Source organism: Akebia trifoliata, chromosome 13, assembly GCF_017979445.1.
Source record: "Akebia trifoliata isolate Shusen 1 chromosome 13, ASM1797944v1, whole genome shotgun sequence".
NCBI lineage: Eukaryota > Viridiplantae > Streptophyta > Magnoliopsida > Ranunculales > Lardizabalaceae > Akebia > Akebia trifoliata.
In genome coordinates, this window is record NC_141387.1 from 5,897,057 (window position 1) to 6,041,235 (window position 144,179).

The 144,179-nt window shown below is 33.3% G+C and overlaps 7 protein-coding genes and 6 pseudogenes across 9 annotated transcripts; 10 read left to right on the plus strand and 3 right to left on the minus strand.

Moving 5' to 3' along the window:
* Positions 1–5,526: 5,526 nt before the first annotated feature.
* LOC147387541 (ethylene-responsive transcription factor ERF054 pseudogene) lies at positions 5,527–8,645 on the plus strand (annotated as a pseudogene).
* An 18,517-nt stretch (positions 8,646–27,162) lies between these two features.
* Positions 27,163–37,301, plus strand: LOC147387542 (uncharacterized). The gene is made up of 7 exons (XM_086420191.1): positions 27,163–29,194; positions 31,688–31,778; positions 32,623–32,780; positions 32,905–32,956; positions 35,238–35,320; positions 35,435–35,528; positions 36,240–37,301. The coding sequence occupies exons 1-7, from the start codon at positions 27,608–27,610 to the stop codon at positions 36,836–36,838; spliced, it is 2,664 nt and encodes an 887-aa protein (XP_086276317.1). The 5' UTR covers positions 27,163–27,607; the 3' UTR covers positions 36,839–37,301.
* Positions 37,302–41,578: 4,277 nt separating this feature from the next.
* LOC147387543 (protochlorophyllide reductase-like) lies at positions 41,579–44,467 on the plus strand. The gene is made up of 5 exons (XM_086420480.1): positions 41,579–41,737; positions 41,876–41,950; positions 42,729–43,266; positions 43,679–44,037; positions 44,128–44,467. The coding sequence occupies exons 1-5, from the start codon at positions 41,684–41,686 to the stop codon at positions 44,281–44,283; spliced, it is 1,182 nt and encodes a 393-aa protein (XP_086276606.1). The 5' UTR covers positions 41,579–41,683; the 3' UTR covers positions 44,284–44,467.
* A 600-nt stretch (positions 44,468–45,067) lies between these two features.
* Positions 45,068–53,847, minus strand: LOC147387544 (uncharacterized). Its single transcript, XM_086420479.1, is given in 19 exon segments — positions 45,068–45,406; positions 45,676–45,745; positions 45,833–45,933; positions 46,356–46,401; positions 46,512–46,570; positions 46,670–46,748; positions 46,828–46,970; positions 47,469–47,495; positions 47,497–47,532; positions 47,630–47,749; positions 47,841–47,942; positions 50,091–50,177; positions 50,409–50,501; positions 51,179–51,256; positions 51,834–51,941; positions 52,899–52,961; positions 53,079–53,204; positions 53,296–53,421; positions 53,509–53,847. Coding segments are annotated over 19 exon segments (1,743 nt in total). The 5' UTR covers positions 53,716–53,847; the 3' UTR covers positions 45,068–45,334.
* Positions 53,848–58,017: 4,170 nt separating this feature from the next.
* LOC147387545 (protein RTF1 homolog pseudogene) lies at positions 58,018–66,223 on the plus strand (annotated as a pseudogene). 2 transcript variants are annotated; one of them, XR_015171564.1, is made up of 3 exons: positions 58,018–58,045; positions 63,583–65,463; positions 65,952–66,222. The product of XR_015171564.1 is annotated as a protein RTF1 homolog pseudogene, transcript variant X1 (transcript). The 2 variants fall into 2 exon arrangements; XR_015171565.1 differs by lacking the exon at positions 58,018–58,045 and adding an exon at positions 58,199–60,698 and having other exon boundaries at positions 65,952–66,223.
* Positions 66,224–74,397: 8,174 nt separating this feature from the next.
* On the plus strand, positions 74,398–76,123 carry LOC147387546 (uncharacterized protein At4g19900-like; annotated as a pseudogene).
* An 860-nt stretch (positions 76,124–76,983) lies between these two features.
* Positions 76,984–80,070, minus strand: LOC147387547 (putative polyol transporter 4). Its single transcript, XM_086420408.1, has 2 exons — positions 79,711–80,070; positions 76,984–78,699 (listed from the first exon to the last, which is right to left on the minus strand). The coding sequence occupies exons 1-2, from the start codon at positions 79,904–79,906 to the stop codon at positions 77,333–77,335; spliced, it is 1,563 nt and encodes a 520-aa protein (XP_086276534.1). The 5' UTR covers positions 79,907–80,070; the 3' UTR covers positions 76,984–77,332.
* Positions 80,071–86,052: 5,982 nt separating this feature from the next.
* LOC147387548 (acyl-CoA--sterol O-acyltransferase 1-like) lies at positions 86,053–87,205 on the plus strand. The gene is made up of 2 exons (XM_086420409.1): positions 86,053–86,208; positions 86,302–87,205. Exons 1-2 carry the CDS (start codon positions 86,115–86,117, stop codon positions 87,165–87,167), a joined length of 960 nt encoding a protein of 319 aa, XP_086276535.1. The 5' UTR covers positions 86,053–86,114; the 3' UTR covers positions 87,168–87,205.
* A 4,502-nt stretch (positions 87,206–91,707) lies between these two features.
* LOC147387549 (uncharacterized) lies at positions 91,708–105,445 on the minus strand. Its single transcript, XM_086421976.1, has 10 exons — positions 105,073–105,445; positions 100,108–100,467; positions 94,758–97,972; positions 93,606–93,763; positions 93,044–93,313; positions 92,739–92,951; positions 92,534–92,626; positions 92,342–92,434; positions 91,949–92,247; positions 91,708–91,845 (listed from the first exon to the last, which is right to left on the minus strand). Exons 5-8 carry the CDS (start codon positions 93,311–93,313, stop codon positions 92,399–92,401), a joined length of 612 nt encoding a protein of 203 aa, XP_086278102.1. The 5' UTR covers positions 93,606–93,763; positions 94,758–97,972; positions 100,108–100,467; positions 105,073–105,445; the 3' UTR covers positions 91,708–91,845; positions 91,949–92,247; positions 92,342–92,398.
* A 5,662-nt stretch (positions 105,446–111,107) lies between these two features.
* LOC147387550 (acyl-CoA--sterol O-acyltransferase 1-like) lies at positions 111,108–112,516 on the plus strand. The gene is made up of 2 exons (XM_086420410.1): positions 111,108–111,304; positions 111,393–112,516. The coding sequence occupies exons 1-2, from the start codon at positions 111,243–111,245 to the stop codon at positions 112,261–112,263; spliced, it is 933 nt and encodes a 310-aa protein (XP_086276536.1). The 5' UTR covers positions 111,108–111,242; the 3' UTR covers positions 112,264–112,516.
* Positions 112,517–123,194: 10,678 nt separating this feature from the next.
* LOC147387551 (putative long-chain-alcohol O-fatty-acyltransferase 5 pseudogene) lies at positions 123,195–124,795 on the plus strand (annotated as a pseudogene).
* Positions 124,796–135,277: 10,482 nt separating this feature from the next.
* LOC147387552 (putative long-chain-alcohol O-fatty-acyltransferase 5 pseudogene) lies at positions 135,278–136,836 on the plus strand (annotated as a pseudogene).
* Positions 136,837–143,804: 6,968 nt separating this feature from the next.
* LOC147387553 (putative long-chain-alcohol O-fatty-acyltransferase 5 pseudogene) overlaps positions 143,805–144,179 on the plus strand; it is a 1,496-nt pseudogene continuing 1,121 nt past the window's right edge.

Genomic DNA, 144,179 nt, shown 5'->3' on the forward strand with positions numbered 1-144,179 from the left:
AAAAATTTGAAATACTTTAAAAATCATGATTTTCAGACTCCCCCTTCTGACATACACTCCCATACTCTCCCCATGTAGTTATGCATAGAATCTAGAATTTTTCTTGAGTTACACAACTGCACATTTTTTTGGGGATGTGCAATTGTGTATCCTCAAAGAAAAAAATCTATGATTCTATGCACAGCCATGCAGGTATGAAAACTAACATAATTAAGAATCAAATTAATGTAATTCAAACTCTTTCTAAGGTCGGCCTAGGATTCTTATCTAAAGCCCGACATAAGATACTCGACCTATAAGGTACTCGACCTAGACAGTCCAATAGGTTGGCTTCGATTAGATTTCACAAATACCCAAAATTGAAACCTAAATAAAGTATTAATTATGATTCCAAGAATAAGCTACCTTTGGAACTAGAATCGACCCTACAAATTTTTTATATCAATCGAGCACCATATAAGATAGACAAACATATTTTAAAAAAATAAAAAAAATATAAGATGGATATCGGATAAGATAAGCAATAATTTTTAAATGAAATTTTTTTTTTTCTAAAATGCCATAGTTGATTATTCATGCCAACCAAGCTTTTGATAAGAAAACATTAAAAAATTATTATTTGAAATATTTGTTTGTAATTGAAAATCAGAAGGAGAGGAAATATAAAGCACATATACTTTTAGATATTCTTGATTAATTTTAATTGAGTAATGCTGGGGTGACACAGGGACTTACAGTGATACTCGCATTTCTAATGTGGAGGTGGTTACATAATCGTAGATACTTTTTACTCGTATCTCGATGAAAGACATCTATGACTATCACATCAATGCAGTGAGAATTACAGTGAAAAACAAAGTCCCCAAGGATTTTCCATTTTAATTAGGCTATTAACCTTCTTTTACAAATACACTAGCAAGGTGCCATGTGAAACAACACATATTAGAAGGGTCTTTTTGTAATTTTAAAGTAAGAGATTTTGAAGATAATGTAAAAGAATGATGTTTTAATAATTTTAGAAACTGATTAACGTTATTTTAGAGATGGTGGGAAGTATAATTTTGTTGAGTTTTGACAAAAATGACCCTATCACAAAAAAGAAAAAAAAAATTGAGAGAAAGAGAGACGTTGGTTTTGTTATGAAGGTGTACTGTCCTCTCATTCTCTTTAGATCCAACCCAAACTCAGATCACTCTGACACACAAATCTCTAGGAATATTCCATAGTGTAGGCCTACGGATGATGTTGGGAGGACGCTGTCGGGAGGACGCTGTCATATTCCCTTTTTGTCGTTATCGAATGCTCGTACTTGCAAACTTTTGGGAGAAAAAAATCTGGTCAGCAAATGGAGGATGGCTCATGGCTGACGCACCAAAACCATTAATGATATTTTTTTTCCAGATCTTTGTTGGATCGATTACTATGATGAGATGAAACGACAGGTGGACCACCGACACGTGCCGCCTCCACCGACTATTAGCATTTCGCTTTGACTTTTTTTAACGACAATTTGCCGAAAGCGAGATACCAACTAATGAACAACTGACACTTGGCATCGTTTTAAGCAAATCAGCTCTACTCTCGAAATCATGGGGGAAGAGTTTGGATCTTCTACTCCGGGAGTTGAGTAAGCTTAACAAATTCGACCTCCCCCTTTCTGCCATTTGTACCTTTACGCAATGGACGTTTAAAGGTGGGCCCATTGTAGGAACAAATTAGCATGATTGGCGTAAGGGGTGGACCATTAACCCAAATTGGACCGCCCAAAAAAGTAAGTGCCAAGGTTGTGATTTTGAACTTGCAATTAGGGCTTAAAAGTGGTCGAGGTCAAGGTCAGATTAAATATAAGTATATCTATATTCGATTTTTTTATTTGGATTCATATATGGATCCTATTAGCTAAAATCATATTTGAATCAATTTAATCAATTAATTCAGGTTAGATAATTTTTAATAATTTAAGATTATTTCAATAAAAAAAATCATTAAATGTGAGACTTGAATTCAAGACCTCTAACCAATGTGCCTAACACTTATTGGTTGTAAAAAAGTATATAAAAAATAACTTATAAAATAATATATCATTCGGATTTAGACGAATATAAGGATCAGTCTTGTATTCGATCTGAATCTGGCTTGAGTTAAAGGGCATCAACCCATATCCAACCCATTTTTTTAATTCGGATATACTTGAAGGAACCAAATCCTCTATATTCATATTCGAATATCAGTTAAAATTCGACCCATTTTAAGCCCTACTTGTAATGGTAGATCAAGCTCAAACTTTTCAAACCCATTAAATCTGGGTCAACGACATAATAATGCCAAATTGCAGGGGTCAAAGTGTAATTTACCCATAATACTATTAAAAATATATTAGAAAATAACAACCCTAGCACATTCTTTTTCGATAGGCCAATTTGAAAAAAAAAAAGTGTATGAATTGTTTTTTTAAAATAAAAATTAGAACACACTTCTTTAGGATTGGTTTAGGGTTAGCCCTAGTTCTAATTGAAAGTTGTACTATCATATGGTAAAAAAAATTGACAATGTAGAGGGAAAAAAAAATGTTTTTTCCTCCCTTCGAACATATACCACCTTAAGATATAAATAAAAATCATTGTCGCCCATGGTTTTAAAACTCATTTTGACGTCTCGTCTCGTTTGTGAAGGAGACCGAGTCGTCTTGACCGAGTTTTTCGATAGGTTTGAGACGTCTTGCTCAACCATGAGAAAAATGAACTTGAATTTTAAATCTCATCCAATACATTTAACTTGTTTATTTGTCTCATTGGTGGACGATACTGAGATGTATTGGACAAGTCGTCTAGGTCTCAGACGAGTTTTAAAATCATGTCGCCAACTGTAAGTACTCTAATCGGTTGTGATTTTTTTTCGTACGAAGACTAACTAATACACAATGGCTTCGCTCAAATATGATATTGTGAGGATTAAATCAAATCTTACAAATCATTGAAACATTAATCGGTGGCTAAAGAAATTTAGTTGAAGCCCCAAAAATTAAAGCAACTACAAGAAAATTATTTTAGAAAGATCAAACATGAATAAGTATATAAATATAAAGTAATAGTGGGGAAAAACTAAAAATAAAGATATTGGAAGGCCTAATCTATAGTTTATGATACTAATCTTGGATGCGTGCAAATTTTTTTTTTTTTCATACAACACATATTGGTTTATTTAAAATATAATTGGTCTCCAAAGACCTTATATCGGTTTAATTGATCCAAATGTAACACATGCGTGTCTATGTATGGTAGCAACGATTTTGGATTGTCGAAATCCCACGAACAATATGAGTTTTCTATAAAATTTCATATTCGTTTATCCAAAAAAAATATCTATATATAGAAAAAATTCATGTACAAGAATGCTCTTCTTTTTCTTAGTAAAATACCAGAGACATGGGTTCAAATCCCATCAGCACCAAATTATTGAACTCATTAAAGACGAGCTTTTCAAGAAGGGAAAAAATCATTTTAATCACTAAGAAATCGTTCGACTCAATGATGTACAATGTACAATCCCAATTTGTGCTCGACTAAGGATCAATCCATCTGATTTTGGGGAATTATTTGATTCAAGAGACGCCCTATCAAAACTCTAAGAATCAAAGTAGCAGAAAACAATTTAAAGAAAGTGACTCAATTTGTGTCTAAACTATGGTTTTAAAACTCATTTTCACATCTCATTTCATCCATGAAATCGAGTCGTCTTAGAAGAATTTTTCAATATATTTGAGTCATTCTATTCAACAATGATAAAAAGGAATCGTGATTTTAAATCTCGTTTGATACATTTAACTTGTCTATCGATCTCGTTGGTGGATAATGCTGAGACATATCAGACAAGTCGTCTCGGTCTGAAATGAGATTGAAAACTATGATCAACACTTAAGACAGAAAAGATTTTGTTCTATGTGGAGATTACTTATGTGGGAATAATCACTTGATCATAACTCCAAAGTGGATCACATTTATGCAAAGATGTCCATCAAAGTCTTAAAAGAGGACACCTAAGATCTTTAGTTAGAACCGCAAGTGTGGTCAAACATAATGCGAAAACCCAATTAATCACCATCTTTACTTTATTGAACTTTTTCTGTTAATTTTGACTTTCTCAAGGTTCAGTTTTCATCAAAAGATTCTTTCAAGGTGGGGGCAATTGACTAGTGGGCTCAATACTCATTTTGATGCTCCACGTATGTACGATAAGGACCAAGGGGAAGCACGTTTGCGTTAAGGTCGGTAGAACGTCTACGTGTCAATTAAGTAACGAGTGTAGATCTAGTACGCTAGTGAGTATGGAGCTTCTTAACTCCAGGTCTTCTTCACAATCGCCTATGCTTACTCACCCAAAACCATTAGATTTAGGGTGTTTTATAGAGAATAGAGAGTCTAGTTTTTCAAACTCATGACATATTCCCCCCTTGACTTAGTCTTCTAAGAAGAGTTAATATAAAATGACTTGAATGACCTATTAGGGCAGGGTATCAACAGTAAAACGTGGTAACAAGGGTTTGCTCCCTCTGGTTGTAAGATCGAAACTAAGTATTTACAACTCCTCCCTAAATAACCTAAAACACATGATTGTGAGTTCTGCATGGGCCCCAAGGAGTTATAGTCTCACCAATGTGGGGATTCTCACTAGGTCACAATTTTTATTTTTATTTTTTTTAAACTTGAATGCCCAATCTACACTCTCTAGTAAAATTTCCAATTTTTTTTTCTTGAAACATTTTCTTAATTTTTAATTTTTCATCAAAACCAATCATCCTAACCTACAAATTTTATTTATTTCAATATTCAAACATCAAGGTAAGAGTGAATTTTTTGGAAAAACAAGAAATTAATAAATTATCAAATGGAAGATTCAAGAATTACAAATGCAATTAAAAACAATGGATTGAAGATAAGGTGGAATAGATTAAAATATAAGTAAAAAAACTTGAAAACAATCAACTTTGAGTAGAAAAATAAAAATTATTTTGACTAAAGATAAGGGCATATAGGTCAGTATGATTAATCAATAAGAAAAGACGAAGGTCAAAGGGCATATCACCTTGAAGAAACAAGTGCATCTCAATAACCCATCCACATGAATGCCACCTGGTTTGCTAAAAAAGAATGGGAGTGATTTAATTATCCTACCACCAGTACCATTAAATCCATAGTGGTAAGTAAGAGATTTGGATTCATTGGCCACGTGACAAAGTGGTAAGAGAATCGTTAAGAAAAAGAAATAGTCGTTGATTGGTTGGAGTTGAAGTAACGAAATGCCTCAAAGGAAAATACTGAGGTAACATTGACATTGACGCCGACATCGTTTCACACTGATGACGTGGATATGTAAAAAACCATAGATTATTTCATCGGATACGACGAGAAGCATCAATGGTTAAATGTACACCGATGTGTGAAACGATGTCAATTTCAATTTCGATGTGGGTCCCACCTCACCTCTCGAATCTTTTGCAGTTTATAACTCTCCTGCACTCCCTGACCTGCCCCATCAACTCTCTCACAAGTTCTCTGTTTTCAAGTCTCAAAGAGTCACAGAGGAATAAAAAGATTGCAAATTTGGAAAGATTTGTGGATTCTTTGTCCCTCTCTCACTCTCTCTAACTCTATTTGGGATGGGTTGTACTTATCTCTGGTTTATTGTGATCAGCTTTGCATTTAAGATCAAACCCAGACTCCGAAATAAGAATCTTTGTTTTAGTTTTAGATCAAATTTCAATCTGGGTTTTTAATTTTCTTCCTGTTCATCTTGTTTTTCTTCAATATTGAAACCCATTTCTTATTTCCAATTTTCATCCCCTATAAACTCTTTTTGGCTCTAATCTTTAGATTGGAGAGAGAGAGAGAGAAGGGTAGGGAGAGGGGGGGAAAGATTTGCAATTATTCCTCTGTGAAACCCGAAGAGCGAAAGATCGATTTAGTTCTCAATTTGTTTGATTCTTGTGTTTCTTCATGGAAGAAGATAAGAAACAGGGGAGGGATGAGAAGCAAAAGATGCGTCAAATTGTATCTAAAAACAAGGAAAAATCGGATCTTGGAAGCTTAGATAGACGTCAATGGAAACCAGCTTTTGAAGAGGCGTCCACATCTCCAAGACCTCTCAAGAAAATCCGAAGCCCAGAACGTCAAATCCCTTCTCACTCCTCTGCTTCAATCACCTATCAAACCCCAACAACTCTTCCTTCTTCTCGAATTACATTTCCTTTCGCCTACGATGGTTCTCCATCTCACAATATCACCACAACAGCTTTACCTCTATTTCACCCCACATCACACCACCACCAACAACAACCACAACCCATGATCTCTTTCGGTCCCCACCAGCATGGGTTGGGCTACTTTCCTACAGAAGCCCAGTCTTCCCAACAACAACAACAACAGCTTGTACAGTATTGGAGCGACGCGTTGAACCTTAGTCCTCGGGGACGAATGATGATGATGAATCGATTAGGCCAAGATGGAAGAACCTTATTTAGGCCTCCAACTACACCCACTAAGCTCTACCGAGGAGTGAGACAAAGACATTGGGGGAAATGGGTGGCAGAGATTCGTCTCCCTCGTAATCGAACTCGTCTTTGGTTAGGTACTTTCGATACAGCTGAAGATGCTGCCATGGCTTATGATCGTGAGGCGTTTAAATTACGGGGCGAAAATGCTCGCCTTAATTTCCCTGAACGCTTCCTTGGAAGGACTAATAATAGTGAATCAGCAACAATGGGTCCTAGTTCATCTTCGTCATCATCGTCAACTCCCCAAGACAATGTGCCACAACAGCTTCACAATGTTCCAAGAGGCCTAAATTTGCCATCCCAACACATGGAGATTGATCTAGAAAAGCCCAATTTTGATGGGAACTCGTCTTCGGGATTGGAATCTAGCCAGGTAATGGTAAGTAGTGAAGTTACCCAAGAGCCTGTGACAACGGTATCGGAGGAAAGCTTATCAGAATCCCCGGAATTTGTATGGGGAGGCATGGAGCAGGCGTGGTTCAATGCGATTCAGGCCGGTTGGGGTCCGGGTAGTCCAGTTTGGGATGATCTTGATGCAACTAATAATCTATTGTTGCAATCCCATTTACAGCCCGTTCCTAATTCTTATCAATCCAATCTCTCTATCCCCAGTTCAAGTCAGCCACAATTGAGTAGTTCTAGTAATCCGATTCCTCAAGACGACTCCACGTCGGCTCTTTCATCTTCTTCTCCCATGAAAATGTACTTTTGGAAAGATGGAGACTAATTTCACCTCAAATGAAGCTGTTTTGCTTCTGTTGGGTGAAGGAAAATATCCTTTTTCAACCCCCTCTCTCTCATTGGTTGCAGATTTTTAAAGAGACAGCCTTTGATTTTCTTAGTAGGAGAGAACACAAATACCCCATTTGAGTTCTCTCAAAGATTAATCACTCAGCACTCACAAATCAGAATTTGCCCTGCAACATTGGTGTTTTTTGATCCTCTTAGCAGTGGCTTCTTTTAATCCAAATTCTTCCCTTTTTGTTCCCACCATTTGCTTTGGTAAGTGATGACATGTAGGTGAGTGTGTTGTTATGAAACAAAGCCAATGTGTGTTTGGATGAAAGAAGTGAAGATGGTTGTGATGTAGTGTAAGTTAAGTAGGTAGGATGGGACCAAAGGAAGGAGACAGTTTTGTGATCTCCTCTCCCTCAAGTAGTCCCTCAACAGCTTTGCTTTTGTTAGTGGGTGTGCAAATTGCTTGTTGTACATTTCATAATTCTTCTAGTTTGTACTTCATAATATAGTAAAATTTCTTTTTTTTTTTTAAATTTTAGAGAAGGACAATGTCTTTTTTTTAAATCTTTCTAGAGGCATATTCTTTGGATACTTACACTGCGTTTGGATAGAGTTTCTTGACGACTTCTACTCTTGCGGGGAGCTAGCAAACGTTTGGATAGATTTTTGCTCTTGCGCGAAGAGGTTTTTGCTCTTGCAGGGAGATGTTTTTTACTCTTTGTTGAGAAGCTCTAAGAACATGCTTTCCGTGGAGAGGTTTTTTGCTCTTGTGGGGAGAGATTGAGCTTTTACTCTTGCGCAGAGAAGTGTATCCACACAAGCCCTCCAACTCTCCATGCAAATGCATGATTGAGATGGGAGGATATTCCTAAGGAAAATCCTATAGTGCATAGGAGAATAGATGCATCATATTATGATGCATGAGATACATTGTATCATTGTTAATGTATTTCATCACAAAAGGAGGATTGTGATTGAGAATAAGATAATTAGTAATATCTATTAAGATATTTGGCAATCCTAATTCTTTGCTCTTGTAAGTCAACGATTCCGACAGATTCAAAAAAAGAGCAGGATGCGACAATAATGGACTTCACAGACAAGCAGTGACTACCAAGAAGCATGATTGGATTTTTGACGATTTAATAACATGTCATTTAATGAGATCAAGAGAAATTATTCAGAGAAACCAATTGCATATTTCCTTTTCAAATTTTTCAAAGGAACGTGCAATTGCAGGAGGATGATAGAGAATCAGATGCAACATATTATGATATATGAGAAACATTATACCATTATCAATGTATCTTATCTCAAAAGAAAGGTAGTGTTGGAGAATAATATATGTAGCAATATCAAGTAAGATATTTTACATTAGGAAATACTAATTAATTAGAATATTTATGTCAGGTTAGTTTCCTTATCTTGGTTCATGTAATATTCATCCAAGAATTTTTAATAAAATCAATTTCTCTTCATTAAATATCTTATTCTCAATCACAACTTTCCTTTTGTAATGTGAAACATTGACAATGACACAATGTATCTCATGCATCATAATATAATACATCATATTCTCTTACAAAGTGATTGAACGTGTAGGACACTATGTTCAACACTGAGTTGACATGGAGGCGTTCATGGAACGATAGACATTTTTCCTTGAGATACAAGTGAAAACAATAATGGTTTTGTGCACACCTCCATGTCTACTCAGTGTCGAATGCAATGTTCTGTGTAGTTACTCTAGGAGAACTCAAAGCCTATGTTTTTCCTCTCATCTCAACCTTATGTTTGATCAACAACCTTCAATGTCTTTAAAGGTTATAAAAGTCCTAATAAATATACCCAAAAAAAAAATACTAGCCTCCAACTACACCAGCCTCTCAGTGGAACATATGATTGGGATGGGAGACTACTTTGTTTCCCCTAAAATTTGTACTGGTCGTTATAAATTTTTTTCTGGCAATCTTCATTTTTCATAGTTAATTTTGTAAAAATTGATTATGATAGAAATATATTAAAGAAAAATCGTGTTATTTCGAAATATGTTTTTTGTTAAAATGATTTTTGACAACTAATTCTCCAATTAAAACAAATTTTGACATGCATAGGGTGGCCGATTCCAATTGTAAGTCGGTACTAAAAATTGGATTAGCTACTTAATAGAAACTAAGGGGGGCGATTGATTGCGCTTCAAAATGCGGATTTTCCAGCGTTTGCGGTGAGAAACTGTGTTTTGAAGCTCAATCAAACACGACCTCAAAGTGCGTTTCAAATTTGCATCCCTAAATTGCGTTTTGAAACGCAAATATGTGAAGCGGGTTTGAGGAGCTTTTTTTTTTCGCGTTTGCGGGAGAAGCGAAGATCGAAAAACGGCTCAAATGAAAAGACGCAAACGCCCTCATCTTGTTTTCTTCTCTTCTTCTCTTCTCTTCTCTGTCGACAGAGCTCACATAGCTCTCTCTCTCTCTCTCTCTCTCTCTCTCGTTCAACCCAAACCCATCGACGACGACGCTGTTTTCGTTCAACCTAAACCCATCGAAGACCCTGTTTTCATTTAACGACGACAACCATGATCGATGCCATTGATGACCCCGTTAGCGATCGAAAAAACGATCTAGGTAAGTCTCTGATTCTTAGGGTTTCGAATTTGCCTATCGAAAGGATTCTTTCTTGAATGAGGGTTCTTTGCAATCTCTGAGTAAGCTTAGAATTCTTTAGAAAGGTTTGGTTTTAATTTTGTTTTTGTTTTTTGAAATCATATCTGAAATTCTATAGAAACAAATTTGGTTTTTTTTATCTCTGTAGCTGTTGGTATGATCAGTATGCTTGATTTCTATCATACTTTTAGATTTGTCTTCCAAACCCTAATCATAGCTAGAGTTTAAAAAGGAGTATATTTTCATGTTTTTGTTCATCCAGGGTGTGTTTGAGTGCTAAATTAGGTTAATTTAGAATGAAAATTGTGAAATTATGAGAATTGTATTCTTGGGAATCTGTTAATTCAAATTTTCAGTACTTCAGTTGATCTTAGAACATTCATGAATGTTAATCTAGAATGGATCTTATGAGATTTTAAGTCTAATTAAAAAGTTCTTCAACTTTTTTATTTTTGCTGTGTGTTTAGGTTCCCAGTTTTTTTTTAGCTCTGTAGCCACTGTCACAAAATTTGGCGTTTTTTCTGAAAATTTGAAAATTTCTCTGAATAAGGGTCTGATTGATTAAATTGGAGAATCAACGAATTAATCGGGGAGTTGCCGATTAATTGCTACCCATCCCACTTCAGCTCAGATTGTACCATCAATTTACAATCACAAGATGGGGCTTTTAGGGAGGTTATTTTTATAATCTATGAATTTTTTTCTTCTGAATTTTATTTGATTTATGCTAATGATATCAAACTGACTCCCTGTTGAATAGTTTTCGAATTTGAACTTTGTTGCTATGGTTGTAGCTGATCCAAAATTTATCATGAATATCTTATACTAGATGCAAGCAGGTGTGAATTGACAAGAATTTCATTCTTTCTTGGTGGTTTTGTGGGAAATTTTATTTTGAAGTACCGAAGTTTATATTTCTCTTAAACAAAAACCCAAATTCTATAGTATTATTGTAGATCTGTTATTGGGCATAGTAGCCAAGTTCGGGTTCAGCAATTACTATTGGGCATAGTAGCCAAGAATTTGGGGATTATACAAATGATGTTTTTTGGGTTTCTTCTACCTCTCTAAAAAACCTATCTTGTTCTCGATATTTGAAGGTTGAAGAAGATAAAATTTTTAGGCAGAAAGGGTGGGGGTACTAATCACCAATCAATTTGTTAATTCATTGTTTTAATTGATTGATTCCTTACTCAGAATTTTTCCAAAATTTCTGAAAAATTTACCAAATTTTGTGACAGTGGTGGATATGAAGAGAAAAGAGAAACTTTATTTATGTTTCGATATGAAACCCACAATTAAAAGTATTAAACTAGACTGTTATGCAGTGTGCCTAAGGCACACCTTGCGGTCATAGGAGGTCATGCATCTGATTGGGTGTACACTAATCTGGTATTTTTTCGTGTAATTATATATATTTAGTGTAATTATATATTTATAGGGGTATTCTGATAATTTTTTATGCATTCTGCGTACATTATGTTGGATTGCGTATTATGCAGGTATTTTGTTTATCAAAAAATTTTCATGTCTATTTTTAAGAGGAGATGCTGTCGAAATTTCTATAGAATTCTATAATTTTTTTTAGAATTATAAACATTTTAAAATTAAAACAATTATTTTTTTAATTTTTTATATAATTTTATTTTATATATATATAGTGTAATTATATATTTATAGGGGTATTTGGTAATTTTTGATGCATTTGGGGTGCACTATCAACCTGAAGGGTATTCTGGTCATTTTACCCTAATACAACAATTCTAGAAACTATATCAAACAATAATTACCAGATTCTGACAGCACAGCAGTTTTAAAAAGCTCTATCAAATAAACTTTTCAGTGTTTCAGACTCTGACAGCAGATTCTGACAATAGATTCTAACAGCAGAAGCTAACAACAGATTCAAGCAACTGAATCAATCGGGCCCTAAACTTCAATTGCCAAGATACCAAGCACAGTGAAAAATTAATTTGAATCAGGCTATTTACTCTACCAGTAGCTACTTACCGAGTAATATTCAACCAAATCGATCGATAGAGTCTACTAGCTTAAAAAACATCATTCTTTTTTTATTTTTGTACTTTTCCACTAATCATCTTCAAAATTTTGATACATGTACGTATACCATAACCATATTTTACATCTTATGTATTGGAGTGGAAAGCATTATTCTGATTTCGCCATTCCATTATATTAATATTAATAATTAATTTTTATTTTTCAAAAAAATTAGTAAATTTTATTCTCATTAATAATTATATCATATGTTATAATAGACAAAATTGAATGAAGGATCATGATTCGTTCAGTTGACTCCCAATTTTTATGGAATAAGACTTTGATGATGGTAATGATGAACCTCATACGATTACTAGTAAATCACAAAGTGAGATGGACCCTCCCAATAGACTTCTTTTTTCATCGTTGGGTTTTTAGATTCTTGATTATCAAAATCAATTATAGAAACAGATTTTCAAAAATCTATTGTACATTATATTTTAGAAACTGATTTCAGTAACTAGAATAATAATCTCCCTTTTTATGACCTCTATTTTGTAGTCATGACATAATTTATCATATAAGGTATTTTATGGCGCAGTCAGATAAATTTTTTTGGCCAAGTTACGTAACCAACTACAATTTTCAGTGCAAAAAAACACAAGAATTTGATTCTAGAATCGCAAGAAACAGGTCGTGCCAACATTAGATTATTAGCAAGAATCATATTCAAGAATCCAAATAGTGATAAATTTTGTAGTCCAACTCATAACCAATTGGGACGTGAAGGAGATAAAGGCCTGCTCTGTAGGGGTGTCAATGGGTTGGTCCTAGTTTGGTTCCTAAGGAACTTAGAACCATAATCATTATATTTATATCGGTTCCGGTTCTTGTCGTTTCTGGGTCCAGTTCCAAAATAAATGGAACCGGTATTGAAATCACTAAAAAACGTTGGTACCCATTGGTTCCAATTCTCAAGAATCAAATGTGAAAAAAAGTATTTCAAATCATTATAAAAAAGAATTCTTTTAAAAAAATTAGCATATTATCCACAAAATATTAACTTAATTATAATTTGTTATAATAAATATATAAGTTAATGATTTTTTTTTTCAAAAATAAAATTTTATCTTATTTAATAGTGATAAATTTTAGAAGTGATAGCTCATTTTATACGCAATCCATATTTTTTTATGAAAAATTGAAGAATTTAAATTAATTTTGAAATAAAAGAATACATTAAATGATCTATGATAGAAAAAGAAATGACAACATAAATCGCTTGCAGGTACCCATTGGATCGAACCTAATGGTTCTGGTTCTTATCGGTTTGGTTTCGTTTTTGACCTTACTCTAATCGGTCCTAATAAAAGGGGAACCAGAACTGAGATTTTTAGTTTCGGTTCCAGTTCAGTTTTGGTTAAATGGGTACCCATAGATACTTCTATTGCTCTGATACCATGATAAATTTGAGGGTCTAACTCAAAATCAATTAGCGATGAGTGGAGAGACTCGGGGGCTTATAAGGAGAGAGATAAGGAAATGAATGTCCAATGTGGGACTAAACTTGACAAATAGAATGCCCCTAAATCATAATTTCCTCTTATGTTCTCTTGTTGTAAAATAACACCCTCTTAGAGTTCTAGGGAGATGCTTACTCATAATTGTGTAATGGAAGATTTTGCTTTTGAGCCCATTCAAATCGGCAAGCTATCTCTTGGGCAATTATATATTCTATAAGTTTGTTTGTCTTTTTTTTTTTTTTTTGAGCGACCCATGGATCAAACACTCTACATCCATCCATTTACATTAATACATAGAGTCATGATAAAATGACTCGCTAGGTGGCATACCCAATCGACTTACTGACTTGGACAAGTTTGGAAATCATAGATCTTTTCGCCTCGGGATACATGGCTCCCTTGGGATACACTTTTTTTATGGGGAAGTGCAATTGTGTATATCGAGGCATACAGATCTACAGTTACCGAACTTGCCACGTCAATGAGTCAATTGAGTATGTCACCTGGCGAGTCATTTTATCACGACTCTAATATATATTCCTCTTCATCTTGATTATCAAAGTCTTAATCTCATTTGGGTCGGCGGAGCAAGTCTTATCCTCCCAATTAAATCTATCTTAAACCATGTCTTTTATGTCTTTAGGTCTCAATAAGGACTATTTTTTTTTCTTATTCTTTACTATATTGACCATTAAAAAAAATAAGGTATCAAACTAGAGATTGCAAGCCCCACCTCGTGAAAATATCTTGTAAAGTTTATTATATACAAATTTAACAATAAAAATCTTGGGAAAGGGACTTTGTAATACGATCACCTTGATCGATTAATTACCAGAAGTGTTAGTGTGGTCAATCTACTTTGGCAATATCATATCATATTGTGTATACTGTCCTTGAAAAATATCAATTATTTTGATGCCCTTAATCTCGTGAAAGTTTGACTTGAAATCGAAAATTTTGAACTATGGAATTATATTTTATTTTTAATTCAAAGGTTCAATTTTTAGAATTATTAATGATATTGAAATTGACAAACATTCAATAATAATAATGATCATCTAAATAAGGATGACCCATTGTATAATTGGATCGTCCAACATGATAAACATATGGGCCAAAACATTCTCGAAACATTCAATGTTTGATTCCATTCTTAGTTGAATCAAAATGCTCCATTGAAACATTTCGATGATAAAGGTGGTAGTAAGGGTGGCAATGGATGTGCAAATCACTCCATCCCCTACTTTAAAGTCTAAACAAAGAGTCGTGATAATTTGATGCCCCCCTTTGACATATTCCCCCATCATAGAATCGTAGATCATTTGCCTCGAGATACATAAGAAAAGATTTACAATTCTACATATCCCAATGCAAATGATCTATGATTCCGTGATGGAGGCTTTTGTCAGAGGGGAAGTCAAAAAATCATTATTCTTAAACAAATGGTACATTGATGTCATGATGTGAAGCCTCACTCTCCTTGTGCAAGTTATTTATAGTAACTATTAATGACTATCAATTGGGTGGATGTTTGGATGCAGGGTTAGGTATGGTCGGTCAAACCGAACCTCGTGGATGATGAAAGTTCATTCTTGGCTTGTAGTTCACCTAATTAGGAGTGTCAATGTTAGGGTTTAAAATGGGTCAGATTTTATCCAAAATCCTTGGAAATCGAATCCGATTTTAGCGGATTTGGATTTTTCTAGTATATCCAAATTAAAATATGTATCGAATGTGGGTTGATGTCCCTTGACCCGAGTCAGATATGAATCCATCTATATCCGAATGATATATTATTTTGTATATTGTATATTATATTTTTATATTTTTTAATTTATTACTCTTCAATAAATTCATATTAGGTGTAGTAGTCAAAGGTTCTACTCAAAAGGGAAAAGGTTTTGAGTTTAAGTCATAATTTTTAATATATTACTTTGAAATTATTCGACCCACCAACCCAAATCAATTAATTCAGTCAGATCCAAATATGAATTTAATGAAAGTAAAAAAATTTGGATATGATTTGAGCTAGTAGGATCCGGATCAGGATTTGAATCAGAATAAAAAATATGGATATGGGTAGACACATATCCAGCCCGAACCAGACCCATTTTAAGCCCTAGTCAATGTAGTCCCATCAGGCCTGAATTTGACCAGCAAGGCCAGGTCAGGCCCAGCCCATTGACACCCATACACCTAATATTGAGGCTCAATGGAAAGATTCATCTATTTTTACTGTAACAACCATTTCTTTATAACTGAAATGAATTAAGAAATGTTTTTCTAAACCTTGGATTTCTCAACTGACCTTTCTAAAGAACAGCAAGCCCATTTAATATGTGGTATATATCATGAATATCATGAAAGAGTTCGACATTTCGAATCAGGCCCATTTCGAATGATTCATCTTCGGCCCACTGACCTTCATAGTCGAACAATTACTTTTCGTAGAATAGGGAAATATCATTCTTATAATATCTCTCGAAGGATTAAAAATTATAATATGGTATTAGTGCCATGGTCAACTCTGATGTTGTGATCAGGTCGGGCATGATCTTCGGGTTTTTATTTTTGGTTTTTAGGGTATGAAATTGTCTCATTTGAGGAAAGATTACAAGATTTCTTAAGCTTACACTAGGACTAGCTTCAACAAAATTTATTTTCTCAACCTTATTTTAGATTCCATGCCCATCGAAGGGCCTATAGATGAGACCGAGAGCTTTGTTTCATAGATTTGATTTGACTCATAAGAAACATTTCATTCGTCCTTTATTATTGCAGATCAAGCATATAAGACTAGGGGTGCAACTTGCTTTGGTTTGAGGTCAAATTGGAACCGAATCAACATAGGTCATTTCTACTAAATAAGATCCAAACCGAACCAAGTTCCATTGGAACCAAACCAATCCAAAGTTGGTTTGGTTTGGTTCGGTTCTACGGATTGCAAATATTTTATAAATTGTAAGTAATATTTTTTTAATAAAAAACAAACATAAAATTTAATACAATAAATCACAAATCTATCTACAAAAAATTATTAGTTTATCCATAACACAATGTGAAAAAAACCCAAATTTGACGGACCAAGAGGTCGAATTGGCATCGAATTTTTCATTGTCAAAATTTATTTATTTTTCGACAGGTTGAATTTGTCAAATTAATGAAGGATGAGAGAAACTCGACAACTTTAAGCCATCAAATCTGGGAACATCAAGAATTTCAACGGTCCTAAACCATCAAAATTCAATTTCTAAAATTCGTGGGCCTTGATCCGTCAATTTTTCCTGTAGAATTTTTCAGTTTTCACGTAGTGTAAAAGATCACTAATCTATATCTTAACTAATAATATATATATATATATATATATATATATATATATATATATATATATGAGTTCGGTTCTCATTTTGGTTTGGTTCTATACAAGCTTGATCCAAGAACCAAACCAATTCTTCATTTTCGTAATTAGGTTCAAACCGCAACTTGTTCCAAACCACCTCAAAGCTATCAATTTGGTTTGGTTCTTTATTTAAACTGGACCAAGTTACACCCCTAAATAAGACCATACCCCGAGGGGGTGGTTCAATGGCAATTTCAAATCTAATAAGCATGAGAGTTTGTAGGTTGTGTTTGATACCTAGTATGAGTAAAATTTCATCGAGGCCACCCACGAGGGCATTCCCTCATTTATCTGATGTGCATGATGTGCAGGTGTTGCACGTGGCCCCGGATCCCATATGCCTTGATTCTAGTCTTGGCTCATTCGATCCCCCTAGTCGGACATAAGTCCAAACACCCCTGTTATCAAAATAAAAAATAAAAACATATAAGACCATTATTACTACAGATAATGGGATGCTACATTGAAGGAAAAATATAATGAGGTATTAGTTGTCTACATTATAAGTAGATTATAAGTTCGGCCCAATCATTTTTCATGGAAACATACTCACTATCACACCGTCTAAGCAAACCTAATTCCTATCCCAACAATAAGGACGATATCGTGCTGTAATTAGTGTGTCGTGCCTCCAAATAATGAGAGAGAAAAACAAATTTAAAATACAACTAAGAATAACAAACACACTTGTCTTATAATATAACACACGATAATGCATTTAAGGATTAAATTAAGAACCACTTGTTTGATCATTTTTAATACAATTTAAATTAGTTTTGAAAGCCCAATTATATGATAAATTGATGATGGATGCTGGGTTTAATTAAAGTTAAAGTCTCTCTCTCTCTCTCTCTCTCTCTCTTTGAAGTGTGGAACCACTTTCAAGCTTAAAACAGGTTGTGGGAATCAAGCCATGCTGTCTGTCTGTCCCCATTAAATTAAATTAAGGACCCTAACAAAGTTGATAATTGTGGAAACTAAGGCTGTCAATGGATAGGGTTCAGATTGGTACCCAATTGGTATCAATCAGATAATAAATGTATTAGATCCGGACCCAATTGGATCCATCCTGATTTTTAAAAGGCTAATATTTTCGGACTCGGCTTTTTTTTTTTTTTTTTTTTTTCACTTTGTTTGTATGCGGCTGACGTGGCAAGGACACAGAACCATAGATCTTTTCCTTGTGTATCCCGAAGAAAATAATCTATGATTCTGTGCCCTTCGACATCAGCCTAGTATAAACCGAATCTGAAAATATTATAATATCCTTTTGCTAATCTTATAAGAATTAATATTATTGTATATCATATATATAAATAAAATATGAAATATTAATGTACATCATTTATATATTTCATCAGATCCAAAGATGGGTCGATCCACATCATTCTTATCAGATCAGAATGGATTGGATTTCAAGAAGATTTGGCCCCAAAATCAATGGAATCATCTCAATGAATCAATTAATTGGACGAAATATCGAATCAACTCGACCAAGTTATCTTGAAAATGTACCAAGTAGGGCTAGAAACTCGATGGAGTTATTTGGCTATATATAATAGTGGAGAACAAAAATAAATATATTTAATTATTTTAAAAAAATCTAAATATCTATATAAGTGTAATATATATTTATTTGCCATCCAAGTTAACTCCATAACTTGTCAAATTGCTACCTTGACTCAATGCATTTCACATTATTCAAATAGATGCGAACGATTTTTCCTAATTGTTTGCAAAAGTAAGAGTTTATAAAAAGAATGGGAGCAAACTTTCATTACAAGATTTAAAAGTAGTAGGTTTTCCACCATTGTCGAATCCATACCAGCTCTACAACTAAAATAAGGGACTTTGTGGAGATTCGAGTTAGAACGAAGTTTTAAAACTATGGTTTTATAATAAGAAATTAAGGTAACAAATAGTCAATTATGGATTGAGAATCTCTTAGATGTGGTGCATTGAATGAGAACTAGGAATTTTGGCTTCTTTTTTTTTTTTCATGTGGAATTAAAAATTATATTTGATTTCTTGAGAAATTTAGATTTCTCAATGATCAAACACACTCTTCAGAATAAAATGAAGAAAGAATATTCCTCCCAAAAAAAAAAATACTACTTTAGTCTTCTAGTGTTAAATTAACAAGATAATCTATGAAAGAAAAAACAAATTTGAACCCTAATTTTTAAAGGCTTTATCAATTGAAGAAGACAGAGAAGGTTGAGGTAATTGATTCTATCGAAATTTTCCATGAAAAAGTTCACTGGAGATAGTTAGTATTAGAAATATGGGGTAGTTCTCTATGCTGTATTTTTTCGTTTTTCTTTTTCTGTTTTAAGTTACACTCTTTTATTAGAAGCTCAAATCTTATTATTATTCTCCGTTCATTGCAATTGATGCAAAAAGCGTGCACACACACACAATTATCAAAGATAATTTTTATTTTTAGGGATTTTAAAAATGTTAAAAAAATAAAAAGCATTTTTTAATATTGGGGTGCAACTTACGATTTGTGATCTGCAAGTAGTTGATCCCATATGCAAATGATACCAAGGTTTAGGTTATGTTTGGATTGAGAGAAGTGAAGATAAGAGAAGAGAAAATAAATGAGTTTCTCTCCATTTCTCTTGTTTGGATTGTTAAGTTGGGAGAGAAGAGAAAAGAATTGGAGAGGAGAGGAGAGAAAAAAAGGTGAGTTTTCTTACTCTCCAAAAGTAGAGAGAAATGAAGAGAAACCCTTTAAAAATATTTTATAATTCTAATTCTGCTCCTAAATCACTTTTAAGATATTTTAAAATTTTAAAGTTGTCCCAAATTCTCTACTGTCAATCCATACATGTGGTGGAGAGAATTTGAATTTCTCTTCTCTTCTCTTAATGCATTTGTGATACACATACATGAAAAAGATATATGAATTATGGGCTAGATGTTGTAGATGTTGAATAGGTTAAAATTAATTTATCCTTACTTGAGAGGTTGAAAACCATGAAGAAGACCATTTTTGCAGAGAAAAATCAACAGTTTTCAACTACGAAGTGAAGTTGAAGTATTAATGTCATTTTTCTTAATAGTTTATAATAGATTTACCTTTAATCGCCTTTTTTTTTTTTTGTGTGTGTCATTTAGTGTGCTATACATATAATTTCATTAATTAGTATGTTAAAATTATAGTTGAATCAATTAATGAAATTATATATATCCTACCAAATAAATGCAAACAAAGGAGAAGTAATCAATTGTAGCCAAGTAATTTAAGTTTTTCTTCTCAGTTACTCTCACTTTCAAAGAACTTCATCGAAGGAGAAGGAGAAGAAATAAAATGGGACGCGTAGTTATTTGAAAATAGAATGATTACCTAATAGTGATTGTAATCCACTAAAAAAATCTCTTGCACTCCATTGATATAATTGTACTAAAAAAAAAAAAAAAAAAAATTACACTCATACTTCTTATTTTGAGAAGTTCAAATTAGTATAGTATCAATTTTTACATTTTTTTTAAGCTGCACTTCTTCATTAGAAACTCAAAACTTCTTTTTCTTCTTCGTTCGTTAAGATTGATGCAACAAAATACACACACACGCACATAGTTATCAAAGTAAATTCTTATTTGTAGGGATTTTGAAAAGGTTATAAAAAATAAAATAAATAAAATAAATAAATTTTTTTTTATTACCTACCTAATATTGGATGCAACTAACGCACTTGTGAACCACAAGTAATTGATCCCATACGTAAATGATGCCTATGTTTAGAGTCTTCCTAGTAAAAGTAGCATTGGCCATGATGAAGTAACAATTATTTAAAAGAAAAATATATCAACATTTATATAAACTTAGAAATTATTTATTTATTAAAAAATGAAGAGTAATGTTGAAGTGACCTCAAGATTGGACCTTATATCGCACACCCTGACGTGAAAATGTATGGGAACCATAGATGTTTTTCCTCGAGAAGATGTACAATATGAGGTCAATCTTGAGGTCACTTCAGAACGACTCAAAATTGAAAGTACCTAATCAATTATATTATGTAACATTACAATGGTCATTGTTTGTATATATATTTACTGAGAGAAATGGTAAAATGATCCAATAACATGTATCTTATTACCAATCCAAATTAAGTAAAAATCTAGTCCCTAGATTCTATGGAATCTAAAAACTTGGTACATACCCATGCCCATCCAAATTATGCACTTAATTGGCCAAACAATCATTGTTTGTATATATATTTATGAGAGAATTAGTAAAATGATCCAATAGCATATATCTTATTACCAATCCAAATTGAGCAAAAATCTAGACTCCAGATTTTGTGAGATCTAAGAACTTGGTACATGCCCATGTCCATCCAAATTATGCACTTAATTGGCCAGACTATCATGTCCTTAACAAGAAAAGATCGACTATTTGCTTCCCTTTTTTTTATGGCTGAAACACAATGTGTCTAAAATTTGTTATAAATAATTAGTACGATGCATTTGTGATACACGTGCATGAAATATATATATATATATATATATATATATATATATATATATATATATATATATATATATATATATATATATATATGGGTCCCGTTCAATACCAACATTTTGGCCAACATTTTAGCCAACCATTTTTGTCTTACATGGGGTTAGAAGTTTTGGAATGGGCTGATTTTTGGTGATCATCCTCATCAAAAATCAGCTCATTCCAAAACTTCTAGCCCCATGTTTACAAGTTGAAAAATCGTGGACCATCCATTTTTTGTAAACCATTTTTGATGGGGTTAGAAGTTTTGGAATTGGCTGATTTTTGGTGATGATGATCTCCTCACCATAGAGATCATCCTCACCAAAAATAAGCCCACTCCAAAACTTCTAACCCATGTTTTGAAAAATGTTTGGTGCTGAACATTTCCCTATATATATATATATATATATATATATATATATATATATATATATATATATATATATATATATATATATATGAATTATAGACTAGATGTTGAAGATGTTAAAATTAATTAATCAGTACTCTAGAAGTTGAAGAACTTGGAGATGACCAATTTTTTGGAGAAAAATCAATAGTTTTCAACTACAAATTGAAGTAGGAGGTATTTACGTCATTTTTGCTAGCATTTTAGAGTAGATTTACTCTTTCCCTTTTTTTTTCTATTTTTCTATTTTTTTTTTCCAATTAGGCAATTATTCATTTTTGTTTCATAATCAACTTGTTTGGTGTGTTACATATAATTTCATTAATTGGTAATAAATTCAAATAAAAGAGAGAAAAAATTCAATTGTGACAATAATAAACCACCCACGTTCAAATTTTTTCTCAGTTACTCGCTCATTCTCACTATAGTTCCCTTCAGAACTCAAAGAACTTTTTTCACCAAATTAAAAACCCAAATCAAAGAGATTCTTCAAAGGAGAAGGAGAATAAATAAAATGGGATGTGGTTGTTAGAATAAAATGATCACCTATGACCTAAATATTGTATTTAACTTAAGACTCGTGATCATCTGACACCCCCTCTGACATACGCCCCCATCATAGAACCGTGGATCATTTGCCTCGGGATACACAAGAAAAAGATTTATGATTCTATGCATCCCAAGGAAAATTATCTACGGTTGTGTGATGAGGCTTATGTCAGAGGAGGGCATCAGAAAATCATTATTCTTAACTTAATAGTTTGGTGTGTTACAAATAAGGTTGGTGGGAAAATATAAACTCAATCAATTTATTGTGAGGGTAGCAAGGTACCAACATCCTTCATAGGTCATACTTATGTAAAGGGAATAATTTGAGAGTATCAAATATTTACCATTTCCCCATCAATCAATGCTACAAAGGGACCTTTGTTCTTTTTTATAAATGGGAGAGCATTATCAAACAAATAGTGAGAGAATCTTTTCCTTTAATATGTTTGATCACATCATTCCTAACCATTGATTTATTGACTTTTCCCATCTTTGGTAAGTTGGGTCAGGTAGACTGAGAAGAACTGACCATGGTCCAACTACCACTTCACATGATGGATGCCCATTTCCTCTTAAAATAAGCTATTGGCTATATAATCTTTGATGAATTTTTATTGTCCCAAAAAAACAATTGGTGACCTAGTCAAATGGATTTAGCCCTGATTGAATTGGGGTCGAGAACTCGGACGAATCAGATAAGAATTGGATCAGACCCAGAGTTGATTTAATTAGAATTGATCGCATCTGGATCAAATCCAATTTGAAATATAAAACATAAATAAACTTTGTATCTATATAATAAAGCACAACGGTTATCTTCCCCCAATATTTATCACTCGTGAAGAGTAGTTTAAATTCAATCTCTTGAGGAATAATTTCAACTTTATTTTCTTTTCTCTTCATTTTTTCTAACAATACCCCTCCAACTTTATTCTCTTTCCTCTTCTTCCCATTTTTCAATAATACCCCCCTACAATTTTATTGTCTTTCCCTTTTACCCCTTAACTCTAAAGAGGGATAGATGTTTACATTCCTTATTGCATTTTATCACATTAGGATATAGTTCATCCATAATTGATCTAATAGGTTATCAAATTGATTCTTTATTAGAACTCAATTCCTCGATATAGGTTTGAAGTGATCATATCAGATTTTGAGTTTGATTTGTTCCATTGACAGTCCTACCCTTGTGTACTACCTACGACGCTAGTTTTGAATCGATTAGTCCTATTAATTCTTGAATCACATTTTTTTGTTGGACCTACACACCAAAATAAGCTTTGACAAAGAATCATGATTTTTTGACTCAAAATTTTTCACTTTGTTTGTACTTGACTGATATGGCAAGGGCACAAAAACATAGATCTTTTTCTTTGAGTTATACAAGGAAAAGATTAATGGTTATATGCCCTCACCACATCAGCAAGTATTGACCAAGTAAAAATTTTCAAGTAAAAAATCATTAGCGAACAATGAATTCAAGTTTGATTTGTGGCCATAGAATTTCGACCATTTATAATTATTTATAAGGGAAAATTACTTGAAGGACCCATCGCAAAAGGGTTTCTTTCTAAATCACCCCTAAGTTTTGCGTAGTAGCTTGATAGGACATTTAGTAAACTTTTTCTTTCTTAATGGCCCCTCATTATTGGTGAACTCACTACTTTTTTATTTACTATTGAGTTCATCACTTTTTATTACTGTCAAACTTGACACTTTTTTATTTACTATAAAGTTCATAATTTTTGCTGTTGAGTTCACCACTTTGTATTTATTGTTGAACTCGATGCTTTTCAGGTACTGTCGAATTCCTCATTTTTTAAATAAAAAGTGGTGAACTTGACATTGTAAAAACCACCCATTTTCAATTTTCGAGTTTTTCCCAGCTAAAATATATGGAATGAATGACTAAAAACTTGTGATGACGTCTTATTTAGATGATTTCAACCCAAAAGAGCTATTTTTAATCGATTTTCATCCAAAAACTAAGAAAAAAAGTGAAAAAAAAATCATAATTTTTTTCATACATCTTTTAAATATTTGAAATAAAACCCTTGAAAATGTTTTCTTCTTTTTTCTTAAATCCTTTCCGACGGAATAGAGACTCCGAAACTCAATTGAGATATCAAAAATTCATTTTTTGGATGAAAAATATTGAGTTCGAACGGTTAAGGCCTTCAATCGTGAGAAATGTGGGAGATGAGGTATATGGACCATTTAAAAAGAAAAAGTCTACTAAATATCCTGCCAAGCTACAATTGCAAACTTAAGGACTATTTAGAAAGAAACCCTTCTGCAAGTGTCCTATAAGTAATTTTTCCTATTTATAATCCAACTGATAACAATGAAAAAAATCCTAATCTTTTACATACATCTTCAAAATGTATGAAAAAACCTTTGAAAATGACTTCTTCTTCTTTCTTAAATCCTTTCTGATGGAATGGAATCTCTGAAATTCGATTGAAATGTCAAAAATCCATTTTTTATTATATGAAAACTATGAATTCAAACAATTAGGGCATTCAATCATGAGAAATGGGGGGGGGGGGGGGGGGGGGAGATGAGGTCGAGGGATCATTTAGAAAGAAAAAGTTTACTAAATGCCCTGTCAAGTTATCGTTGAAAATTTATGGACTATTTAGAAAGAAAATCTTCCACAAGGGTCCTTTTAAGTAATTTTCTCTATTTATAATCCAATTGATAGCAATCAAAAAAGCTATGTTGAGCAATTTTTGGACTTACAAAATAAATATTTGGATCTACAGAGATTTTTTAAAAAAAAAAACCGATTTAATCCATGTTTGTGACCGTTTGATTCAGGTATTTTAAATCTAATGCTCATAACGGAGGATAGCTTGTTTCCATGATCTTTCTTCCCAAAAGTGTGGATAATTTACAAATATATCCCTCTTGGTTTGATGATTATCTTAGATACCCCTGTACTTTCAAACCGATCACATACCCTTGATCGCGTGTTCGATGAGAGACTAACATAAAGTGACTAAAATACCCTTATCCACATCTTCTAAATTCTAACCAAAACACCTTACACTTACTCCACTTTGTCTTCATTTCCCTCATCAACATCTTCTAACCAAAACAACCATGAAGGAGCCAGGATTTTGCCTATTTGAGGCAACTAAGACACTTAAAATCTTTTTTTTTTTTTTTCTGTTTTTGTGGGGAAGTAGCGGTTGATTTTATTTTTTGCCATTGCTATATGTCGTAACAATATATAAATCCTTTAAATTATAAAATTCCGTGTGTGTGCAAGTGCCCCTACTACTCTCACTGTAAATCTACCCTTGAAAACAACAATAATTTTTTTCTTCAAAAACAATTATTTTCAACCTCTCGTCGACTGGCATATAAATTTTAATACAAATGTCCGTCTTCAACCCCTTCTCCTCAATCTTTTCCAAAAAACATTAATTTTTTCTCCAAAGTCTATCAACTAGAGATTATTTTCTCAAAAATTATATGTTGTTTTGAGATTTGGAAGTTGATTTTCAAAATGAAGATAAGAACACAATTGTTTGGGACTTGTTAACATGTACTCTAAGGGCACACGTTAAAGTGCAATAAATACACTTGGGAAATTGTGTTTTGTATCGAAAATGCCCTTAATTTTTTTAATACCAAAATGCCCTCATATAAAAAATTGATTGGACCACAGTTGGACTTTGGTTCAATTTTGTCGGACTGGTTTATGTTTATTCCAAAACAAATATATATATATATATATATATATATATATATATTATGTTTATAAAATGGAATACTCGAAAAGGGGGGGGGGGGGGGGGGTTGTTAGTCAAACCAATTTTATTATAAAATCCGGTCGAACTAGCTCAGACCACCAGTTCAATAGGGTTTTTTAAACACTGGTTCTAATGTAGTGATTTAAGAAGATAATGATTTTTGACAAGTAATCAAAGATAAGGGTATTTATATCATTTTCATTAATCTACGAAGAAAGATCCTGGTCAATATATTTATCATTAGTTTGGATTAATCTCAAATATTCACTAAAATTCAAAGGTGTATATTAAATTACTCGTAATTAAAAAAGAGAATTGTTATTGCCACATTAACTTCTACTAATGCCACACCAACTCATATGTAAATCACCAAAGAATTGCACACGGTTGATGTGGCAATAGTAACTCTCTAAAACGATAAATAAAATTTAAAAAAGTGATTTTTTTTCCTTTTAATTGCACATAATTTAGGTTCACCCAAAGATAAAATAGAGAAATAGAAATGATGGGATGACGAAGAAGAGAAAACCAATTAGTCATATTAAATATTAATAATAGATCTACAAATCAACTATCGAAATCATTTTTACTAAAAAACACCTACCATGATTTCAAAACTTGTCCAAGGACTGAGACATATTGTCCGCCTCATCTTTATATCAGGCATGATCGAGATGGTCAAGTTAATTTTTAGGACGAAATTCAAAACCTCACATTTATTTTTCTCACTTTTGAACGAGACGTCTCAAATGTATCGAAAAACTCATCTAAGACGACTCGGTATTTGGCATGGACAAGACGAGACGTGAAACCAAGTTTTAAAACCATGGCCTCCACACATTCACAGGTTTATATCTAAATTACTCATAATTAAACAAAAGAGCTGCTATTGCCACACCAAATTTTACTAATGCCACACCAACTCATATGTTAATCATCAAATAATTGCATACAGTTGGTATGCAATAGTAACTCTCGTAAATAAATAATAAAAAATTTAAAAGGTTGTTTTTCCCTTTCACTGCATAGACTTTAGACTCACCCAAAGATGAGAGAGAGAGAGAGAGGGAGAGAGGACGACGAAGAATGGAAGAAGAGAAAACCAATTACTCGTATTAATAGTAGATCTACAAACCAACCATCAAAACCATTTTTACTAAAAAAACACCTAATTTGCAACTTGTACACCCCACATCCCACGCACCACTGCCGCCTTCCCACTAACTTCTTCATAGGGCTTAGTTCCTCTCTCTCTCCTCTCTCCCTCTCTCTCCCTTCCTTTGTTGTTGTAGATTCTTCTCCCCTTCTGTACTTCTTGTTGGCTCTCTCTCCAATCTTGTCTGTCTCTCTCTCTTTATCTTTCTCCAATTCAAACCTCATCTTCATCGGATCTGCTTCTTCAATCTTCAATCTCTCAACCCTTTTGTTCTTCTTCTCTGATCCGATCTCCCACCCAAATTTTCCTTTCCAGTTTTACCCCTCTGCCATGCCCACACAATGAGGAATCATGGTGACGAAGAAGAAGAACAAGACTACTTTTACGAATCTCTCGATCGGATCCTCTCTTCTTCATCTTCATCTTCGTCTTCATCTGTTTCTGAAGACGATTCTTCAAATTCCCCAAATTATGCTTCCGATAATCACCCAATTCCCAGATTCCCCAACTCAATATCCAACTACAACATCTGGATCTCTGAACCTTCATCGATTCAAGAACGCCGTAAGCGTCTCCTTCATGAAATGGGTCTCGCTAACGACCCATCTCTTTCTAGAAAAGATTTAGAGTTCGGGAGATCTGTATCGTCCGATCACCTCAACACTGGGCACAACTCGCACAACTCCGATTCTTGCTTCATCTCTCGATCGAAATCCGACAACACTGGTGCTACCACTTCTTCGTCTCCAATACATTGTAACAATTTGATCGATGAGGCCGTCCCTAATGTACATAACCATCAGTTTGTTTTTTCGAAGCGACGAAGTAATGGAATCTGTGGATCTCCTCCCGTTAACGTTTCTTCCCCTAATAAGCCTCCAACTGGAAAATTGTCTCGGAGGATTGAAGAAATTAGACAAATTGATGCCACGAATATGAACCCTAACCCTAATCCTGACCCAAACTTGAATTTCTCATCTGTTTTGGTTATTACCGATTGTGGGGAATTTGATGAAAGAACGGATTGCAATAGGAGCGCCAATGGGTTGTACAAGATTAAGAATCTTGATGATGGGAAAGAGTTCGTTGTTGATGAATTCCGAGAGGATGGGATGTGGAATAAGGTTAAGGAACTCGGGACTGGGCGACAGCTTACGATGGAGGAATTCGAGATGAGTGTTGGGCAATCGCCTATTGTTCAAGAACTCATGAGGAGGCAAAATGTGGAGGAATTCGATGGTAAAAAAGAGGACTTGGACTCAAATGGGAATGGAAATGGTGGTGGGGGAGGTGGGTCTGGGTTGAAGTCGAGGAAGAAGGGAAGTTGGTTAAATAGCTTAAAAAATGTTGCTAGTACGGTGACAGGTCATCGGGAGAGGCGTAGTAGTGACGAGAGGGATACATCGTCGGACAAGGGTGGGAGGAGGTCGAGCTCTGCCACGGATGATAGCCAAGATGTCTTGTTTCATTGCCCGGAGAGGATAAAGGTTCGGCAGTACGGAAAGTCGTGCAAAGAACTCTCAGGATTTTATAAAAGTCAGCAAATACAAGCCCATAGTGGATCCATCTGGACCATTAAATTCAGTTTGGATGGTCGGTATCTTGCGAGTGCTGGTGAGGATTGTGTAATTCATGTGTGGCAAGTCATGGAATCGGAAAGGAAGGTTGATTTATTTATGGAGAAATCGGAAGATGTTAATTCGAATTCGTATTTTGGGGCCAATGTGTCACCCGAACCAACATTGGTGTCGTCCAATATAGAAAACCATTCGGATAAGAAGAGAAGAGGGAAGGCATCTATAAGTAGGAAATCTGTTAGTTCGGACCTTGTGGTTCCGGAGCGCATCTTTGCACTTTCGGAAAAGCCCGTCTGCTCTTTCCTAGGCCATCTGAATGATGTGCTTGACCTATCTTGGTCTAAATCTCAGGTTAGTTACTTGCCTTCCTTGCCATCTTTTTTTTAATTCCTTTGGTTTTTCTATTGTTATTTTGCACAAAAGTGATGGTTACATTAAATTAAGTTAAATAGAAGTTTACACTACTAGTCTGCCTTTTTCTTGCAATTACACATTAAATTGAGTAAAATTGGTTAATGTCACACCTTTAATTTGTTTATCTATTATTGTTGCCCTACATGTAACCTCTTTATGCGTTGAAGCCTATGAGTTTTTACGTCTTGTAAATGGAAACACATGTGAGAAATGAGCTTTTGGACATTACTGATAGAAAATCCAGTGCAGGGGCTATCAAAGTCACTCATTTCACTAAGGACGGTTATTTGAGCACAAAGGGAAAATAAATTTGATGTTTTGAAGAATGGGTTTAGACCCATAGCTCAGTTGGTTTGACACATTGCAAAACAACTTTGAGGTCATGGGTTCAAGTCCAGCTTACCCCTCATTTTTTTTTTGTGATGTTTTGAAGAGTATATCAGATGCAGATATTTGTCTGAGAACTTTGTTTCTGATCATTGTATTTTTTTAGGAACTTGGCCTTTCTTTAGTCCTTGCTAGACATGAACAATTGAACATGAAGCAACTGTGTGTCTAGGTTAATGGGCTGTAAGTCATTGGGGTCACTCAATGGTTATTGTTTTGGGGAGTCTGTTACTGTAGTTCTTCCAGAAATTTTATTGGTGACGATTCTTCTCTCTTGGGATGTCTTGAGATACCAAAATTTTCATTGAATATTGATTGTGCCAAAGAAAGTAGTGTCAACATGGTTGTGACTTTGGTGGCACATACAGAACAAAAGGGGAACTGATTAGAATTAGAATTTGCCTTTTTGTTTTTGGGTTGGGGGGGTGGGGGATCGGATCGTTTTCCAACACCTCAATAAGTCTGGCACTATCACTGAGGCTCTTTTTGTTGTCTTCTCTAATCACTCAGTTCACTCTAGCGGAGTGAATGCAATTCTATTTCAATGTCTAGGTCAGTTAATATTAAAATAGAGTAAGGGCTTGGCCTTGGTTCAACAAAGATTGCCTACTTTTACTTTTGCTTTTGCTTTTGCTTTTGCCTGTGTTTTTCTCCCTTTTATAGGCATTGAACCTGGTAGGCTGTTGTCATGTCTTGAGTTGTGCAGTGACTTTTTGCCATGTTTGGAGAACTTTTTTCTGGCAGTTGCCTTACTTTTAGGCCACATTTGAGGGCATGCTTTGATTGTCAGGTGGGCCCAAACTGTTGTAGTGGTTGCTGCAATTTAGGGATTCAGGGCATCTTTCCGACAAAATCAAGATCGAGCCGCCCACCAAAGTTCTAGTAAGCTAGCTTATGATTCCTGGAGGGCAAGATCTCTCCCGTCTGGAGTTGTCTAACATGGGTACCATTATCCATGCCTATTCAGAGTTTCCCATAGTGAAATCCTGTTTCAGTTTCCAGGAATTGTGAGACATGTATGTTGGGGGATTAATGTACTTCTATACTGTTACAGCCATTTTGTAATAAATAAATAAAAGTTGAACAATTTGACCACTACGGGTCTATTCTCTTCCTTGTCTCTGCAATTGTTGAACTTCTCTTAGGTTTTGGATGGAAATGGGCCGTAAGCCAGAGTTAATGCTAAGATAGGTAGACTTGGACTGTTTAGATGGGTGACATGGGTCAACTATGACGAACCAAAATAGGTAGTTTTTGGTTCGATTTTCTAGGCACTAGGTTTAGTGGCTCTGATGGAGCAAGGGTAAAGGTAGGCTCAAAAGCAGTGGTTGTCCAATGGTATATGTTGCCCAACCCTAGGATTGAATACGCTATTCGGATGGTTGAAGTGTTTGTTTCACAAACTTTTAAACTATAAGAATAGTGAGTCCAGGAAGTTTTCATGAAGAAGAAAAATTGGGTAAAGTGGAATTCCACCAAATACATGGGATTCCACTTATTCCATCTAAGACTTCTCTCTGTCATCAACCTTTTCTCACAGTTATGCACGTACATGTCTTTGTTGACACGTGCAAGAAATACACATTATCCTAAATATTATGGTTGGCATATCCTATTTCACCATTCAACACAATTTTAATATTGTAATTCATCTAATTATTTATAAAAATAATAATCTAATTACTGGTCAACTATGCGTGTCTAGGGGATTCATGAGATTCAAGAGATGGCTCAATGAGTTATGGTTAATACGTACTGTTTGTAAGTTTGAAGGAGACAAGTTAGATGCTACGTAAGTTTACCATAATTGTTTTATTTAGCTGTTTTGTAGTTTTTATTTTTTTATTTTTTAAGTTTGTTTTTCTTCATATCTACTACATTTGCATTACAAGCATTTTTTGTATCTTTATTTGTTATGATCTTTGTATTTGTTGCTGGTATACACAATCATATATTATCCTTGTGCGATCGTACCGTCTTGTTTTTTGTCGGTTAAAGGATTTGTCAAGTTCTCTAATAAACTATGCTCCTTCTATTTTACAGTACTTGCTTTCATCTTCAATGGACAAAACAGTTAGATTGTGGCACATGGATAGCAATTCTTGCTTGAAAATGTTCTCACATAGTGATTATGGTAAGTGTAACTTGATTTTGTAACTTTGCATTCTTTATGTTCCTAATGTACTTTCTTTGGTTCTTGCTTTTTGTTGAGTGTGTATTTTTCCTCCATTCTCGGGTGTGTCATACCCCAATTAAGCCCCGTGACCCTTTTATATTCATAGTTCTCCCCTTCTCCAATAGATCGGCCTTTTGGGGTGGTTAGTTAACATGGTATCAAAGCACTAGGTTCTAGGTTCTAGGTTCGTATAGGTCGCGGGTTAGATTCTTTCCACCCTTATGGGTGGGGGGTAGTGTTGAGTGTGTATTTTCCTCCACTCTTCGGTGTGTCATACCCTAGTTAAGCCGCTTGACCCTCTTATATCTATAGTTCTCCCCATCTCCAGTTGATCGGTCTTTTGGAGTAGTAGGTTGGTTAACATGGTATAAAAGCTCTAGGTTCATATAGGTCACAGGTTCGATTCTTTCCACCCTTTATGGATGAGGGGGGAGTGTTGAGTGTATAGTTTCCTCCGCTCTCCAGTTTGTCATACCCCAGTTAAGCCCCGTGACCCTCTTATATTCATAGTCCCCTTCCCCCCCTCCAACAGATCGGTCTTCTAGAGTAGTTGGTTGGCTAACATTTTATGGATGAGGAAGGAGTGTTGAGTGTATATTTTCCTCCACTCTCGAGTGTGTCATACCCCAGTTAAGCCCCGTGACCACCCTCTTATATTCATAGCTTTCCCCCTGTCCATCAGATCAGTCTTTTGGAGTAGTTAGTTGGCTAACACTTTTGAATCTTTTATCGCATTTGGTTTAACTTTTGCTTTGCTTTATTAGCTAATTACATTACTTTTTTACGGATTTTCCATGATCAGTAACTTGCATCCAGTTCAATCCTGTTGATGATAGATACTTCATTAGTGGGTCCCTTGATGCTAAGGTCCGCATATGGAGTATTCCAGATCGTCAAGTTGTTGATTGGAATGACCTACATGAAATGGTGACCGCTGCTTGCTATACACCTGACGGCCAGGTTTATTATTCACGTTTGGTTTTTGTCTTTGTTTCCAATTAAATATCTTAGACTGAACGTTCTCCTAGAAATTCTTATTTGTAATGTCCATCTCAGCTTAAGTTCTATTTGTTGATTTCTGTAGGGTGCATTAGTTGGTTCACACAAGGGGAGCTGCCATTTATACGATACATCTGGTATGACCAACAGTTGTTTGTCTTCTTTCTCCCATTAGTTCTACCTTTCTTGTTTGATTTTCTTGGCTGCTGCTATTAATATCATTTGGTAATCATTTTTTGAAGCTGCTATTGGCACCCTTACTTTTATTTATTACACTCCAAGTAAAGATTAAAACACACTATTCAAACATTACAAAGGTTTGGCTTAAATTATAGTCTCAACATTATAACACTCATTCAAAAATTTTCAGTAGTTTACAATTATGATTAGGCTCATATAAAATCCTAAACCTGAGAGATAGAAAATCTGGCAAAAAAAAAGAAAAAGAGAGAGCTTCTATTGGCACCCCAACTTTTACTTATTCTCAACCATTCATTTGTTTTCATAATTTTTAATTGGGGTGTAATACGTAAAAGTTGAGGTGAGAATAGCAACTTTCTTATTTTTTAGAAGAAAAGAATACCTTGTACAACCCGTTTCTCAATTATTAGAAAATGTTTGCATTTTTGTTAGATAGGTTGTATCTACCACTTGATTATGTGGAGTTTTGTTCTTGATGGTAGTGGAAGCTTTAAGTAGAATGATCTCAAAAGCGGTGATAAATGGGAGGTTGTCGGGGTTCAAAACTATAAGTCACAGGCATCTTTTCTCTCTCCTTCAGTTTGCGGACAACACTCGCATTATCTTAGACTATTTGGTTTCGCAGTTAAGATTCCTAAGTAGCATCCTTGGGTGTTTTGATGCAGTCTCTGACATCCCAGTTAATCTTAATAAGAGTATGGTGTTTGGAGTTTGTGATGTGCATGGGGTCGATGTGTTGATGGCGTCAGTTGAGTTTAAGGTGGGATATTGCCTACTTATCTTGGCCTTCCTCTTGGTGCAGATTATAGAAGTAGGGAGATCTGGGATTCAGTTTTGGAGAGGATGGGCAGAAGGCTGAGCACTTGGAAAGCTAGGTATTTATCTAAAGGGGGAAAATGACATTAATTAAGAGTACACTAGCCAATATTCCTAATTGCTTCTTATCTCTTTTCTCTATCTCTCGTAGCGTGGGATTACGGATGAACAAGATTTGTAGGGACTTCTTCTGGTATGATAAAGATAATAAAAGAAAGTGTCGTACAGTGAGTTGGAAGAAGATTTGCTTACTTAAAGCCAAAGGGGGTTTAGGGTTTTAAAGTTTTGTTGCGATGAATTCAGCTTTCTTGTCTAAGTGGTTGGGGAGATTTGGTGAGGAGAAAGGTAGGTTGTGGTGAGAGGTGGTGACCAATAACTTTGGGTTGCAAGAATTGGTTTGAGAGACAAAGGAAGCTAGAGGAACGTATGGGTGCATGGTTTAGAAAGGCACATTTTGATGTTTACCTGCATTTTTGTAAAAAGGTGAAGTTCAAAGTGGGAAGGGGTAACAAAGTTTGTTTCTGGGAAGATAGATGGTGTAGAGACTATTCTTTGATGGAGCTCTTTCCGAATCTCTATGTGGTATCGGTTAAAAAGGGGATGATTGTTGATTCTTTTTTAGTGGGTGACAACTTGGAGAGGGCACGAGACTTTGGATTTAGGCAAGATTTCAACGACTGGGACTTGACTAATGTGGAGCGTCATTGGGGGACAGTTGATGTGAGTACTTTCCATATAGGTGCCTAGGACCGCAAATTGTGGGTTGATACGTGAGATGGGGGTTTTACAGTGTGCTCTATGTATATGTTTGGAGTTGCCTGCATCAGCTTCTCCAGCCTCCGTCATTTGGGTTACAAAGGTTCCTTCAAAATTTCTGTTCTTGCGTGGCAAGCGGCTTTGAGTAGGTTAACCACCATGAACTAACTTATTAGAAGAGGTTTACATATGCCGAACTGTTGTCTTGTGTATGAGGGGTGCAGAGACAACAGAGCATCTGCTTTTGCATTGTGATATGGCGCAACTGTTGTGGTCCCATTACCTCGGCCTTTTTGGATTGGAAGGTTGTTTGCCTCGAACAGTACGGGAGTTATTTGAGATGTGGCTCCTTTTGGGGTTCTTCATAAAGACAGTCCAAGCGTATTTTGTGGACTCTACTACCCTTTGCTATTTGTTTGGGGCTTTGGAAGGAGAGAAACAACAGGATCTTTGAAGGAAAGGAATTGTCATCTGATGAGCTCACTGTGTGTGTTGGCTCTGTATTTTTTTTGGGGGTAAACTTTTAAAGAGTTCAAGGGACTCTTTTTACAACAAAAAAAAAATGTGGAGTTTTGCTTTAGTGCTGAATATATAATTCATGTTGCGTGACTATAACCTCATGTTTTTTCCATCCTCGTCTTTCAGAAAATAAGCTGCACCAGAAAAGTCAAATTGATCTCCAAAACAAAAAAAATAAATCACATCTGAAGAAAATCACTGGTTTTCAGGTAATAAAATTGGTTGTACCAATATGTACTCGTCTAGATATGTAATGATCTTGCTTTTGCTGAAACCTTTGAATCTCTTAAGTCATCTAATTGCCGATTAGTTTCATTGAACAGTTCACTCCAGGAAGCTCCTCAGAAGTACTTATTACATCAGCAGATTCACGAATCCGAGTCATTGATGGTGTTGATCTGGTTCACAAATTTAAAGGTATCAATCTTCAAGAGAAAGTAACATCTATTTTTATAGGAAAATTAGAAGCATATTGACATAATACTCTACACTTTTTTATTGCTATCTTGGTATCGTTCTATGCATGGTACAAACTCCTTCAATCTAGTCCAAAAATGTTAGAGTTGACTTCCGTTAATATTTTTTAGTCAAATCAACCTATCGGAAACTCAGTTTGAAGCAGGGCTTTTGACTTTACATGGCCCAACCTCTTGACTTATTTGAGTTATACCATTAAATTAAAATTTTGGTAGACTTGAGGGATTTCTTTCTCTGGTTTCCAACAGCTTTAAGAGGTCTTCTAGGATTTCTTCACAACTCAAAGTTCTAATCTAGATTTCTTGATTTTATCAAGTGCTGAAGGCTTAATCAATTCCTGTTGTCTCGTTTTGGAAATTTCAGTGTGATTTGGACTTATGATTTGGGGTAAAAATCTGTATGGTTTTACATGAGAAATTCTATTACCGCACCAACTTTTACTTACAACACACCAATCCTTTTGAAATTAAGCAGCTGTTTACATATAGATTGGTGTGTTATAAATAAAATTTGGTGTGTTAATAGCAGCTCTTTGACAAAGGTGTAATTTTCCTACAATTCCTAACACTATTTGTTTTGGAGAATTGTTCTCGACACTTTTTATTGGTGAGCTGAGACCCATAACTTTGGTTGGTTTGATTTCCATGGCAGGGTTCCGCAACACAAACAGTCAAATCTCAGCTTCATTGACAGCAAATGGAAAGCATGTGGTATGTGCCAGTGAGGACTCTCATGTCTATGTGTGGAAACACGAAAGTGATTCCCGACCAAGCAGAAACAAAAGTGTTACTGTCACACAATCTTATGAACACTTCCACTGTCAAGATGTATTAGTTGCCATTCCTTGGCCTGGCATTGGTGACACCGGGGTTTTGCACGATAATTACAATGAAGAACACAATCTACTTGACAACCACCATGATGAGGTCTCCGCAGCCAACCATACATCTTCGCCAGTTGAGGAGTCTAACGGGCATGAAGGGTTACCAACACCAAACGGGTGCACCAATAGCCCACTACGTGGTACAATTTCCAGCGTAAACAACAGTTACTTCTTTGACAAGCTCTCGGACACTTGGCCAGACGAAAAGTTGGTCTCGGCCAGTAGGAACCAAAGCCCACATTGCAGTGTGGATTTCTCTAATGGAGAAATTCAAGGTAGGTCTGCTTGGGGTATGGTGATTGTGACTGCTGGCCTTAGAGGTGAAATCAAAGCATTCCAAAATTTTGGTTTGCCTGTTCGAATATAAGGGTCTACGAAGAAAATGAACAGTATTCTAAGCACGATGAGTTGGTTTCATCCCATGATCGATCTGTTATACTTAATGTCCTAAAGTTGGCAAAATGTTGAAGTTTGTGTATAGAGAGATATATTGTGGGACAGTAAAGAACCGACTGCACGAACCACAAATGGGAGTTCCCCCAGATTTGTGTTGTCGGGAGTATGTGAAGGTGATTGGATATCGGGGATTCTTTTAGCATTCAAATGCCACGTGTTGTTGTTGCCAAGTTTTTTGTCCAAAGAAGCAGAGAGGGCATTGTTAGTGTAATCAGATTTTCTCTCTGCCTGCTGAGGGTATATGAGTCCATTGTTACATGTAAGTAGAGAAAAAACTTCTATGTTCAAATACAAAAAAAAAATAGGTCATTACATCATTCATCTATTTTCCATTTAAAGGAAGTGATGATAAATTTGATTGTTTGTTTTTTTCACATTCAAGTTAGTAGTAAAAGAATGATATATTTGGAGCAAAGCAATTTTTCCTTTTTGAGTACTTTATTCCTGCGGAGCATTCTTGGTTATCGGCAGAGAAGAATTTCATTAAAACTGGAATCAAGGTATTTGAATTTGTGTGCTTTTGGGAATCTGAAAATGGGAGGGCTAGTTCATGTTGGCTTTTAAAAGGAGGATCCTATGGTCCCTAACCCCTTTTGCTTTGTGCTGGGGAGTCTGTAATAAAATGAACAGAAATATTTGAGGTGCGAGCACTCGACAAGGAGTGAATGTTTTTTTTTCTTACACAGGGGTGCCCGAACTTATGTTTGAGTAGTGGGACCGGGTGAGCCAAGCTCTGGACCAAGGCATATGGGTCCCTCCCCAGGGCACATGTAACACCCGCTCGTCACACTCACCAGGTAAGTGAGGGTAGCTCCCGCGGGCCATATTGGATCTCTTTTTTCTAAGTGTAAGATCTTTACAAAATTCAAGGTATATTTTTTGATGATTTCTTACATGGAGAAGCTTTGTAAGGTCCCTACTTCAGCTTCTATTTCCTATTATGTTAGAAATTCATGATTAAAAATATATATATATATATAGGGAGCAGTTCCGCAGCCCTAAAGTTTGCCAAGTTTGTGTCAAACATTTTTTGTAAATCACTTTTGATGGGGTTAGAAATTTTGGAATAGGCTGATTTTTTGTGAGGATAATCTCTACGGTTCAGCAGCCCTAAAGTTTGCCAAGTTTTGTGCCAAACATTTTTCAAAATATGGGTTAGAAGCTTTGGAATAGGCTGATTTTTGGTGATGATGATCTCCCTCATCCTCATCAAAAGTGATTTACAAAAATTGGACGGTCCATGATTCTTCAACTTGTAAACTAGGATTAGAAGTTTCAAAATGAGCTGATTTTTTGTGAGGATGATCTCTTCATCGTAGAGATTATCCTCACAAAAAATCAGCATATTCCAAAACTTCTAACACCATCAAAAGTGATTTACAAAAAATGTTTGGCACCAAACTTGTCAAACTTTAGGGCTGCCGAACCACTCCCATATATATATATATTAAATGTGTCCTAAAGCCAACGAAATTGAACTAATAAAATAAAATAAAAAAAATAAAAGCAAGTGTGGGTGGCCCCATGATGGTTTTGTGCAATTTTTCTCCTCTCACCCTCAAGTATGATCCAATAACAACAAAATTCTGTTCAATATAGAAAAGAAAAATCAATGAATAAATGAACTTTCCTTCAAGAGGGTGGTTTTTGTGAGACCACTCCATAAATAAATAAAAAGGGGTCAAGCTTGTTTATTTCTTATCCTTTTGCTTTCTTTATTTTTTTAAAAGATTTTTTCTAATATTCAAATACAACCTAAGCTCAAGAGATTTTTTTATGACACCCAAAGAGATATGGGCTATACTTTTTTGTTTCACTAATACTTAGGTATTATTTTTATTGGTTGGGTTTATGTCATTTGGTATCAAAGTTAATACCACATCTTGGATTCGAACTTGAAAGAAGCAACTTGGGAAAAGGACTACTTGACGATTGAAAAGGAATGGAACAAAAATGATAGCTGACACATAGTGGTCACTGAATCGTGAAAAAAGAGCAACTTAGTGTCGAAAAAGAAGGCTAATACAAAGAAAGCCACCACAAAATTGACCAGTGTGAACGTCAACTACGAAGCGTGATGGATTGTGTGGTACGACCCCAATGAGATGGACTTTAGCTTTTCGAACCACCACTACCTAGTGATGTCAATAGGTTGGTTCCATATATACCCAAAATCGGAACCTAAATAAAATCTCGATTCTAGTTCTTATCAATTTTAGTTTCAGGTATGAGATCCTTGGTAGGGTTATCGAATTCTTTGGTAAGGAATCGAACCATGAATTGGTTCGCACTGAACCAATTCGCTGTCGATTTGTGGAATGCAGTGAGCCAACGCAACTGCATTTTACCTTATTTTTTCCCATCACCCTCCACAAGTTTGATAATGTTTAACATATCCCCTAAAATTTCAAACTGATAACATGCCCCTTTGAACTTGGTCTTTTTTGATAGATTAATGAAAAATGATCAAATTCCTCATCTTCAACTTATAAATTAAAAAAAAGGATCGGCTAATTGCACACTACTTATTACTAGTTGCACTATATCACTTAAAATTTTCTCTTTGCATTCCATTGGTATGTTTGCACTCTTAAAAGAAATATAAAAAAAAAGTTGCACTTTTTTTTTCTTCAACCATGCCTACAAAAGTTATTGCTTGTTCAATAATTTGTGAAAAAAGAAAAAGACTTGATCAATTTTTTGTTAGTCCTCAAGGGAAGACATGTTTAGATTAAAGAAATTCATTTTAACTCAATAAATAATTCGATACCTTAAAACAAAGAGAACATGAGTAGAACCACGAAGATGAACAAGCAAGTTATCCTAATGAAGTGCAACTTGTAAGTTGAAGAACTTTAGCTAGAGTTGGAATGTTGATTTGGGGGAAAGAAAAACAGTGAATTTTTTTTTGCAACGATTTAAACCCTACCGTAACAAGTTCGATTAGAGAAACGAAAAATAAGGTATTTTTTATTTATTTATTCAAGAATCACTTTGATGAATTGATTTAGGTCAAATCAATCCACACAAATTTTTAGGATTTATATTTTTTCCTATTTTCTTAATGAAATAGATTGATTAAAGATCATTTTATGAGATAATCTTTATTTTTGTTTCAATTTTGATTTATAGTTCTAGAATTTTTTTTTGGATGCCTCTATTCCGTATTTATAATCATAATTTTATTTTAATTAATTTGATATTTTTATTTCAATATTTAGTGACTTCAATTCTTTATTATATATGATAAAATAATTTTTGTTTTTTGTTTTTGTATAAATCGAATTAGGAAAATCCCATCTTTTTTTAAGAATATATGTTTCTCGTCAGTCAAGGTAAATTTGTATGGTTAACTTGTAAAATTTGCCGAGGACTCATTACTTATGGTGTGCAACTAGTTGGCTCCTTAAAAAAAAGTTCGAATTTTTCTTCTCAAAATGTGTCTTCTTCAATTTCTTTTTATCCAACTCATCACTTCAACCTTCAAATGCCCTTATCTCTATCTACCCCTTTGAACTAGGTTCATTCTCAAGGGGCGCGATACAAACTTGAATTTGAATTGAGCGAATCCATGAATCAAGTAACATTCCTTGGTACCATAACTGGTCCTACAAATACCCAATGTCCATTGGGTACCATTAAGATTGACAATATTTTTTTAAATGAATAAAAAAAAAGAGTATCCAATGAAATGGGTAATTATTTATAAATCTACTAATTTTACTAGTAATTCCTCAATTGAAAGTTAAGACCAACAATGAATTCTTCAGGCAAATCAAACTTTTGAGAATTGAATTGCAGAAAATTATGTTATGAACAATATATTTGTTGTTGAAATTGTATAAAAATTACTAAAATGGATAGACGTTCACGCAGAGAAAAAGTAAAAATATTAAATAATTTACATTCGCTTTATGTTTTAATTTAGTTCAAGTACATTTACTTCAAGATATTTCTCTATTAATTTTATTACAAATAAAATAAATTTACTAACGGGTACCCGAAGGTGACCCAATTCTATGATCAGGTCAATAATGGTGGACTCCAAACCGACTAATCGGTTTTGGGTACAATGGGTAATCAGATACCCATTAACACCCTTTCTACAGCACCCATGGTTCTAAAACTCGTTTTGACATCTCGTCTCGTCCAGGAGTGAGACCAAGTCATCTCAAACGAGTTTTCCAATACGTTTGGGTCTTCTCGTTCAACAATGAGTAAAATGAATCATGGTTTTAAATCTTGTCCGATACATTTAACTTGTCTATCATCTCGTTGATGGACAATACCAAGATGTATCAGACGAGATTTAAAACCCTGACGGCACCTAGGCATTTTTTATATTAGTTGGATTCCCTATCAAATTCAAATTTTAATAGAATTTAGGCCCAAACCAGGCCCAACTCCAGCCATACAAACCCACATAGCTTGAAAAAGATAGCTACATCCATGGCCCATAACTATTGGGACGGAACAATTCATTGGGTGGTGAGCTAAACTATCCTCTGAAGTCTGAAACCAGAAAAAAACAAGCAGAAATATTAGATGAAATCCAAACAACAGAATCCTATTGGTTGATGGACATTGGGCGGTCACCTTCATAACTTCTAGTTATCATCTTATCCTCTCTTACTCTTAATATCCAAACTAACAACACTCTCTCCTACACTTTTCCAAGTACCTTTTATAAATAAAATCATTCAATTATTCTCAAACTCTAAGAGCCCAAATAAAACTCTTGAATTTTTGTCTACCCATGGCTCTCCAATCCTCCTTAATCCTTCCCTCTGCTCTTTCCATCCACAAAGAGGTTTGTTTTGAGAACCCATTGTGTCAAAGTCCTTGTTATTTGTGTGTTTGGGTCTTTAATCTCAATTTTTGTTAATGGGTTTTCTTCTAATACATTTGGAATTTTGGATCTTGTTTTGGATGATTTATGTTTTGATAGGATATTGGGTTCTTGGGAGTTTCACTCAATGGCCATCTCAAATCTTCCTTAAATCCAATTGTCTTAAGGAGCAAGGTAAATTTAAGCACTTTTTTCTTCTCTCTATGGAGAAAAACATAATTGGTTCTAATTTCTTGAATTGTAAGTAGAAGAACAATGTGTTGGTATACTTGGTTTTTTTTTCTTTTTTTTAAAGATATATTGGGAGAGATTCCTAACTCACCATATGGAGATACACTGGTTACACAATTCTTGTACATTAACACATGTATAATTAACAATCTATGAATGAGGAAATTTCAAAAAAGATAATCTCAAATTGAAGATTTCAGACCAACTGGGGAATAAATGGTCTCAGTAGTTCGTAGATCTTCATAAATTGTCAAAGATGTTAAGGGGTAGCAATGTATAGGCAATCTTAAAAGAATGTGAATGGAGACAGTTAAAAAAATATATGAATTCACTATGATTAATCGAAGACTTGGCTTTGGACATGGTGGAATGAAGGAACAAGATTCATTTAGAACCAACCCCAAATCTTTGTGATACGGCTTTGTTGTTGTTGTTGTAGCAGTATATAAGCAATTTGGATTGGTTATGCTAGGCTAGTAGTTAATTCTTGGAGGTTAAAAAAATTTGTACAATTTAATAAGATTTTGTTTTCTCGGGGAGGCTAGATAGAGGATGTGGAGATGATGAATTATCGTGCACTATTGATGCTTAAATGTGTTGAAGGTCTCGTGTAATTTTAGTCGAACTTATAGTTTTCAATTTGCACATTTGTGGTGTTGTTTTCTCTTGTCATGTGCTTTGCTTGGGTGCATTTCATGACATCAATGGGCTAAACTTGCAGAGAGAATTTAATCAAAGGAACTTATCGATCGGAGTCATCAGATCTCAAACAGTAATTACGACTCCATCAGTCGACAATGCTGCCAAAGAAGGGAAGAAAACACTGAGAAAGGGAACTGTGATAATTACTGGAGCCTCGTCCGGATTAGGTCTAGCCACAGCCAAGGCTCTAGCTGAAACCGGGAAATGGCACATAATAATGGCATGCAGGGATTTCCTGAAGGCCAAAAGGGCGGCTAAGTCAGTTGGCATTACTGAAGAGAACTACACTATTATGCACCTCGATCTCTCCTCGCTTGATAGTGTTAGACAGTTTGTAGACAACTTCAGGCGGTCGGGTAGGCCACTTGATGTGCTTGTCTGCAATGCAGCCGTGTACCAACCAACCGCCAAGGAGCCCTCATTCACTGCTGAAGGGTTTGAACTAAGTGTGGGCACCAACCACCTTGGGCACTTCTTACTCTCTCGATTATTGCTCGATGACTTGAAGCAATCTGACTACCCATCGAAGCGTCTCATCATTGTTGGCTCAATTACAGGCATTTGCTTTGCTTCACAATTTTTACACCCATATTTTTACTAACAATTAATAAAGGGGAATGCTAACATCCAAGACCTCATGGGGACGTTAGTATTTTCCAACACATTCATTTTCCAATAATTCCTCTTGCTCATTGTCTTTTAGTGAGAAAGACAGGATTAAAATGCTTGTTTATTGCAGGCGTTTAAATCTGAAGACTAAAATGTTCTTAACATTTATTATGTAAAGATAAACATTTATTATATGAAAGACTAAGATACCCTTGTCTTTTTCACTAAAAGACAAAATGGGCGGGGGTATCATTGAAAATGAATGTGGTGGAGAATGCTAACGACCCCATGAGATTTTGGACGATAGCATTCCCCATCAAGTAATTAACAAATGTAGTAATTTTTTTTGTGGAATTTTAGGGAACACGAACACCCTGGCTGGAAACGTCCCTCCAAAGGCGAACCTCGGGGACCTGCGGGGTATGGCAGGGGGCTTAAATGGGTTGAACAGTTCAACCATGATTGATGGAGGGAACTTTGATGGTGCCAAAGCCTATAAAGACAGCAAGGTATGCAACATGCTCACTATGCAGGAATTCCATAGGCGTTACCATGAGGAGACTGGCATCACCTTCTCTTCCCTATACCCCGGTTGCATTGCTACCACGGGCTTGTTTAGGGAACACATCCCATTGTTCAGACTCCTCTTCCCTCCCTTTCAAAAGTATATCACCAAAGGATACGTCTCCGAAGAAGAATCTGGCCAAAGACTTGCACAGGTAAGCAAAAAAGAAGCTCAGAGCAACAAAGGGTACATTTGCGTAATTTTGAATATCTCACGAACTTAACTGTCACGATTTTTTGTTTAGGTGGTAACTGATCCAAGCCTAACCAAGTCAGGAGTATATTGGAGTTGGAATAAGGATTCTGCTTCTTTCCAAAATCAGTTATCCCAAGAAGCTAGCGATGAGGAGAAGGCACGAAAAGTGTGGGAAGTCAGTGAAAAACTAGTTGGGTTGGCTTGAAGGAACACCTAGACATGGAGTTCTTGGTGTCTTTGACATGGAGAAGAGATCAACATGACATCTGGGTTAAGATGAGTTTGTGTCAACTGGGCATGAGGGGTACGAAGTTGTAAGCAGTCTTCACTTGTAAAAGTTGAAATTTTCAGTTACTTGAGATAAGAAAATAGACCAAGCACTTGACCAACCCTCAATTGTTTTTTGTTTGTTAAATTGAACAAATAGTCAATGTTATGGATTTTAATAGAATTTCCAACTAATAATTATATAAGGACTTTAATGAAATGGTGTTAAATGCTTTTTGTAGCCAACACTGTTTGATACCATAATTATCTTTTTTTGTATTCTATTTACAAAGCAATTATAATTGAATCTTGCCTTGTACTTCAAAACATTTTCATCTTTCAAAGAATATATAACATTATCTACTACTTTAATAGTGTAAGACTGTTTTACACTATGATCATTCTTATGTAATTTTTATTTTTTAAGATTTTATGGGGGGGGGGGGGGGGGGGGGGGGTTTTTAAACTTAGGTATATGTATTTTTGGATGAGTCAAATCATTTAAATCCGATAAATATGTTCTATTAATATATATTTATATTTTAAGAAAAATTACATTTTTTGGTTATAACGTGGATTATTAGATGCTCAGGCACAAAATCTTATTTTTGATAAAATAATTAAATGAATCAACATGCCAAACACTAGATGGTTTCGCTGGGATATTAACTTGCAACTCCAAAGGCAAATATAATTCACCATCTTTATAGTAGGAAAGCTCGTAGAACTAACAAATAAACCATTTAAGACAAAAGTAGATGCACTGTAAAAACAGACTGATTCATTACTTAATATGATAGTAGACAAGGTCAGTCTAAACTCACTCAAGACATATAACCTAATCGATTAGGTTAGGTAAAACAAAGCCTTTCTGCCGCTAAGATGCTGAGAAAAACAGACATCACCATTCACCAAGAAGAATGGATTTACACATGGGATGGGTTTGCTAAACTCAGTCAGACAAATAGAAACGAAAAATAGCAGAACACCTAAAACTTGAAATCCTTATTCTTTGATTTCCCCTCCTTTTCTTGAATTTTCCGCTTCCGCTTCTTCTCATTCTGCGTCAATCCCCATTTCAATTATAGATTGTTGGGTGGTGAAATAAAGTAATAAACTAATAACATATAAGAGTCGTGATTTTCTAACTCCCCATTTGACAAACTTCCCCCAAACTCCCGACATGGCTGTGCATAAATATGTGCAGTTGTGTATCCCAAGGAAAAAATCTACGGTTCTATGCACAGCCATGTCAGGAGAGTTTGGGGGGAGTCATTTTATCATTATTCATAAAATATATGAGACATAAATATGTGGGCAGCAGATGCACCTCTGCAACCATGTCACTGAAATCCTCTCGTTGGCTACGGAGCTTCTCCTCCTCCCTTGCTTCGTCGTACCTGCAATTATATTAAAATATTAAGAATCAGAAGTCATAAGAAAATAATAGTTACTTTGAAAACAATCTCTATCAGGGTTACTCTTACTTTGCAGCCAAAACGTTGTCTAGATTCTCCACACCTTCCAACTCTTCTGGTTTAAGTGTGACATCTACTTTGTCTGATTTCTGACCTCGAAGGAGATCAACCTGTGCAAGAATTATAGTTTAAAGAACAGTAAATATAATTATTAGCATGATACATGGGGTAGTGAAACCACACGTGGTATAGGCATATAGAAAGGCGAGCCCTAAGTGTTGCCATCTGGCACTAGATTATCTTTTTTCGAATGGCACCACATTGTTATATATATGCAATGTGATCAGAGTATCAAACATATCAACCATCTGATCGGTAAACTACATCATGAATCAGCATTCATCAGTTAGGAATTTCATTCAGGGCTAATGGCCAGACAAATACGGCTCATAACAGCTAGTATCAAATGCCTCACTTAGACCTATTGAAAACTGGTTTGGAGTATATGAAATGTGATATTGGTACACCATCATTATATCTTTTCACTGATAAAATAAGCAATCTTCTTTAAAATACCATCAAAATTCCTTACCCTTTTTGTGCCTATCTTGTCCTGAGTGCCACCACCAACCACGTACCTGTATCCAGGAAAAAGTGTCAGACATTGTCCAGCTCTGCAAGCATTACATGGAGTATGAATAACAGGTAAGTCTACACGAAACATGACTATGGAGTCTGGAATACGTACGTATGTGTTGTTCCAAGTAAAGTCCCAGGAGCAATCTTTTCTTCTTTTTCTTCAAGTACCTATATAAAAATAGAGAAAAATAAACGTAACAAAAAGATGAAGTTCTCCATCTTTTCAGAGGCTGCAAATGATGTAAGCATGGCTTAAATGATACTTACTTGGTACAGAGGCTTCTCAGGCTCCTTCCTTTGTTGCTTTCGGAGGTCAATGACATCTGGTGTCTCCACACCAGGAGTGCTGGAAAAAAATAAAAAATAAAAATCAATACTTAGCATTACAGTTTGATGGAAGTGATGGAGAAGAAAAGGTACAGTACCTAGAAAGGCTTTCTACAGATTGGATGCCAGCCTCCAATTCCTCTTCTTCAATCTGCTCTTCCTCTTCCTCTTCCTCTTCCTCTTCTTCTTCCTCTTCTTCCTCCAAGTCACCCCAATGCTTGCTCTTGTCAATGGGCTCTTCCTGAAATTGATGCCACCAAATAAAGTACAGTCGTGTTTGACTAGAAAGTATGTTTCTTAGAAACATTGGATTAAAGAGAGAGCTGCAATTGGCACCTGAACTTTTACTTATTACATCCCAATTTTAAAAATAAAGAAAATAAGTGAATGTTTGAGAATAAGTAAAGGTTGGGTTGCCAATAGAAACTCTCTCATTTTATTTTTTTGCTAGATTTCTGTTTTTTGGGTTTAGGATTTTATACGAACCTAATCATAATTGTAAACAACTACTGAAACTGTTTGGACGAGTGTTATAGTGTTTTGTAATGTTGAGATTATAATTTGAGCCAAACCTGTGTAATGTTTGAATAGTGTATTCTTTAATCTTTAATTAGGGTATGATAAATAATTTAAGAAAAGTAAAAGTTGTGGCACCAATAGCAACTCTCAATAAATATGAAGATACCCATTCTTCAACTCAAGAATAGAACTGCAGCTAAGTAGGACCATGAGTTAGTACCTCATAGTTAGGCTGTTCGTGTTGTTGGAATCCCAAAAACATCTCCATATAAAGGACGTCCATACTATTAAATAAAAACATAAACAATGTGATGTCAACAACAGTTGTTTGTACAAAATGTATTATTCAGTTAAATTAACAAGCAAGTTGAATAAACTCACTTCATCAACAGGTGGTTTACCCCAACCTCCGGGATGAAAACCAAAGCTAGCTCCAGAAGGAATAGGAGCACTCAAGCCAGGAATTTTCAAGTGTGCGTAAGACGGAGGAGGACCATTTCTCTGGTACCAGATAATCTTTCAGACAATATGTAACTGAAGTTGGAATAGGACTGACATGCTAACAACATGAAAATATATTAGTTTAGCTAACCTGCATATGGACGAGCCACGGGGGAGGAACAGCCTCGGCCATACCAAGAGCATCTTTTAGTTCCTGTGATAGAAAACCCGGCTTCATCTCCCTTAGCTTCACCTATATAACCAACGGAAAGAATGTTATGGACTGCCGATGATAATGGTGCCTCTTTCTCTAAATATCAAAGTTATGTCTCCCTGATGACAGATTTAAATAGTTAAGATTTCATCTTATATATATATATAGGGGAACGCTAATGTCCAAACCTCATGGGGACATTAGCATTCTCTATCACATTCACTTTCCAATAATACCAATGATTGGGAATTGACGAAGGTTACATCTCTTTAAGTCTCCTTAATTCGATTCAATTCAGAGAGAATGAGCAAGACAGGAGAGAACGGTTCAAGGCTAAGGATAAGAAGTTTTCTGTCAAGTCTTTCTATAACTGTTTGCTCCCGTCATGTGAGGTCTCTTTATTTCCATCTATTATTTGGTCCGCTCTTATTCCTTCTACTGGTGTCTTTCTTTGTATGGCTTGCCTCTTTGGGTAGAATTCTCACTTTGGATCATTTGATCAGACGGGGGCGGGTTACTCCAAATTTTTGTTTCCTTTGTTCGAGGGATGGGGAGTCTGTTAATCACATTCTTATACATTATTCTTTCTCCTGTGTTATTTGAATGTTCTTCTTGTCCTGTTTCCAGGTGGATTGGGTTCTTCGTTTATCTTTTTTTGATCTTTTAAAGGGTTGGAATTTGAATATCTTCTCTTTAGAAAGAGGCATCTTTGGGCTATTCTTCTATCGGCCATTACTTGGGGTCTTTGGAAAGAGCGCAACAACAGGGTATTTCATAGAAAGGAGAACTCGTCCCACACAGTGACTTTAGAGATTATTGGGCTTCTGTTCCTTTAGTCAAAGATGAATAAAGTTTTTTTTTTAACGAACTTTTTTTCATATGTTTAGTTTTTAGGGGAGTTTTTGTCGAAATTTTGTCAAAAATTAATTATAATTTGAGTTTAAAATGATTGAATAACATTTTTTATGGTCAATAATTCATAGCACATAATTAGTGGAGTTATAATGCTAAAAACAATAATTAGTACTTATAAGGGTAGTCAAGTCATTTTACTAAAGTTCAAGATAGTTCCCAAACACAAAACTCTGTTGGAAGTACTTCTGACAGTAATTTTCAGAATTGGTTCCCAAACACACAATACTTATCTAGCTCCTTCAGAAAATACTTCTGTTCTAAGTATTTTTAGCTCCTGCATCCAAACAGGACATTTGGCTCTCCACAAAAGCATTTGAGAAGCACGACTTTAGGTACTTCATCAAAATAGCACTTTGAGTGCTTTTTTTTTTCGTTGCTACTTTTTCTAGGAGAGAGCCATCCAAGCGTGAGTCAACTACTTCTAGCTCCCCGCAAGAACAATAACACTTGAATAAGCCAATCCAAGACTTGGACGTTAGCATTTTCCACAACATTCACTTTCCAATAATACCCCTACCTATTTGTCTTTTAGTGACTAAGACTAGACTATGTTGGTTTTTTACATTATAAATGCTAAGGGCATTTTAGTATTTGGATTTAAATGTCTTATTTGCAGTGAATACTTTAACAATCAATGCCAACAAGCATTTATCATTTAAAAGACCAATATACCCTTGCCTTTTTAACTAAAAGACAAAATAGACAGGGCTATTATTGAAAAATGAATTTGTTGGAGAATGCTAAGAATATATATATAACAAGCAGAAAAGCTATAAAATCTATCAAGGAAGTTCAAACTCCATTGAAAATCTGTCATCACAACTATCTTTCTATGTTTGGCAAAAGGCATGATCAAACCCTAAGATGGTAAAATTATGAAGCCGTAACTACAGCAGGTGACTTGTAGTAAAAAAATTGGAGCAAAACTAAGAAGACTAACATTTTCACACCATAGGTAGCTAAGACATGTAAGCCATGGCTTCCACTATGAATGACAAGTAGCACCTAAGATTAGCTTTTACTAAACAAAACATTCAAGATTTCATAGAATCAAAGGTAACCTCTGCAATGGTTAATGGTGTTTTAAGAACTGAATTCTACTATTGAATAACCCCCCCCCCCCCCCCCCCAAAAAAAATAATAATAATAATAATTAAAAAAAAAAAAAAACATACAAAAAAAGAAATTTAAATAAAACATCTAAGTATATAAATTCAAACATTTCAGTGGTACCAAAGTTGTTCAGTTTAATAGCTTATATAAAATGTATACCTCAAACTCTTTCCCTTCATGATATAGGTCACCGTGAGAAGTCAGCTTTGGTTTAGTCTGATATTTAAAGAAAGCATCATGGAGAACCTGCAAATGGGAACCACTGCCTCAAATGAGAAAGTGCAGTAATTAAAACTCAAAAAAAAAAAATAAATAAAAATCCTATAGTTCAATTGCATAGAAAGCTACTAAACATTGATACTATGAAATGGCTAGCATGCAAGGAAGGAGTGAAAATTCCTCAAAAGGAAACATAACAAGAAGCCCAGTAAAGTCCTAAGAACAGTCCATTAAAAAAAAATATGAATCAGCACATACCTGATAATCAATATCCATCTTTCCCATCTTTGGTTGCATACGCTCACGTTGTTTTTGTTTCAACTTCTTACTGTCCTCTTTCTCAATGTATGCCTAAATAACACATTGTGGAAACCAACTTATCAATAAAAAAATAAAAAATAAAAACTAAAAAATGAAACAAAGACATCATGGAAACCATGAAAAAGGGATAAAGACTTAGCAGCATTGACAAAATGTGAACATAATGCAAAAGCGACATCGTTTGGAGAAAAAGTATAGCTTTACAATGTTAAGAGTCACTTGGTTTGCTATTTGCAAGGCAAACTTACATCTTCTCCTCCATTGTAGTGTTTCAAGGAAGATTAAAGTTTGATATCATGGAGGTTCCCACCGGAGATGATTATTCATATTGAACCTTGGCATTGCAAAGCATTATGGAAGATGCTTCCTTTTGCAATGCTGTGGAGTGCAGAATGTGATAGAAGACAAATATAAGAATCGTTGAGGGTTGTGAATCTTCTCTTCAGTCCATTTTTATGACGATCAAGGTGTCTCTTTAATATTGGAATAAAATAAATGTCCTTTTTACTGCTCAAACAGGAAAGATGGGCAAAAAAATCAGGCCACCCATTATAAACTTACCGGAGACTACAGAAGTTGAGAATAAATAATTTATGGAATTGATTAATGGTGACAATAATGACGATTATTTACAAAGGTATGAAGATGAAAATAGCGAATAAATAATTTTAGTAACTAGTTAGATAGCTTATGGAATTGAGTTGCACCTGTCTTATTTTCTCGATTCCGGTTGCAGCAATGAAATCGGGGAGCTGGAATGGTTGTTTCTCGACACCACGCTTTCCCTACAAAGTAAATAAAAACAGATGACACACAAAATCTCCAAAATGTGTTTCTTTATTCAATTCTAACCAAGCTAATTATAAGCATAAGAACTTTAATGCACCATCCAGAATATCTGCAATAGAAAGAATGAATTCAGTCTAAGTATTATGCACAATGGAAACAAACTCCATGCATAATCCATATAACCTCAACCTTTCAATAGTATTCTAATGTCTAGCATGTAAAGCAGGACATCTAACTTAGGCACCTTATGTGTTTGCAAAAAGTGGCACAATGCACAACTAAGTACACTCCCACCCAAACTAGAAAGATCTTAAAAGGTAAACCATTCAACAGACCCCTTCAGAAAACACCAAGAAGTCATGGCTCAATGATTGCTATAGCCGATAACCTGCAAGAACCATGTATAAGTATAAGAGGAGTGAAACCTGATCGACTTTATCTTCTCCCAACCTCTTATTTGAACCCATCATGCTGTATATGCCCACCAAGCATGCAATGCATACATAGCCCCACATCAAATCTGTGTTAAATGACCGACCAAAAGAAAAAAATGTAAGTTAAAATGCCAGTCACCTGTAAGAACTTCCTCTTTTGACACCAATGTCTTGGAACGGGAACAGTATTCCGGTAGGATTTCAGAAACACCAGCAACTTTGGGTCTGCTGCTGTTGCATCCCATACCTAGAAAATCACCAAGAACACATTGTCGTGTTAAAAGAGATAAAATAGATGGACCACTAATAAGCATATTACGATAAAAACACAAGACAATTTTTTTTTTTTCTGATGGGTAAGTTGGACTCCAACCAACAACCTCAAAAGTTGATTTGCAATGTGTCAAACCAATTGAACCTATAAGTAATTAAATCATTATCTTGAATTTACAGAAATCTTGTGTTTTGCAATGATAATTAAAGAGGGACACAAACATTGCAATTCAGCATAGATAATGCTTTTTTATTTTATTTATTGGTAAAGGGAAGAGATTTTAGTAAGACAAGAGAAGGAAGTTAAGGAATAGCATTCTGTAGAGATGCAGAAGATTTCCATGGACAGTGTCCTTATTCGGTGAATCCATTTGATCCTTGGTGCAATGAAGATGCTTCAATACATAATCCAGAGTCGGACCACCAAATCAATTATGTGATTGAAAATGACTATCAGAGTCCAAGGTCCCTTTGTTACCATGTACCAATTTTTTTTTATGTGTAAAAAAGCTTTATTTTTAAATATTAAAGTGTTGGCCAAATGAGCTTGACTCATCAGGCATGGCTGGATCATAGCTACACCATCTCGTTATCCTTCCAAGGGCAGGCATTCACTATTCTATGAAGCCAGCCTAGTGTGATTTCCTCCACTTAAAGAACCAATTGAATCACAACTTTGCCCAAGTCAATCAGCTCAACTCATGACCTATAACGGACGAGTCAGAACTCAGAACTTGCTCCTAACGACCCAAACCGCTCTAACTAAAGCCAATGAAAGTAAATATTGGGGGTTTTAGGTCTACTAAAATCTTCGGTTTCCATGTGAATATATGCTATTTTCATTAGACTTCAAAAATTCAATATATTAGAAATGAGAACCAAATAAAATGAAGAAATTACAATTAAAGCACAATCACCAATCAAACCAAACCTCAACAACATTCGGTCTCAAGCAAATTTGTTTTAGTTCAGCAATTGTCATTCGCCTTTGAAGCTACACAACCAGACAACACAAATCATTAAGTCTTACATACAAAATTAAAAACCCAATAAACCCACACACAAAAAAAAGTTAAATTCCATAAATTAAAAGCACACGAACTATCAAAACCTTTTTCTTCTTATTTGAAATCCCTTTCTCTTTCGGCTGTACATCTTGCTCTTCCTCTTCTGAATCAGAATCAAATTTCTTTTTTGAAACCTCATATTGATTAGTCTCATCCTTCTTATCCTTCTCCTGATGAACAATAAGCCCATAATTAGCAAAAAAAAATTAACTAAATTAAATTAAAAAAAACAATAAAATGCTTCTGTTTTTATATCCTCACCTCTGAACCAACAGCAACACTGTCACTGAAGCTGAACTTCTCAAACACCTTTTTGAAATCTTGGAGTAAATTTCCCTCTAAATCCGCTCTTTCAGGGATGTAATCGATTTCAATTTGCTCCAATGGCTGTTAATTTCACGTATTAGAAAGGGAAATTTGCAGATATTAACGAAAAAACACACACACAAAAACCCTAAAATCCAACAAAGATACCTGTTGTGGGTCGATGTTCTCCTTGGCGTCGTCACTCTCGTCGTCTTCGGTTTCATTTGTTGAGAGAGATTTGGTGGTTTTGTGGTTCTTCTTCTGCTTTCGTCTCCTTCTACGTCGCTCGCTCTCCCTAGATTTCTTCTTGTTGTTGATTTGCTGTTGTAAATCTCCATTAAAGGGACTGTTTAGGTTCGCGAGGTCTGCCGTCATCTCTCTCTGTCTCTTTCTCTGGTCTCCACTGATACGTGGTGAAGCATGCTTGCTTCCAGAGAGCTGCTTTTGCACCCCAACTTTTACTTATTACACCCCAATTTCTTAAATTATTTCTCACACCTCAATTAAAGATTAAAACTCACCCTTCAAACATTATAAAATATTCTCTCAAATGCTCAACATTACAAATCAAAACGGTATAGGTTTTAAATCTTGTCCGAGACGACTCGTCCGATTTGTCTCAGTATCATCCACCAACAAGATGAATAGACAAGTTATCTCAAACTTGATGTGTTTTTCAAAAGTCAGTTCATTGTCTCTTTGTTGAATGGGACAACTCAATCTTGTTCATGGACAAGATGAGACATCAAAACGAGTTTTAAAACCATGTATAATACTCGTACAAACAATTGCAATAGTTTGTTTACAATTATGAATATAAAATCTTAAACCAAAAAACTAAAAATCTACTTTATTATTATAGACAATGTGAGATTCAAAACTTTTTGGAGTTTATCAAGAGAAGATTATCTCATAGAGGGTTTACTCTCTAACTCTTAAGCCATAAAAATAAAAAGAAGCTACACTAGAAATGTAAAGTGTATAGAAATAAAATAAACTAAAATAATATTTATTAGAAATTAAAATGCTCTCAATGGAACTTATTAAAGACTTATAAGAGGAGATTGCCTGACAATGAGAGATTACTCTCTACCATCCAAGCCTTAAACTAAGAAAATTAGAGTTCTACATTGCTTAAAAGTAAATTTACTTGAAAGTAAAGAAAATGTGAAATAAAAGTAAGAAATGAAATCGGATTCTTACAAAAAGTTAAATCTACTCCCCACCTTGGTCTCTTCTTTTTTTTCTTGATTGTAGTTTCTTCGATATTTACGAAAGGATTTGGATAAAATTTTGGGATGCTAGAGAACTTTGAAGAGAAAAATGGATAAAATTTTAGATGGCTTAAGCTCATTTTTTTTTTTGCTTGGATTAGGATCCCATTTATAAGCTTTTTAGAGACCTTTGGGAATAACTTGTCCAAATTCTTAGAGTTCCCAATATTTTCAATAAAATCATAAAAAAGCTCCAATTGCCCATTATCCAATTGTCATTGATTGTCTTTTACACTCCTATAAGTCTTAGTAATTACGATGATCAAATGATAGGATTGTAAAAAGACAATAGAGTTCTAGGGAATTTTTTGGAGAGGTTAAAATGGTCTTAAACCCTACACTTTGAGTCAATTTAAAGAGAACTATGTCAAATAACATATAAATTGGTGTTTGATTTTTGGACTTTCTTGACTTTCTATCTAGCTAGGCTTCTAACAACCTAGATATAGAAATGTCTTTGTACATAAATTCTAGAGCATTCTCTTAGTAAGGTAAAATGGTTATGATCCTTGAAAATTGGTCAAATTACATTGATTTCTTTTGAATTGAGGATAAGATTGATGGGTACAAAATAAATCACCACAAATTAACTCTAACAAGATGATGTTAAGGTGGTAATTCAATTCAAGTGAGGACCAAGGAAGACTTGGAGTCAAAGTTAAAGGAATTAGTAAGTTACTAGAAGACCTTAGTAAGTTATTTGTAAGAGAATTAATGAAAGGATAAAGGGGTAAGAAAGAGGGATTTTCTTGAGGAAAAAGTCACTTCATAGGGGTTTAGAGTGTCATTTCCCTAAACAAGATTCGAGCACACATGAACTTATAACTACCTAACTGATTGGTTCTTGGGTGACCCATACACTAGGCCGCGGCTCACCTCTATACTGTGTAAAATATCACTGGTCCATGGGTGAGGTGCAAACTAGGCCAAAAAATGGCTTGTCCTTAGGTCACTCATGACCAGGCTAAAACCCTCAATTAAAATGGCCTCTAGGGCCCCTATGACTAATCAAATTATGGGATTAAAGCCTTTGTTAGAAATTCCTTGAGTCAAACTCATTTTTGAAATGTTTTTGGTGCTCTCAAGCTTAATGTTGGCAAAATGGGGTGTCTATAATTGTTTTTTAGTTCAAGGGCAACTCCAACTGACCATTTGAAAAGAACACGTGGAAACATGAAGAAAGTGAAGAGTAGATATAGAAGAGGCATTTATGAATTACGCTATATTTGATTTGGTGAGTAGAGATTTAAAGGGGATTTTAAAATATAAAGACCGCTTAGAGTTAAATTTTGCAAAATTGCCCTAAATTAAAGAAATAAAAGTTGGTAGATATGCTCTAAATATTCACGGATATATAGGCTAAATGAATTATCTACATAGCATAAAATGCATATTCGAATCACAGTTAGTCATTCTCTAAATAATTTGTAACATACACATGAATTCCTATGAATAATTCAATTGTTTTAAAAATATATCTAATTTATTGATTTTGTACAAATTATTAATCATTTTATTTTTCCTAAATTAACCAAGTAAGAAAATACATAAAAAATATGAAAAACACAAAAAAACTTTTTTGATATCTATATAATAAAATACAACTGAGTTGTTACAGTTTTGTATTTTTTGAATTGAGGATAAATGTCTCTTCAACTACATTTTTGTGGATGTGACATTATTATATCTCCTCTAACTTTATTATACCTCTTCTTTAACCCATTTTTTTTAATTCTTACATCTTAAACCTAATTTTTTTAACCTACTTTATTGTTTTTCATTTTTTGCCCCTTTAAGCTTTCCATCGAGCCATAATTTTTTGGAACCCACTTTTTTTTTTTTCACTTTACCCTATATTTTCTCTTTTACTCTTTTAACCCATTTTATTATTTTTCATATTTTACCTCTTAATCTTAAAAATATTTAATAATACTGTTTCAACTTTACTTTTTACGCTTTTACTCCCTTAACTTGAGAAAGGATGTTTGTGTCGTCGGCACTGGTGAATTTTAATATGTATATAAATATCTACCTTGTGATACATTCTTTTATCTACCCTCTTTTCATTAGACAACTGTCAACTATCATCCACCATCTCTTTACTCAAGACTAAGGGTGGCAGTGGGTCATGTTGGGTAGTGTAATGTTGTGTTGAGATAAGGGTGTTCTAAAAATTTAACCAACTCAACCCATTTATTAAACAAGTAACAAGGCACAATTGTATAGATTGTTTAATGAATAAGTTGAACGAATTGTATCACATCAGTATGGATATGCATGACCCTCACAATACAGTTACGATCTAAAAATGAACACGACTACAATCTGAACATGAATCCAAACACGATTACAATCCAAACACAATTATAACCCGTGTCCATAACCTACCACTGGCATAAATTAAGTATTACAAAACATAGGTCAAGTTCCACAATAAAAAAAAAAAAGTACCACATATGATCGAGTCAGATTGTAAATAATTCAACATGACACATTAATCGACATGATAATTAAATGGGTCAAAATGGGTTAAACAAGCTAATGTTCCCAATCCAAACGCTACTCTTTCAATAATCGGGTTAGACATGTCGACAAAATTATGCATCAAAAATGATTAGGCTCAAATCAAATCTAGTAATTTCGTGTCATTTTTAAAATCTTGCTAGGAAGTCATGCTAAAAATTATCACCCATTCCCAAGACTATCTACCAACATGTTAATTTCTTTTTTGAGCGTTGATTTTCTAACTAGAAAGTCTTCACTCAATCAATACTAAAAATTGGCAGTTGTGTATCCAAGGAAAAAGATATGTGGTTCTGCGGCCATGCCACATCAATTGAGTATCGATCGAGTAAAGACTGTCTAGTTGGACAATCATTAACCTTATGTTTTAGTCTGATAATATGACTCACTTTTTCTGTACTCTCTTGGACTCTCCCCTCACATAATCATGCAAAATCATAAATATTGGTCCTTGACTCCTTGCGTATCCCGAAGCAAAGGATCCACATTTATGAAATGGGAGAGTCCAAAGATAGTATAGAACAGTCAGTCCGATTATCACAATTCTTTCTTTTTTAATACGTCAAAATGACAAATTATTAAATAATTAAAATTTTGTTCTTATTACAAAGGTGGACTAGTAAAAGTACACTCACAAAATCTTATTATTTTAAGTAAATAATTAGCTTTTAAACATTAAATTATTAAAATATAATTTCCTTTTTTATATGAAAGACACAAAACCCAATTGACTCGGTCGGATTTTCATGAACGTGGCCGACATTTTCAATACATCAACCGAGTCATCTCGGGGCAAGAGTAAATGTGAGGGGCGAGTCAATTCGGTCTCGGACAAGTTTTTATACCTTAACTCGCTCAATCCAAAAACAAAAACTTCCCGAATCGATTGCAGCGACAGCGACATCAAAGTACTGTCTCTCTCTCTCTCTCTCTCACTCTCACTCTCACTCTTTCCATCCTAGATTTTCATATTTGTAGATTATCTAAGTATTTTAGATTTTTTTTTTTCCTTATTAATGTCTAGAAACATAGAGATGAATTTGTGTTAATCTAGGCTAGGGTTTTTATTTTGATTTATTCTATATTCTTTTTTCTTCATTCCCTACTAAATATTGTGATTTCATTGGATTTTAGTTGTTTTTTAGATTCTTAGATTTTTATTGCTGTTCTTTTTAACTTTCTCTGTGTTGTTTGCAATGTTTTTTGTTACTGGAATGTGTATATGTTGTTGGCGTTTTAAATTTCTATGTTGTTGTTATGTTAGATAATCTGTTAAACATTGTTTTATGATGTCTACTTGATATTTTTCTCAATTCTAATGGAATGATTTATGATTTGGTAGGGTTTTATGTTGCTATTTTAATGCAAAGTAACAATTGAAGATTTATGTAAAGTTCATTTCAATGATTTAAATTCTGTACATGGTTTTAAAACTTGCTTTTACATCTTGTCTCGTCCATGAACGGACGAGTTTTTGATACGTTTGAGTTGTCTTGTTTAACAATGAGACAAATGAACTATGGTTTGAAATCTGGTCCGATACATTTGACTTGTTTATCCGTCTTGTTGGTGGACAGTACCAAGACGTATCGGACGAGTCATCTCGATGAGATTTAAAACTGTGATTTTGTAGAAACCAAAGGAAAAAAACAAAATCAATCTTCTTTATGGTTTGTACAACTTCCACATTCCAACCGTTTTTTTTTTTTTTTCCCTACAATTCGCATCTCTTAAGTATCTCTGGAAGATTTTTAAAGATCTTTTCACACTCCGGTACGATTGGGGATAAATGTTGTAGGACCTTGGCCTCCCAATCTTTTATCATTTTATTTGGCAATAGTTTGGTGGTCAAATAAATTCCGAAAAGTTTCATAAAAAGATTGGGAAAATTTTGGGGATTATACAAATGACCTTTTTGGGTCTCTTCCCAAAACACATCATCTTCAATCCCCCTTAAAACCCTATCTGGTTCTAGAGATTTGAAGGTTGAAGAAGATAAAATTTTGATATTGAATGAAAAAGATTTTATCATATTTGGCTATTAATCAAAAAATCATCAATTCATCTCTTGATTAGACAAATTAATTGGTTGGTCCCTTACTCAAAGAATTTTATTTTTATTGTATATTTTTTTTTTTTGTTGAAAAAATTGGATAATTTTTTTTTTTTTTTTTTAACTATAGTCTTTATCATATCCTTCAATCCTACTTCACAACCCGAACACACCTTAAGATCTTTTTCACTCCTTGTCAACAATCTATTTTTCAAAATGTACACCTAAATACTCTAGAAAATCCCATTATGTGGATTGGAAACTTCTTATTTTCTATATCTTCGGCCCGTATATTTTATGGACTACTAACAGTCTGATAGCTTGGCCACCTCATAGTTATATGAATATGACTTGGTCAACTTTTTATCTTTTTAGATGACCATATTAGTGTTAGTATTAGTCTACCCATACAAGTCAATTATATTTTGAGACAATCTTTTTAATTCATGAACCATGTAAGGCTTGATCCCTATTTGGGTATGTAGGTAACCTTTTCAAGTTACACGACTGAAATTTATAATAAAATAATATGATCATGCGATCATTACGTATTGTGGGTAACTAATTTTAGCATTCATAAGATGTGAACGTTTTTGTCCCAAGTCAACGTTGTAGGTGATTTTGGACCATGGTAGGTCCACAGAGGAAATCAAAATACAATAGATCCTAGTTATAAAAAAACATTGGATCCTTGTAAACCTCAAACTTTGAACAGGGCTAGGAAATGAGTTAGGGAACAACTCATTTTTCATGGCTCTCACATGCACGATGATCTTTTCAATGGATTCGAGTTTTTTCATTGAGGTAGGGTAGTCCCATCGGCATGTGAGTATTTGTTGGCACATATTGGAGAATCGTTCAGAAGATCATCTCAACCTTCTCCCACTAGATATGTGATTGGTCATGTAATTTTGACTTAATTGAATGAAGTTTTTGAGATCTTTCTATGTGTATTCACACTGATCCTTTGACCTGAGAATCATATGAGATTCTTTGAGTTGTAATTATGATCCTTTGATTCGTTAAAAACTTGAGGTTTCAATTGACCAATACAATAGACGTTTTGAGAATTTAGTTGAACTCATGAGAGTATCATGATGATGTCAATATGAGATTCCACATGATGACCATCTCCATGAATTCCCACATTTTGAATTATTTTAATATTTGGACGAACAAGTAAAATGCCGATTGATGAGTTTTTTTATTAAAAAGATTTTTGATCGATTTTTAAAATATTATACGCGTATTATGTTTTGACAATAGCTTTAAAATGTTTTTGTGATGTCTATTATATACATATATCAAATGGTTGAGATGGTGGGAAAACTCTTGATTATCCAGAAAATTTAAATGATCTAACATTTGATAGGATACTTGAGCGATGTGGAAGGATCACAATGTGATTACACGTGTGAGTTGATTTATTTTTTTCTAGTACACTGTGTATCGATTATTGGACAAAGTACAATGGCGCGATGGTGTTTGCATGATACCACTGGTTATAGGTACATATTCTCAAACCATGGAGATTCCACCCTAAAGCCCATATTTATTAATGCATGTGGGTTCGAGTTTTCCCATAAAAAGGAATAAGAGATTGACTTATTTAATTATCGTTGAATTAATATTGGAAACTATGTGTAAATGAAAAATAGTTTTTAGTTTTTATTGCACTAAAAGGAAGACCTCGTGCACACCTCTCATTAAAAGTAACACATGCATGTCTCTAGTAATAAAACGCATGTTATTCAATGAAGACAAAGCCTCATGCATGCATTTACATGAGAAAGTTTTCTCAAAGTAAATGTGAGACCCCATTATTTAGTGCATGAAATTTATAGGAGAAATTTATTCATTAAATAGAACAAATTTAAAAGTCATGTATTTACACATGAACTTTCTTATTAAATAAGCTCCTTGTAATCTTCAGTTTAAATACAAAACCTCATGAATGCAGGTCTCTTATTAAACTAAAACTACATTCGTATTATCTCATCCAAGCATGAAGCTGACTCTCTCTTTAATGAAATCACCTTTTACATATGCATGCATGTAAGAGATTTTGTTCATTAAAATATATCAGCTTCCAAAGTATTTATAAAAAAAGAAATTAATTGTTTATCTTGTACGTCGTATAAATAGAGGACTTCCGTATTCGAAAAGAATAACTCAAGCAACAATAGGTCATTTTCTATTTTTGTACAAGTTTTTTAGTACACCCATAAGTACTCGGTGCATTAAAATTTGGGATATCTCGAGTGAAGATCTTGGAGTCCTGAATTGAGGTTTTTGTATTATTCTTTATCAAATTAGATAAATGATTATCAATGGAGATAATCACAATGCACAATTTATTTATTTATTTATACTAATCATTTATTTAGTAGATTGATAATCTTCGACTTGATCTGCAATGCATGTTGTATCGCGTACAATTAGAAGATGAACCCCACTCCTTCAAAATAGAAAAATAAGTTATACTAGATGGTAAACTCAATTTCTTTAAAATAGGAACCAAGTTATTGTAACAAAGCCTAGTCAAGGGTTGCTTGTGGGATTTTGTGCACTAGCAGGCATCATGTACAGCAACATCTTTTGATGGCGAAAGGGAAGTTAATCATACATAGCAACATCTTTAGAGATTATAAGTAGTATATTTTATCAGTATAAATTCTTTCCTATTCTGAAGAAGTGGAGTTTATCATCCGATAAGGTCATCTGAGAAGATAAGAGTTGATATCACTATGAGGTGGTCAAGTTGTCAAATTGTCAAGAATCCTGAACAGTGTATGATGGAAAAGGCTGAGGAAAGCATTTTTCTTCCTTCCATGCAAATCTATCATGCTCCATATTAGCTGGGGATTCAAGCTAGCCTGGCAAATCTCCACTCTCTCTTGCTACATCTTAAAAGCTTCTTTATGGATTACCCATTCCTGCATAGGCAATCTACTCTTAATGATACGTTAGGGTCAATTCTAAAAGTCACATTCTTTAAATTTTCTCCTCAATTGCTAATCAACATTTCGAAGCCCCATAAACATTCCATGCAGTGAGAATGCTCCATTCTAGACTCTGGATTTTTTGGTCTTTGATAATCTTCCCTCTGAACTTATTTGGACCAGAGCCATTTTTTTGGGTAATGTTTATGTTGTATCTATCGTAGAATCCTAATGTTGCTTAGCTCAAAACAACTTTTTCACTTTAGGAAGCATGTAGGAAGGGAAGTACAATGATTGTATCGGCATCCATGATGTTGTCTTCCAAATTGATTAGGTGCACTAGTGCCTTACAAATAATTGAGGTGTCTTTATTTGGTTTGATTGATGAACTTAGATAAAAGAATTGATGCATGTTTGTTTATCCTTGACCTTGCCAGTTGAAGCTGCCCCCAAAGTACTTCATTTTCTAACATCTGGTTTCACCTATCCTTTTGATTTTGAAGGTCTCTACTCTCTTTGCATGAAACAGCATAATGTACTATATATGGCCACACACCTCTCAAGTTTTATGTTTTTTTTTTAAATTTTGGAAGTTGTTTATTAGCTACAAGTGCCATTCCTCAATGCCTCACTGGCTCCTTTCCCGTTATACCTTCAAATTATTTGCTTTTCTTTTAAGTGATTGAATGGCCCCAATATTGACTAGTTTAGGATAGGGGAGGACTGCTAGCAACTGTTTATGCTCATCACTTCTTCAATCTAATCAGACATCTAGGATACAGATTGGCATTTCTAACTCACATTTGCATCATATGGATCTCTTTGAGATTTAACAAAGATCCTCACATAGATATGACTTCCCAGAGAGCTTGATTTGACCCACTGGGGAGGTAGTGTTCTTTTAGCATGTCATCGACTAAACTGAAATAGCTATAAGCATTGACCATCCAAGTCTTAATAAATCGAGGGGAAAGAGCAGACCTAGATCATTAATATTAATTGCATTGGTAAAAATTTATTACAATCAAATCCATAATATTCTGAAGAATAATAACTGATAAATTCATAGTCTGGGTGATATTGACAGCTCTCGTTGCATTAATGTTGATCGTTTATTTGGTGTCAGGGACATTCGAAGTTTCATTTCTGATGACACTTTTTTAGTTATGGATAGTAATGGTTAAAATTATTCTATATATTTTGATATTGAAATCAGATTTTTTAAGATCTAGAAAGTGCTTTTTCTAGTTATTTAAATTCTAGTTATCGTAATAATCGATCTAAGAGTGACAATCACTACTATGATCGTTATATGTATGAAACTAAATATAGGAAAGTTGTATTACACATTCTTATGCACAATTTTCATCTAATGATTCTTCTAAAATTGATGTGTTAGGTTCATTCTTCTTGTGCCTCTGTAACTATTCTTATTTTAAATAAAATGCAGCTTATTCAGGAGCGTAACAACATATTGTGGTGTACAAAGGGAAGTAGAAGATCATGGAACAGTTGGAAAACTTGCTACTGGAGGCCGCAGGAAGGACCAATACACCAGGGAAGAATCGACGCTCACATCCACCATCGAGAAGTCAACGTGAAGGTTCATATTCTGATGATGGAAGTGATTCAAACGATGATGACTATGAAAGTGGTGATCAAAGGGGTGGCAGCAGTGACGAGTCTGATGTTGGGAGTGATCTTTACAAAGACAATAGCGACAGGGAGCAACTTGCCCAATTGACCGAACTCCAAAGGGAGATGATCTTATCAGAACGAGCTCAAAGAAGAGATGAACAAAGATTGACAAAAAGGGTGAGAGGAAAGCAGAGTGGAGGAAACAAGACCCAACCTGGAAAAGAAACTCCATGTCCACCCTCGTCCCGTGTGCGTTCGTCAGTTAGATCTGCTGAGCAGGCATCTGCCAAGGACGGCGCATTGAATGAGCTGCGAGCAAAGAGGCTGAAACAGCAGAATCCAGAGTCTCATTATAAATCGGTTAGGCCACAATCCAACTTGAATGCAATTCAAAGTAGTTACTCCAACCAAAATGAGAGCCAAAGTGGAAGCGACGATGGAGACAAGGAATTGGCCGAGGGAGAAGACTTGGCCGAAAGTGATATAATCAGACTAGTAGACCACGAGGCCCTGACATTTGAGGATATCAAGAACATCACGATTCCGAGGTCGAGGCTAGCAAAGTGGGTCATGGAGCCTTTCTTCGAAGAGTTGATTGTGGGTTGCTTTGTGAGGGTAGGGATTGGGATGAACAAGACCAAGAACAAGAACGTTTACAGGCTCTGCATGGTTCGGAATGTTGATGCCACTGACCCTGACCGACAATACAAGTTAGAGAACAAGAGCACACACAAGTACCTCAATATTTTCTGGGCTAGTGAAAGTTCAGCTGCCAGGTGGCAGATGGCCAGGGTATCAGACTCTCCCCCACTTGAGGAGGAGTTCGATGAATTGGTTCATGAGGTGAAGAAGATTGGGGGACAAATGCCAAGTCGGCATGACGTGCTGGAGAAGTGGGAGGCTATACAAAAAACCGACACTTACGTCTACTCCGCTGCTACCATGAAACAGATGCTTCAGGAGAAGAAATTGGCCTCGTTGCGGCCGTTGAACATTGCTTGTGAGAAGGACCGTCTGCGGAGGGAATTGGAGGTAGCCAAGAGGCGGAGTGGAAACAGGGCTGAGATGGGGAGGATTCAAGCGAGGCTGCGGGAACTCGAGGCCACTTCTCGGGAGCCAAAGATAAAAGATGCAAAGGCCTTGAGGTTGGAAGAGATGAACAAAAGAAACAAGATTGAAAACTTCAAGAATGCCTCAGAATTGAAGCCAGTGAACACAAGTTTGAAAGCTGGGGAGGCGGGTTACGATCCGTTCTCGAGGAGATGGACTAGATCGAGAAATTACTATGTATCGAATCCTGGTGGAGGAGACGAGGCTACCATTTCCGCAAATGAGGATGCTGCGACTTCATCGATTGGGCCAGGAGGCATGGCCACAACAACAGCAGCATTGGAAGCGGCAGCCGGTGCAGGAAAATTAGTGGATACCCGTGCCCCTGTCGATGTGGGAACAGCATCGAACTCACTTCACCACTTTGAGTTGACAATCTCGTTTGCAGAACTGCAGAAGAATGGGGGACCGGGTGGTGCGCATTTGGGATTGTTGGCAAGGAAGCAAAGGATAGAGGCAACGGTTGGATGCAAAGTTGCGGAGAACAACAGGAGGAGGCACTCTCTGACACTGACAGTTGGTGACTACAAGAGACGGAGAGGTCTGCTCTAAAATGTGACACCCAAGTAGATACTTCAGTCAGGTAAAGAATTGCTCTAAAATGTACCTTATTTTTCAAAGATTCCGACTAGCCTTACTAATTTAGTAAGATTTCAACTCTTACTAGGTGTCATTGACCTCACCTTGTAGTATCCAAAAACATGATCCAAACCCTGAGAGGACAAAATTCTATCCATTTTGAAAAAAAAACAAAATTCAAAAAAATGTTATCTTTTACTGTTGAATTTAATTTTATTTGGAAGTTACGTGGAAGTTTGGTAGCTGTCCATTTTCAAAACCTTGGATGGAGCCCCTTTTTTTAATCTGATTTTTTCCATGAAACCTAGAGGCCTGTGGTGTCGGATTGCCAATGTGGTAATCCATTTGAGCAAGCCGACCCTTAGTAAGGCTAAAAATCGTACTAAGCTAGTAAGTAAAGTGTTTTTCTTTTTCAAAAATGGGTTGCTCATAATTTAGTTATTTATTTTGGTTTTATGAATATTAATGGTATTGTCTTTGATGCTGAAACAGTGGATTTACCAACATCAATTATACCCAGTTGACTGAGCTTTGCATCAAAAACAAAGGACAAAGGTGAGATTCTGTTATTGGTTCTAGTGTCATCCCTTATATATGACTTTCTACTGATGTTGCAGTAACACAATTTTGGGACATGTTTTGCTATAGTTAATTAGGGATGTTTAGCTCTCCTAATTGCATTGATTTAAGGATTGGTTGTCATTAGAAACCCTTTCATTTTATAATAATCCATGTTATAGAAAAATTGTGTGAAATGGTATTTTAATAAATCTAAAAATATAATTTCCAAAGCAATATATTATTGGGATTTGAAGGATCTAGAGATGGATCTGTATCTAATCATATCAAGAGACATTGAACCATATTCGACCCATTTTTTATTTGGATGTACGGCAAAGATCCAAACCCGTTAATTCGGTTTCCAGATCACGCGGAATTGGGGTCTAGTCCAACTGATTGCATGCTTTCCTTTTTTTATTTGGAGCTTTTATGGCGCACAAGGATGATCATATTGATAAAGAGTAGTTTACCAATGAATGGAACTATTACTATTTAATTGAAATTAAAGAATCAAAGAATTTTTCTAAAAGATTATGTCAACTTAAGAAATTTTGATCTAGTCGAATTAGGGGGACCAGATGAGCTGAGCTAAGGCATATGGGTCCCTCCCCCGGGCACGTGCAATGCCCACACTTTGCACACACCACATAAGTGAGGGAGTGCTCTTGTGGGTGGCCTCGAGAAAATATTGCTCATATTGGGTATCAAACACTCAAGCTACGGACTCTCTGGCTTTGAATAAACCATTTGCTTCACTATTATAATGAGGAGAAGGAAGGCTGAATGTGTTAGTTGACACCAAAATTTGTTTAGACCATAATAGAAATATTAGTTAAATTTTTTTTAACTTATTAAAATTATAGAAATATCCTTTTTATCAAGTTATTTAAAAAAAAAATCCATATAATATAATAAGTAATAAAATACAATAGAAAATTAGATTATTTATTAAATATTTATTTTAAAATAATTAGAAATGTTTTAATCATGTATAAATCCTAATTTTTGTAATACATGTGTGTGTGTGTGCACATGCCACCTATTAGTCGGATAAATATAACCATCTATTATGTGTGGTCTGATAAAAGTAATCATCTATTTTATGTGGATTGCAGTATACATGGTATAATGGAATTTATAATAGATCTATAGGGAGTTGTAGAAAAATCTGGAATTGGAAAGGGAGTTTTTAATTTCAACGGAACGTAGTCTAGATAGAACCATGGTTTAAATGTAATTGTAACCATATTATAAAATAAAATAAAATTTAGTCAATCTCTACTTAGGCCAAGAGGGCAATGTCATCAATTTGAAACCATGGGTATCTCTGAAATTGATTAAAATCCAAAACAGGGTATCGCTAATATTGTAAAATTTGTGGGGTATCTCAAAAGTTACCCAAACATGCATGGGGGCATCTAATATTTAACCAAAACAGACAAATATGATGGAATCCTACAACACAGGCTTCTACAACTCTTATTGTTTGACATACAAATGATTTTTTATTTGAGATCACAAGAAGGTAGGGTATAGAAGTAACATAACAAAAATTACCACAAATGGGTACTTTTTTGGGTAAAATTATACAAATACCAATATGGTAATGTACCCTTCTTCGATAAATATTGGTCAATTATTTGAAAAAAAAAGTGTATTTAGTCCCTTCTATTGCGTGCCCCAAACCTCAAAGAAGTTTTCCGACGTGCAACAGAGTAAATCTAGGGGATTAGACCAGTAGCTCAGTTGGTTCGACACATTGCAAAGCAATTATGAGGTTATGGGTTCAAGTCATGCTAACCCACAAAAAAAAAATAATAATAATTAGGAGGTGATTCAAGTTGCTTATGCATAAAAGGTTAAAACTTGCTGAGTCGACTCGACTCGACTCATCTTAGTTGAATTTCGAGTTAAACTCCATTATACTAAACTCGTTTGAACGAACTCGGTTAAGCCATACAAATGGTCCAAAATTCACGTGGCTTTAACCCTGTAACTGTTACCTCATCACACTGCCCCACTCAGTAGTTCCATGGCCCTTATTGGACGATATAACTGACAGTTAAAACACGTGAGAATTACCGTTAGGCAGTTACATTAGGAACGTGAATTTGATGTCCCATTAACATACAGCCCCCACATGTTTGTGGACCCACGCACAAAGATCACAGATGCTTTATTAATTTCAAAGAGCTGTGTTACAAGCCTACACTACTTCGTACAACACTGTGCGTGCAAAGGAACACTGATATCCTCAGATGTATAACACTCGTATCTCGAGAAAAGGCATCTATGGTTCTGCACACATGTTATTTTCAAACTCAATTTAGGATTTAAGCAATTTTTAGGTACTTGAATCCAATGGCCATTTTCAATAGTGTAGGTCCACCGAAATATGAGTACATGTGTGTAGGTGTTAATTAGCTTATTTGGTAAAGTCTTTAGGTTATGATATCACAGACCTAGATTCAAATCTCACTAACACCGAGTTACTGAACTCATTAAAAATAGACTTATCGATCAAAAAATAAAAATAAAAATTGGGCACTTGCTCATGAGTCAAGGCCTAAGAAAACAAAGCGTATGTTGGATGACAGACTAGAACTACTATTAACTGGCTTGGTTTGATCGAATTCGTGCTTGTAGTTCATCATTATGGAACTAAAGTTGGCAAATATGATTTGGTTTAATTGATATGCACCTTCACACTTACCACTAACCATTCCTTCTCATCTAGTCAAAAAAAAAAAAAAAACTTGAATTTGCTTCAATTATATGTAGAGTGCTACTAGCCTTGCTAAGTTAGGAAGGATTTCACCCATACTAAAGGGTCCTTGAGCTGACCTTGTGACATAAAAAAAAAAAAAAAACATGATCCAAAGCTTTAGGTTTGTAGAGAATAAAATTCTATGAACTTCCAAAAAATATTATTTTCACCATTGAATTTTAATTTTAAATTTTGAAGTTAGGTGAAAATTTGGTAACCATCTATATTCAAAACCTTAAATCAAGTTTGAAAGAATATTTTTTTTGAAACAAATAAATTTTTTATATGAGTTTTTCGATGGAATTCAAAGGTCTGTGGTGTTGGAATAACACAAATTTATACTAATTAGCTTAAATATTTGTAAGCACGCTTTTAATTATTACATTTAAGTTTTTATATTCTTATCTCTAATGATATCGATGAACATTTGTATGTGAACCCATATTAAGTGGACACAATGGCCAGAGATGCATTACATGAAGAGGTGACATAATGATTTTTTTTTTTTTTTTTTTAACTTTTCTAACCTCAACCAACAATTCTCCATTAACATGACCATTAGGATTTGAAGAAAAACACAAATTTCAATTAGTTCTACATTTTAGGAGAATAGTAAGACTTACTCTTACGAATACATTTTTCTTGGGAATCCTTATGATTTCAACGGCCATGTTGATGAAGAGCCTCAACTTTGTTAGTGAGGCTAGCATTTTCAATTTTTTTTTTTGTTTTGTTATATATTTACTATTATAATGAGAGAAGGCATAGTGGAAGTGGTTCGAAATAAAATTTGAGTTATCATAAATGCCCTTATTTTTGTATTTAAATTTAATAAAATCATGGTTATTTTGGTAAAGATCAAGAAAATTGTCATCACATTGTTTAATTTTCAAAATTTTTAAAATATCCTTATTTTTTACTTTGTAACCTTTAAAAGCTCTTTAATTAATATTTTAAATTATAAATAAGCCTTTTTAATAGAAGTGTGTTTGCACATCACACCTTCTAGTAAAAATATTGGGAAAGGAATAGTTCAATTGACGTTTAGGATCTTCATCAAATGGACGGATGAGATAGGAGCATAATCTTCTTGAATGAATCTTTAAAAAATTAACACTAATCCCTAAAAACCTGAAGTTTCCTCATAAAACTTGGGATACCAAATATCTGAACGAACACCACGTGTCATTTGTGAGGATATCGTGAGATGAGACTATTATCCTTAAAACTCGGAGATGACGCAAATGTTCTTCCACGTTATCTCTCTTTTCAAATATTTATTTTTAATTTATTGGCTCAGCTTGGCTCGGGTCGGCTCCTTTGCTACACTAAGCTGGCTCGTAAAAATAAGGACAGGAGTGCATGCAGCATGCCCGTAACTGTCATGCTTCACACATATGGATGTGTTTGGTTATTAGTTTCAACTTGTGCTGCCAAAGATCACTCCATATGATGCAAGTTTGCAATCATCCTCGTTATTGAAGCTAATTCCCAAAATTTTCAGTCACTTATGTGTAACCCCCCTCTCCACCATTGTTTTAAAACTCGGTTTTGCGTCTCATCTCATTGTGTCAATACCGAGTCGTCTTAGACGAGTTTTCTGATATGATTGAAATGTCTTGTTCAAAAATTTAAAAAATGAATGTGGGTATTAAATCTTGTTCGAAAATTGACTTGTCCGTCTGTCTTGTTCATGCCTGATATCAAGACGACTCGACGATTCATCTCGATCTTGGACGAGTTTTAAGGGGATTCAAACTAAAGAACTGCACTTTCTAAGGATAAAGTTACCTTATTATAAATACGAATCATTCTCACTATCTTAAATCACATTCTTTTAAATATTTCTCCTACTTTCTCCAAACCTTTATTGTTATTTTTTTTTTTATCTTCTGAGCTTTCTTAGATCATTTGTAAGGAGCCTAGAATCTTGATGAAGAGTTTGAGAAATTTTATAATCTTCTTCCAGCTCCCTAACTAGAACATTTGCTTACACTATGCAAAACCTCATAAGCTTTTTCAAGAAATCCTACCAATTCTCTCAATTTGATTTAGAGAAAGTAATGGGACACAAAATGTCAATCTTGTGAACTCATGGTGTACGGAACTGATATTTTGAGATTGATCATGATTTAACCATCAACATTAATGCCAAACACCGACTGATTTAACAAACACATTGGGATCGATGTAATTAATTAATTGATAAATGAGTGAAGAATAAATAGAAAGAGGGGTGATAAAAGGACTTTTTTCCCCTTTTGTAAGACTATTTACACCTCAAAATTCCTATTTGATTTAATTAACAAGTGTGTTATAAAAAAAAATGGTGTGGCAATAGAAATTCTCCAAGAAAAATATATAATAACCCGCTAGATCATTTAAAGGGACATATAATGCTGACAACCTTATCATGAATATCTGGGGTCACTAAACGAATTATATCCCTCCATTCCACTCATGGTTCTAAAACTCAGTTTTGCGTCTCGTCTCATCCATGCCAAATAACAAGTTGTCTTAGATGAGTTTTCCTTATACATTTGAGACATCTCGTTCAAAAAAATAAAAAATGAACGTAGAGTTTAATATCTCATCCAAAAAATTAACTTGTCCATCCGTCTCATCCATTCTTGATACTGAGACGACTCGAGTGATACGTCTCGGTTGAGTTTTGAAGCCATGATTCCACTCCAACCACACTCATGCATCCTAAAATTGTTACGACGAACAACACATTTCTAACATGGAAACTATGCACATGGAAGATTCCATGTCCATCAAGCTATACCCAGTATGTGCAAGTGGGTCCCACCATCACATGGTAATAGGTGGACCATCATCATCATATTGGCACTTCGAGCTGTTCCATGGCTTTCTTATTTGACCAAAAACTATATCATTAGTTCATCCTGATTGCTGAGCTCACAAGTGGAGGAATAAAAATTGGTTCCTTATGGCCGCCACTAATGCAATTTTGATTATTTTTTTAGTATTTAACATGTTCCATACGTTAACTCTCTTTTAATTTAAACAAAATGACCTTGTTATAGGGACTTATTCTGCACTAAAAGTCAAAGCTTAGAACTACATATGTAGTGTCATTATAGTGAGAATCTTCTATCTTTAATTAACTCTTTAAAGTATTGTTCTTCAAGCTTTTAAAGATTATAAGTTTTCTACATGTCAGATCCTAATAAAATGCATCTTTCAAGCTTCTCACCCTCTTTAAACAATAATAAATTGCTACTCTAGGTAGTTGGGATCCATCGATCGAACTCCTTAAGAAAGAAAAAAAAATCCAACTATCAACATGAAACACATATCTAGATGATATGTCATGTATTCTTAAAATATAGAGTCGTGATGTAGTGACCTTGAGATTGGATCTCATATCGCACATCTTGACGTGAAAGTGGATAGGAACCATATATGCTTTTTCACTCGTGTCTCGAGGAAAAGAATCTATGGTTCCTATACACTTTCACCTGAACATTATTCTAAGATAAATCCGGACCATTAGATTTCGTATTTTCAGGAGTTGCCCTCTATAGAAAACCCTTTCTTTTCAATAGTGTCATTATAGTGCATATTTTATGGAACATTTCACCAATCAAGATCCTTATAGGGTAGATTTAATTTTGATTAGCTGTTAGTGATAAACCCTAAAATTACTATATGATATATTTTATACTTATACAGTGTCATTATTGAAGTCTTATCCTAAAATTTTGACACCCATAAAACAAATTTTGTGCCTAGTTCTAATGGTTCTTAATTAACCTACATTCAAGTCTGACATTTTTGTTAAACATCCATTCATGAAAAGGAAATCCCATACCAACCAAGGGTTTTTCGTGATGGTAAAGAAGCGTTTTGGCTTATACCCAAGTCTTGATTTTGAGTCACTTCACTCCCCCTCGAATAAAAAAGTTGTGTGTACTATGTGGGTTGGTGCACAGGACTTTGGATTAGTCCTTTCGGATATGTTGTGTGTTGGATGAATGGGTCAGGCAAAGCCTGGTTAAAGTTTGATTTGCCATCTCCGGATATATATATATATATATATTCATTAGGTTACATACCCTTGAAGAGTTCAAGCCCTTCATGATTGAAATACTCAAAATTTCTTAGATTAAACATCATCTATCAGACTCATGGTTTTTAAATTTGTTTTGACATCTCGTCTTGTCCATGAACGAGATTGAGTCGTCTTAGAAGAATTTTTCGATACATTTGAGCAGTCTTATTCAACAATGAGAAAAATGAGTTGTGATTTTAAATCTCTTCCAATAAATTTGACTTGTCTATCCATCTTGTTGATGGATGGCATCGATACATATCTGACGTCTCGGTCTAAAATGAGATTTAAAAAAATGATCAGACTGACTTTTATAGTATAAATTTTCTTAAAGATGGTCTGATAATTCAAGGGATCAATGGGCCCCATCCTAGATTTAATTTGTGATATTTCTTAATTTGATGATGATAACAATGATGGTCCCCTAATTTCCACTAAATGATTGTGGATGCAACCAACAAACATATGGGGGAGACGTATTTGCGATCAATATATTAGTTTTCCTTTATTTATATTAAAGGGTAAAGTCTTAGGTCTTAATTTATTTATTTTTAAACAACTTCATCTCTCTCACTTATTTCATGTTTTGTTTAAATTAGTATTGCAAGCGAAAGTGTCCTGTCTTCAGATAAAATGTCCACGTCTTCTTAATTTTTTTATGAGAGCTTCTATTGCCACAACAACTTTTACTTAGAACACTCCAATGTTAATTCTTAGTTAATATAACATGAATTGGGTTCATTTTATTTCCCAAAAGAAGTCTTTCAGTTGCATTCATCACTTTTATAATCAAGGATTTCGTTGCTAAAATACCAGTAATTTTCACGAATAATTTATCAATAAATTCTTTAATTATAAAAGTGACGAATTCACTATAGAATCATATTTTGAGAATTAAAATGAATGGTATATCAAATCAATCAATTTTAACATAAGTTTCACACATTTTAAGAAATATCTCATATGAATTTGGGCAGGGGCGGATCTAGGATTTTGCTCTCCTGGGGGCAATCAATAGAGGAAAAAAAAATTGTGGGGGTAATAACGATGGATTTTCTTATCTGTTACAATAACTCATGTATCCGCATAGGCTTCGAAAATTCTTGTGGGACAAATGCTCCAAGTGCAGCCAAAGTAAATCCACCCATGAATTTGGGTGTTGTAAGTAAAAGTTGGTGTAGCAATAAAAGCTTCTCTTTTTAATTTCGGAATAATTTTTGTTCTAAATTTTCTTGAGCCGAAGCCAAGCCAAGCCACATAACTGTTTTTCACTCTCACTCTCTCTTGCTTACGTCTTAGCGGTTCCTTATAAAAATCGACTTTTGTTTTAAATTTCCTCGAACTAACATTTTCGTACCAAAATATAATTTATTGTATACCCCACGTGGCAAACTCAATAGATTATCCTGACGTGACAAGTTCGGAACCGTAGATCTGAACTCCTCGGGATACACCAATTATCACGATTCTTATTTTATATTTTCTTTTACAGCGACCGCCATTAAAACGGTTTTCGAGCTCCTCTGCATCTCGCCTTCTACATATAAAAAGAAATAAGGTAAAAAAAAAAAACGATGCGATGAATCAGAGGAAGCTTCGGCCATGGATGATAAAATCAACAACAACAAAAAAAACCCTTCTCGATCCTCTCTTCTTCTTTCTCCATTACAGAAATTAAAAAACTATCTTCTTTCTCTACTCTTTTTCCTCCCCACTTCTCTCCTCGCTCTCGTCCTCATTGTCCTTCTATTCTACAATGGCGCCTCTATCTTCTGTCTCAAGATCCCTTTTCCCGCCAAAACCATCTCGAAACTCACACTTTCTCTCCAGAAAATTCTCTCACAGAAACAACTCGAAATTGGTCTTCTTCATCTTCTTCCTTCGCTTCTTCTATCATGTTCGCAGTCAAAGAAGAAATCGGACCTTCAAAGCTGAAAACTCGTCTATCTCTTTTGCAGAAATCAGAACCATTGAACTTTTCTTCTTCTTCTTTTACTCATAAACCAAAATTGTTTAGGAAACACAGATCAGTGTTGAAGATTTTGCAGTCTAATCAAAACCAATCGAGACGATTTTCGGTTAAAGTGAAGGAGTTCTTTCATGGGTCTTCTTCCAATTCTTCTTGTAGGATTCACTTCTTCATGACTTGGATTTCTTCTTTGGAGTCTTTAAGTTACAGAGAGTTATTTACAATCGAGAGCGTTTTTAAGTCACACCCAAATGCTTGTTTACTTATAATTTCGAGTTCCATGGATTCGAAAAAAGGAACCCAATTGTTAAAACCCTTTAAGGATCATGGGTTTCGGGTTTTGGCAATTTCGCCCGATTTTAATTACATCTTCAAGAACACATTTGCAGAAGCTTGGTTTGATCAGTTAAAGAAGGGAAATGTGGATCCTGGGGAGGTTTCTTTGGGTCAAAATCTCTCCAATTTGCTTAGACTTGCTATATTGTACAAATTTGGAGGAATTTATATTGACACCGATGTTATAGTCTTGAAGAGCTTCTCCAATTTGAGAAACATAATTGGAGCACAAACCATTGATCTTGAGACGAGAAATTGGAGTCGGTTGAACAATGCCGTTATGATCTTTGACAAGAATCATCCTCTCCTTTCCAAATTTATAGAGGATTTTGCACTGACCTTTAATGGAAATAAATGGGGTCACAATGGGCCTTATTTGGTTTCAAGAGTTGTCTCACGGGTGAGGGGAAGACCTGGATTTAATTTCACGGTGTTGCCGCCATCAGCATTTTATCCGGTCGATTGGAGTAGGATTCAGAGCCTCTTTCATGGACCAAGGGATAAGGTTCATTTGAAATGGATGACGAAGAAGCTCGGGCAAATTCGTAGGGAAAGTTTTGCTGTTCATCTGTGGAACAAACAAAGTAGAACGCTGAAGATCGAAGATGGGAGCGTTATTAGTCGTATAATGTTGGATTCCTGTATTTTCTGCAATTCCTTGGTTTCGGCTTTGTAAAGAATCGTGTTCGTCGCTCTCGGGTATCAATCTTCAAACAGATATGTAAGAAAAAGAAAATCTTTTTTTTTTTTTTCTTTTCTTTGAAGCATAGTTAAGCTTTTAATTGGGTTTCACTTGTTTAAGCTCTTTTTTTACTTTGTATCTTCTTACAAGATCAAATAACATATATGAAAGGAAGACTGCCTTCCTGTTTCTAGTTTCTATGTAGTCTCCCTCTGTTATTAACAAAAGAATGTGGGATCATCTCTTGTATGGGCATTGTGAGGAGAATTTAATGGACAATTTTTGTAAAGACGATGAAAAACGAAAACAAATTAATCTCTTCTACATCGCAATAATTTATGGGTTTCTCCACATAATTGTTGATCTTCGGTAGTTAGGAACAATATTTGACATTTTGTATAATTCTTTCTTCTCTACTGATTATAACCCATAAAGATCAGCCATTTCTTCAGTAGTTTACCGCTTGTAGTTTTATTGGGTTTCGTATAATCTTTTGTGACCATTTACGAGGTTTTTGCACATGAGAATTATTAATGTACGATGCATGATTAAGAAAAAATGATAAAGAATCAAGTAATACTTCAAAATCAAAGATGCCATTGTTGTTTATTTGTTATAATGTGTTTAATCTAAATTCTCATTTGCTTTCTCAATAATTAAGATTTCTTTTATAAAAAACTGCTACCTACCATTGGCTTTTTGTTGGGTATGTTGTTGTCATCCGAATGATTTAAAGAATTTCTTGTGACCAAAATCAAAAGTATATTAAAAAATTCTTGCTGAATCCAATGGATATTTACTGTAAATTTACCTTTTTTTTTTTAAATAGTAAATGATTGGTTTCATTGAACACCCAGGATAAACAACTTGAAAACAAATGTTTGCAAAGATTCGGTTCCTCAAAGCTATTACAATTGATTTGCCCCATTTAATTGTTGAGTCGTGCTCGAGTGACCTCAAGATTGTACCTCATTCGTGAAAGTGCGTAGGAACAATAAATGCTTTTGACTCGTATTTTGATGAAAAGCAACTATGATTCCTACACACTTTCATGTCAAGATGTGCAATATGAGGTACAATCTAGAGGTCACTTCAGCATTATTCTGAATTGTTTTCTCCTGCACATATCAGTTCAGAGAAGAACGTTCACCAAGACATTTGGTGGAGAAATAGCGCAAACAAGACCATGTCAATTATGCTTATTCACTCGAAGACAGAATCTGAAGTATAAATCATTGTGTTTTACAGGGTATACAAACCTCCTAAAAACTAATGCCTTCTTTTGTCTAAAACAATAATGTATATTAAACAACAGATTACCCTCCACACTTTGGTTGCCTTTCCTGCGTATAAACACTTCAATAACTTTTGATCAAATACTCTATCCGCTGCACCAAGTATTCTGCCAAACAAATTTTTTTATGGAGAACTCTTCTCGAATTTCATCGGAGGCTTGAGAACTCCAAAAACATGGGAAGGTTTACTCATTCTCCTTCACCAAGTGTTCCACATCTCCAAGCTCGACTTCACCTCTTTGCAATCCTTCCCCTTTTTGAAACAATAACTCTATCTGCTCCAAAGACTTCCCCTTTGTTTCCGGAACAAATACATAAATGAAGGCAATAGAGAGAGCCGAAAGCACAGAAAAGATGAAGAAAGTTCCAGCCACTGAGATGATATCACACAAAGAGAGGAAAGACATGGAAATCAAACCACTACTCACCCTATTCCCGACAGAACCAAGTGCCGATGCTTGAGCATGTAGCCTCAAAGGGAAGATTTCCGATGTCAAGACCCAACAAATCGGGCCCATGCCCACCGAGAAGAACGCTACATTCCCACAAACGAACAAAATCGCTAGTCCAATTCCAACTTGTCCATGCATGAACGAAAGAGTAAAAACTAAGCAGAACAAACAAGTAGTCATCCCTATCGTGCTCACATACAACAATGGCTTTCTCCCAACTCTATCAATGAGAAAAATAGCAATCAAGATGAAAATTGTCTTGGTGAATCCTACGGCAACGGTGGCAGAAAGAAGAAAGCTTTTATCCTCGATTCCAGCTTCTCTAAAGATCCTTGGACTGTAATACACGGTGGCGTCAATGCCCGTGACCTGTTGAAAACATTGGATTCCAAACCCAGTAATCAACATTCGACGAAGCGAAGGAGATGGGTTCAGCAGTTCACGCCACACAGCTTTCTCTTCATACCTCTTCTCTGCATTAGCAGCACCGGCCGCAACTTGTATCTCAGCCAATCTCTCTTCCACCTCTTCTTCAAGGTCATTGGTCTTCAACAGAACCAATCTTGCTTCTTCGATTCGGTTCTGCATAACAAGCCATCTTGGGGACTCGGGAATAATAAAAAGAGCAAACCCAATAAATATCGAGGGGAGGATTCCCACCCCAAGCATTATTCTCCAGTTGAGATGTGATGGTAAGCCAGAAAATGCATAGTTCGAGACGTACCCGAGAAGGATACCTATGTTTATAAATATTTCAGGGTACGAAGTAAGAGATCCTCGGGCAACGGTGGGTGATATTTCAGCAATGTAGACCGGAGCAATCATGATTCCAAAACCTATCCCTACCCCAGTTAAGAGTCGGCCTAGCATTAGTACTTGAAAAGATGGGGCCAAAGCCATTATAGCTGCACCTGTTTGAAAGACAATAGCCGCAAAACCCATTGTCCATTTTCTACCAATGGCATCCGAAGCTCGTCCTCCAGCTAAACTACCCAAAAGTGAAATAATGCTTAAACACCCAACCAAAACTTCTTCTTGTACTTCTGTTATCTTTAGATCCTCTTGAATGAATATGATGGCTCCACTCATAACACCCACATCTACATAGATCAAAATTCAAACCGAAAGTTCAAATTCGTTGTCAAATTAGCAATTCTAGATTTGATAAAGTAGGAGAAAAGGGTATGATGGTTAGTTGTAAAGAAATTTAATAAACAAACAGGTATTCCCCATTAACAAATACTTTTGATGGATCTTAGATGAACTTCAATCTCTCCACATTAATACCAATGTTACACGATGTAAACTATCATACACAATTTAAAAGGAATATATTGTAATGATTCATTTTTTTCTTTGAATGGTAAGTCAATTAGATTAGATCTAAAGTGATTCAAGTCATCCAAATTGTAACAATTGAGACAAATAGTCATGGTAATTATTTGGACAATCACATTAGAATATATAAAAAGGGATCTGTACTAGCAGATCAATACACCGTCTTAGCAACATTCTGACGGACAAAGATCTCAAATTCCTTCTTTCTAGTGTTGTCTGATACTTAATATAATTTGAGTTATATGGGCAATCTCCGTCTTTGCAAGACGATGAATTGTGATCAAGAGATTGGGCTAGTTGTATGTATCCTAAATCCCTTTTACAAACTTGAGTTCTTACTTGCATAGAGAGCTAATTACATTAAATAAAAATTACGTGGCTCGAACTCAACATCCCTTGATTTATTTTCATTTAGATCTTTCAGATTTTGAACCTATTTTTCCCAACATCTATTGCAACTCTAACCACATTTTAATCCTGAATCATGACCACCAACACACACCCAAACATCAAACAGAAGAAAAGAACCATTCTTTATTTCAGTTTTTTTTATTTTTTATTTTTATTTTATATATATGTTTGTTTGACTTAGAGATGGAGAAAAAATAAAAGGAGTCCCATTTATGCAACACAAGAAATATTAGAAAACTTAGATTTCTCTGTTATTAGAAAACTATGCAACCCGTGAATCATTCCAACGTGGGAGTCCACAAATAAATAAATAAATAATATAGAAAAATAAGAAAATAGAGAATCAAGGAAAGAAAATTAACCGTAGCCCACAAGAACAGTATTGAGAGAGGCAAAGATGGCACAAGCGATCACAAATTTCTTAGTGTTGTTGTTCTGATCTTGTCTATGATGATGTGAGTCATCATTATCATCATCTTCTGTACTCCTCATCACATCCATCCTCTGATACTTATTTCCAGACAACCCATCTCTATTCCCATTTTCTTCAACACCCATCTCTCTCTCTCTCTCTCTCTCAAAGAAACAAGAGAGAAAAATACACAAAAACTGAATTTGGGTTTCTTTAGTTTCTAAATCTCAGAACAGAAAAAGAAGAAGAACCCATTGATCCAGATCTGAGGAAGGTTTGTGGGTCCCACACTGATGTTTATGGAAAGTCTTAATGTGTGTTTTTTACCTTGTTTTTCTCTTCTTAATTATTTTTTAATCAATTAATTTATTAATTTATTTATTATTAGAGAATTAGGAAGAGAGGAGAACTGAATCTGATGGCTTGAGCAAGGAAGGCTTGACTTAGTCTTAGAATCTTGACATTAAAAGAGACCTTGTTGTTGTTCCTTCTTTTGTCTCTTTTTGATGGTTGTTGGCAGACTTTGTTGATTCTGATTTCTTAGGCGAAGCTCTCTATGTAAGAAAAAAAAAAAAAAAACTTTGAAGATGACAGTCCCCTTCAATATTTTGAAGAAACCCTCTCCACTGGATTACACGTAGCAAATTCAAGGAGGTGTTTCAAATTTTGCAGAAATGAAGGACGTTAAATAAATTCAAAATGCCACGTGTTTTTTTAACGAAGAGGGTTTCTTCAAAGTCGGACTCAGCTTTTTATTGAAGAATTTACTCATGAATCATGCTTCGTCACACAAAAAACGCGTGGTGTACCAACTTGGGTCCACCAGCTTTTCATGAATATTGGATCCACCTCATGATGAACGCACCGACATATTATTGGGATTGATCTGAGGGAAAATTATCAAAAAAATCCAAAAAAAAAAAATTATTTACGAAAAATAATCTAATTTTTAAAAAATTAGAAAAATGATACAAATCTAGTCTTTCAAATATCGAATTTTCTCTCTCTTTAATTCTCTCACCTCTTTCTCTCTCCTCTATATTTTTAAAAAAAAATGAATTTTTTTTAAATACCGATCTTTCAAAAATCGATTTTTCTTTCTCTTCAATTCTCTCACCTCTTTCTCTCTCCTCTATATTTAAAAAAAATGATTTTTTTTAAATACCGATCTTTCAAAAATCGATTTTTCTTTCTCTTCAATTCTCTCACCTCTTTCTCTCTCCTCTATATTTAAAAAAAATGAATTTTTTTTAAATACCAATCTTTCAAAAATCGATTTTTCTCTCTCTTCAATTCTCTCACCTCTTTCTCTTTCCTCTATATTTAAAAAAAAATGAATTTTTTTTTAAATACCGATCTTTCAAAGATCTGTTTTTCTCTCTCTTCAATTCTCTCACCTCTTTCTCTCTCCTCTATATTTTAAAAAAAATAAATTTTTTTTAAATATCGATCTTTCAAAGACTGATTTTTCTCTCTCTTCAATTCTCTCACCTCTTTCTCTCTCCTCTATATTTAAAAAAAATGAATTTTTTATTTGAATATTAAATTAATTCGTTAAATGAGATATGTCAATAAATGAGGTAAATTTTAATTTTTTATTATTATAAAATATTAAATTAAAATCAATATATTTGAATTATTTATTAATATTTTACTTTATATTAGGTAAATAATATAAAAATTCGTTTAATATTAGGTAAATAAATGAGGTAAATTTTAATTTTTTTACTTTATATTTTTATTATTATAATATTATAATATTTTTTTATTATTATAAAAAATTCATTTTTTTTAAATATAGAGAAGAGAGAAAGAGGTGAGAGAATTGAAGAGAGAGAAAAATCGATCTTTGAAATATCGGTATTTAAAAAAATTTGTTTTTTTTAAATATAGAGGAGAGAGAAAGAGGTGAGAGAATTGAAGAGAGAAAAAATCGATCTTTGAAAGATCGGTATTTTAAAAAAATTCGTTTTTTTTTTTAAATATAGAGGAGAGAGAAAGAGGTGAGAGAATTGAAGAGAGAGAAAAATTGATCTTTGAAAGATCGGTATTTTAAAAAAATTCGTTTTTTTTTTTTAAATATAGAGGAGAGAGAAAGAGGTGAGAGAATTGAAGAGAGAGAAAAATCGATCTTTGAAAGATCGGTATTTAAAAAAATTTATTTATTTTTAAATATAGAGGAGAGAGAAAGAGGTGAGAGAATTGAAGAGAGAGAAAAATCGATCTTTGAAAGATCGGTATTTAAAAAAAATTTATTTTTTTTTAAATATAGAGGAGAGAGAAAGAGGTGAGAGAATTGAAGAGAGAAAAATCGATCTTTGAAAGATCGGTATTTAAAAAAAATTCATTTTTTTTTAAATATAGAGGAGAGAGAAAGAGGTGAGAGAATTGAAGAGAGAGAAAAATCGATCTTTGAAAGACCAGTATTTAAATTTTTTTTTTTTTTTAAATATAGAGGGGAGAGAAAGAGGTGAGAGAATTGAAGAGAGAGAAAAATCGATCTTTGAAAGACCGGATTTGTATCATTTTTCTAATTTTTTTTAAAATTAGATTGTTTTTCGTAAATAATATTTTTTTTTTTGGATTTTTTTGATAATTTTCCCTTGATCTGATAAGAAATTCATTAGACCCGGATCCAATTGAGTTTGTCACTTTAAACTCCATATTCGATTGGATCGAAAAAGATTAAAAAAAAAAAAATCAAATTCGAATTTATAGATCTAAAGATAGCATGTAATATAAATATATGTTATTTTTATATCTTCAACCACATTATCAAACCGGGTCCTTATCGAATTGGTCTTTATTGGAATCCAAATCTTTGATTCGGATCCAAATTATCCAATTGGAATGGATTGAATTTCGAATCTGATCCAACAACGTTAGATAAAACTATGAGCTCAACTTGAGGAACAATGCTATTATGTATCAATGTGGGCGAAATGAAAAGAAAGACTCGAATTAGGAGATTTTTTTTGTTAGTGTCGTGGATCACTCACCTAAGATCTTCCTTAAAAAATTAATGATTTTTATTTGGGGGAAAATTACTTAAAGGATTCTCACAGAAGGATTTCTTTCTAAATAGTACATATATTTTGTAGGTTAGCTTGATAGGACATTTAGTAAATTTTTTCATTCTTAATGGTCTCCCCTCGTTTATTGGTGAACTCACCACTTATGTATTTACTGACGAGTTCACCACTTTACCACTTTTTATATTTACTATCGAGTTCACTACTTTTTAAATAAAAAATGGTGAACTCGACATTGGTAAAACTCACCCATTTTCAATTTTTGAATTTTTTAACTAAAATATGTGGAAAGATTGACTAAAAAGTTGAGATAACGACTTGTTTAGATGATTTCAATCCAAAAGAACTATTCTTGATTGATTTTCATAAAAAAAATTAAAAAAATTGGTGAAAACCCCCTAGTTTTTTTACATATATCTTCAAAATATTTAAAAAAAAAATTCCCTTGAAAATGGCTGCTTCTTTTCCTTCAATTTTTTTCGACAAAATTGAATCTTCAAAACTCGATTGAGATGTCAAAAATCCAATTTTTTTTTATGAAAACGATGAGTTTGAATGGTTAGGACATTCAATCATGAGCGATGTGAGAGATGAAGCCTTGGGATTGTTTAGAAAAAGAAAAATTTACTAATTGGACTATTAAGAAATTGCCTAAAACTTATGAACTATTAAGAAAAAAGTCCCTCCGTCAGAGTTCTTTAAGTAATTTTCCCTCTTTTTACTCACAATGCTCATAGAATTTGGGTCCACCAATCACATGAACTCACATGTATTGAATGGCATCCTCAATTTACAAAATCACCCTCGTTAGGCTTGACATGTAATGAATTAGAGGGTCTGTGAACAATTGTAAGAAATTTTGTGAGCAAAAAATCATTGAAGATAGGTTTCCATGCTCGACAAAGAGAATTATATCCGCTCAATCACATCTTTATCACTTATTTTTGACATATGATTGATTTATTTGGTGGAACTATTTGTTTTTTGGGAGTTTTTACTATTCCAATCGAACATTATTTATTAAGTTTGTTACTCAAGAAACTTTAAGGTGTGATTTGCATAAAGATTAAAATTCTATAGTACCCTCAATTTTTAAAATTTAATACTTATCATATGGGAAAAGAAACTTTGAAGCGGATAGCTCACTTCAGAATTATGAAGGAACTTATTTTATTAGATTACACGTGGCATTTCCAAGAAAGTGTTTCAAATTTTGATAAAAATTCATGGGCATGAGATAAATTCAAAACATCAGGTAGCTTGTAACGGGGATTCCTTCAAATTTTGAAATAGAGTGCCCACTTCAAAGCTGAGCTTCTTATCATATACTTTCAAATTTTGGAAGAAAGTAATTTAAAAAAAATAGAAAATGATTTATTTTTTACTTTTTAAAAAATAAAAAATTTTAATTTTTAAAAATAATTTTCTAATACAAATCCAAACAGATTTTTTAACTTTCAAAAGTCAAATGGTAAAATTCAGATTTTAAAAAAAATATAATTTTAGATTTGATCAAAGATTTTGGGAAGGAGAATTAATTTTTAAATAAAAGAGAATATATATATATATATATATATATATATATATATATATATATAATACATTTAATTTTTTAAATGACAAGAATCTCACTTCAAGATTTGTTGAATAATAAATTTGATTAAGAAAGATTTCTCAGAATTGTCACAACTGCAATAGAAATTTTTAATAAAAATGCATCTCATGGCAAAAGGACTAAATCTCTCTTCTATCTTATTAATTGTTCAGGTCAGATCTCGAAAAGTATTTATTACTCTTTTATTTTTATTTATATATTTTTTTAATAATATAAGTCTCATTGAAGGGTCAGATTATTATTTTTATATTCTTATTTTGTTATAAATGTCTCCCTCGTGGTCCAAATTAACAAAAGTTTCCCTTACCATGTACTCAAAATTGGTTGGCGTTAACTTAGCAAATCCCATTGACAATCAAAGTCCCTTGTTTTTTCTCACAGACTCTTCAGTGGTTGCCACGTCAAATATACAAGGGTAATTTTGTAATTAACAAAGGTACTTTTGAAAATTAAGAATGCATTTAAAATAAATTCCCAATCAGAGTAGGTACATTATGATCATTTTTGCCATTTTTTGAAAAAAAAAATGTAGAATTTAATAGTGATTTTCATTTACCTCGCATATAAAATGGTATATTTAACATGCCTCCCTCATTCTTGTAGCTTTCAATTGAATTCATTTTGGATCTAGTGGGGGTGGTCTGGTACCATTTCAATAAAAATCGGATCGAGATCATAACAGTCCAATAAATAATGTTTCTGAGAATTAAAATGAATAATAAGCTAAAATCAAAATTTTATCATATTCAGAAATGGAAATTTACCCTATTTTATTTTAAAGAGTTATTATTGTCAGATCAACTTTTACTGTGTCACACCAATCATTTGCAATTCTTTAGTGATTTATGAGAGTATTGGTGTGGCATTTGTAAAAGTTGGTATGGTAATATCAATTCTCTTATTTTAATTATTGGATTTATGAAGAGATTTGCCTTAGTAGTTGTGAAGGGCAATTCTCGGACGCACTGACACGTAGCTCATATGGATTGTGTCGACTCATCAAGTAGCTCGGAGGATAGACTCCATAGAGATCACGAGTTAGCATAGGTCGGAAAGACAAATTTAACAGTTGTACCGTTGATTGATTGATGTGACAACCCATACTCTAACAGATCAATTGTAACTATTCTAGGACTATGAGGGTAGTTACAACAATCCCTGCAGTTGATAAACCAGAGAGTAAGTTAACTACTCTAGGTCAATTCAACGAGACTGACAGACAAAACGAACAAAAGAAAGTTCCTGTAAAGGGAAGGGGGCAATTCATGAGGGGGTAAGAAAAATTTTAACTTGAAGAACTCTTCAATAACACTGCACTGATTTCTAACTTGATTGTCGGAATGGACCTATTGCAGGTCCTAACGAGCAAGGATTGTGTTGAAGAGTATCTCGAGGTAGAGCGAATTTCTACATCTACAGTAGTTATAAGCAAAGAAAAAAAAACAATTCAATGGGTATAAATTATCGATCAATTTGGTCTTTAGGTTAGGGATCAGGAAGCAATTCAAAAATACGTTTAATTCAGGGATGCATTTTAAATATGACTCATTATTCATGGAGGCAAGTAAAAATTCAAAAGATCAATCAATCAACCAACCATGACTCCAAATAGTCGTATAAAGCTCCTTTTATAAAGTATGAAAAGAGCAGGACAGTCATACTTAGAAGAAGGAGAGAGAGAGAGGGAAAGAGAGATCTGGGAGAAAAATGGATGAAGAGATCAAGAACTACATCAAAGTATGGATCTTTGCTATTGCATCTCTAATCTACTGTTACTTCATCCCTTCAAACATCCCAAAAGGTAAGATCAGATTCCTCTCTCTCCTTCCTGTCTTCTACGTCTTCACAGTTCTTCCATTAAACCTCACAACCATCTCTCTCGGTGGCACCTCAGCTTTCTTCCTCGTTTGGCTTGGAAACTTCAAACTCCTCCTCTTCTCCTTCGGTCTCGGTCCTCTATCATCTCAACCTTCAATCTCTCTCCCTTATTTCATCTTCATAGCTTCTCTCCCCATCAAGATCACAAACAAAGAAAACCCCTATAATAAAAAACCCAAATCACCTCTAAATCTAGCCCTAAAAGGTTTGATTTTGACCTTATTGAGTCGAGTTTACGAACATAAACATCAAATCCATCCAAATGTGATGTTAGTCTACTTCTGCTGTTACTTATATATTGGTCTAGAACTGGCTCTAGCCATGTTTGCATTCATGGCTGCAACTTTTCTAGGGTTAGAGCTTGAGCCCCAATTCGACGAACCCTACCTGGCGACCTCTCTACAAGACTTTTGGGGACGAAGATGGAATCTCATGGTGACGAATATTCTGAGACCGACTGTGTACGAACCCTCCCTGCAAATGTCAAAGAAAGTGTTGGAGAAAAAGTGGGCCCCACTTCCAGCTATGTTTGTCACGTTTATGGTGTCGGGATTCATGCACGAAGTCATTTACTTTTATCTCGGGCGTGTGAGTCCCACGTGGGAGGTGACTTGGTTTTTTGCCGTTCAGGGGTTTAGCGTGGCTTTGGAGGTTGGAGTGAAGAAGATGGTGAAGGACAGGTGGCGGTTGCATAGGGCGGTTTCTGGACCATTGGCTGTTGGGTTTGTGATGGTTACCGGTTTTTGGCTGTTTTTTCCGCAGCTGTTACGGTGCAATGTGGATGTTAGGGTAAGTAGAGAGGTGATTGCTTTGTTGGATATTTTAAAAAGTTTGGGTTCCATTGGAGCATCATTGAGGGCAGGCTCAACATCTGAAGCCTAATACCTAATTAATCAATTTATTCTAAAAATAATTTATTATTTTTAATTATTTTGCTTATCGAGACTAATCCCATGGTCGCCGCGTCAAAAAGTCCTATGTGCAAATGGTCAATGGTCAATAGGACCCGAGAGGGACTCCAAAGAATTCATAGTTTCGTGGGATTTCAAACACTTCACCTACCCTTTCTGAGAATCAAGAATAGACTTACCGCTAGACCAACCCCTTAAGGGTAAATTTATGGTTTACTTATTTGATGTTTTTTTTTAGAATTAAATCATTGTAATAGATTATTATTATTTCTAATTTATAAACAATAGATTATGGTTGAAATTTAATATAATTGTTATAAATACCCAAATCGATTTTCGATAACTTTTATTTATAACTAGATGAGAAGATGATTCAGAAGAGTTGCATACAATGTCGTTTTCTTTACCATGTTTCTAGTCTTTGTAAAATAGTGATGAAGTGTGAATCAAAGAAAGAATACGATCAACATCAATATTCAAAGAAAGAAAAAATTAGAATCCAACCCATGATAGAGAATTTTCAAAATAATTTTATTGAATCAAAGATGTTTTTGTAATGTAGGTACAATAATATTTGGAGAAAAGAGTTCTCTTATTAGGTAAAAGATAATTAAAAAAAAAAATTTATCAAAAGGAATCCGAATGGGTATTGAAGTGCCATGTCGTTTTTGTAAAACGTCATTTCAAATAGGCGTTTTTTATTATTTTCTAATCAAATTTAGAGATTTCCCTCTCTTCAAATCAAATCTATTAATTGAGTCCCCGTTTTCGAGACACCACGTAGTGCAAGTGCCCCACAAAATTTAACAACTTTTCTCTGACAGATTGGGTTTTCTCTTTACTCACTAATATTAATTCAATTTAAGAACAATCAATTACATTACAAAATTGGTAGGACTCTAACCTCCAATGTACTAAATCCAACAATATTATTTAAAAATAAAAAATAAAATAAAAATATTAGTCCTTAATTAAAAAAAATTGGATCACTGTTTCTTTTTCTTTCAAGCTCTCTACATCCTCAAGATCCCACCCTAAAAATCGACGACTTGACTAAACTTAAAGTACAACCTTGAAATACAGGAAAATTTAGATTAATTAGAAATAAAGATAATTAATTAATGATTGAAAATATGTAAAAGCTGGGATGCCAATTTAAGTTTTTTTTTTCAATTTATATTTTTTGAGTTTAGGATTTTATATGAGCCTAATCATAAGTGTAAACAACAACTGGAATTGTTTGAAGCGGGTGTTGCAATATTTTATAATGTTTAAATGGTATGTTTTAATTTCTAATTGAGATGTGATATATAATTTAAGAAATTAACGTGTAATGACTTAATTGTTTAATAAGGAGAATGTGGTTTTATTTTATTTTTTTAATATTGTTGGGTTTAAATCGTGGAAGATTAGAATCCTTTTAAATGGTGTCTTTTAATTTCTATTTGAGATGTGATATATTTTAAGAAATTAAGGTGTAATAACTTAATTAGTTATATTTTTAATATTGTTGGGCTTAAATCGTTAAAAATTAGTCCTACAAATTTTGGAATGTAATTTATTGTTCTTTATCATGATAGAGTAACATTGAAATTTACATTGTTTGGGACATTGGTGTGCACAAAACTATAGATGTTTCTCACTCATATCTCGATCAAAAGCATATATGGCTCTACAGACACTTTCACGTGATGTCAATTTCAATTTTACTTCACCATTTTCCTTAAAATTAATATTCATGAGTGAGGGTCAATTTTGAAAGGAAAAAAAACGAACCTATAAGAAAAAAGTTATTCAATTTCGTGTGCCATGTGAACCAATTATCACGTCAGTTCTCTAAAACGAGTTTTGCCAAAATTGCATTCCCGTCAAATATGTAGCTCTGGGAAAGGGCAATTTCAGGATTTAATAGAAAAATAATAAAAAATACTGGTTGAAATGGCTTTTTCCAAAAACAACACTTCAATAGTCGTTTTGATTATTAAAAGTATTATTTATTATAGGTTTTTATTTAAAATTTCCCCTATTAAAAAATATATGGAATAGAAAAAATTATTAAAAATAGTAGACACGAACAAAACATGGCAGATACTACTTAATCTTAGAAGTATGTTCTAATCGATGGTATATGATTCTGATTTCTATAACTAAAGTTATTATCAAAATAAAATTTTCCTCAAGCAATAAGATTGCCTAGGAAAAAAGTGTAAATGGAGGAATTTGTCCCAAAATTGAAAAGACTACAACATAGTTAGATCTTGAAGTTTCATGATTTTGACTCATAGGTCTGTTTTTGCCACTTGTCCTACATTAATTTGAAAATTGAATGTTGACCGATATTGGATACAATGCCCTCATGATACAACAATCAAGTTATAACGATAGTGAGAAAGACGAGGTTAAGGAATAATTCAGCAAGAGAAAGCTTTAGAAAAAAAAAAGTCTACAAAATTCAGGAAAACATCAAATAAATTAAAAATAATTTTTTTAAAGTATATAAATTGTAGAATATATATATTAAATGATGAATAACACTTAAAAATAGGAATAATGTGTGTTTTTTTTAAATGTCAATAAAATCACAAAATCAAAAATATTTTCAAAAACTTCGCAATTTTTTGAAATAAATCACAATTTAATCAAAAAATATTAAAACTGTGATTTAATTACACTTTTTTCAAAAATTCACAGATTTTTGTTAATGTGCAGTCAATCTCTAGCTTTTTACACACAAAAAAAGATTAAAGAAACTCAATATCTTCTCCTTTTGTTTTGCTCAAAAGTGAAACACATAATAAAATGAAATAGTAATTGTAAATAATTGGGAAGATGATCTGTTAATTCTCTAGTAGAGTTGAAACATTTTTTCTATCTAGACAAAGAAGGAACACATTGTGTACAGGCTGTAAATATGTGATTTTCAATTTCTGCAAGACTTTTTTTTACAAAGAATTTTTAAAGTCACTAACATTCTTTTTTGGAAATGCATGTAAATGACCACGCGAGATAATTTTTGGAATTTTTTGTTTTTTTTGTAGGCATCGTATTGACTCTCATTAATGGATATGTGAATGGTCTATCAAGAGTCTAGGTAAGGAAGTCCAGTTAGAGAACGAAGAAGGTGTTAGACACCACATTCTTTCCATCATTGGATGGTTACACATTAACTTAGCCATTTTTTATTTTTAAATCGAATGAAATAAAATGCATGAAAGTGAGTGTGCACATAAGTGAAATTAAACTCTTTTTAGAAGAGAAAATTGATATTGGTTGAGATTTTTTGAGAAATCCTACGATAGAAATTCCCTTAGAATCGAGGTCTTGATGCATGCATGTTATGACTAGGAATTTGGTGGCTCAATCTCTTAAAAAACGGGCACCATTAACCATCATCGGCGTGATTTTGATTCTAGATGGGACCTAGAGGTAGACATACATTTAATCTGTAAATCTGAATTTGTTATGCATGTTGGGATCTCATTGAGATGCGCATAGACAATTTTGGAGAGGAGACTTAATTTTGATTGCCCAGATTCCTTGGATTAATTATGTAGTCGGAATGGTGTATGAGAGTTATAAATTTTTAAAAAGCTTCAATCCCACCCGTTTCAATCAAGCCAAAGCCTAATCTACTGAGGGTGGATGAGGATGTTTAACACATTCTAATGGCTTTGTAAAAACATAAAATAAAGAAAAAGATGTAGAATAGAGAAAATTCAAAAATAAAAGTCCTAACCCACCTTGAATGCTTATTCATATAATTTTTTTATTCTTTCTTGAGTTCTCTGATGAATTGGATCTTGAGTTTTTTGAGTGTTGGAGAGTTGAAAGTGTAGGGATTTAAGATGAGAAGGGTTTGAGAGAAAAAAGAGTTGAATAAAGAAATCTAAAGAGTTTTAGGTTGAGATGGGGACTTGAGGGTATGTGAATTCTTATGTGAGGGTGAAGTTTTATAGGGTTTTAGAGTCAAAAGGGTCCAACCCTGAGAACTTTAAAGAACGACATGGGGTTCTTTTAATTTAACCTCTAAGATGACGCCATTTGGATAATATCATGTGGTTGAGGCTATGAGGTATGATTTTATTGGTGTTTGGATGGTGAGAATAATACAAAATTTTAGGTTTTTAGCGAGGGTCACAAACCGTCGCAAATACCAAAAAACCGCCGCTAATATATTATATTACCGTCGCTATAGATATAAGTGAGTCCTATCGTGATGGTCAGAAATCGCCGCTAATAGTGTATTACTGTCGCTATAAATATGAGTGAGACCTATGGTGATGGTTAAAAATTGCCGCTAATTAGTTTTTTACCATAGCTATAAATACAATTTTAAATGCTTATAGTGGTAGTAATGGCCACAGCTATTAAGATTTATTTATTTTTTAATTTCTTTTATTTTATAATTATTTGTAATTAAATACCTATTTTTATACAACCTGTTAATTAAACTCAATTACTTAGTAAATCAAATTAGTTAAGAGACAAGTACAACAAAATAATAAGTCGATTGAATTAAGAGCCAATACTTATAAATCCATGTTTGATGTTTATAAATCCATGTTTATCACTCAAAAAATAAAAGCTATCTATCATGGTTGTTGTTGTGGACACTGATCATTGTCGGGTTGATTGTGCTGCTCATCAACCTACAATTCATATACATTAATCAAATTAGTCATATAAATAAATATTTATTTATTAATAAAATATTTTAAAACACAACATATTCTATTATCGGTGAGAATTTACCTTTCTCATTAGAGTAATGATCAATTCCTTAAGTCTCTCCACCTCAGCATCTCTCACAATTTGTTGTTGCTCTAAAGACTCTAATTTCTTCTTCAACCTATGTACCTATGTACCTCAGTAGAATCGCTAGAGGAATTTTCAGAATATGATGCAAATAATTTGCTAGGAGTCAGTCCCAGGCCGACACCACGAACACGACCATGTCTATCAGGACCCAAGACTTGAGATAATACATCATTTCGACCTGTAATATCTTGAGAGTCTTCTAGTAATAAACTCAAAAGTTCTTTCATCTTATCCTGCAAAATATTTTAAAAATTCTTAGTATTTTCAAATTCAGATATTAACATAATTGATTAATGCTTGATGAAAATTATCTAAAATTAAACTTACAATCTTCTCCGCCATGGCCAAATCATTAGGCTTGTGTGTTATAAGAAATAAGATTGCTTAACTTGGCTCAGTATTCGTTGAATTCTTTAATTTCTATGTGCATCACATCAAGACAATGACAACAAGATTAGTTCATAATATAAATAATTGGGCACGGAATTGATAGACAACATAATAAAAATATATATATACCTCATCATATCTAATACAAGCTATACTCTTCGTCCCAATCGTATGGGTCATTATCCGTTGAGCACGATTTGCCTTATTTCTATAACTTCGAAACTGTACATTAAATAATTTGTGAGAAGTTAAATATATGAGATATAGAGTACCTTATAATTTGTTTGCAACTTTTTAAAACTTAATATGTATAAATTTCAAATATAAAATGTACCTGCCCCTCCTCCGAATTCCAAAAGGCTACGAGAGAATACCATTGAGACCATTGAGCCTCCAAAATATACAATGGACGATTGGCACATCGAATTGCATCATCTTTGTATTTATCATAGAATTTGATTTTCAACTTACATTTATGATCCCTCCACTTCTTGTCGATAGATTGTAACACAACTTGTTTAAGCGTGGGCGGGATGTCAAATTTGGCCTGTATCAAAAATCAATTGAAAATTATAGAGTCAAAATTGTTCAATGCTAAACTCATAAATTATTTAATATTGTATTATAATTAATTTATACCAATGTTGTCTGCCATGCATTTTCCTTCATTGATTCTGGCATTGCATGCCAATCAAGGATGTCAAGGGGAAACATATGGCCATCGCGGGCCAATATACCCAAGTATCTTTGGAGCTTAGCCACATGCTTCCCCACAGGTTGTCCATGGCTATCTCGCATTATTTCAAACCTTTCTCCTGACTTTAGATTCTGTAATGAGAGGCATCGAGTGTGGCCTCTTTTTCTTTTCGACTTTGTCCTCTCACTAGATGAACTTTGTCCAGGTTCCATCTGCAAATGTAAAGTACAACAGAAAAATGAATTATTTATTCAGATAATTATGTTTTATGTACTAATTGTGGAAAAGCATATACAAGAAGTTATGCTTTATTTACTACTAAAACAATTTAGATTTACTAACACCTCAAGTTGTTAAGTTGAGTCAATATAAAAATTAAAAAGAAAAATTTGTCAAGTTGTTAAGTTGAGTCAATATAAGGCTCAACATTCTCACATAAGTCATAAATGAGAAAACAAAAGCATTCATGATATGAAAGATTTCTTAAGTGCACAAGTGATTTACCTGTTTGTAGAAAAGTGTCTTTGGCAATCCTCTTATCTACTACTGCAACCTTTGCATGACAGGCATATTTCACAAATTGAAGTGTTTTCTATTCTGCCAATGTCCATTGATCCAACTCTGTGAAGATTTCAACCCATTGGATTGTAGCTCCTAATTTCCTGCATATTTGCATGCTTTAAAATCTCATTTACATATTCATTTCCAGAAAATGAAGCATGATGAACAAGTTGAGAAGCATCTGCTATGAAGGTAATACATGTCTAAAATGAACAAAACCAGTATAGTAGTGTTTAAGATATTATCTATTGAATGAAATAGAAAGAATAACAGGAAGGATGTGTGCTGCCAGAGCAAGCATAATTATGCTACATAGCACTATAAAAGTGCAATGCGAGAATCCGAGAATCTGAGAATCAAATGGATAACAGTGTAGTATTTTTATAAGAAAACTTTTTAGCCTAAACAGGTCCTTTGAAAAAATTTATTTCCAGAAAAAAGATCAACCAAACAAATTTTATCCAAATGAGTCTTAAAACAAATTTCCATCAAGAAGGTGTGTAAAAGATACAAACATACCAAGAATATAGCAACAAATTCTAAACAAATGAATGCAGGTGAGAAGGAATGTATATTCTGATGGTTGTTTAGTTACAGACCATTGAGAAATTTATGGAGGTGTGTTAAGGAGTGCTAAGTGACAACTCGCCTAAATCAAGTTAAAAAGGATAAATTTTTTAAAATGGCAGCAAGACCATTTATACTTTAAGAAACTAAATACTCATAGATTCAGTATAGCAGAGAAGATGTTGTAACAAGAAGAATGTAGATTGATGTAATAAGAAAAATACGAACGTACTTCAACCAACAGAAGCCATGGCTCTGTTGAAGGATCATCAATAGACAAGTTTCTATTCATAAGAAAAAGATATAGCAGTCAGAGTTGCATTCTATGAATCAACTTCATAGAAAAGCTCTGAACTGAATTTAGATCCTTGCATAAATATACACCACTGCTTCCTGCCTTATCATTCATGGGGAGACCCACAAATCTAGTGTTTGGCAGCATGAATCATATTTACCACTCAACTCTATCTTGAATCTTCAATCATGGCATGTCCTATTATCTTACTACATCTCTATTTAACCACCCACCTCGCCTTCCTCTTGCTTTGGTTCTGTTTTTGATCTTTGTAAACCTGCACATATATTGATAATTGTTATTGTTAAATAAATAAATAATGTGGTGACATTCTCAACTTGAATTTCTTGAACAGGGTTCTTGCCCAGCTTGCAAGCGGCGGTTCGTGGGCTACAAGAACCAGATTGTTCGATGCACAAGTTGTGGGAACATTGTGTGGAAGCCAAAGTCTGACTACTTCACTAAAGGTGGTAGAGGCAATAGTAGTCCCTCTTCATCCTCAGGACCTGACATTATTGATATCGACTTTGAAGAGAAATAGAGACCGAGGAAGTCTCAAGCGTTAGTAGCTAAGTCTCTCCATGAATGATCGTAAGGACGTGAGAAGCTAACATAAGAGGCTACACAGGCTTCTTGTTTGTTTACTGCAAGTTCAGGTTGTGTTTGCTTATCTTGTAAATGGAAAATATTTGTAGGAATTTTTCAATCTATTAATCTGTATAATACAATTCTTTTAAAGTAAGTTAAAAGGAAAATCCATCCACAGATGAGCTTTGTTCTAATGTTTGTTTATACCATCTTTTTCTGCTATTCCAGCTGATCAGAAAAACTTTTTTTTTTCTTTTTATCTTCAGAGGGACACTTTCTCTTTGTGGTATTTCCACCTCTGGCTTGTTTCTCATCCAAAGACAAAATTCTTAATGATGGGTTGTATTCACCTATTTTTGTGATGATAGTTTATTCCACAGGAATATTTATTGCATTTATATGTTTTGGATGTATTTACTTACTAAATCGAGAAACAAAAATTTTCTTTTATCAATAATAAATGATAATGAAAGGTCTTCCCTTTTTTGGGTTATGGGGCATGGGAATTTAAGAAACATGATGCGACCCTTTATTATTATTATTATTACGCTCGTCAATGCCAATACAGATGTGTCTTTGTGTCCCCACGAATCAGATGATTCCCTTTGCATTACATTGCCAATCCCAAGCCCAGATTAAAGGGCGGTTGCAAACAGGGACACTTTCATTTTCAGATGATTCCCTTTGCACTACAAGAAGAAGAATGCTGATTGATGGTATTGAATCAGCATTAAAAGCTTATGGGCTTATTGAGCGGTTCTAGTTGGCTAATGTCCTCTGCTCTAAAATACATCAAGTAAAAAGTGTTGAACATATAAAGCAAAATGTTGGAGAAACAGTAAGAAATTTAACTAATTATCCAAATAAACATTTGTAGTATAGAAATGTATGAGTGCTTATACTTTTAAAGAAGTCCCCACTGGTTTTATAAGCTTTGGGTGTTGATGACTTCAAAGCTCATATTTATTGGAGAGGACCTTAGGCAGCTTTTGAATTTTGGATCTACAAACCATGTCTGTAGTGTTCATTAGCCAGCTTAGAGTTGGTCCAATTAGTTCTAAGTGTGAAAATTACCAAATAGACTGGAAAACATGTGTATGAACTATGAAACATATTGAAAAAATTGAAATTTAGGGACTAAAGTAGGCCTAGACATGTGTTTTAAGTTTCATCAAACTATCTAGCTTGGTGAAGGTTTTAGCTTTGTTGTCTTCTTTAATTGTAGTATAACTAATTAGTCAAATCCTATGCCAACAATACACTAGAGCCAACTGCCAAAGTAAATATTCATGTTTTGTATCCTTATGTGTCAAATAGCTATAAAATAGTATGCTTTTAAGTAGTCGTGTAGGTGCATATAATGTCTATGTAATGATGAAAAGCTGAAGCAAGTGTATATTCTTATGAGAAGCAGAATATAAAAGTAAATTGGCACAAATATAAGTTTGTGACCCATCCACAAACTTAAGAAATAATACACCTCTCTATCTCTAGTCTCTTCTCTTCAGTTCAGCTCTTGAAAGAACAAAGCTATATATCTCTGTTTTAGTGCTTTGGTCCCATTTGGCTGCAATAGCAGCAACTTATGTGGTGATTGAATTGAGCTCCTTTTGGTATCAAGTTCATCAAACCAAACCAATCTCAATCACCAATAAGTGTGAGGCTCTATTTGGATGCCAAGATTGCTTCAAAAGATGAAAAAAATCAATTGATCAATCTTCTTATTCAACCATGAATCCACAAAGTTCACAATCTACTCCTACACTCAACAAAGTCTCACAAGAATTATCACCACCACCACCACATGGGTCTTTAAGCACAAGAGAGACAATAAAAAGTTTAAATCTGGATAGCAATAGCTATGACATGGAATCCTTCAACTTGGCACCAATCTCTGATTACCATATGGCATAAAGTAATTGGGTCAATGATGACATGGCAAATAATCTCTATGCACTTGTCATCAATCATTAGGCTGAAGTGTCTGATACACAACTAAAAAGAAATCAAAGATATGGGAATAGCCAATATAACTTTTATCCTTTCATCAGGATACACAACTGCACATTGGTGTAAATCATGGATGCTTCTATAAAAATCTTGTTCACTTGTGTTCCTAATTTCCATAAGGTAAGTTACATTACACTCCAATAATTGTTCTATATGTTCATTCAAACAGGTCAGTGATCCTAGGATTACTAACTTCCCAATTTTCTGATCATTAAAAATGTTTTAAAAAAAAGGACAACAAATTATTAAAAATGTAAATGCCATTTGATTAAAATGTAATCAAAGAAATGGATTCCCAACAGAAACAAAAGAATAATGACGTAAAGGCCAGCCTTAAACAAGATTGCAACTTAGTTTCTTGGAGATGATCTTCTTGTGGATAGGATATTTATTCTAATTCTGTTAATACAAGAAACTTTTTAATCAAATTAATCTAGTTTTATGAAATGTGTTCTAGTTTTCTTGTAAATAGACTTTGTAACCAATTAGTTGATCCAAGTTGTCTAGTAAATAGACTTTTATGTAGACATCCGCTGATAAGCCTTTTGCTTAATAAATCCGTTCAAATGAATGGCAATTAAACCAAATTGTCGCCACTATAATATTGTCGCTAAAAACTCACAATTTTGTAGTGAAAATTTACTCTACAAAGACATGGATTGAACCTTTTTAGTGCTAATTTCCAGAAGAGAAAGCAATGAACAATCCAGATTGACATGATAATGGTTTTCAGTAGTGTTGAAATATATGTTTACATTTGAAGGTTGAAAGCAAAAAATAGAACTGACCTTCTTCATGTAAAATCAAGCTTCGTCTTTAGCTAGCTGGACACTGTATCCATGTTTTATATCTGTGTGAAATCAACAAAACCTAATTAGCAATCTAGTATATTATTCACATTTAAAAGCACAGATGCTCGAAATAGCAATCTAGTATATTAATTCATATCTAATGTTTACTAGTTAGTTCATCATTGATTTGAGCATTTTGATCTCAATCTATAAACTAAGTGGAAATCGCCAATCTATAAACTGGAACAACTGAGATCGATTTGATCTCAAATCAATCTGATTAAATCTCCATTTGATTAAATCGAATGAGAAGATGCAGAGAGAGAGAGAGACGAAGAAGACGATACTTGTCAGCAAGAGTAGATCGATTTCCGCCATTAATACCGAGAGAAAGAAGATATTCAACAAATTTTCCCCATTAATTTCACCATTAGAGAAGAAGATGCAGAGAGAGCAGAGAGAGACGATCGTCTTCAACAAATTTTCGCCATTAGAGGATAAGATGTAGAGAGAGCAGAGAGAGACGTTTGTCTTTAACAAATTTTCGCCATTAGAAGAGAAGATGCAGAGAACAGAGAGAGACGTTTGATTTCGAAACGAATCGGTAATTTTCGCGCGAGAAGGATTTTGGAAATTTTTCTACGGAGAGGTGATTTGGTACGTAAAGAGCAGCGTTGGTTAAGTGGAAAACCTGAGTTTTAGTGACGGGAATTTTGACCGTCGCTAAAAATTTGTCGCTAAACACCAACGATTTTGTAGTGAGATATGTGGAAAAGGTGGTGATGAGTTTGATTGCAAATATTTTAAAAAGTATGGTACAAATTGAAGAGGTGAAAAAACATTTTGAGAGGATGAATGAGGACGTGCTATGTGTAAAGATGTTTTTTTCTTGATTATTGGGGCTCATTAGAATTTGACACATGTCATATTTATCATAGAGTGGGAGATTCCATGGACTTGGTCTTTTCATAATTTCACTAATATTATGTAAAACTTTAGTTAGGTTTCATGAGTATTTATATTTCTCGTTTTTTGGTGAAAGAGTGTAATCTGTAGCTGCAAGTTTTTCTTCACAGTGGAATCGGTGTGATCCGTGGATGTACCTCAATCTAGAGGGAACCACATAAAATCTCTGTGTTTCTTTGTTTGATTGCAACTTATGTTTGGTTTCTTGATTCGTTTTATTATTTCGATTGCACCTATTTTCTTAACAGTAACTACCAACACACATTGAGAACCCGCTTTTGAGAGCACATTTTTTTCTTCTTTTGAGTAGCAACAGAAACATGGTTGTAGTTAAGTTGGGGTTCAGATTTTCAAAAAAATTGTTACATTTTAGAGTCCGTACTGGGGTCTTCCCCTTGTATGTAGATTTTCAACACCTAATCGCTAAAAACAGAATTTCCAGTTTCTCAACAGGATATAATTACAAGTACCAAGAATTAAAACCAAAGCTTCTAATAGAAGATACACAGTTCCTCTGTTGTCTAAGTTTTGGTTGTATACAGAAAGCAACTACCAAAAATGACTGACCCTTTTTTACAATATTCAGAAGCTATTTCATTTGTGGCTGCCATATTACTTCCTTGGCAGGAAGGTTTAAATAGTTGTCTCAAGGTAAATATATTGGTTGGGAGAAAAATCAAGACATTCAACGTTTCATTCCGGTTTCGGCTGAAACCAGAATGTCTCAGACAAAACATTTTGAAATGATACAAAACTTTAAACCATGCTTGGCAGTAAGGATGCTTATTCTTGTTGCACATATCCTTATCCTAGGGGTATTACTCGTACGGGATTATATCACAAGCCAATTATTTGTTAATTAAACAGTTATACTCCTCTAGAGATTCATTGTAAACTCGAAGACAATCGATGCTGATGTTCAACCTAATACTACTGTTTTGGTGACATTTTCAATGAACCTCAATAAATTTATCTTAAGTAATTAATTTTTATATAGATGTCTCACGATAACAGGAGACTTGGATTTGGACTTGGATAGAATAGAATGGAGGAACAAGATTTGTTTAGCTGACCCCAAATCTTCTGTTAAGGCTTTTGTTTTTGTTGTTGTTCTTTGACCTATATTACAATTTAAAAAGAAAGACAGAAATAATTCCATGGTCAACATCTCTAATATAGTCTAATTAATAAGATAACTACAAAGTGAGTGACAATAATCATAGTATACCTTGCATATTAATTGTATCGAATCCAACATTTGCTTCAACAATTAAACTGGTTTTTCAGATCCCCATCTAAGGTAACAGGAACACCAACCACCTATGAAACAAATAAGAATATCATTTTGTGCAAATCAATACAGTATAAGGTTTCCATTGTCCATAAGCAAACAGAAGTTGGAAGAGAAATCTTAATATGAAACATATTAAGCACCTTTGTTTCACATTTTGCATCTGCAAATGTCTCGGCAAGCTGAGCTGCATCTGTATTAGATGTGACCCCCCCCCCCCTAGTGACACGAGTCTCCATCTCCTGCCTCGCAAATCGAATCCTCCATAGAGTTCATCAATATTGGATGAGAAAAAATCTATAAAGAAGGAAAATTTTTTAAGAAAATGTGAGTAATTCCAACTATTTCCTAACTTGAATATTATTTCCCCCATCAGTAACAAAGTGTAATTGATTGGAAAGAGAAGAGGCTAAAGGAATCTCAACATTTCTTGGTCCACTTCTCAAATTGTGCACAATATTTCCCCCACACTATCTATTATAATTATTCATGTTTAATAAAAAAATTAAAGGGCATATTTTAATCATACTTTGAAATCCAATTTCATGAGTACGCCAAATCTCTATAAATATATACATGGGAAAAAATTCATTCTTGTAATCTCTATAAAATGTTTATATCTTTACCGGTAAGTGGATTTCAATTAACTAGAAAAGTAATGTCTCACTTTGAATAGGATTGCAAATACTTTCAAAGGAATATAAACCTTTTTCGATCATCAATGAATATTTTGAGCTTGTAGATTAAATCTACACAAATCCAGTACACACCATTGAAATAAAATTTATATAACGAAAGAAATAAGGCATGGTAAAGAGAGAGAGAGAGATGAGATCACAGTGGCTATCAATACGAGAATCAATTAATTTGATTTGGTGAGACACCTAACCCAATAACCACCTCAAAATTTGGAGGGATACCCAAAAACACATACATGGTTGGCAAATTGTACGTCACTTTTTTCGCCACCAACCTCTCTTCCATTAATATTTATGATTTACGCTGTGTTTGGATTGAGAGAAAGGGAGAGAAGAGAAGAGAAAATAAGAGTTTCTCTCTATTTCTCTTGTTTGGATTGTTAAGTGAGGAGAGAAGAGAGGAGAATTAGAGAGAAGAAAAAAAAAAGTTTTCTTTCTCTCCAAAAGTGGAGAGAAATCCTTTTAAATTATTTTATAATGCCAACTCTTCCCTTAGATCTCTTTTAAGATATTATAAAATTTCAAAGTTGTCCCAAGTTCTCTCCTGTCATTCCAAACACGGTAAAGAGAAACTAAGTTTCTCTTTTCTTCTCTTCTTTTAATGAGTTTATCTTCATTCCACTTCTTTCAATCCAAACACAGCCTTACACGTAATTTTCATTAATCATTTTCTATAGATCAGTATAAGTTTATTCAGGATTAATTAAGATTGGAATCCCGAGGAATATCTTCCCATCTCAAATGTTCATTAAATACTTGATTTTCTACTACATTGGAAACTATTTAAATAGGGAAAGATAAAACTTTCATATTTACCATTTAATATATGGGGCAGTTCAAGGGACATATGTAAAAACAATGGTTTTTCAAAATATGGGTCAGAGGTTTTGGATTAAGCTGATTTTTTGTGAGGATGGTCACTATGATGAGAAGATCATCTTTGCAAAAAATCAGCTCAATTGAAACTTCTAAATCCATCAAAAGTGATTTACAAATTATTGATAAAAATTGGCAAAAAATCGACATTCCACATTCTAAATCACTTTTAGTGGGGTTAGAAGTTTCAGATTGGACTGATTTTTTTTAGGATAATCTTCCCATCATAGATATCATCCTCACAAAAAATCAGCTCAATTCAAAACTTCTAATCCATATTTTGAAAATTTATTAATGTTACATTGTTTTTACATATGTTTTTTCATATGGCCCTTGATCGTGGCCCTTAATATATAGCTTTTTTTTCTTTTCTTATTTACAATAGTAGAATGCAAATGGGATGTTTATGAGTGAAAAATGAAAATATTAACATGTGAAAGAAAGCAAAATATAGGATGCATCGTTCACAAGCAAGAACAAAAATTGTGGAAATACTTTCATGTTGTAACAAGTTTAAGGGTGATTTAGACATACCCCCTATGTTTTGCTGAATATTAGAGATACCCCCTATGTTTTGAAAAATGATGTCATGAATCTTTTGACCTCAGTCTTTTAAATAGACTAAGGGGAAAAGACTAAAATGCCCTTATCTTTATTAATCTCTAGCCGAAACTCATATTTGTCTTCTCGAAAAATAAGTCATCTTTAATCTCTTTGGATAAAAAATTTAACCCTCATCAACTTTCTTAAGATCCTATATACTTCAAGTCTTCAACATTCAAATCTCAAAGCAAGATACACTTTTTAAGGAAGTATAAAATAATGAAATTTTGGATAGAAAAATTTAGTATATTTTACAAAATGAGGCAAGATAGAAAATAACGAATGAAAATAAGGTTGAATAGATTAAAATTATCTTGCAAGTTGAAGAGCTTGAAGATGATTGGTATTGGAGAAGAAAAATATGGGTCTTTGACTATTGATTAAAGTTGAGGGCATTTGAGTCTTTCCCTCTTAGTATATTTAAAAGACTAAAATCAAGGGATGAATGTCATCAGTTTCAAAGTATAGGGGGCATCTCTAATATTCAACAAAACATAGAGGGTATGTCTAAATCATCATAAGTTTAAATGCTAAAGTCAATAGTAAAAGATAACACTTATCAAAAGTTTTGTTGTTATTGTAAAGAGGTGACCCCTGTGGTAGTGGGACAACCTAGTTTGGTCCATTAGACTTTGCCCAACTCAAATAACCAACCTTATCTAACAAGACCAATCCTCGGACTACACGCACCATCCCACTCTATCATTGAAATCGTCTCTCAACGGTATCTAACTAAAAAGTTGGAGGATTTTTTGAGAATTGGGAGTCACCATCTAGTTTAGGTTTAGGAACCAAAATAACTCCAAAACGGATATGGGTCGATTCATGGGTAATAGAAATGGGTAAGGGGACATATTATAAGTCTAGGAAGGTGTTAAGCACCGAACCCGCCCAATCGAGATGATCAGTCTCTACTACGGTTCAAAAGTATCTTATGATCAATAGGCAAAAGTATTGCATTGTGCAAAATTTAGTCTTAGGTCAATTTATGTCAAACTTTCTAAACAAATACTTCAGTTAAAATTCTCTAAATATTGCACAATACCTCGAATTCCGCACATAAAAGGAAAAAAATGTGAAAAACCCTAAATCACATTCGATGCCCTAAGGCTTACATGGTAAGTTTTTTGCCAAAATAAATTTTAATTGAAGAGCCAATACTTATGAATACTTCCCAAATTTGCCTTAATTTGCACGTGTACAAACAATTTTCAAATCAATCTAATAACAAAATATGCATAAGTACTTATCAAATTGGTTCGATATCAAAACATGCATAAATAAGTATCAAATCAGTCCAATGTCAAAACATGCGTAAATAATTACCAATTCGATTAATTATCATAATATGTAAAAGTTAATTTCTCGAATGAGTAAGTTTCTTCATATGCATAGAAAATTTGGATTCATGAAGACTACACGCGTGTGGAAAACGTGAATAAATTATTCATAATTATTAAATTATTAAATTTGTAAAATCCATATTATTCATAATTATTAAATTAGTAAAACGTGAATAAATATGAATCTTCTAAATTTATAATAGCAAAAAAAAAATATTATTCATGATTGTCAAATTGGCAAAATATGAAAATTTCTAAATTAAAGATATTGAGATCATATAAAATCACCAAATTGACAAACTATGAATACTCATGAATTTCGAAATTGGAAAAGATAAATATCACAAAAAATTACCAAATTGATAGAGTATGGAACACATGAATTGCTAAATTGAAAAAAATCAACATCACATAAAATTGTCAAATTGATAAAATATAGATATATATGAATTGCTAAATTGAAAAAAAAAAAAAATCAATATCACATAAAATTACAAAATTGATAAAATATGGATATTCATAAATTATCAAATTGAAAAATATTAATATCAAATAAAATTATCAAATTGATAAAATATGGACATACATAAATTTCTAAATTAGAAAAAATTAATATCACATAAAATTACCAAATTGATAAAATATGGATACACATAAAATTTTAAATTGGAAAAATTAACATGTGTATAATTACCAAATCAACAATGTATGAACATAATGAATATATGCAAACTTTTCAAATCAGTAAAATATGAATACATGTAAGATTTCTAAATTGAAAAATTCTGAAAATATGTAAAATTTTAAAATTAGAGAATTATCATCACATGTAGAATTTCGAAATTGAAGAATTCTTAACATTAGCAAATTAGTGAATTAAAAAATTATTACTATACATAAAATTTTTGAATTAAACATTATGAATACGGGGCAAATAAATGAATTGGAAATTCATGCATATATACAAAATTTCTTAATTAAACATTCTGAATACACAAAAAATTTAAATTCATTCATATACACAAAATTTCTGAATTAAACATTATAGAATTCCTAAACACAAAAATTATTAATGTGGTTCGAATCATTCTAATCATAAAAGAAATTCCAACAACCTTAATATGCATATATAAAAAATCGATTTGAGCATAAGAATCGTAAAAGTAATCAATAACTTTGTTAATATAGAATAGAAAAAAATAATAAGAAAGTAAAAGAATATCTTTTTCTATCATTCAAGAATTAACAATGGATCCATGATGATAAAAGACAAAAGAATATCGATCTGGGAAAACGTAGGGGGAAGGAAGAGAAGAGGAATTAAGGGTAAAAATACAAAAAAGAAAAAAAAAAAAAAAAAAGAAGTAAGAAGCTAAATTTACCGAAGGGTGGCTGCGTGGAATTCCTTCAGGAGTGATCCGAGATAGTTTACGAGGTATGATAGAAACCTTGAGACGAAGAAGGTTGTCATGAGGGGAGAAGGAGACATAGAGAGTAGATGGAAAGGGTTGCTATGGAAGGGGAACAAGACGTTGAAGATTGATAGAGAGGGCTGTTTTGGAAGAAAAAAAATGTTAAAGATAGATGGAGAGAGCTACCATCCCTAGTCAATTCTTCTTCTTCTTTCTTTCTTTCTTCTCTTTTTTTTTTTTCTTCTTATCGTTTGGTTTTCAATTGAAGATGAAAAACCAGTCTTGTTTTTTTTTCTTCACGTTTTCCCTAGAGAGAGCCTCTTTTACGTTTTTTTGGATAAAGTCCCCTTTACCGATTTTACTAGAGTTTTTAATGCGTTGTTGCCCACCCTTTTACACATTTTTTTCTTTCTAAACCCCCATTCTTCATTTTTCACAATTTTTTTTTCTATTATTTTTTTTAAATCTCCTCTAATCCCCAAATGTGTTTTCCATCCTATTTAAAAGAATATCTCTTATTTTATATTTTTTTTTCCTTCCCTTTGAATTTTCTCTCTTCTAATTTTTTGAAAGTTTTCCTTTTTCTTTCTTCTTTTGCTTTCACGTTTTTTATAAGATCATATGGGTGGTAATCCCATGTTATTCACAACTTTATAGTCCTTGACCATATTTTATTCATTGATTGGTTGAGTGATAAATTACATTGCAATTTTTATTTTTGATTCATTGATTAAATTCAGATTTTAGTTTGATTGATTAATTAAACCTTAAAATTCAATTTTATTGGTTAATCAAAGTTAATTTTCTGATTTGATTGTTTAATTAAGGTTAAACTTTTCAATTTTATTATTTAATTAAAGTTAAAATTTTCGATTTGATTGATTCATTAAATTTTACAAACTTTGATTTGATTGTTTAATTAAGGTTTAAAATTTCGATTTGATTTGTTAATTAAGGTTAATTTTCAATTTGATTGGTTAATTCAATTTTATAATATTCAATTTGGTTATTTAATTAAGATTTAAATTTTCAATTTGATTAGTTAATTAAAGTCAAAATTTTTAATTTTCCTCAGTGTGACTTTTCTAGATTTCTCGATGTGTGTAAATTTGTCGATAATGTTTTTCTAAGAATCAAGGGTTTTAGATAAAAATCGGATATCAAAGGGTATTTTTGTTATTTTTATGATTTCTCGTAAACTTATTAGACTCAAAATCATATTCTGAGGATAATGAAAATAATTTTGAGATAATGCCAAGGTGCGGGATCTGCGAGAGGTATTTTCGTCATTTTGTCGATTTTTGGGAATTTTGATGTGAGGTTTCTTTCAGTCTTGACGTGATTATTTCTAAGTCTCGATATCATATTTTTCTAGCATCACGAGGTCTTTTGATTATTGAAATGTGTAGTGACCCTAAGTGTACGTACTTGCTAAATCAAGTGTAAGGTATAGTAATCCTACGCGTATGTAATTTTTTATATCGAATTGTAACAAGTGAGAGAGATGAAAGGACTAGAAACGGAACGAAATTGGGAATTATATTTTCAAAATTTTGAATTCTTTGCATTCATTATTAGAAATTTATAATAGTCGGGTGACGAATTGTCGAATTAGGCAGGTATCTATAGTCACGTGAAACCAGTTAAGTAGCTGCCTTTTTGGTGGAGGGGCGTACAGAGATTCGAAATCACAACCTAGGGAGCACACCAAGTTACTTCTTACCATCTTAACTAACCCTTGATGGGTTATAAAATGGGAGTAAGGGGGGCGTTGTGAGAATTTATCAAGAAAATGTTTTTAACCTATACCCTAGATCTAATAAACCAACCATAACTAAAAGGGAAAAAAATTCAGATTTCTATTTTTTTGATAAAGTAGTCTTAAGTAATTGGAAAAAATGAGTAATTCAAAGACAGAAAGAGCTTACCGATTAGGCTAGAGAATGGGTAACAGATAGATCGAATTACTCTGAAGTCATCAGAGCAAAATACTCTAATTTTTTTTTTTATAGAAAGAGTTTTTGAAAAAAAAAAAAGAATCTCTATTGTCACCACAAATTTTCCATATAACATTTCAACCTTAAAAATGTGCAACAATGTAGATAACCTATCTTTATATTTAACGGTCACACCCCTTGCTTGCTATCAATTCTCAAACTAAATCATAATTGGTGTACATTGAGAGACAATGTAATTTTGTTTAGAGGTCAATTTCCATCCAACATTACAAGAAAAAATATATATGGTTCTATAATTTAATTGTCGAAACCTTTCAAAATTCAAGATCAAGGCTTGAGAGTTATTCTTCTCCAAAGTTTGCAATGAAAATATTGTGAACTCATTTGTTCCCAAAATTTTGGACGAGGTTCCCAAATTAAAAATTCTCACTTTTGAACAAACTTGCTCTTCTCTTAACAAATATGTTTATAAATAAGTACTTTGCATAACTATGTTTGACGAATGGAGTTTGACCGATAGCTTAGTTGATTTGACACATTGCAAAGAAACTTTGAGGTTGTGGATCAGTGTCCCGCTTACCCATCAAAAAGAAAAATATTATGTTCGACGAATAATATTATTGATGAAGGATTGTCGCGGTGGTGGTTAATTCAAGATTGCAAGCCTAAAACTTTACAACACCCATATATATCTGGAGTTGAGGTACTTGGGCCTCTTAGAGAACTCAACTAATCTTGGGGGCCCTGTTGTTCCCTTCCCTCGCACAGATCAGGTAATTTCTGAGAAAAATTCCTAAATGTAGCCCATAAGGTGAGATTTAAACTCATGACCTTTTGCTTCATGACTATCTTACCCATAGTTAGCAATTTGATTTACGGGAAAGAATCATTACGAGATTAATTCAAGTATGATTCAGAACTTACATTTAATAGTTCATTTAAAAATTCGGAGAACGACAAATATGCTATATGAGAACGGTCCGGATATAATTCGAGTTAGAGAATAACAAAGTACATTTAATACTCTTTTGCATCTTTATCAAACATTTAAGCCTTATTCCAAATCAATACCAGTTGGATACTTTTACGCTATTTATTAGACTATTTTTTTTGGAAAGATAAAAAATTCTTCTTAAATGTACGTAATAAGAAAATTTACTTTAAACTTTTTCTAAGATAGCATATATAGAACAAATTTAAAGTAAGACCATAATGATTTTTTTATTATCTATGATTAATCATATTATTAATACAAATTGTAGAAAATATGAATTTTATTGAGATTCTTGGATGAATATTAGAAAAGCCCCAATAGGGTATTTATAGGCATTACATCAACCAAGATATATGAAAACTACCTAATATAAATATTCTAGAATATCCTAATTGATATATTCTAAATATCAATATCTATTTTAGAATATCCTTTATCACAACCTTCCATTTGTGTGAGATACACTAACAATGATACAATGTATCTCATGCATTTTAATACAGTTCATCTTATTCTCTAACATCCTCCCGCAATTGCATGGTCCTTTGAAAAATGAATATGCAATTGATTTTATTGAATAATTGCTTGATCTCAATAATGGATATGTTCATTGATCGTCGAAGTGCCAATCGTACTTGCTGGTGGTCACTGCCTGTCTATGAAGACCATCACTGTCGTATCCTGCTATTTTTGAGTCTGTCGAAACCGGTGGCTTATTAGACCAGATCTGTCATGATCTCTCCCAGAAGCACAAAAAAGTAGGATTGTGCCATTTAAATGAAAGAACTCTCTTGGAGAGATTTTAGATGGAAAAAAAAAATCGAGATCGTGTAGCATGAATGTGTGAAATTGGGAGATTTATAGAGATATAAAAGAAATTATGATTTTTATTGGAAAAACAAAAAAAAAAAACTAAAATAATAGCAAAGAAGAAAATAAGATATCTAGGTTCAGAACATAAAGAAAGATGGTATTTTTATTGAAAAAAAAAAAACACTAATAAGATAAATAAAATGATTAAGGTTCGATGATGGCGCCACCGCCATCGCCAAAGAACGGCGCACCAAGATTAATGTACTCAATGGAGCTTGAGCACTGATACCATGTAAAAAATATGAATTTTATTGAGATTCTTGGATGAATATTACAAAAGCCCCAATAGGGTATTTATAGGTATTACATCAACCAAGATATATGAAAACTACCTACTTAATTATTCTAGAATATCCTAATTGATATATTCTAAATATCAATATCTATTTTAGAATATCCTTCATCACAACCTTCTATTTATGTGAGATACACTAACAATGATACAATATATCTCATGCATTTTAATACAGTTCATCTTATTCTCTAACACAAATCTTGTTAATGCAAGTGGTTGCTACCAGATTTTTGTGAATCAGAGTTGGTACATTGTGATCAGCTTTTGACATTATTTGAAGAAAAATGTAGAATTTAATAGGGATTTTCTTTTACCTCCCATATAAAGTGGCATATTTAACATGCCTCCCTCATTCTTAGAGTTTCAACTGGATTCATTTTGGATTTAGTTGGGGTGGTTTAGTATGAATTCGATTCAATAAGAGTCGGATTGGGATCATAGTCAGTCCAATAAATAATTTGGTGGATCTATGGTTCCTATCCATTTCACGTCAAGATGTAGAAAAAATATCACAATAATTGGTTTTTTGACAAGCTTTAGTAACATATTTCAGAAAATATATATTTTTATTAAATAATTAAAAAAGCTAAGCACAATCTTCTTTGTCTGTTTTTGCTAGTGTTGTTTTAGAGGTCAATAGTGAAAAAGGAAAATAAAGATTTAAACAAAAAAAAAACTTAGGAGCGTACCATGATTTTTAGGTTGAGTCTTGATGAAAACATGCGGTTTTTGTACATGGCTAACATGGTAAGGGTACGTAATCATAGATCTTTTTATTCGGGATAAACAAGAAAAAGATATGCAGTTATGTGCCTTTGACACATCAACCACATACCAAAAATCTCGTGCCCTTCCGATTAATGATCTCATTCACAAATGAATGACATTTTTGTCTTTTTAAATAAATATAATTTTAATAGTGATGGACACTTTACCTATGATGTTGTTGTCATTATAGTTATTGGTTTCTAATTTCTTGTTATTAAAAGATAAATGATCTATGGGGAGTGTTTGTGAAGAAGTCGAAAATAAGGTTTTGAGAAGCTTGATTGATATTTAGGGAAGAGTGTGTAAATATCACTATACTAAATCAAATTCACAAAATTTTCAAATAAAAAAATTAGTAATATGTTTTTTGTTGTGAGATGTCTAGTATTCTTATTGGACTTGGACTTCAAGAGGCAAGGCAGTATCAAAAGAGATCTTTCCCAACATGGAGTACGCTCGGCACGAAATTTATTATATTTTTTTGTAAGATTTCTTTTAATTTTTATTCTATGAGATTCCTTGAGGTTGGAACAGAGTCTGTAATCTTTATCATTAGTAGTGGATTTCTTCTTCCTTTTCTTTGTAGGAGTAAGTAATTTGCCGAAGTACGTAAATCTTGCGTATTCGTTTTGTTATTTTATCTTTACTCTTGTTACGTTTTTGCACAATATTTTTTAATTAGAGATCAATTTATTAATTTTTTAATTAAGCAATGATTTACTTAGTAATCACCAAATATGACAGCATTTCTACTTATAAATCTCAAAATTTTATCTTCTTCAACCTTCAAATCTCAGGAATAAAATAAAAATTTTAGGAAGGTTGAAGACTATATATTTGTAAAAATTCATGAACATCAACTGTATAATCCCCAAAAAAAAATTAAATTTTTTCATGATAGTTTTTTAATTTTTTTTTTATTTGAATTAACAGAACTAACTCAACCTTTTGAAACATTTATTTTATTATTTGATTAGTAGGGAGTGGATTAACTTATTCGAGTGTTATCTATTGTATCGTTCCTCTAGCGATAGATTTGATCTCCATAAAATTATCACTAGATTGAGCAAGTGGTTAGCTCACGATAAATTCATTAATCATGGAATAAATGTGGTGAGTAGGCGATAAGAGTAAGGGTTATGCCGACATTCTTGACATGAGAAAAGGACAGAAGAAGACAGACAGAGAGAGAGAGAGAGAGAGAGAGATTTGGGAGAAAAATGGATGAAGAGATCAAGAACTACATCAAAGAATGGATCTTTGTTATTGCATCTCTAATCTACTGTTACTTCATACCTTCAAACATCCCAAAAGGTAAGATCAGATTCCTCTCTCTCCTACCTGTCTTCTACCTCTTCACAGTTCTTCCATTAAACCTCACAACTACCTTTCTCGGTGGCAGCTCAGCTTTCTTCCTCGTTTGGCTTGGAAACTTCAAACTCCTCCTCTTCTCCTTCGGTCTCGGTCCTCTATCATCTCAACCTTCAATCTCTCTCCCTTATTTCATCTTCATAGCTTCTTTCCCCATCAAGATCACAAACAAAGAAAACCCCTATAATAAAAAATCCAAATCAACTCTAAATCTGGCCCTAAAAGGTCTGATTTTGATCTTATTGAGTAAAATTTACGAACATAAACATCAAATCCATCCAAATGTGATGTTAGTCTACTTCTGCTGTTACTTATATATTAGCCTAGAACTGGGTCTAGCCATGTTTGCATTCATGGCAGGAACATTTCTAGGGTTAGAGCTTGAGCCCCAATTCGACGAACCCTACTTGTCGACCTCTCTACAAGACTTTTGGGGACGAAGATGGAATCTTATGGTGACGAATATTCTGAGACCGACTGTGTACGAACCTTCCCTTCATTTGACCAAGAAAGTATTAAATAAAAAGTGGGCTCCACTGTCAGCTATGTTTGTCACGTTTATGGTGTCGGGACTCATGCACGAACTCATTTTCTTTTATCTCGGGCGTGTGAGTCCGACGTGGGAGGTGACTTTGTTTTTTGCGGTTCAGGGATTTAGCGTGGCTTTGGAGGTTGGAGTGAAGAGGATCGTGAAGGACAGGTGGCGGTTGCATAGGGGTGTTTCTGGACCATTGGCTATAGGGTTTGTGATGGTTACCGGTTTTTGGCTGTTTTTTCCGCCGCTGCAACGATGCAATTTGGATGTTAGGATGAGTAGAGAGATGATTGCTTTCTTTGATTTTTTGAAGGGTTCGGGTTCCATTGGAGCATCATTAAGGGAAGGCTCAACATCTGATGCCTAATACCTAATTAATTCGAAAAGTTCTGAGTCAAGGGTCAAGCCAGGAATTCACAGCTTTGTGGGTTTTCAAACACTTACCCTTCCCGAAGAACTTATCATGGCTCGGCTTGCCACAGGACCAACCCCTTAAGGTTAATTTATGATTTACTTAGTTGGTGTTCCTTTTTAGAGTTTAATCATTGTAGTATATTATTATTATTACTAATTTATAAATGATGAATTATGGTTGAAATTTAATATAATTGTTATAAATATCGAAATCGATTTTCGACAACTTCTACTTGTAATTAGATGAGAAGATGATTGAGATGAGTTGCACACAATGTCGTTTTCTTTAACATGTTTCTAGTCTTTGTAGAATTGTGATGAAGTGCATAGGGACGGAGAGGCCTCTATATTTTCAATCAATTACATACCTCATTTCTCCTAACTTCCTCACCTCTCTCCCTATTTACCCGCCCACCCATACCACCCGCCAATTCCCCCACCCTCCTTTCAAATTTTTGTTGATGACATTGCCTCTTGGTCAGGCATTCTTATATATTAATTGGAAATGATTTAAATATCATTATCTTCAACTTCTAACTAAAAACCTCTCAATTTCTCCTTAAAATCATTTATCTTCAAGTTCTTCAACTATACAACTAACCATACCCACTACAAGAAAATCATGGTTCCACTCCTACGCCCCTCTTACATACACCCTTATCATAGAATTGTAAACATTTTTCAAAAGATGGGTTAGAAGTTTTTGAATGGGCTGATTTTTTGTGAGGATGATCTCTATGATGAGGAGATCATCCTCATTAAAAATCAGTCCATTCAAAAGCTTCTAACTCCATCAAAAGTGATTTACAAAAATTAGACGATCTACGATTCTTCAACTTGTAAACTAGGGTTAGAAGTTTTGAAATGAGCTGATTTTTGGTAAGTATGATCTATTTACCATAGAGATCATCCTCACCAAAAATCAGCCTATTCCAAAGCTTCTAACCCATGTTTTGAAAAATGGTTAGCTCTCTTTAGAGCCTTCGAACATATATATATATATATATATTTTGGCTTGATTCAAGGTTTTGAAATTGGACTGCTACCGAAATTCACACTTTATTAAATTTTTTAGATGAGGGCAAAAAATCTCTTTTTCCAAATAAAACTAATCAAACGCGCAAAAATGGATTTCTCACTCGTTTTCCATGTGCTATGAAACATGTCATATTAAAAATTTCAATTCCCAATTATTAATGCAAGAAAACGACACTTTTGTTATTAGTATTTATCACTCTTTAATAAGGGGCATATGCAAGCTTTACAAAAGTGTGACACATGGCATCACTCATTGCCATTTACTAGAGTGACGACGTGATGGAAGTGGATTTCCTGCTACCAGGGGCGGATTTAGAGTGGGAGTACTTGCCCCCACAAGAATTTTCAAAGTCTATGCCCCTCGATTTTGTTTTTCCAATCTTAATCGCCCTACAATTATTATTTTTTCACTCTTAGTTTTCCCCACAAAAAAATTTCTACTCTTAATTGTCTCCACATGAGCAAAATCCTGATTTCACCCTGGTAGTGTGAATCAAAGAAAGGGTACAATCAACATCAACATCCAAAGAACAGAAAAAATTGAAATCCAACCGTTAATAAGTGTTAACAACAATTGGAATTGTTTGAATAGGTGTTGCAATATTTTGTAATGGTTGAGATGATAATTCAAGCCAAACCTTTGTAATGTTTAAATTGTGTGTTGGAATTCAGAGGGTTGAATTTGAAAATCCTTTAATATTTAATTAGTCTAACTATAGGATAATTCAATCTCATGTATGCTTTATACTTTTTTACTTTATTGCTTTAAGTTTAGTTGATAATTTTGTTTTAGCCTTGAGTAATTTTGGTCCCACATCGATTAGGAGAAGAATTGATTTATAATTCTTAAATAGTTGTGTTTCTAATAGCTTTAATGTGGATAGAAGTAGTGGGCGGGCTCACAGGCACACACAGGGGCCCAAGAGGAAAATTCAAGGTTCCAATTGAGATTTAGATCCACCGGCCCGAAAATTTTAATGCGTGTGCGCACGTACGATGTGCGCGTAGGGGGGTGCAAAATCTACACGCAAAGACTCATTTTTATTTTAATTATTTTGAACCAGTGTGTATATTCTGAACCAACACTGTGTATGTTCGGAACCAGCACATTCAAATAGGTTTGTGACTATTCTAAACAGTTACTTTCTTTTTATTTATATCCAATGTTTAGTCAATTTAATCACACTTGATTTCTCTGCTATTTTATTTTTCGACTACCAATATATCTTTATTCTTCGTTGTGAAAGCACACAAAATCATCAAATTCAAAGTTACATTCCAATTTAGAGTACCTTTTTGGATACGTGGGTTGTTGAATCCTGTAGAACGAACGCCTACAAACTATGGTACCGTAACAGGGGTGAATTTCATTTTAAGACAGTGCTTTGTGCACGCTTCAACCATTTTTTAGGTAATTTTTTTTCTATTACATTCAATTTGAAAATCAGGATTTGTTCTAACTTCTTCTCTCTCTGCCTATAAGAAATCAGCACTTAAGTAATAACAATCTAAAATGAATTTTTTTTTAATTACTGATTTCTATGGGACAATCTCTAATTTCGTGCACAGTGAAAAATCCGATAAATTCGATGGAAAGAATTTTAAATTCTGATAATAGAAAATGTTGTTTTATTTAACAATATTACATTTGACTCATATCATCACTCAAGAACCAGTTTCTTTAAATGATGATGAGGAGGACCAAATCAAAATAATCGAATATCGAAATGGGAACATTCCAATTTCATGTGTCGAAATTATATCCTAAATGGATTAAGTACTGTTCTTTATAAGGTGTATTCCTCTATTGAATCTGCCAAGACATTGTGGGAAATTCTTGAAAAGAAATATACTCTAGAAGATGCTGGCACAAAGAAATTTGTTGTTGGGTGTTTTCTAGATTTTAAGATTGTAGACTTTAAATCAGTTGTGTCACAATCCGAAGACCTCCAAATCCTCATTCATGAGATTCATGCTGAAGGCATGAGTATAAGTAAAAGATTCATGAGATTCATGCTAAAGGCATGAGACTCGAGGATCTAGTGATAAAACTTAGAATTGAGGAAGATAATCGAAAGAATGAGAAGAAGAGTGAAACAAATTCTATGATTTCTAAAGCGAATGATGTCATGAATCTCTTGACCTTACTCTTTTAAATAGACTAAGGGGAAAAGACTCAAATGCCCTTATCTTTATAAATCTCTAGTCGAAACCCAGATTTTTCTTCTCCAAAAAATAAGTCATCTTCAACCTTTTTGGATAAAATATTTAACCCTCATCATCTTTCTTAAGATCCTATCTACTTCAAGCCTTACATTCAAATCTCAAAGCAAGATACACTTTTTGAGGAAGTATTAAAATAATGAAATTTTGGATAAAAGAATTTAGTATGTTTTACAAAATGAGACAAGATAGAGAATAACGAATGAAAATAAGGTTGAATGGATTAAAATTATTTTGAAAGTTGAAAAGCTTGAAGATAATTGGTTTTGGAGAAGAAAAATATGGGTTTTTGACTATTGATTAAAGTTGAGGGCATTTGAGTCTTTCCCTCTTAGTCTATTTAGAAGATTAAAATTAAGGGATGAATGTCATCAGTTTCAAAACATAGGGGGTATCTCTAATATTCAACAAAACATAGAAGGTATGTCTAAATCATCCTAAGTTTAAATGCTAAAGTCAATAGTAAAAATGATACTTAACAGAAGTTTTGTTGTTATTGTAAAGAGGTTACCCCTGTGGTAGTGGGATGACCCTGTTTGGTCCATTAGACTTTGCCCAACTCAAACAACCAACCTTATCTAACAAGATTAATCCTCGGACTACACGCACTATCCCGCCATATCATTGAAATCGCCTCTCAACAGTATCTGACTGGAAAGTTGGATGATTTTTTGAGAATTGGGAGTTGCCATCTAGTTTAGGTTTATGAATCAAAATAACTCCAAAGCGGATCTGGGTCGATCCACGGGTAAGAGAAATGGGTAAGGGGACATATTATAGGTCTCGAAAAGTGTTAGGCACTGAAACTACCCAATCGAAATGATCAGTCTCTACTACGATCCAAAAGTATCCTATGATCAATGGGCAAAAGTATTGCATTTTGCAATATTTAGCCTTAGGTCAATTTATGTCAAACTTGCTAAACAAATACTTCAACTAAAATTCTTTAAATATTGCACAATGCCTCGAATTCCGCACATAAAATGGAAAAATATATGAAAAAACCTAAATCACGTTCGATGCCATAAGGCTCACATGGTAAGTTTTTTGCCAAAATAAATTTTAGTTGAAGAGCCAATACGTATGAATACTTCCCAAATTTGCCTCAATTTGCACGTGCATAAACAATTTTCAAATCAATCTAATAACAAAATATGCATAAGTACTTATCAAATTGGTCCGATATCAAAACATGCATAAATAAGTATCAAATCAGTCCAATGTCAAAACATGCGTAAATAATTATCAATTCGATTAATTATCATAATATGTAAAAGTTAATTTCTCGAATGGGTAAGTTTCTTTATATGCATAGAAAATTTGGATTGATGAAAACTACACGCGTGTGGAAAAAATCTGAATTGATAAAATCCATATTATTCATAATTATTAAATTAGTAAAACGAGAATAAATATGAACATTCAAAATTCAGAATAGTAAAAAAATATTATTCATGATTGTCAAATTGGCAAAATATAAAAAAAATTAAATTAAAGAAATTGAGATCGCGTAAAATCACCAAATTAACAAAATATGAATGCTGATGGATTTCTAAATTGGAAAAGATAAATATCACAAAAAATTACCAAATTGATAAAATATGATAGACATGAATTACTAAATTGAAAAAAATCAACATCACATACAATTACCAAATTGATAAAAATATATAGATATACATGAATTGCTAAATATAAAAAAAAAAAAATTCAACATCACATAAAATTACAAAATTGATAAAATATGGATATTCTAAAATTTCTAAATTGAAAAACATTAATATCAAATAAAATTATCAAATTGATAAAATATGGACATACATAAATTTCTAAATTATAAAAAATTAATATTACATAAAATTACCAAATTGATAAAATATGGATACACATAAAATTTTAAATTGGAAAAATTAACATGTGTACAATTACCAAATCAACAATGTATGAACATAATGAATATAAGAAAACTTTCCAAATCAGTAAAATATGAACACATGGTAAGATTTCTAAATTAAAAAATTGTGAAAATATGTAAAATTTTGAAATTAGAGAATTATCATCACATGTAGAATTTCAAAATTGAAGAATTATGAACATTTGCAAATTAGTGAATTAAAAAATTATGAATATACACAAAATTTCTGAATTAAAGATTATGAATACGGAGCAAATCAATGAATTGGAAATTCGTGCATATATACAAAATTTCTTAATTAAACATTATGAATACACAAAAATTTTAAATTCATTCATATACACAAAATTTCTGAATTAAACATTATAGAATTCCTAAACACAAAAATTATTAATGTGGTTCGAATCATTCTAATCGTAAAAGAAATTCCAACAACCTTAATATGCATATATAAAAAATCAATTTGACTATAAGAATCGTAAAAGTAATCAATAACCTTGTTAATATAGAATACAAAAAAATAATAAGAAAGCAAAAGAAAATCTTTTTGTATCATTCAAGAATTAACAATGGATCCATGATGATAAAAAACAAAAGAATATTGATTTGGAAAAACGTAGGGGAAAGGAAGATAAGAGGAATTAAGGGTAAAAATGCCAACAAAAAAAAACAAAAAAAAGAAGTACGAAGCTAAATTTACCAACATACTCGAAGGGTGGCTGCATGGAATTCCTTCAGGAGCGAACCGAGATAGTTTGCGAGGTATGATGGAAACCTTGAGACGAAGAAGGTTGTCGTGGGGGAGAAGGAGACACGGAGAGTAGATGGAAAGGGCTGCTATGGAAGGGGAACAAGACGTTGAAGATTGATAGAGAGGGCTGTTTTGGAAGAAAAAAATGTTGAAGATAGATGGAGAGGGCTACCATCCCTAGTCAATTCTTCTTCTTCTGCTTCTTTCTTTCTTCTCTTTTTTTTTTTTTTTTCGATTGGTTTTCGATTGAAGATAAAAAACCTGTCTTGTTTTTTTTTTTCCTTCACATTTTTCCTGGAGAGAGCCTCTTTTATGTTTTTTTGGATAGAGTTCCCTTTACCAATTTTACTGGAGAGTTTTTAATGGATTGTTGCCCACCCTTTTAAACATTTTTTCTTTCTAAAACTCCCTTCTTCATTTTAACATTTTTTATTTCTATTTTTTTTTTTTTAAATCTCCTCTAATCCCCAAATGTGTTTTCCATCCTATTTAAAAGAATATCCTCCCATTTTCTATTTTTCCCCCTTCCCTTTGAATTTTCTCTCTTCTAATTTTTTGAAAGTTTTTCTTTTTCTTTCTTCTTTTGTCTTTCACGTTTTTTTTATAAGATCATATGGGTAGTGATCCCATGTTATTCACAATTTAATAGTGCTTGACCATATTTTATTCATTGATTGGTTGAGTGATAAATTACATTGCAATTTTTATTTTTGATTCGTTGATTAAATTCAAATTTTAGTTTGATTGATTAATTAAACCTTAAAATCCAATTTTATTGGTTAATCAAAGTTAATTTTCTGATTTGATTGTTTAATTAAGGTTAAACTTTTCAATTTTATTATTTAATTAAAGTTAAATTTTTTGATTTGATTGGTTCATTAAATTTTACAAACTTCGATTTGATTGTTTAATTAAGGTTTAAAATTTTGATTTGATTTGTTAATTAAGGTTAATTTTCAATTTGATTGGTTAATTCAATTTTATAATATTCAATTTGATTATTTAATTAAAATTTAAATTTTCAATTTGATTAGTTAATTAAAGTTATAATTTTTAATTTTCCTCAATGTGAGTTTTCTAGATTTCTCGATGTGTGTAAATTTGTTGATTATTTATTTTCGATAATGTTTATCTAAGAATCATGGTTTTTAAATAAAAATCGGTTATCAAAGGGCATTTTGGTCATTTTTATGATTTCTTGTAAACTTGTTGGATTCAAAATCATATTCTAAGTATAATGAAAGTACTTTTGAGATATTTCTAAGGTGCGGGATCTACGAGAGGTATTTTCTTCACTTTGTCGATTTTTGCAAATTTTGTCGTGAGGTTTTTTTCAGTCTCGACGTGATTATTTTTAAGTCTCGAGGTCATTTTTTTTAGCATCGCCAGGTCTCTTGATTATTGAAATTTGTAGTGACCCTAAACGTACATACTTGCTAAATCGAGTGTAAGGTATAGTGATCCCTATGCATATGTAATTTTCTATGTTAAGTTGTAACGAGCAAGAGAAATGAAAAGACTAGAAACGGAAAGAAATTGAGAACTGTATTATCAAATTTTTGAATTCTTTGCGTTTATCATTAAAAATTCATAATAGTCGAGTGACGAATTGTTGAATTAGGCAGGTGTCTATAGTCACGTGAAACCAGTTAAGTAGTTACCTTTTTAGTAGAGAGGCGATAGAGATTTGAAGTCACGGCCTAGGGAGCACACTAAGTCACTTCTTACCATCTCAACTAACCCTCGATGGGTTAAAATGGGAGTACGGGGGCGTTGCGAGAATTTATCAAGAATTTTTTTTAAACCTATACCCTAGATCTAATAAACCAACCATAAGTAAAAGGGGAAAAAAATCAGATTTTTTTTGGATAAAGCAGTCCTAAGTAATTGGAAAAAATGAGTAATTCAGAGATAGAAAGAGCTTACCGGTTAGACTAGAGAATGGGTAATAGATAGATCAAATTACTCAGAAGTCATCAAAGAGAAAAATACTCTAAATTTTTTTTTTTTATAAAAGAGTTTTTGAAAAAAAGAAAAGAAAAAAAAAAGAATCTCTATTGTCACCTCAATTTTTCCATATAACATTTCAACCTTAAAAATGTGCAACGGTGTAGATAACCTTTCTTTATATGTAACAGTCACACCCCTTGCTTGCTAGCAATTCTCAAACTAAATCATAATTGGTGTACATTGAGAGATAATGTAATTTTGTTTAGAGGTCAATCTCCATCCAACATTACAAGAAAAAAAATATATATGGCTCTATAATTTAGTTGTAGAAACCTTTCAACATTTAAGATCAAGGCTTGAGAGTTGATTCTTCTTCAAAGTTTGCAATCAAAATACTGTGAACTCATTTGTTCCCAAAATTTTGGACGAGGTTCCCAAATTAAAAATACTCACTTTTGAACAAACTTGCACTTCTCTTAACAAATGTGTTTATAAATAAATACTTTCCATAATTATGTTTGACGAATGGAGTTTGACCAATAGCTTAGTTGATTTGACACATTGCAAAATAAATACTTTTCATAATTATATTTGACGAATGGAGTTTGACCAATAGCTTAGTTGATTTGACACATTGCAAAGCAACTTTGATGTTGTGGATTATTGTCCAGTTTACCCATCAAAAAGAAAAATATTATGTTCAACAAATAATATTATTGATGAAGGATTGTTGCGGTGGTGGTTAATTCAAGATTGCAAGCTTAAAACTTTACAACACCTATATATATATTTAGGCCTCTTAGAACACTCGACTAATCTTGGGGGCTCCTGTTGTTCCCTTCCTTCACACGCATTAAGTAATTTCTGAAATAAATCCCTAAAGGTAGCTCCTAAGGTGAGATTTAAACTCACGACCTTTTGCTTCATGATTATCTTACCCATAGTTAGTAATTCAATTTACGGGAAAGAATCATTACAAGATTAATTCAAGTATGACTCAGAACTTACATTTAATAGTTCGTTTAAAAATTCGGAGAACGACAAATATGCTATATGAGAATGGTTCTGATGTAATTCAAGTTAGAGAATAACAAAGTACATTAATACTCTTATGCATCTTTATCAAACATTTAAGCCTTATTCCAAATCAATACCACTTGGATACTTTTATGCTATTTATTAGACTTTTTTTTTTTTAAGAGAAAAATTTCTTCTCAAACGTATGTAATAAGAAAATTTATTTTAACTTTTTTTCTAAGATAGCATATATAGAACAAATTTAAAAGTAAGACCATAATGATTTTTTTATTATCTATGATTAATCATATTATTAATACAAATCTTCTTAATGCAAGTGGTTGATACCAGATTTTTGTGAATCAGAGTTGGTACATTGTGATCAGCTTTTGACATTATTTGAAGAAAAATGTAGAATTTAATAGGGATTTTCATTTACCTCCCATATAAAGTGGCATATTTAACATGCCTCCCCCATTCTTGGAGTTTCAATTGGATTCATTTTGGATTTAGTTGGGGTGGTTTAGTATGAATTCGATTCAATAAGAGTCGGATTGGGATCATAGTCAGTCCAATAAATAATTTGGTGGATCTATGGTTCCTATCCATTTCACGTCAAGATGTAGAAAAAATATCACAATAATTGATTTTTTGACAAGTTTTAGTAACATATTTCTGCAAATATATATTTTTATTAAATAATTAAAAAAGCTAAGCACAATCTTCTTTGTCTGTTTTTGCTAGTGTTGTTTTAGAGGTCAACGGTGAAAAAGGAAAATAAATATTTAGAAAAAAAAAAAAACTTAGGAGCGTACCATGATTTTTAGGTTGAGTCTTGATGAAAGCATACGGTTTTTGTACATGGCTAACGTGGAAAGGGTACGTAATCATAGATCTTTTTATTCGAGATATGTGCCTTTGACACATCAGCCACATACCAAAAATCGTGTGCCCTTGTCTTATTAATGATCTCATTGACAAATGAATGACATTTTTATCTTTTCAAATAAATATAATTTTAATAGTGATGGACACTTTACCTATGATGTTGTTGTCATTATAATTATTTGTTTCTAATTTCTTGTTATTAAAAGATAAATGATCTATGGGGAGAGTTTGTGAAGAAGCCGAAAATAAGGTTTTGAGAGACTTGATTGATATATAGGGAAGAGTTTGTAAATACCATTACACTAAATCAAATTCACAAAATTTTCAAATAAAAAATTAGTAATATGTTTTTTGTTGTGAGATGTCTAATATTCTTATTACACTTGAACTTTAAGAGGCAAAGTAGTATCAAAAGAAACCTTTCCCAATATGAAGTAGGTTTGGCACGAAATATATTGTATTTTTTAGTAGGATTTCTTTTGATTTTTATTTTGTAAGGTTCCTTGAGGTTGGAGCAGAGAGTCTAATCTTTATCATTAGTAGTGGATTTTTTCTCCCTCTCCTCTATGGGGGTAAGTAATTTGTCGAAGTACGCAAATCTTGTGTGTTCGTTTTGCTATTTTATCTTTACTCTTATTACACTTTTGTACAATATTTTTAAATGAGAGATCAACTTATTAATTTTTCAATTAATCAATGATTTATTTATTAATCACCAAATATGATAGCATTATAAATCTCAAAATTTTATCTTCTTCAACCTTCAAATCTTAGGAACAAGATAAAAATTTTAGGAAGGTTGAGGATGATATATTTGTAAAAATTCATGAACATCAACTGTATAATCCCCAGAAAAAAAAAAAAAAAATTTCATGAAAGTTTTTTAATTTTTTTTCAATTCGAATTAACAGAACTAACTCAACCTTTTGAAACATTTATTTTATTATTTGATTAGTAGGGAGTGGATATTAACTTATTCGAGTGTTATCTATTGTACCGTTCCTCTAGCGATAGATTTGATCTCCATAAAATTATCACTAGATTGAACAAGTGGGTAGCTCCAATATATTCGTTAATCATGGAAAAAATATGGTGGGTAGGCGAAAAGCGTAATAAGGGTTATGCAGATATTCTTGACCTTGACGTGAGAAAAGGATTATAACTTGTTCAAAGATGAGCAGAACAGTCAAACATAGAAGAAGAAGAAAGTGATTTGGGAGAAAAATGGATGAAGAGATCAAGAACTACATCAAAGTATGGATCTTTGTTATTGCTTCTCTAATCTACTGTTACTTCATACCTTTAAAAATCCCAGAAGGTAAGATCAGATTCCTCTCTCTCCTTCCTGTCTTCTACCTCTTCACAGTTCTTCCATTAAACCTCACAACTATCTTTTTCGGTGGCAACTCAGCTTTCTTCCTCGTTTGGCTTGGAAACTTCAAACTCCTCCTCTTCTCCTTCGGTCTCGGTCCTCTATCATCTCAACCTTCAATCTCTCTCCCTTATTTCATCTTCATAGCTTCTTTCCCCATCAAGATCACAAACAAAGAAAACCCCTATAATAAAAAACCCATATCACCTCTAAATCTGGCCCTAAAAGGTCTGATTTTGATCTTATTGAGTCCAATTTACGAACATAAACATCAAGTCCATCCAAATGTGATGTTTGTCTACTTCTGCTGTTACTTATATCTTGCCCTAGAACTGGGTCTAGCCATGTTTGCATTCATGGCTGCAACATTTCTAGGGTTAGAGCTTGAGCCCCAATTCGACGAACCCTACCTGTCGACTTCTCTACAAGACTTTTGGGGACGAAGATGGAATCTTATGGTGACGAATATTCTGAGACCGACTGTGTACGAACCTTCCCTGCAAGTATCCAAGAAAGTATTGGAGAAAAAGTGGGCCCCACTGCCAGCTATGTTTGTCACGTTTATGGTGTCGGGACTCATGCACGAACTCATTTTCTTTTATCTCGGGCGTGTGAGTCCTACGTGGGAGGTGACTTTGTTTTTTGCGCTTCAGGGATTTTGCGTGGCTTTGGAGGTTGGAGTGAAGAGGATGGTGAAGGACAGGTGGCGGTTGCATAGGGTGGTTTCTGGACCATTGGCTGTAGGGTTTGTGATGGTTACCGGTTTTTGGTTGTTTTTTCCACAGCTGTTACGGTTCAATTTGGATGTTAGGATGAGTAGAGAGATCATTGCTTTCTTTGACTTTTTGAAGGGTTTGGGTTCCATTGGAGCATCATCGACGGTAGGCTCAACATCTGATGCCTAATACCTAATTAACCATTTGGAAAATGCTGAATGACAAAAAGAATTTATTGCGATTCTCCCAAGTCTGTCGTGGGATGTGCACATAACCATAGATGTGATTCTTCATGATTTGAGTAAAAATCATCTATGATTATGTATGTATGTTCACGTCAGAATTGTGAGAATCACAGTAAATCTTGTGTTACCCCAGCATAACTCCAATCATTTTATTTTAAAAATAATTTATGACTTTTTAATTTTTGGCTTATCAAGACTAATCCCACAATCACCCTATCGAAAAGTCTATGTGCAAATGGTTGAGTCAAGGGTCAACAGGACGTTGGAGGGTGGTCCCAAGGAATTCATAGCTTCGTGGGGTTTCAAACACTTGACTAACCCTTCTTGAAAAGCTTATCAAGGCTCAGCTTGCCACTGACCAATCCCTTAGGGTTAATTTATGATTTATGTACTTGGTGTTATTTTTTAGAATTTAATCATTGTAGTAGATTATTACTATTACTATTTTATAAATGGTAGATTATGGTTGAAATTTAATATAATTGTTATAAATACCCAAATTAAGGTGTAATAATTTTTTAATAAGGAGACTCTGATTTTCTTTTCTTTTTTTAATATTGTTAGGTGTAAATGGTTGAAGATGAGGGTCCTATAAATTTTGGAATGTAATTTATTGTTATTTGTCACGATGAGTAACATTGAAATTTACATCGTTTGGGACATTGGTGTGCATAGAATCATAGATGTTTCTCACTCATATCTCGATCAAAAGCATATATTGTTCTATGGACACTTCCATGTCCCAAACGATGACAATTTCAACAGTACTTCAGCATTTTCCTTAAATTAATATTAATAAGTGAGGGTTAATTTTGAAAGAGAAAAAATGAACCTATGAGAGAAAAGTTATTCAATTCCATGTGCCATGTGAACCAATTATCATGTCAGTTCTCTAAAACGAGTTTCGCCAAAATCACATTCCTATCAAATAGGCGGAAGGGCAATCTTGGGATTTAATAGAAAAATAATAAAAAATACTGGCCAAAATGGCCTTTTCCAAAAACATCACTTCAATAGTGCTTCGATTATTAGAAGTATTATTTATTATAGGTTTTTATTTAAAATTTCCCCTATTAAAAAAATATGGAATAGAAAAAATTATTAAAAATAGTAGAAATGAACCTAACATGGTAGATACTACTTAATCTTAGAAGTAAGTTATAATTGATGGTATATGATTATTTTTATAACTAAAGTTATTATCAAAATAAAATTATCCTCAAACCTAGAAAAAAAATGTAAATTGAGAAATTTGTCCCAAAAGACTACAACATAGTTAAATTCTGAAGTTTCATGATTCTTACTCATGGGTCTCTTTTGCCACTTATCCTACATTAATTTGAAAATTGAATGTTGACTGATATTAGAAACACCACCTTCAGGATACAACAATCTAGTTATAACCATAGTGAGAAAGTCGAGGTTCAAGAATAATTCAGTAAGAGAAAGGTTTAGAAAAAAGTCTACAAAATTCGGGAAAACAGCAAATAATTAAGAATAAAAATAATTTTTTAAAGTATATAAATTTTAGAATATATATATTAAATGATAGATAACACTGAAAAATAAGAATAATCTGTGTTTTTTTTTAAAATGTCAATAAAATAGCAAAATCAGAAATATTTTCAAAAACTTCGTGATTAAAAAAATCATGATTTAATCAAGAATATTAAAATTGTGATTTAATTACAATTTTTTTCAATGTGCATTCGATCTCTAGCTCTTTACAAACACACAAAAAAAAAAAAAGATGCAAGAAACTCAACATTTTCTCCTTTTATTTTGCTCAAAAGTGAAACACATAATAAAATAAAATAGTAATTGTAAATAATTGGGAAGACAGTCTATTAATTCTCTAGTAGAGTTGAAACAATTTTTCTATCTGGATAAAGAAGGAACACGTTGTGTACAGGTTGTAAATACATGATTTTCAATTTCTCGAAGACTGCATTTCTACAAAGAATTTTTGGAGTCATGACCATTCTTTTTTGAAATGAATGTAAATGACTACCTAAGATAATTTTTGGAAATTTTTTTTTTGTAGGCATCGTATTAACTCTCGTTAATGGATATGTGAATGGCCTACCACATTCTTTGTAGAAATTTGATTGGTTCGTTAAATTTTACAATCTTCGATTTGGTTGTTTAATTAAGGTTTAAATTTTCGATTTGATTTGTTTATTAAGGTTAAACTTTTCGATTTGATTGGTTAATTAAATTTTACAATATTCAATTTGGTTGCTTAATTAAAGTTTAAACTTTTAATTTGATTGGTTAATTAAAGTTAAAATTTTCAATTTTCCTCAGTATGAGTTTTCTAGATTTCTTGATGTATGTAAATTTGTCGACAATTTATTTTCGATTACATTTTCCTAAGAAACAAGATTTTTAGGTAAAAGTCGGACATCAAAGGGTATTTTGATCATTTTTTTTTATTTCTCGTAAACTTGTTAGATTTGAAACATATTATGAGGGTAATGAAAGTACTTTTGAGATTTTTAGGAGGTGTGGGATCTACGAGGGGTATTTTTGTCATTTTATTGATTTTTACGAATTTTGGCATAAGGTTTCTTTCAGTCCTAACATGATTATTACTAAGTCTCGAGGTTATATTTTCCTAGCATCGCAAGGTCTCTTGGTTATCGAAATGTATAACGACTATAAGCATACTTAATTGTTAAATCGAATGTAAGGTGTAGCTATCTTACATGTGTGTAATTTTCTATGTCGAGTCGTAACGAATGAGAAAGATGAAATGAATAGAAACGAAAAGAAATTGAGAACAATACTCTCAAATTTTTGAATTCTTTGTCCTCATCATTAAGAATCCATATAGTTGGGTGAAGAATTATCGAATTAGACAAATACAAAAAATGGGGTGTTTACAGTCATGTGAAGCCAGTTAAGTAGTCACCTTTTTGGTGGAGGGGTGTATAAAGATTTGAAGTCACGACCTAGGGAGCACACCGAGTTGCTTCTTACTATCTCAACAAACCCCCGATGGGTTAAAATGAGAGTTAGCGAGGAGTTGCGAGAATTTATCAAGAAATTTGACTTAACTTATACCCTAGATCTAATAAACCAGCCATAAGTAAAAAAGAAAAAAAAATCAATTTTATTTTTTATTTTTTTATAAAACAGTCATAAGTAATGGGGAAAAAATGAGTAATTCAGAGAGAGAGAGCGAGAGAGCTTATCGATTAGGCTAGAGAATGAGTAACAGATTGATCGAATTACTCTGAAGTCATCAGAGAGTAAAATACTTTAATTTTTTTCTTTTTATAGAAAGAGTTTTTGAAAAAAAAAAGAATCATTATGGTCGTCCCAAGTTTTTCATTTAACATTTCAATCTTAAAATTCAATAAATGCGCAAAGGTGTAGCTAACCTTTGTTTATATTTAACGATCACACCCCTTGTTTGCTAGCATTTTTCAAACTAAATCCTAACTAGTGTACATTGAGAGACAATGCAACTTTGTTTAGAGGTCTATCTCCATCCAACATTACACAAACAAAAATGTATCGCTCTATAATTTAGTTGTCAAAACCTTTCAAAATTCAAGATCAAGGCTTGAGAGTTGATTCTTCTCCAAATTTTGCAATCAAAATATTGTGAACTTATTTGTTCCCAAAATTTTGGGATGAGGTTCCCAAATTAAAGATTATCACTCCTGAACAAACTTGCTCCTCTCTTAACAAATGTGTTTATAAATAAACACTTTGCATAATTATGTTTGATGAATGGAGTTAGACCAATAGCTTAGTTGCTTGACACATTGCAAAGCAACTTTGAGGTAGTGGATTCGAGTTCAGCTTACACATCAAAAAGAAAAAAATTATGTTCAACAAATAATATTATTGATGAATGATTGTTTCAGTGGAGGTTAATTCAAGATTGCAAGCCTAAAACTTTACAACACCAATATTTTTTTTTTTGTTTTTCGGAATTGAGGTACTTGGGCCTCTTAGAGCACTCAACTAATCTTGGGGGCTGCTGTTGTCCCCTCCCCTACACGCATCAGATAATTTATGAGATAAAATTTTTGAATTAAACATTATAGAATTCCTAAACACAAAAATTATTAATGTGGTTCGAATCATTCTAATCATAAAAGAAGTTCCAACAACCTTAATATGCATATATAAAAAATCGATTTGAGCATAAGAATCGTAAAAGTAATCAATAACCTTGTTAATATAGAATAGAAAAAAATAATAAGAAAGCAAAAGAATATCCTTTTCTATCATTACAGAATTAACAATGGATCCATGATGATAAAAGACAAAAGAATATCGATCTGGGAAAACGTAGGGGGAAGGAAGAGAAGAGGAATTAAGGGTAAAAATACAAACAAAACAAAAAAAAGTAAGAAGCTAAATTTACCGAAGGGTGGCTGCGTGGAATTCCTTCAGGAGCGATCCGAGATACACTACAACATTTTTGATCTACAGCGGCGGATTTTTCTGCCGCTACAAGGTAATTTTTCCGCCGGTAAAAGCTATTGCGGCGATGAGCAGCGGAACCAAAGATCCGTCGTTGTTGCCTCCGTCGCTAACTATAGCAGCGGATAATGTATTCCGCTGTTGCAGATAGTACCTTTAACAACGGATATTAATATCCGCTGCAATAGGTCGAATTTTTAACAAATAGAATATACTACATATAGCGGCGGATATTAAGATCCGCTGCAATAGGTCAATGTTTTTTTAAAAAAAATATAACACATATAGCGGCAGATATTAATATCCGCTGCTATACGCTTTTTTTTTTTTTTTTAAATTTATTATATATCCTTCAAAAATAATATATGAAGACGGAATTTGTATCCACTACTGTAATTTGTTTTCATATATATATATATATATATACATTTAACCTGTGTCCAACCTGTACAGATTGAAAACTTTAAAATAAATAATATAAGAGAGTTGCTATTGCCACACTAACTTTTATTAATCCTGCACTAATACATAAGTAAATCACAAAAAATACCCCGAACTATTTCTAGTGTCATACCTTGGATCTCATCCTCACTATTCACACAATCTAAACTGCATAAATTGCTCTTTAATTGATTTCTGAAAGCACTTATAAACCCAAAAAACACTTCTCTAAACAAGGTCACCAAACAATAGATATCACAATTGTGACAAACCTCGATTGATTTCCACACACACATCAATGTTCATCAATTTCCACACACATCCATATTCATCAATTACCACACACATACACATAAATCCACTAAAGCAGATGATCTAAAAGCTTACCAAAAGGAGTGCATCAATGAAATAGCTGTAAATTGTATCAAGAGGACGCATATTGTAATTCGCTAGAGTACAAATAGCAATCAAATTAATCATCTACAACACAACAAACCACATTAACAAGATATGACAGATCTAGAGAACTAGTGGGACAAGTGAGTGAGTGTGCATTTGCGTATGTGTGACTATGTTCCTAACTAAATCGACAATGTGTATTTCTTATCTTTACATTTGGAAGGGGAAGGGTTTCCAAGAGTTGTGAGCAGCTGCACAACAAACCCAAAGCAAAAAAAATATCAGAAAATCCATCTTTTGTAGTCTCCTTTTTTTAAATTTAAAACTGCTCACATCAATACTCAAATACTTAAAATTACAATGTACAAGAACTCAATAGCAGGCAAAGCTGTTTCTTCTCTAAGAAATTTGACAAAACCATTATCGCATAACTTTAAGGATACAACTTTGAATTTTGTTAATCTATCCAATTGTGACCATGTAGTCAAAGTTAATCATAGCCCCTAGTATCCTCATCAAAGCCTAAGCAAAAACAATTGCGTTGACCAATGTAGTATTGAATCAAGATGACATTGAAAAACCATGAATAAGCTAATATAGATGTCTAGAAAGAAACCAAGTGTACAAGCAAAGTAGAACACATCTTAACGTGAATTGTGAGTATAATGTTAATCACATCAAGCATTTAGTTTACCTATTTATTAGTATTAAAATCCTTGAGAGAAAGTGGTTAACCTCTAAGTACAAATCATGAGACGAAGAAGGTTGTCATGAGGGGAGAAGGAGACATAGAGAGTAGATGGAAAGGGTTGCTATGGAAGGGGAACAAGACGTTGAAGATTGATAGAGAGGGCTGTTTTGGAAGAAAAAAAAATGTTAAAGATAGATGGAGAGAGCTACCATCCCTAGTCAATTCTTCTTCTTCTTTCTTTCTTTCTTCTCTTTTTTTTTTCTTCTTATCGTTTGGTTTTCAATTGAAGATGAAAAACCAGTATTATTTTTTTTCTTCACGTTTTCCCTAGAGAGAGCCTCTTTTACGTTTTTTTGGATAAAGTCCCCTTTACCGATTTTACTAGAGTTTTTAATGGGTTGTTGCCCACCCTTTTATACATTTTTTCTTTCTAAAACCCCATTCTTCATTTACACTTTTTTTTTTCTATTATTTTTTTAAAATCTCCTCTAATCCCCAAATGTGTTTTCCATCCTATTTAAAAGAATATCTCCTATTTTATTTTTATTTTTTCCTTCCCTTTGAATTTTCTCTCTTCTAATTTTTTTTAAGTTTTCCTTTTTCTTTGTTCTTTTGTCTTTCACGTTTTTTATAAGATCATATGGGTGGTAATCCCATGTTATTCACAACTTTATAGTCCTTAACCATATTTTATTCATTGATTGGTTGAGTGATAAATGACATTGCAATTTTTATTTTTGATTCGTTGATTAAATTCAGATTTTAGTTTGATTGATTAATTAAACCTTAAAATTCAATTTTATTGGTTAATCAAAGTTAATTTTCTGATTTGCTTGTTTAATTAAGGTTAAACTTTTCAATTTTATTATTTAATTAAAGTTAAAATTTTCGATTTGATTGGTTCATTAAATTTTACAAACTTCGATTTGATTGTTTAATTAAGGTTTAAAATTTCAATTTGATTTGTTAATTAAGGTTAATTTTCGATTTGATTGGTTAATTCAATTTTATAATATTCAATTTGGTTATTTAATTAAGGTTTAAATTTTCAATTTGATTAGTTAATTAAAGTCAAAATTTTTAATTTTCCTCAGTGTGACTTTTCTAGATTTCTCGATGTGTGTAAATTTGTCGATAATTTATTTTCGATAATGTTTTTCTAAGAATCAAGGTTTTTAGATAAAAATCGGATATCAAAGGGTATTTTTGTTATTTTTATGATTTCTCGTAAACTTGTTAGACTCAAAATCATATTCTGAGAATAATGAAAGTACTTTCGAGATAATGCCAAGGTGTGGGATCTGCAAGAGGTATTTTTGTTATTTTGTTGATTTTTACGAATTTTGATGTGAGGTTTCTTTCAGTTTTAACGTGATTATTTCTAAGTCTCGATGTCATATTTTTCTAGCATCACGAGGTCTTTTGATTATTGAAATGTGTAGTGACCCTAAGTGTACGTACTTGCTAAATTGAGTGTAGTGTGTAGTAATCCTACGCGTATGTAATTTTCTATGTCGAATCGTAACAAGTGAGAGAGATGAAAGGACTAGAAACGAAAAGAAATTGGGAATCGTATTCTCAAATTTTTGAATTCTTTGCGTTCATTATTAGAAATTCATAATAGTCGGGTGACGAATTGTCGAATTAGACAGGTATCTATAGTCACGTGAAACCAATTAAATAACTACTTTTTTGGTGGAGGGGTGTATAGAGATTCGAAGTCACAACCTATGGAGCACACCAAGTCACTTCTTACCATCTTAACTAACCCCTTGATGGGTTAAAATGAGAGTAAGGGGGGCGTTGTGAGAATTTATCAAGAAAATGTTTTTAACCTATACCCTAGATCTAATAAACCAACCACAAGTAAAAGGGAAAAAAATCAGATTTTTATTTTTTTGATAAAGTAGTCCTAAGTAATTGGAAAAAATGAGTAATTTAGAGATAGAAAGAGCTTACCGATTAGGCTAGAGAATGGGTAACAGATAGATCGAATTACTTTGAAGTCATCAGAGCAAAATACTCTAATTTTTTTTATAGAAAGAGTTTTCAAAAAAAAAAAAAAAAAAGAATCTCTATTGCACCTCAAATTTTCCATATAACATTTCAACCTTAAAAATGTGCAACAATGTAGATAACCAATCTTTATATGTAACGGTCACACCCCTTGCTTGCTATCAATTCTCAAACTAAATCATAATTGGTGTACATTGAGAGACAATGTAATTTTGTTTAGAGGTCAATCTCCATCCAACATTACACGAAAAAATATATATGGTTCTATAATTTAGTTGTCGAAACCTTTCAAAATTCAAGATCAAGGCTTGAGAGTTGATTCTTCTCCAAAGTTTGCGATGAAAATATTGTGAACTCATTTGTTCCCAAAATTTTGGACGAGGTTCCCAACTTAAAAATTCTCACTTTTGAACAAACTTGCTCTTCTCTTAACAAATATGTTTATAAATAAGTACTTTGCATAACTATGTTTGATGAATGGAGTTTGACCGATAGCTTAGTTGATTTGACACATTGCAAAGCAACTCTGAGGTTGTGGATTAGTGTCCCGCTTACCCATCAAAAAGAAAAATATTATGTTTGACGAATAATATTATTGATGAAGGATTGTCGCGGTGGTGGTTAATTCAAGATTGCAAGCCTAAAACTTTACAACACCCATATATATCTGGAGTTGAGGTACTTGGGCCTCTTAGAGCACTCAACTAATCTTGGGGGCTCCTGTTGTTCCCTTCCCTCACACACATCAGGTAATTTATGAGATAAATCCCTGAATGTAGCCCATAAGGTGAGATTTAAACTCATGACCTTTTGCTTCATGACTATCATAGTTAGCAATTTGATTTACGGGAAAGAATCATTACGAGATTAATTCAAGTATGATTCAGAGCTTACACTTAATAGTTTGTTTAAAAATTCGGAGAACGACAAATATGCTATATGAGAACGGTCCGGATATAATTCGAGTTAGAGAATAACAAAGTACATTTAATACTCTTATGCATCTTTATCAAACATTTAAGCCTTATTCCAAATCAATACCAGTTGGATACTTTTACGCTATTTATTAGACTATTTTTTTTAAAGATAAAAAAATTCTTCTTAAACATACGTAATAAGAAAATTTACTTTAAACTTTTTCTAAGATAGCATATATATAGAACCAATTTAAAAGTAAGACCATAATGATTTTTTTATTATCTATGATTAATCACATTATTAATACAAATCTTGTTAATGCAAGTGGTTGCTACCAGATTTTTGTGAGTCAGAGTTGGTACATTGTGATCAGCTTTTGACTTTATTTGGAGAAAAATGTAGAATTTAATAGGGATTTTCATTTACCTCCCATATAAAGTGGCATATTTAACATGCCTCCCTCATTCTTGGAGTTTCTATTGGATTCATTTTGGATTTAGTTGGGGTGGTTTAGTATGAATTCGATTCAATAAGAGTCGGATTGGGATCATAGCCAGTCCAATAAATAATTTGGTGGATCTATGGTTCCTATCCATTTCACGTCAAGATGTAGAAAAAATATCCCAATAATTGATTTTTTGACAAGCTTTAGTAACATATTTCTGAAAAAATATATTTTTATTAAATAATTAAAAAAGCTAAGCACAATCTACTTTGTCTGTTTTTGCTAGTGTTGTTTTAGAGGTCAATGGTGAAAAAGGAAAATAAAGATTTTTAAAAATAAAAAAAAAACCTTAGGAGCGTGCCATGATTTTTGGGTTGAGTCTTGATGAAAACATGCGATTTTTGTACGTGGCTAACGGGGTAAGGGTATGTAACCATAGATCTTTTATTCAGGATAAACAAGAAAAAGATATGCAGTTATGTGCCTTTGACACATCAATCACATACCAAAAATCTTGTGCCCTTCCTATTAATGATCTCATTGACAAATGGATGACATTTTTGTTTTTTTAAATAAATATAATTTTAATAGTGATGGACACTTTACCTATAATGTTGTTGTCATTATAGTTATGGGTTTCTAATTTCTTGTTATTAAAAGATAAATGATCTATGGGGAGTGTTTGTGAAGAAGTCGAAAATAAGGTTTTGAGAAAACTTGATTGATATTTAGGGAAGAGTGTGTAAATATCATTATATTAAATCAAATTCACAAAATTTTCAAATAAAAAAATTAGTAATATGTTTTTTGTTGTGAGATGTCTAGTATTCTTATTGGACTTGAATTTCAAGAGGCAAGGCAATATCAAAAAAGATCCTTTCCCAACATGGAGTAGGTTCGACACGAAATATATTGTATTTTTTAATAAGATTTATTTTGATTTTTGTTCTGTGAGACTCCTTGAGGTTGGAACAGAGAGTCTGTAATCTTATCATTAGTAGTGAATTTTTTCTTCATTTACTTTGTGGGGGTAAGTAATTTGCCAAAGCACATAAATCTTGTGTATTCGTTTTGTTATTTTATCTTTACTCTTGTTACGTTTTTGCACAATATTTTTAAATGAGAGATCAATTTATTAATTTTTTAATTAATTAATGATTTATTTATTAATCACCAAATATGATAGCATTTCTAATTATATAAATCTCAAAATTTTATCTTCTTCAACCTTCAAATCTCAGGAACAAGATAAAAATTTTAGGAAGGTTGAAGACGATATGTTTGTAAAAATTCATGAACATCTACTGTATAATCCTAAAAAAAAATTAAATTTTTTTATGAAAGTTTTTAAATTTTTTTATATTCGAATTAACTGAACTAGCTTAACCTTTTGAAACATTTATTTTATTATTTGATTAGTAGGGAGTGGATTAACTTATTCGAGTGTTATCTATTGTATCGTTCCTCTAGCGATAGATTTGACCTCCATAAAATTATCTGTTGGTAGCTCCAAGAAATTCATTAATCATGGAATAAATGTGGTGGGTAAGCTCAGATTCCTACAGAACAGTCAAACATAGAAGAAGAAGAGAGAGAGAGAGAGAGAGAGATTTGGGAGAAAAATGGATGAAGAGATCAAGAACTACATCAAAGAATGGATCTTTGTTATTGCATCTCTAATCTACTGTTACTTCATACCTTCAAAGATCCCAAAAGGTAAGCTCAGATTCCTCTCTCTCCTTCCTGTCTTCTACGTCTTCACAGTTCTTCCATTAAATCTCACAACTACCTTTCTCGGTGGCAGCTCAGCTTTCTTCCTGGTTTGGCTTGGAAACTTCAAACTCCTCCTCTTCTCCTTCGGTCTCGGTCCTCTATCATCTCAACCTTCAATCTCTCTCCCTTATTTCATCTTCATAGCTTCTTTCCCCATCAAGATCACAAACAAAGAAAACCCCTATAATAAAAATCCAAATCACTCTAAATCTGGCCCTAAAAGGTCTGATTTTGATTTTATTGAGTAAAATTTACGAACATAAACATCAAATCCATCCAAATGTGATGTTAGTCTACTTCTGCTGTTACTTATATATTAGCCTAGAAGTGGGTCTAGCCATGTTTGCATTCATGGCTGCAACATTTCTAGGGTTAGAGCTTGAGCCCCAATTCGACGAACCCTACCTGTCGACTTCTCTACAAGACTTTTGGGGACGAAGATGGAATCTTATGGTGACGAATATTCTGAGACCGACTGTGTACGAACCTTCCCTGCAAGTATCCAAGAAAGTATTGGAGAAAAAGTGGGCCCCACTGCCAGCTCTGTTTGTCACGTTTATGGTGTCGGGACTCATGCACGAACTCATTTTCTTTTATCTCGGGCGTGTGAGTCCCACGTGGGAGGTGACTTTGTTTTTTGCGGTTCAGGGATTTTGCGTTGCCTTGGAGGTTGGAGTTAAGAGGATGGTGAAGGACAGGTGGCGGTTGCATAGGGGTGTTTCTGGACCATTGGCTATTGGGTTTGTGATGGTTACCGGTTTTTGGCTGTTTTTTCCGCCGCTGCAACGATGCAATTTGGATGTTAGGATGAGTAGAGAGATGATTGCTTTCTTTGATTTTTTGAAGGGTTTGGGTTCCATTGGAGCATCATTAAGGGAAGGCTCAACATCTGATGCCTAATACCTAATTAATTCGAAAAGTTCTATGAGTCAAGGGTCAACAGGACCTGGAGGTGGCCAAAGAATTCACAGCTTCGTGAGTTTTCAAACACTTAAGACTCACCCTCGGCTTGCCACTTGAGGTTAATTTATGATTTACTTAGTTGGGGTTCCTTTTTAGAATTTAATCATTGTAGTATATTATTATTATTACTAATTTATAAATGGTAAATTGTGGTTGAAATTTAATATAATTGTTATAAATATCGAAATCAATTTTCAACAACTTCTACTTGTAACTGGATGAGAAGATGATTGAGATGAGTTGCACACAATGTCGTTTTCTTTAACATGTTTCTAGTCTTTGTAGAATTGTAATGAAGTGTGCAGGGACGGAGCTAATAAAGAGTTGATGTGGGCAATTGTCCCCACAGAACTTTGAGACGTACCTATATGTATTTTCAACTAATTACATGCCCCATTTGTCCCCCACCCCTTCACCTCTCTCCCTATTTACCTGCCCACCCTCACCTCCCGCCAATTCGCCCACCCTCCCTTCAATTTTTTGTTGATGACATTTCCTCTTGATCGGATCTTCTCATATATTAATTGAAAATGATTTAAATAAACTTTTCATCATTTTCTAATAAAAAAATCTCTCAATTTCTCTTTAAAACCATTAATCTTCAAGTTGTTCAACTACACAACTAACCATACTCACCACAAGAAAATCATGGTTCCACCCCTACCCCTTTTGACATACACCCCCATCATAGAATCATATATCATTTGCCTCGAGATACACATAAAAACTTATATATAGTTGGCTTGATCCAAAGTTTTGAAATTGGACTGCTACTGAACTTCCACATAACCATTAAATTTAAAATTAAAATTCAATGATGAAAAATAATATTTTTTTTTAAAGATTTATAGAATTTTGTTCATTTGACTTAAGGTGACACACAGTGAAGAGCTTATGAGCTAAAAGTCGGTAACCAAAAGGAAAACTGAAATTCACACTTTATTAAATTTTTTAGATGAGGGCAAAAGTATACAAAATTCGGGAAAATATCAAATAAATTAAAAATAAAAATAATTTTTTAAATTATATAAATTTTAGAATATATATAAAATGATAAATAACACTTAAAAATAAGAATAATCTATGTTTTTTTTAAATGTCAATTAAATAGCAAAATCCAAAATATTTTCAAAAACTTTGCGATTTTTTGAAAAAATTCATGATTTAATCGAAAAATATTAAAATTGTGATTTAAATACAATTTTTTTCAAAAATTCACAGATTTTTGTCAATGTGCATTCAATCTTTAGCTTTATACACACACACAAAAAAAAAATGCAAGAAACTTAATATCTTCTCCTTTTGTTTTGCTCAAAAGTGAAACACATAATGAAATAAAATAGTCATTGTAAATAATTGGGAAGACGGCCAATTAGTTCTCTAATAGAGTTGAAATAATTTTTCTATCTGGATAAAGAAGGAACGTGTTGTGTACAGGTTGTAGATACGTGATTTTCAGTTTCTTGAGGACCGCATTTCTACAATGAAATTTTGGAGTCACCGCCATTCTTTTTTGAAGATTGATGTAAATAACCACCTGAAATAATTTTTGGAAAAATATTTTTTGTAGGCATTGTATTGACTCTCGTTAATATATATATGGGTAGCGTTCAATGACAAATTTTTTGGCAAAACATTTTTCAAAACATGAGTTAGAAGTTTTGGAATGGGCTGATTTTTGGTGAGGATGATCTCTACTGTGAGGAGATCATCATCACCAAAAATCAGCCCATTCCAAAACTTCTAACCCCATCAAAAACAGTTTATAAAAAATGGACGGTCCACACTTTTTCAACTTGTAAACATGGGTTAGAAGTTTTGGAATGAGCTGATTTTTGGTGAGGGTGATCTCCTCACCGTAGAGATCGTCCTCACCAAAAATCAGCCCATTCCAAAACCTCTAACCCATGTTTTGAAAAATGTTTTGCCAAAAAGATTGCTAAAAAGTTGGCCCTTGAGCGCCACCCTATATATATATATAGGGAAATGTTCAGCACCCTAAGCTTTACCACACTCTTTAACAAACGTTTTTTGTCCTACATGGGTTAGAAGTTTTGGAATGGGCTGTTTTTTTGGTGAGGATGATCTCTATGATTAGAAGATCATCCTCCCCAAAAATCAGCCCATTCCAAAATGTTTAGCCCCATGTTTACAAGTTGAAAAATCGTGGACCGTCCATTTTTTGTAAACCATTTTTGATGGGGTTAGAGGTTTTGGAATGGGCTGATTTTTGGTGATGATGATCTCCTCACCGTAGAGATCATCCTCACCAAAAATCAGCCCATTCCAAAACCTCTAACCCATGTTTTGAAAAATGTTTTGCCAAAATGTTTGTTGTATATATATATATATATATATATATATATATAGGGAAATGTTCAGCACCCTAAGTTTTACCACACACTTTAACAAACGTTTTTTGTCTTACATGGGTTAGAAGTTTTGGAATGGGCTGATTTTTGGTGAGGATGATCTCTATGATTAGAAGATCATCTTCCCCAAAAATCAGCCCATTCCGAAATGTTTAGCCCCATGTTTACGCGTTGAAAAATCGTGGACCGTCCATTTTTTGTAAATCATTTTTGATGGGGTTAGAAGTTTTGGAATGAGCTGATTTTTGGTGAGGATGATCTCCTCACCATAGAGATCATCCTCACCAAAAATCAGCCCATTCCAAAACTTCTAACCCATGTAAGACAAAACACGTTTGTTAAAGTGTGTGGTAAAGCTTAGGGTGCTGAACGGGACCCATATATACATCACCATAGAGATCATTCTCACCAAAAATCAGCCCATTCCAAAACTTCTAACCCCATCAAAAATGATTTACAAAAAATGGACGGTCCACGATTTTTCAACGTGTAAACATGGGGCTAAACATTTCGGAATGGGCTGATTTTTGGGGAGGATGATCTTCTAATCATAGAGATCATTCTCACCAAAAATCAGCCCATTCCAAAACTTCTAACCCATGTAGGACAAAAAACGTTTGTTAAAGTGTGTGGTAAAACTTAGGGTGCTGAACATTTCCCTGTATATATATATATATATATATATGTATATGTACATATATGTATATATATGTATATGTATATATATATATATATATATATATATATATATATATATATATATATATATATATATATATATATATATATATATATATATATATATATATATGTTATATATATATATATATATATATATATGTGTGTGTGTGTGTGTGTGTGTGTGAATGGTCTACCACATTCTTTGTAGAAATTTAATTGGTTTGTTAAATTTTACAATCTTCGATTTGTTAGTTTAATTAAGGTTTAAATTTTCGATTTGATTTGTTTATCAAGGTTAAAATTTTCAATTTTATTGGTTAATAAAATTTTACAATCTTTGATTTGGTTGTTTGATTAAGGTTTAAATTTTCGATTTGATTGGTTAATTAAAGTTAAAATTTTCAATTTTACTCAGTATGAGTTTTCTAGATTTCTCGATGTGCGTAAATTTGTCGATAATTTATTTTTGATCACATTTTACTAAGAATCAAGGTTTCTAGGTAAAAATCGGACATCTAAAGGTATTTTGATCATTTTTTTATATTTCTCGTAAACTTATTAGACTCAAAATCATATTCTGAGAGTAATGAAAGTACTTTTAAGATTTTTTGGAAGTACGAGATCTACGAGGGGTATATTCATCATTTTGTAAATTTTGGTGTAAGACTTTTTTCAATCCCGACGTGATTATTTCTAAGTCTCGAGGTCATATTTTCCTAACGTCCACGTGAGGTCTCTTGGTTATCGAAATGTATAGCTATCATAAGCATACTTACTTGTTAAATCAATTGTAAGGTGTAGTGATCCTACGTGTGTGTAATTTTTTATATCGAGTTATAACGAGTGAGAAAGATAAAAGGAATAGAAACGAAAAGAAATTTTAAACAATACTCTTAAACTTTTGAATTCTTTGCGCTCATCATTAGGAATCCATAACAGTTGGGTGACAAATTGTCGAATTAGACAAATACAAAAAATTGGGTGTCTACATTCATGTGAAGCCAATTAAGTAGCCACCTTTTTTGTAGAAGGCCATATAATGATTCGAAGTCACGACCTAGGGAGCACACCGAATTGCTTCTTACCATCTCAACTAACCCCCGATGGGTTGAAATGAGAGTTAGGGGGGTGTTGCAAGAATTTATCAAGAAAATTGTCTTAACTTATACCCTAGATCTAATAAACCAATCATAAGTAAAGGGGAAAATTCAGATATTTTTTGATAAAGTAGTCATAAGTAATGGGAAAAAATGAGTAATTCAAAGAGAGAGAGAGCTTACCGATTAGGCTAGAGAGTGGGTAATAGATAGATTGAATTACTCTGAAGTCGTCAAAGAGCAAAATACTTCAATTTTTTTATAGAATAAATTTTGGAAAAAAAAAAAAACCTCTATTGTTTTCATAAGTTTTCCATATAACATTCCAATCTTAAAATTAAAGAAATGCACAAGCATGTAGATAACTTTTCTTTATATTTAACGGTCACACCCCTTGCTTGCTAGCATTTCTCAAATTAAATCCTAACTAGTGTACATTGAGAGACAATGCAACTTTGTTCAGTGGTCAATCTCCATCCAACATTACATGAACATCGCTCTATAATTTAGTTGTCGAAACCTATAAAAATTCAAGATCAAGACTTGAGAATTGATTCTTCTCCAAACTTTACAATCAAAATATTGTGAACTTATTTGTTCCCAATATTTGGGACGAGGTTCCCAAATTAAAGATTATCACTCTTGAACAAACTTGCTCTTCTCTTAACAAATGTGTTTATAAATAACTACTTTGCATGATTATGTTTGACGAATCAAGTTAGACCAATAGCTTAGTTGGTTAGACATATTGCAAAGCAACTTTGAGGTTGTGGATTCGAATCCAGCTTACCCATCAAAAAGAAAAATATTATGTTCGACGAATAATATTAATGATGAAGGATTGTTTCGGTGGTGATTAATTGAAGATTGCAAGCCTAAAACTTTACAATACCAATGAATTTTTTTTTTTTGTAGAATTGAAGTACTTGGGCCTTTTAGACCACTCAACTAATCTTGAGGGGTTCCTGTTGTCCTCTTCCCCCACACGCATCAAGTAATGTCTGAGATAAATCCCTGAGTATAGCTCCTAAGGTGAGATTTAAACTCAAGAACTTTTGCTTCATGACTATCTTACTCGTAGTTAGCAATTTGATGTACGGGAGAGAATTGTTACAAGATTAATTCAAGTATGATTTAGAATTTACATTTAATAGTTCATTAAAATATTCAGATAACGGCAAATATGCGATATGAGAAGGGTTCGGGAATAACTCGAGTCAAAGAATAACAAAGTACATTTAATACTCTTAATGCAAGTGGTTGATACCAGATTTTTGTGAATCAGAGTTGGTACAGTGTGATCAGCTTTTGACATTATTTGAAGAAAAATGTAGAATTTAATAGGAAATTTCATTTACCACCCATATAAAGTGGCATATTGAACACGCCTCCCTCATTCTTGGAGCTTGAGGTAGTTTAGTATGGATTCAATGAGAGTCGGATAGGGATCATTGTCAGTCCAATAAATAATTTGGTGGATCTATAGTTCCTATCCATTTCACATCAAGATGTAGGAAAAATATCACAATAATTGGTTTTTTGAAAATCTTTAGTAAACATATTTCTGAAAATATATATTTTTATTAAATAATTAAAAAAGCTAAGCTCAATCTTCTTTGTCTTTTTTGTTAGTGTTGTTTTAGAGGTCAATGGTGAAAAAGGAAAATAAAGATTAAAAAAAAATAATCATAAAAATTTAGGAGCCTATCATGATTTTTAGGTTGAGTCGTGATGAAAGCTTGGGGTTGTGTATGTGGCTGACGTGACAAGGGTACTTAATCATAGATCTTTTTATTCGGGATACACAAGAAAAAGATATATGATTCTATGCCCTAGCCACATCAACCGCCTACCAAAAATGTATGCCTTTGCCACATTACTGATCTCATTGACAAATGAATGGCATTTTTGTCTTTTCAAATAAATATAATTTTAATAGTGATGGACACTTTACGTAAAATGTTCTTGTCATTATAGTTATCTGTTTCTAAGTTATAATTAATGTTTGTAAATGAGAGGTAATCTTGTTGTTAAAAGATAGATGATCTATAGGGAGAGTTTGTGAAGAAGTCGAAAATAAGGTTTTGAGAGACTTGATTGATATTTAGGGAAGAGTGTTTAAATACTATTACACTAAATCAGTATCACAAAATTCTCAACAAAAAAAAAAAAAATTAGGAATATTTTGTTGTTGTGCGATGTCTAGTATTCTTATTGGGTTTGAACTTCAAGAGGCAAGGCAGTATCAAAAGAGACCTTTCCTGATACAGAGTAAGATCGGTCTGAAATATATTGTGTTTTTTAGTATGATTTTTTTAAGTTTTTGTTCTATGAGCTTCCTTGTGGTTAGAATAGAGAGTCTGTAATCTTTATCATTAATAGTGGATTTTTTCTCCCTCTCCTTCATGGGGGTAAGCAATTTGATGAACCGCGTAAATTGTGTGTATTCATTTTGTTATTTTATCTTTACTCTTATTACACTTCTGCACAACATTTTTGAATAAGAGATCAGCTTATTAATTTTTCAATTAATCAATGATTTATATATTAATTCCCAAATATGATAGTATTTCTATTTATATATCTCAAAATTTTATCTTCTTCAACCTTCAAATCTCTTGAACAAGATAAAAATTTTAAGAAGGTTAAAGACGGTATATTTATAGAAATTCATGAACATCAACTATAAAATCCTTTTAAAAAAAAATTTAATTCCTTTTATGAAAGTTTTTAAAAAAATTTATCGAAATTAATTGATCTAGCTCAACCTTTTGAAACATTTATTTTATTATTTGATTAGTAGGGAATGGATTAACTTATTCCACTGTTATCTATTGTGGGAGTTTTTACCCAACAAATGTATAGTTCCAGTAGCGATAGATTTGATCTTCATAAAATTATTATTAGATTGAAGAAGTGGTTAGTTCCAATAAATTCATTAATCATGGAATAAATATGGTGGATATGTGTAAGGGTTACACCGACTTTCTTGACCTTGACGAGAGAAATGGATTGTAACTTGTTGACCCCAGAGACAAAAAATAGTTTGATTTGTGGTATATATATTATTGAGAAATTTTCAAAAACACCATCAACTTTTGACGAAATTCTCATTTTTGCTATACAAATAGCAAGATCGTTGATATTTATTTGAAAAGTGAAAATACCGTTGGTTATAAAAATGACCACCATCTAGGTTCACTACTTTTTAGTGAGATTATCACTCAATACATAGTAGAAGAAGAAGAAGGAGAGAAAGAGAGAGAGAAATGGATGAGGAGATCAAGAACTACATCAAAGTATGGATCTTTGCTATTGCTTCTCTAATCTACTGTTACTTCATACCTTCAAAAATCCCAGAAGGTAAGATCAGATTCCTCTCTCTCCTTCCTGTCTTCTACCTCTTCACAGTTCTTCCATTAAACCTCACAACTATCTTTTTCGGTGGCAACTCAGCTTTCTTCCTCGTTTGGCTTGGAAACTTCAAACTCCTCCTCTTCTCCTTCGGTCTCGGT

What these genes read in the sequence shown, in the direction of transcription:
- LOC147387543 (XM_086420480.1), top strand. Translation starts at nt 41,684, where the DNA reads ATGGCTCTCCAATCCTCCTTAATCCTTCCCTCTGCTCTTTCCATCCAC. An exon ending in CTCTTTCCATCCACAAAGAG is followed by an intron (nt 41,738 to 41,875) that starts GTTTGTTTTGAG and finishes ATGTTTTGATAG; the next exon opens with GATATTGGGTTCTTGGGAGT. An exon ending in CAATTGTCTTAAGGAGCAAG is followed by an intron (nt 41,951 to 42,728) that starts GTAAATTTAAGC and finishes CTAAACTTGCAG; the next exon opens with AGAGAATTTAATCAAAGGAA.
- LOC147387547 (XM_086420408.1), bottom strand. Translation starts at nt 79,906, where the DNA reads ATGGGTGTTGAAGAAAATGGGAATAGAGATGGGTTGTCTGGAAATAAG. An exon ending in TACTGTTCTTGTGGGCTACG is followed by an intron (nt 78,700 to 79,710) that starts GTTAATTTTCTT and finishes TGATCTATGTAG; the next exon opens with ATGTGGGTGTTATGAGTGGA.
- LOC147387542 (XM_086420191.1), top strand. Translation starts at nt 27,608, where the DNA reads ATGAGGAATCATGGTGACGAAGAAGAAGAACAAGACTACTTTTACGAA. An exon ending in CCATTTATACGATACATCTG is followed by an intron (nt 32,957 to 35,237) that starts GTATGACCAACA and finishes CTCGTCTTTCAG; the next exon opens with AAAATAAGCTGCACCAGAAA. An exon ending in TCTGGTTCACAAATTTAAAG is followed by an intron (nt 35,529 to 36,239) that starts GTATCAATCTTC and finishes TTTCCATGGCAG; the next exon opens with GGTTCCGCAACACAAACAGT.
- LOC147387548 (XM_086420409.1), top strand. Translation starts at nt 86,115, where the DNA reads ATGGATGAAGAGATCAAGAACTACATCAAAGTATGGATCTTTGCTATT. An exon ending in CCCTTCAAACATCCCAAAAG is followed by an intron (nt 86,209 to 86,301) that starts GTAAGATCAGAT and finishes GTGGCACCTCAG; the next exon opens with CTTTCTTCCTCGTTTGGCTT.
- LOC147387549 (XM_086421976.1), bottom strand. Translation starts at nt 93,313, where the DNA reads ATGGAACCTGGACAAAGTTCATCTAGTGAGAGGACAAAGTCGAAAAGA. An exon ending in ATGCATGGCAGACAACATTG is followed by an intron (nt 92,952 to 93,043) that starts GTATAAATTAAT and finishes TTTTTGATACAG; the next exon opens with GCCAAATTTGACATCCCGCC. An exon ending in GGAATTCGGAGGAGGGGCAG is followed by an intron (nt 92,627 to 92,738) that starts GTACATTTTATA and finishes TTTAATGTACAG; the next exon opens with TTTCGAAGTTATAGAAATAA.
- LOC147387550 (XM_086420410.1), top strand. Translation starts at nt 111,243, where the DNA reads ATGGATCTTTGTTATTGCATCTCTAATCTACTGTTACTTCATACCTTC. An exon ending in ACCTTCAAACATCCCAAAAG is followed by an intron (nt 111,305 to 111,392) that starts GTAAGATCAGAT and finishes TCTCGGTGGCAG; the next exon opens with CTCAGCTTTCTTCCTCGTTT.